Source organism: Hippoglossus hippoglossus, chromosome 12 (genome assembly GCF_009819705.1).
Source record: "Hippoglossus hippoglossus isolate fHipHip1 chromosome 12, fHipHip1.pri, whole genome shotgun sequence".
Classification (NCBI taxonomy): Eukaryota; Metazoa; Chordata; class Actinopteri; order Pleuronectiformes; family Pleuronectidae; genus Hippoglossus; species Hippoglossus hippoglossus.
This window is the reverse complement of record NC_047162.1, coordinates 5,546,897-5,691,075: the sequence shown is the minus strand read 5'-3', so window position 1 is coordinate 5,691,075 and position 144,179 is coordinate 5,546,897. Positions and strand designations below refer to the sequence as shown.

General features: G+C 41.3%; 3 protein-coding genes and 2 long non-coding RNA genes across 42 annotated transcripts; 2 read left to right on the top strand and 3 right to left on the bottom strand.

Annotated features, from left to right (window-relative positions):
• The first annotated feature begins 10,032 nt into the window (after positions 1-10,032).
• On the top strand, positions 10,033-10,781 carry LOC117771269. Its single transcript, XR_004615560.1, has 3 exons — positions 10,033-10,130; positions 10,217-10,283; positions 10,513-10,781. It is a non-coding gene; the product is annotated as an uncharacterized LOC117771269 (long non-coding RNA).
• A 31,264-nt stretch (positions 10,782-42,045) lies between these two features.
• Positions 42,046-104,157, bottom strand: LOC117771256 (formin-binding protein 1). Of its 36 annotated transcripts, none has more exons than XM_034601386.1 (20): positions 87,524-87,655; positions 86,329-86,444; positions 81,411-81,467; positions 80,259-80,406; positions 72,361-72,423; positions 70,397-70,501; positions 66,866-66,880; positions 64,690-64,818; positions 63,858-64,004; positions 60,742-60,933; positions 58,674-58,862; positions 56,279-56,371; positions 53,801-53,815; positions 53,472-53,507; positions 50,524-50,633; positions 50,299-50,431; positions 49,719-49,840; positions 49,425-49,597; positions 47,532-47,690; positions 42,046-45,259 (listed from the first exon to the last, which is right to left on the bottom strand). In XM_034601386.1, the coding sequence occupies exons 1-20, from the start codon at positions 87,563-87,565 to the stop codon at positions 45,252-45,254; spliced, it is 2,052 nt and encodes a 683-aa protein (XP_034457277.1). In that variant the 5' UTR covers positions 87,566-87,655; the 3' UTR covers positions 42,046-45,251. The 36 variants fall into 36 exon arrangements, with proteins under 36 accessions (XP_034457277.1, XP_034457275.1, XP_034457282.1 ...); XM_034601384.1 differs by having other exon boundaries at positions 42,046-45,265; positions 87,524-87,654; XM_034601391.1 differs by having other exon boundaries at positions 49,425-49,585; positions 87,524-87,652.
• LOC117771268 lies at positions 51,383-53,462 on the bottom strand. Its single transcript, XR_004615559.1, has 2 exons — positions 51,698-53,462; positions 51,383-51,596 (listed from the first exon to the last, which is right to left on the bottom strand). It is a non-coding gene; the product is annotated as an uncharacterized LOC117771268 (long non-coding RNA).
• A 7,571-nt stretch (positions 104,158-111,728) lies between the features above and the next one.
• On the top strand, positions 111,729-128,512 carry agpat2 (1-acylglycerol-3-phosphate O-acyltransferase 2 (lysophosphatidic acid acyltransferase, beta)). The gene is made up of 6 exons (XM_034601439.1): positions 111,729-112,186; positions 119,142-119,275; positions 123,770-123,945; positions 124,624-124,719; positions 126,598-126,670; positions 126,790-128,512. Exons 1-6 carry the CDS (start codon positions 112,011-112,013, stop codon positions 126,945-126,947), a joined length of 813 nt encoding a protein of 270 aa, XP_034457330.1. The 5' UTR covers positions 111,729-112,010; the 3' UTR covers positions 126,948-128,512.
• Positions 128,513-131,047: 2,535 nt separating this feature from the next.
• On the bottom strand, positions 131,048-143,312 carry egfl7 (EGF-like-domain, multiple 7). Of its 3 annotated transcripts, none has more exons than XM_034601435.1 (9): positions 143,101-143,312; positions 138,286-138,542; positions 137,639-137,761; positions 135,942-136,054; positions 135,586-135,681; positions 135,298-135,495; positions 133,696-133,772; positions 133,190-133,352; positions 131,048-131,395 (listed from the first exon to the last, which is right to left on the bottom strand). In XM_034601435.1, the coding sequence occupies exons 2-9, from the start codon at positions 138,363-138,365 to the stop codon at positions 131,376-131,378; spliced, it is 870 nt and encodes a 289-aa protein (XP_034457326.1). In that variant the 5' UTR covers positions 138,366-138,542; positions 143,101-143,312; the 3' UTR covers positions 131,048-131,375. The 3 variants fall into 3 exon arrangements, with proteins under 3 accessions (XP_034457326.1, XP_034457328.1, XP_034457327.1); XM_034601437.1 differs by lacking the exon at positions 143,101-143,312 and adding an exon at positions 141,277-141,299; XM_034601436.1 differs by lacking the exon at positions 143,101-143,312 and adding an exon at positions 141,248-141,269.
• Between the last annotated feature and the right edge of the window lie 867 nt (positions 143,313-144,179).

The window sequence follows — 144,179 nt, the reverse complement described above, 5'->3', positions numbered from 1 at the left end:
AATTAAAGACAACCAGGAGTGGTTATAAATATAGTTGAATATTCAGTTTTATCATGTTTTTAGAGACATGGAGACAGACAGAGATCATCCTATCTGGCATAAATCAGTGCCTCAAATGCTTCCTGGCACACCTCAGTGGAATTAGCTGGTAACCGAATGAGCTTCATTACATTGACAGCATGGCATGAAGGGAGGGAGTCACTGAGTCTAACATGCCCGTCTTTTTGCTGAGAAACGTATCCCTGCCACCACCTCCAGTTTGGCTCAGCTCAGCCTAAGAACATCCCTTTTTATCAACATGTCAAAGACTATATGCAGTAGACTGGGCACACTGAAACATCTAAAGCATGTCTCTTCAAAAGGAGGGAGATGAGCTGTCATTCCATGTTTAAATCATTTGTATCAAAAATCGCAATCCATGATTAATGAAGGCCAACATTTCAGTACAAATGCAGGAAGTATAATCCCCTTAACTGTGTGGAAAGAGGAAGAAAGTAGATTAAAGGTTTGGAGGTTTAGATGTTGGATGCCAAGTTAAAAGTCAGACTTTCATCCAGTAGAGTGGAGTTCACAGACCTGCAATTAACTGAAAGTTTTCCCGAAAGTCTCAAGTTTGTATTTGTCTAACCCAAGACCTTAAAGCAGCTATAATCAATATTTTTTATGATAACAACAATCAAACTGTGTGACTTGTAAAAACAATGTGAAAAGGTTTGCTCATAGTGTTAAACCTGCAGAGAATTATGATGCCAAGCTCCCGTTGACTTGAGGCTTGAGCCAGAGCTGAAGCTCTCTATAAACCACTGGCCCACAGCTTTACTGTTTTGGTTCAGTCTCACCCATTGTCACAGCGCCATTTTCAGTCCCAGGCAGCAGTTTTGTTGTTGTTAGCCTCCACTGCCAGATATTTCCCTCAAGAGTTGGTATAGAAGCCATAGATTAAAGACGGACGACTTGATGGTTTCCTTAAAGTGCAGCCAAAGCACTTGATCGAAATCATGTGCTTTGCAGGCGAGGTGCTAAGGAGTAGGGAAATATGTTCTTGTTCTTTTGAAAGAAAGCAGTGTTAAAGAAAGTTGTCCACACCAGGGTCTCCTTATTATCAGGAGTAACCACATTATTGTTTCGGGAAAGTTCAAGGATACATATGGGCTAAAAAAAGATATGTGTTAAGGTCCTTTTTATATTATTTGTCTTGTCGTTTCACCTTCTTTATTTTCCAATTTAAGACCTGTGTGCTTGTGGGACTGGCCCACATTATTATCTGCCCCCTGGATGATAAATCTGTTGTAAATTAACCTTTTTCCATCAGACATTAACCACCGATTAGCTATGTCCTTACACAATACAGTAAAGCTCTGCACCTGACACCCCCCCAAGAGTAAACCTCTGTTCGTAATTATCCTGGCATATAAAGTCTAATCTTTCGGGAGTTAACAGGATAAAGGACATGAAGCGTGCAACGCTCACCTTCTTCACAGCTTTACAGATCTCATCATCATCAAATGTCAGCTTATGGGCTGGGTGACAAGATGTCTTTTGTGGCACTTCAGTTAGATCGTAAAAGCACTGTAATGATCCTGCTTTGCAATATTTGGAAAAAAAGTTTCCACATTCCTATGTGGTACAGTGACACTTCTCACAACAACTGACCCACAAATAAACTCTGGTGACACAATATTGAACTCAGCCTGAACCCACTCAACTGTGCTTCTCACCACATTATCTAAACACAAGCAGGTAGCCATCACAATACACACAGCCACAAAATCTAAAGTGTGCTAATAAGACTGTGAGCCGCTGTGACTGCCAGAAACCTGCAGCACACACTGGCACTGATTCCCTGACCATCTGGACCTCTGCTGGAGGAATGCAGCCCCATTCTTGCACAGGATATGGCATCAGTTGGCTTTTTCTTGACGGGATCACTAACTTCTGTGTCAATTGTCACTTTGAAAAGGTATTCAATCACCCTGAAATAGCCACCAACATTGATTCTAGCTTATGTGAAAGCAAAGGCGGTGCAAAGTACAATCTGTTGCTAAGGCAGATGGGGACAGCAGGAAATGGAGCAAACCTAGCTGAAAATCAATAGAGGCATCAGGAAGATGGCATCAAGAGCACCAAGGAATTACAAAGCAATAGCCAACTGGCTAATTCCTTTTTTCCTGCTCCAACCTTTTTATTCACACAACCATATGTTTGGCACCACCACCTTGTGACTCCTCACTTTTCAGACTCTTTTTTTATCAGACTGGAAGGTTTTCTCGACATAAATCTGACTCTTGAATCAATATATCAAAGTAAGATCAAAATACTCCCGACGCTTTGCTGTAGCCAGAAGGGATGGGTGGTTCCCTCTGAAGTAGTTTGCATTATTTTTAGTTTGTAAGAGTAGAGTGGGAATGTATATCAGAAAGCCAACGGCAATATGGCAAATTGAGGGCTCTCATGTTTTCATGTTCTTGCGATGGTGGTTGTATCCACCTGCCTCTACTGCCTCAGCATTTCACTAAGGCCATTTGCAAGGATGTTATAGGTAATCACTTTACGCAGTGGTGTTTGGTATCGCTAAAGTGCAAATAGAAGTGGAAGGCTCAAAGGTGCACAAAAATATGGCAGATAGCTTGTCAAAATGGGAGAAGTAGTTTCTATCCACATCGTCCATGAGGGTGACAGTCCTTGATCAAAGGTAAAGAAGTAGTAAGTGGAGCTTTGATCATTGTGGAGACACTTCCCATGATCATGGTTGAAGTTGTCCAATACATCACACTACCCACAACCACCATGAGTGCAAGCATCGGCTGGTACAAGTCCAAGAAGAAGGCTTTCACCAATTTCTATAGTTTCTGCATTGCTTTTTGAGAAAACAAAAACACTGCTCTAGAATCGTTTTCTTGCTGAGGTAGACAAGAGGATCAAACCTGCTCTCATACCTGTACGCTAAACGTGAAGCAACAGTTGGCAGCTGGTTAGCTTGGCTTTGCACAATGACTGGAAGCTGTGGGAAACAGCTTGTCTGGCAGTGTCTAAAGGTAAAAACAAAGTCGCAGCCAGCAACTGACATATACTGTATGTATGAGAGAGCCACTGATCCCATTTAACTCTCGACAAGAAAGCAAATGGCCTAAAGCTGGAGCCACATGTATGCGTTTGAAGCTTCATTTGTTGTTATGACCATCTAGCCGGCGCTAAGCGTTGCACGCCTACCATCAAGCTTAATGCAACACATACGCATGAGTCCATCTTAAGTGTTTTTTCCAAAACAACAAACTGTTCCTTTAAATCCACGCATCATCTTGTGACTTAAGCATTTGCCTCTACAAGCTTCACGTTTTTGTTTGAAGTATATATAAAGTGTCAAATAGAACACATTCGTGCGAAGGCCTGTAATGATTCTAAACAGCGAACATGCATTGTGGAAAGCGACCGTGCCTCACTGTGTGTACGCAGTGGTCTTTTTGGCTCGAAGAGCTCGCGGTCAGTCTGCACACTCTGCCTCACCACCACTTAAATCATGATCACATCCGTGCTGATGGCAGTTTTTCAGACTGTGGACTTTATGTACTTACAGGACTGGTCAGCCATGTAAACCTAGTGTGAACATGGTGGTACATGGAATCAAAATGGAGTCAAAAGGGAATTACATTTTTTATTTGAAACAACAGCTTCCACTGCCTCCACTGCCTCCACTGAGCCTAAATCCAGCTTCACACACTTGTGGTTAAGATGATGCAATTTTACTGCCTATATCTTACATGCTACATTAATAGCATGCAGTAGAGACATTATGTCAGGAGTGGTTGCTTACACCTTATTTTGGGTCTAACCTTCTGACGCCTTCAGCCCATCTGTCCTTTGAAGACAGAGAGATCCGACTACAGCCATAACAACCCTGGGAACAATCCTAGATCAGACAAGCCCTTTATTGAATGATAAGACTCCACCTGTGCTGCTTGTCTGATGGAGGAGAAAGACAGATGAAGAGAAAAAGAGGAGTTGGCTCAGATTTGTTTAAGATGGTCTGTCTATACACTATATACAAAGTACTAGTTAATATAAAGCCTGTTGACATGGGACACCCTTAACCCCTGTTTTACTGTCGACCAGTAACTTTGCCTACTTTTTTTCAAACACACACACACACACACACAAACGCCCAGTATGTTTATTACCCAGGAATTTCAAAATTTCAGATGTAAATAGAAAAGTTCTTTGTGCTTATACAATTAAATAAATATGTATTCTTGCACAACATGCCTATAGTGTGGTGGTATAAAATCCCAAGATCTGGAATTCCTCCCTTTCTCTCCCCCTTGTCTTGTGACACTTTTGTTTCACTCTTCCGTATACATCCAGTCCCACACACAGTGTGTTTGACAGGCTCATCAACCACAAGTGCATGCAATTATTTCCTCTCCTTTGCCTCTGGAATATTCAGCCCTTGTAGCGGATGTGAAGGATTCCTCATTTTAAAGATCAGCTGCCGCTAATGATTTAACATATACAAACCCAAAGTTTGAGATAAGATAAGTTGCTTGCAGTGAGGAACCTGCAGACTCTACAGTTCCCCCCAGATCTACAATCCATTTTAGCATCTTTCAGCAAATTGTTTTGGTTTTAAAAACTTTTTCAGACATGGCGTAAAGATGTCTTCAGTCGAAAAAAAAACTCCAATTGTATTCTACCTGAGTAGCACCAAACAACAAACGGTAGAAGTCAGCAGCTTGCTGGTGAGGATGGTGAAGCATTCAGCAGCTACAGAGTCTGGTATTTCCCCCTTTTAGAGACCAAGGTCAGAGCTAAAAGTAGAATATTGGACTTAAATTCATGACATGGCCAGTCCTGATTCCAATTGAATGCTTTTGTATGCTCCATGTCTGTTCCATTGTGTACTGTTGAACCTTTATGTGTTGGCTGGATCACCATCCAGGCACAGTGGGGAAATATGGCAAGTTTGGAACAAGAAACACTAAATACAATGTACAAACTGAACATAATGTTTGTGTAATAATCCAAATGTAACTTTTATAATTTGTATTTTGAAAAAAGCGATCCGTTCTTCCACGTGTCTCCGATTTAGCTTACTGTAACTTAAAGACCCACTCCAGCAGCCCCTAAAACGCTGTTCCTCATATTTATACATTCAAAAGTAAGTATAAGTTTGTCATTAAAAATGGCTGAAATGTAACTCAACACCTTCCCTCCTCATTAAGTGACAGGGATATATGAATATGCCACTATGGCCCCGCCCTGCTCCCCATCTCCCCACCCTCAGAGCTCACCTGCAGTAGAGGAGCCTTTTTTTTTATATTGAGCTCCACCCATAGGTTGACAGGATTGGTTCCCTTAGTTTTGTGACATCACAAAACATCACTGTCTCAATCCATTTTTCAGACGTGGATTTGTTTACTGCAATGTTAAGATGGAAATAATACTTACTTGTTATAAAATATAAAAAGCACAAAGGAGACTTGATACAATGTTTAAAAACTTGATTTTCCCTGGAGGGGGACTTTAATATAAGTAAACTTATGGAAACTATCTTGACTTGGCTCTTGACTATAAGTTGTGTAGTGACAAAGGAATGAAGTGCTGGGGACCAAACAGGGGCTTTATGATTACAGTATGTGTTTTACCACTGCGGCACCAGGATGCCCCCTCAACACATCTGTTCAACCACTGCATAAGGTCATAGATGATCTCATAGAATGACATCACAGCAGCACTTTTGTGAGCCCCTTGTCTTTCCGTTACCTCAACATACTTTGCCAAACGGGCTGTAACACGGCTGTAAAAAAACACCAGTATCATGGGACTGACATGCGGATGACACATACTAAAAAGGCTTCCATGCAATGACATCACCACGCTGTCTTCACCCCAGGACCACACTGTTGATGTACAGTGTAATGATGGGTAAATTGTTCTCACACGGATTTGACGACATCCCAGAGGCATTTGAAATGACCACTTAAGCCACATTTCACATGTTGACAAAACAGAAATATACCTTTTTAAGTGTGTATGAGTTTTTTGGGGTCCAGACAGGTGGGGCCGTCTGAGAGAGAGAGAGAGCAGGAGGTAACGGCACTGATGTGTAATGTTATTCTGTCACTGTTAAGAAAAAAGCAGTGAGGGGAGAGGGGGTGGGACGGGGCCAGGCTCCAGAGCCATGACTGGAAAACTTCAGGCGAGCAGATACACATGCAGACGAAGGTGGAGCTCATTGTTGGAGAGGCAGCTTTGTCGATATTACTCCACCCCCTTCCCTCTCTCTCCCTGCACCCTCCCAATGCACACACAGATACGGTTTTCCTATATTTTCTCCACAGCCTATCATGTAATAGTAGAAACATATGCGCAGTGGTGCGCTGACATGTGCGCAGGCCCTGGGTCCACAGGGAGGGAGAGGGATACATGGTGCACTGCAGAAATACAATTAATTCTTCTCCTCCTTCCCCTTTTCTTCTTCCTGTTTCCCCCCTTAAGTTCCTCTCTGCTGTGATGTTCTTTTCACTTATGACTTTGTGCACAATATCTCCCACTTTTCCCTCCCCACTTTTAGCTTGTTCCATATGTTACCAAACTTGTAGATCTTCATTTTGCCTCTTGTCTCATCCTTTTTGTTTGTCTTCCTTTTGCTATGAAGCAGCCTTCCTTCCTTTCCTTTGCTCTCCTCTCTCCATTTCTCTTTTCCTCCCTGACAGTCTCAGCTTTTGCCCTATGTGTTTTAAAACAAGTCGCAAAAAGGCTGAAAGATGTTTTTTGAGGAGAACAAAAGTCATTGACAGCTGCACATTCGCCTTGGCTCCTTCTTTTGAGAAAATTCCATCCCACCCTTCTGCATCACTCGCTGCTCCGCCTGCCTCACGTTCTCACAGCTCCCACGTTTTCTCTTTCCGACAATTTTTTTCCCTCCTGCCTCATTTCATTTCTCCTTCTCTTCCCTCCCTTCTTTTCTCCCCTACTGTATGACCTCTTTCTTCCAGATCCCTCCGCACCACGTCTCTCACCTCTCTCTTTTCTAATATCTCGACCCATTCTTGTCATTCTGTATCCTATCCCGAAAGACCGTTTGATTCCATTTCTGAAAATAAATCAGGATAGAATGTGTGTGACTGTAATTTCTCTTTTAAAGACAGAGAGGAAACAGGTATCAACAATAATGACGGACGGACTGACGATAGATGTTCAATCAATTGGAGTTAAGCCTGTTGCAGCTACTTCTGACGTAGCTCGATGGCAGCTTCCTCTCTTTAAAGCCTGTCTCATTACTGTATACTTTTTGGCTGCATGGGTGTTTACTAAAAAGAGGGAGGACAACTCTGGTCTCTGGGACAAGAAACATTCGTTCCAGGGGGGAATGTAAACAAGCAGCATTTTATAAGAGTGTGTCATCATTTTTCAAGACTTCCTCTTAAACAAGTTAAATGTGATGGCAACAAATAAGTTATTACCACATGACTGCCATTCTTATGATTAATTTTCTTCATAATGCATCAGACTGTGATTTCTAAACATCCTCGGAGAAGAGTAAGAGGAAGAAGATGTAGAAGCTCTTTGATATCAGAAATACCTGTTTTACTTTCAGCAGCTGAAGGGGCATGTCCGTGTGTGTCGAGCCCCGACAGGAGAACTGAACCGACTTGCACTTCAGCGTATATAAGCATGCATGAGTAGACAGTGTGTTGTAGGCAGCACAGAGGTTCTGAAGAGAGAACGGCATGTTCTCATATACTACTGTCTAGTTGGCAGCATGTGGCCTCTATGGTGAATGTATAGTTTTGGTCCTATGTTGTATTGAGCATGTAATTATCATACTCTGCTCAGACTGGACCATTTTTTCCTGAGGAATCTGCAGCCAATACACACAAACAATGTTGGCTATGTACATGTCATTCTTTTTATTTTTATAACCATGTGGTATTAACTGGTTCCATGAGCTAACATTAGATAACCAGCCTGCAAAATTAAATTTAGCGAAAGTCTCCTTGCACATGCCTCTTACATCACATGCACTGTTTCCGCCAACTCTGGTCTCCACCAGCTCATTCTCTCCTTTCATCCAATCACAACCTGACAAGCTCGTCTTGAGCCAATCACCTGTAAGCTGTCAAAGTTTAAAATGCTCTCTCTCCCTCCTATCCAGTTTTGCCAGATGTACAATAATTTTGCTCTTTCTACAATGTACGATCAATAATACCAACATTTACATCATGTACGATAACTCCATCTTTTAGTCACATTGTTGGAAGTTATAATAATCAGTATAGTAAAATAGGCTATTGATGCTATGTCTGTGAATATGGATCATGTTTGTTTTTTACACATCTCTTCTTACATGACGTCTTTCCAGCTAATACTCGTGCATCTAAACATTTGCTTTGTGTTCTATAAAAGTATTAGTTGTTTATAAGTTATATATTTATTTATTGTTTATGCTTTGTCATCGTTTTCTTTGATATACGACTCGTCCGATAACTATTCCAAAGATACGATAATTTTAAGCCTCTATGCTACGACACCTACATTTCTCATCTGGCAACGCTGCTCTGTCATTCAGCTGACAATTCAATACTGTGATTACTGAGTGAACTAAGCTCCACCCCTGCATCACCTCAACTCTGGACGTCAGGTCAGAAGCCTTCATGAGACTTCCCAACTTTGTGCTTGATTCCCTCATCATAACCTTGAGGCTTCTGGGGGAAGTCTCCTTTGATCCAAAGCCCATAATTCATAGCACTGCCTCCATGGTGTTGTACTTCCTGCTGGGGTCTAAGTGCCAAAGTCTACTCCTCCACAATAAATCTTATTTCATTCTAATTAACTTGTTATCATGGTTTATATTCAAGTCTCTCCTGATTAAACTGATGTTAGCAGTGCACATTCCATGGTGGGTGTTTGCAAAGTGGCTTGATCAGTAAGCAAAGGTGGAAGACAAGACATTAGTGCATGTGTGAGTGTTAAATAAGAAGGAGACTTTGGTAGGAAAGCCCCTGAAAAGGTATTTTCCCAATCAGCTCCTTACTTTAATCAATGGAGTCTTAAGGATCCTTTATGCTGCCATTACATCAATTTCAAATAATGTAACTATCCCTGCCCACATACTTGTGTGTTCCATACACCTCGCTGCTCGGCCCTCGGAATGACGTCACACCGGAATAACCCGAGTTGATACCGTTACAGTTGCACAGGAACAATGAATACGTAAGCCAGCTAGCCACTGTTAGCAAAAACTGTTCATAATAACGCATTACGAAGCATTTCAAAGTCGGGGGTGGTGAGATTCCTCCGACCTTCCAAGTCGAAATTCCAGCTTGAGGGGGCGTTCCAGTTGCAACTTCCGAGGTTTAATGGAACGTGGCATTAGGCGCCCTTTACGTTGGCATGTTTGTTAAGATTTACATCCACTATAGGGTGGTGCAGAGTTTCTGGCAACAACAAACATGTCGATGGTGGGGGATGTGATGTAATGTTACTTTTCAGACAGAGGCAAAAACAGCCTCGTATTGTACTAACTTGCAAAGTCTCTCTCTGACATTGTTGAAATTACTTCATTGGGCGCTATGTCATCTTGCTTGAAGTATTGGCTACACTGCCCCCTGCAAGATTTCTGTCTGTACTGCTCCATTTCATCTGTTTCGTGTACCTGTAAGCTTTCAGAAGACGTGCACTAGTTCAGACGAAACTCCTTTTTTTCCAAATACGTATCAAAAATTTGGCATAAATGGCCCTTTATGTAACTGCACATTTTTCTGTTTAAGGAAAGATTTCTGTAGTGAGGATTTAGCTGCACTTTAATCAAAATGTGATGACAGCTGGTGGGTTGTTAGCTTATGTTACCAGGACTTTTAGACAAAGCCACTCCCATGCAGTCCTAATCAATCACTACTAAAGTTTTTAAGTTTCAAATTCTTAATCAATAAAAACAAAGGAGGTTTTTCCCCAAACAATCTTTGCTTTGGTTGTTTTGCATTTAGTCATAAGTCTTTAATGTCATAGACAAACAAGTAGTAACCCTAACCCTCCAACGTTTATGATTAAAAGAACAACCACCCTCCATCTACTGTATTTAGGATCTGTTTTTAAATTTAGCACATGACGGGGGAATGCCGCACCCGTGTGAAGTTAAGGCTTCATTACTACAACTACTTTTAACTTCTGGAATCAAACCAGGCTCTAAATCACGCTCATCTTTATCACTGCTCTGAAGCTGAGGTCACGGTGCAGGACGGATGTGGCCACGACGCTGCCTGTTTTGTTTTGAGCCACAGCTTTTGGTAGGTGACACTCAATTTAGGTGTCAGGTGATATGAAATTAAATTTGATTTATGGCAACACTGGGGCCTGCCGAGAATTTTTTTTCTTTACGTGGGTCCGACCACATCTTTAACAAAAAACAAATCGTGTGAAAGTCTCTTATCTCTTGCTGCAAACACCGTGAGAGAATGGATTTTTTTATTATGCGTCCATAGACTTTCTCTTTCTTCTTCTCTTGTTGACCTGAAGTGAGTGTTTGGATTCCTGAGCTCTATCTGGTCCTGCCCCGGCAAAGCCTGAGGTCAAGGCACAGTGCTGCAGGTCTGCAAGGGTCAGCATTTCACATTAGCTTCTCCTTTGTCATCCCCACCTTCCCTCACTCCCTGCACCACCACCCCACTGCCATAATCCCATAGTGTAGTATTCATGAGGTATCTCAGCTAAAAGTGTCAGACAGAGCACCCAAAGCCCAAACAAATAACCGTGTTATGCAAATGTACCCTTGTATTTTCCCAACTGCTGACAAAAGTACATATTACTTTCCATTTTAAAGCTTCTGTTAACCAAGGTTTTCTCAGGAAACACATCCTGTATTCAGTGGCAAACTCTCTCGGGGGGGTTCAATTTCTCTGCAATAAAGTTTCTTCCATCATTCAGCAAGGTGGTTCTTTTTTATCGGCCTCCAAAAATCGAGTTATGGCGACATTGCAATAAAATAAATCCGTCAACCGGAGGCTGCATCACACGGCCGTGGTTGAAAATTGCTTTCGCTTTAATCACTTGAAATCCTGTCAAACATTGAAAATGCCTTTTGTTCCTAATTCACCCCACTTACAAGCCCTGACGTAAGGTGATAGGCATCTTGTGGCTACATATTTGCGTTATGTGATGTGGGCTGTTGCAGGCATGTTTCGCCCTTACTCTGAAGTTCACCCAAGCTCCGGGACAAGGTCTTTAGCACCACTTAATGAGCCTCGACTTCAGCTGCCTTTTATACAACAAGCTGTAAAGCCAACCAATACATCATTAATGGCTTTTCTCATGGAATCCATTGGTTTAGAATCTATTTATTATTGAACAAGAAAAAAGGAAGTTTCCACGTCCGCAATAATAAAACTACATCAAGGAGATCCTGTCAAACAACATTTTGATACCGATGGTTTCAAGCTCTTTTGTTTGGTATTTCCTTTTCTTCCCCCTCTTTTGTTGGCAGATGACACAATGTTCTTTTCCTGGCATCATATAAATCTGGCTAAACATGCTTGTTCTCTCTAGAGTAAACTTCTCTGTATTTACTGACATTCATTCAGTCAGGATTATCCAGTCGTAATTAAATAGTTTATTGCAACAAATGGAGTGATAGTTAGGCTAGGCGCTGATGGCTCTGCTTGATGCTCCCTCGATTAGTCAAGCAGCATGCTAAGCTAAACAGCGAGTGCAATCGTAGACTGTAAATAAAGATGGATGACGCATATCCAGAAATTAGGCCAAAATATCCCAGATACAAATGCTGCCATCTTGCATCTATGACGTAATTTGGAACCAGAGTCTCTGCAGCAGCAATCCAGTGATGTAGCCGCGGTATCTAGGTCCCTGCAATACACGCATTCAACCAATCGTGAGTCAGTCTCTTCACCCTGTTTCTATATCATTAAATAACTAATCAAAACCAAACTTACCAGAAACATGAACATATGTCAATGTGATAAGAACTTTGCAATGATAGAATGAGAGAAATCTGTTGACGTGTACTTTGAATTTTTATGTCCCAGTCACTAACATGGAGGAGGCGGGGTTTATAACCTATACTGCAACCAGCCACCAGGGGGAAATGAACACACTTTGGCTTCACTTTTAGGGGCAGCAATGTCGTCCATCTTTATATACAGTCAATGAGCGCAATGCAGAAACCTCTGTATACAACATTGAGCCTAAAGCAAGGCAGTGGGCACCATATGAAACTGAACTAGAAAGGCGAAGGCTGTGGTTTTGGAGGCAAAGCTTTGATATGTGTGAGGCAGCATCAGTGCAGCAGGAATCTGTGAGGATGGAGTCACGTTTGAATGGCCCACCTTGATGTGAGTGTAAATGATTAATCTGTGACCTATGAGATTACAATCAGCTTGCTAGATTACAAATGTGCATCAGGTTGTACGAAAGTATCGCAAAATTAAATTATATACTGATAGAATGATCCAAACAGACACTGCATGTCTGTCTAGATAGATAGATAGATACTTTATTAATCCCCAGGGAAATTTAGTCATCCAGTAGCACACAAAACAGTCAAACACAAGAGCATTAGAATAATAAAAAGTCTAGAATAAATTCACATAATCTGCAGTGAGGTGAAAGTCTAGCTACCAGAACTACTACATAGTCACTGTAAAGAAGTATGTGCTAATGGAGGTATTGACAATACAGATATTTTAAATATAAGATGATTAGCCTGAGTAATGACTTCAAATGTAAATTAAAATGTAAACACAAATAAATGAAATGATACGAAAGATGTGCATTAGACTGACATAGACTGTGAATTATGGTCGAGCAGATGTTAAGGGTATTGAAGAAAAAGTGAAAACGGTGCAAGAATAAAATACATAAAAGGTATAAGGATCAAATAAAGATAAACATAGCCAGTAATTGTGACAGTCTGGCAGCCTAGTAACAGAGGTCAAAAGTGTCTCTGTGCAAAAATATAAATATGTGGTGAGACACCTTTGTTCATTGATGCACTGAGGTCCAGATGCTGGGGGGGGAGAAGTTGAAACTTCTTGGCTCATCTTTTTCCTAAATACAAACATGACGTCTTCTGTCAACGCATTGCAGATTCTAAAAGTACCATTATAGGTGCAAGTGAACATTACAAGTGAAATTGTAATGCTAACACTGTATCTCTATATCTATCTTGTGACGTTCGTGGCCAAACATGAAGTAACTGCAGCCGAGGTAGCTTCCAGAATTGTAAAATCCCCTCTCGGGATATGTATTAGGCATAGAAACTTTTTCACAGAGAGAAATACTACAAAATGGGACCAGCACTTTTGATTTGTTCCCACTGCAGGGACATGTCTTTTTGAATGGAGACAATTCTGCTTTGTGTGACTACAGAGAAACATTGATTGATCGGTGGAAATATGAAGATCCTTGGCAGCACAAAGTAGCCATCATTTGAGGGTCAGCGGGAGTTTGTCATAAAAAGAAAGATCTCATGAAAGCAGCAAACATAATACAAATAGAAGTGGGGATGTCTGGGGGTCAAGCACAAGATGGATTATAAGAGAGCGGGGCAGAGGGTCCCGCAGGAGGACAGGAAGCTGGTTGTGGATTGCAGAGCTGAGAGGATCAGGGGGCTGAAAGGCCTCGTTTCCACAGTCTGCTAAAGACATTAGAGCCCTCTCCCCTCAGCTAACAGTGCCTCCAGCACAGCTCGTGCATAATCTCAGTCATACCAACTCAGATTAAACTCTCTCATTAACGACACATTGGTACATTTTTCCCAGAAACAAAATTCCTAGATATATGTTGGATTTAATGAATCATGCAGATAAGGAACATTTAGTTTAGACTGTAATTATAAATCCCAGTGGGCTTTTTGGAGAGTGCTGACGTGGATGCTTTGCCTGGACAGGGATGCTTTGCAGTTGAGTCATCCCAAGCAGGGAGGGCCGTACCCTGGTCAGGCTCGGCCCCTCTGACCCTTCCCTGGCTCTCCCCCGGGTGCCCTCCCTGCTTCTGATTTACACTGTCCAAAGTGATTCCTCGCTGATACACTGGATATCCCCCCTCCTGGGAGGTCGTCCCAAATCATGACAACAAGTCAACCCCCCCGCCCCGGTAAGAAGTTGGCAACGTGAAACTTGAGAGGGTCTCCTGTCCTGGAGGTGGAGGACGACCATTGGCTCCTGCTGGAAACAGCAGACAGGCAAACAGGTGTGGGTCTGTTCCCCATAAATTGGCTCTAACAGGGCGAGGGACCCCCAGTGGAGGCCTGACACCTACACATGTGTGTGTGTAACTGAAGGCACTCACACGACACAGGCTGGCTGGGTGGGCCTGTTTACTGAAACAACAGGAAACATCATGGCTGTCACCATTTCAGCATTCTGATTATTTGTTTCTGTGTCTTCAGTTCACCGTCTGTCTTCTCTATTTGCTTTAACCTCACACAGAACTTACCTAAATTGCAAATAACATTATTTCACACGTGCACATGTTTCAGTTTTATCTACTGACGCTTTGAGCTATCTGCTGCTGAGATTCCTGCCTGTCCCTCTACAAAAAGGTCAATGGAATTTGGAAAATTCATCCTGCTCAAATCTTTGACGAGCCACATTTAAAAAAAAAAAATCGACGTGCCTTTCCAGAAACGGTGTTCCCCCGTCTGCTGGAGCTGAGCTCTCAAAGCCTCAGTGCTCCTTTAAAGCACTGGCAGGCGCATATTTGTCCATCTCCAAGAGGCCCCTTCTCCAAGCAGAAAGTTTCCTCCAGCCTGCTTCATTTTTCAGTTTGACTTTGCAATAAATCCCCATATATCATTATATATCACTTAGGCCTGAATAATGCACATTTTGCAGCTGCAGAGCGGTTGCTCATACTGAGGAGCAGATCCCGATTCCTCACTCCAGGAATCAGGCTCTGTTGTGTACATAGTGGGCGCCTTTTAGATAAGGTTCAATTTGTGATGCATCTTCATTTTCAAAGATATGTATTTGGAATGAAATCTAAAAAAAATGTTCATGTGATTTGATAATAACAAAAACATGGTTGAAAAATTCTTTTGTCCAAATGAATAATGTGACATTGAGGTAGTTGTTTTCTTGCCAAAAGCTTTTTTCCATCATCTTTTATTTAGACTTAAAGCTAAGCTAAGCTAACAGATAGGAGAAGTGAATAGTTTCTTAAAATCTACTCTTTTAAAGTGTTACCAAATTCTTCCTCCTCTATTGTTTTTTTTGCCACCCAATACCTTTTCCATTCCGTTTTCACTCCCCTCCTCCTCATCCTCTTTATTCCTCCTCCTCCTCTCTCCCTTCCTCCTCCTCCTCTCCATGTGTAAAGGTCTGGTGAGGGGGTTTGGGACGGTGGGAAAGCTGCTTGTAGGAAGTTTTTCTCCCCCCCTCCTATGTTAACGTGTTCACCGGCTGGACAGCACATTCTTTCCACCTCTGTCGGCCTCACGGGTCAAGCAGAACCATACCTCCTCTCCTCTGTCCCCCCCTCTCTCTCCTTCTCTCCTGGTTAATACACTGATCGGACGCTGCTAAGCTGCCGTGGGAGTGGGAGCCTCAGATGTGAGGGTTGGGGAGGGGGCGACATTTTCGTTTGAATCACACTTTCCAGCGGTTTCCCCCTCCTGTGTTTTTCAGGTGCCTTCAGCAAAAGAGTTTTTTTTTTTAAAAAGAGGAAAAGGTTTTAAATATAAACACATGTGGCACAGCAGTAACGTGAATGTTTCCATTCCAGACACTTGATTTATGTCTGCCAGCTATAACACAAGACACAGCATCAAGAGGAGGAGGGGGAGTGGAAGAGATAGATATGGTCAGAATGGAAAGACTGAGGGATGGATGAGGAGATGGGGAATGCTCTTTCGGTTGCAATAAATGCAGACGTCTGGAAAAACATGTGTTTTTTTTCTTTCTCTCAAACACCGTCACACACAGTCCGTTTTATGACGTGAGCCTCAGAGAAAATGTGAACAATGGGGTCGGGACTTTCTCTGGAGTTTGCCTTTCACATATGAACAATGGAGCAGGAGATTCTCCGCTCAGACATAACAACATAGAGATCTTTGAGCGTTCAGGTGAGGGGTGGCTCAGCATGTGGAGGCAGGACATCACATGTCTTTGTTTACAACACATTGACACTGGCGTTGACCTGTATCCCCAAATCCCTCTTCCTCTTCCTCATCTCATCAGCCCAACCCTTCTTCATCTGTGTCTTCTACGAGTATGGTTACGCTCTTTTAGCCTGAAATATTTTGTTTTTTTAGTTTTATTCAGTTTTGCGCCTGTTCTCACTTGGGCTCCTTTGGACATTACCCGGAGCTTTTACAAGGGGCCTGGTAGGAGAAACTTAGGAGCATCTCACTCGGACAGTTGCGTTTTCACATACAGCCTACACCTCTGGAGAATGTTAGGAGATTATCCAGCGTTCCAGGCCTGCAAGTCTGAAAGCAGCTATTTTAACAAATGAGCTCACAAATCCTCTTACAGCTGAGCAATAATTAAGGTCTGGAGAGTGTTAAGCATCTCTGTTTCTAACATCTTTAAACATCTGAAGAGTCTGCTCGGCTGCTTTGTTTACTTTATTAGGAGTACGCTATCTCCCCGTCTGTCGTGTCAGCGCACACACAACTGTAGGAACGACAGAATTAAAGCCATCATGAGACGGCGAATAGAGACGCTCTGTGCCACAGGAGTGACTCATAGTGTGCTTATGGAGACATTTCCCTCATTGTGGGTTTAAACACTCCATCACCCTCCCAGTAATCACCAGTATGAACAGACACTGACTAATGCTCAAGAGAGGCGATCCAAAAGCTGCTGCGTGCAAGGGTTAGGGAACCATAAACTCCGTGAAACAGTGGGGGGGAAAAATAAAAACACCTCTTGTTCTGCTGTCCATTCGAGATTTTACTGAAATGGTTCTGATTAAGTTTTTGGCCTGGACAAGTGGGTCATGAATCCGTGATGTGGCAACACAGAAACTAAGCCGTGACACCACATTTGAGTAATTGATACATCAACATGAAGGAGCTGATCATCCCCAAAGGCGGTCAACGAAATTCACACACACCTCAGTGAAGAACAAGAGGATGTGAGTCGACATATAGTGGGTTTAACCAGACTTTGAGGAGTCCGGAGGAAGAGCTGTGTGTGTGTGTGTGTGTGTGTGTGTGTGTGTGTGTGTGTGTGTGTGTGTGTGTGTGTGTGTGTGTGTGTGTGTGTGTGTGTGTGTGTGTGTGTGTGTGTGTGTGTGTGTGTGTGTGTGTGTGTGTGTGTGTGTGGGGGGGGTGTTTAGACTTATTTAGCATGGTTCGGATTCCCTGACTGATATCTGCGGGAACTGAAATCTCTCTTTACACAACCTCAGACATGTAGTAAAGTGGGAAAGGGGGGTGAGCTCATTTGTTTTTGCCTGAGGTCCCAGACTGCAAGAGGTCAGGGATTTGTGCTGTCAAGTGAAATGGGGAAGGCTGAGGGTAACGTCAGGATGGAGTGAATAACATGCATTTACCAATCAGCATGTAATGAGAAAGCACTGAAATCCTTCCTCTGGCTTTTATCTCCGTCAAAAGAAAGTGAGTATGCTTTTATATCTTTATAATCTACCCTCAGGCGTAAACCCACTCATACAAACACATACTTCATCATTTTGCTGTACACACACACACACACAAACACACACACACAAGTTGAATGACACACATCTAACTACCGACCGAAGCTGTTTAAAGTTACACAAGCGACCTGGGATTGGAGGACAACAAGGAAAGTAAAACGGTAGTTCTCCTTGAAGAGTAGTTATATTGTGCTTTTGTTTATTTTCAAAAGAAATGAAATCCAACAGAAAAGACTCAACAAAAGTGGCGCTTGAAAAAGGCCCAAAACATTGGCTCGGATGTCTCGGAGCTGAGAGGTAGCACAGATTTGCGGGAAAGTGTAGGAAAGAAAAACAAAAAGTCACGGAAACATCGGAGAAGGGTTATTTTCTAAAGCTTTGGCTGTCGACAGGACTCCTCCACATGTTTGTTGATTGATAATTGTTGCCATATTTGAATGCTCCAGCTAGAACTTAAACCATCGCCTATCCTACCATATACTGCAAACTACTTTTTAGCTCAGCAAAAATAAGATTAAACAAATTATAACATGTTCATTAGTGAGCAGAGGTGCTAGTAGACCGATTTTACTACTGTTGGACAGACTTTATGCTAAGCTAAGCTAACGAGCAACTTGCTGTAGCTTCACACTTAAGGTACAGACCTGAAAGTGGTATGGACCCTCTCATTTTACTATCCAGCAGAAAGTGAATAAGTGGATATTCGTTAAGTCTGAAGTCAGATTTTGGTTTTCCAAGACATCAGCTTTGCCTCTATTCTGATGACACTGAATTCTACTGTACATACCCATTAAAACCATAAATGTTTTTCTCTGGAGTCAGATTTTGGTTGTCTTCTAATTAGATTGTCAAAGATTCAAAGAGTGGCCTTTCGATATTTTTATATTTCTATGCCTCCTCTTGCCAGAATGCATTAAAGATAAGACATCAGTTTCACTTGTATGCTGATGACGCTGAAATCTACAGTACATACCCATTAACACAATTGAAGTGAATTTATCTGCAGACAATGTGAAATATCTTTTGACTTCTGACTTAACAAAAAATGAATTCAGGCAGTTTCAATATCCAAGTTCCTCTCCCTCTTTTCCTGTGATGGCATCAATTGGCCCAGACAGCAGATTAATTCCTGGTACATGATCCCTGTTATTGAAATCCTGAATACTGCTGCTTTCTGTTGTTCTATATATCCTAAGTCCAAATCAGCTCCTGATGTTAGACATGTAATAAAAAACCACAGGGCTCTGAGCACCAGGACGGAAAACCAATGGTCAAGAGAGTGGACACAGTGGCTCCAGTTTGTGGTCACTGACTGTTGATACTGACTTTTCTGTGGGACATTGTCTTGGACAGTGAGACTCAGCCTTTTAGAGTGTAGAGTCAACCAAAAACTTTTGCTTCTTGAAGACAGCAGCTGAATAAGATGGATTAGCTCATTAACAGGAAAGTTTAATTGTGCCTTTAGGGAAAAAAAGCAATTATTTCAGGGAGAGTCAGTCAAACCCAGAGCTCGCTTTTAGCTTTTTACCACCAATGTCGGCTCCTGTCTCAGCCACAATGTACTTGGATGTACTATTAGCTCATTTATAATGAAATAAAGTGCACGTCCAACCAATGTGGTCCGTGGAGCATGTTCCTTCAAAATCCAGACAGGAGTTATAGATAAGGTAGTAATTGCGTTATGAGATCTGTCAATTGATTACATCATTGACAAGTCTAAAACTCAAAATTACATAAAGACAACCACTGTTTATTGCCAATTGTTGCAATTTGTTAAAAACTGAGTAGCCCATTTCTTTGGGTAAAATTTTGAAGCGACATAATCACTCTCGGCTTTACTCTGGCTCCCCCTACAGGTGGGATGCGTAATGCACTGTTATAAATATGAGTAGCAGTCTGAGCCTCCTTGTGTACACAGCTGTACAGAAATTTGTTGACAAGCAGACGGAGAGAATACTGGCAACGTCAGAAACCAAAGAACCATGTCGACTGACAAGGTTTTTTGGTCGGGGAGTAAACGTTTTCACCTTAACTGCACTCATCTCAGTGGAACGGTAGCATACAAGCTAACAAGCAAAACCAGCGAGCAAGTAGCCGATGCAGTTATCGGTTGTATCATATCACATTGAATTGTTTGGCTAACTTGCTAAACCTCTATAGGCGACAACTCAACCCAATGTCAAGCAAGCAGAACAGCACAAGACAAAGCAAACGAAAAAGAAAAAGTTTTTAGTAGCATAGAAAAAGATCCTACAATGTCCAATGCTCATGTGTTAAAAACATCCTCATTCTTGATTTAGAGGTTCTGTTATTTGTCCAAACAGCGGTAATGGACCTTCACTCATAGAGTTCCCTCTGCCAAAGCTGATTGCGTCACCTTGCGAGTCTTAGCAGACCCCTCTCCCGTGGCACTGAACTTGGGCATGACTCAACAGTCAACACCAGACGCTCTCTGCCCATTTCCTCCCTCCGTCAATAACAGAAATGCAGTTTTTACAACTTTGATCAACCCCATACGAATGGAGGAGTGGAAAAAGGTGAAAGGCAAGGTGCGGATCGTGTTGTTTGATTGAAAACAGCTTGTTGGTCTTCATTACTGTGATGTTCTGAGGACAAGGGAAGGTACGGCTGAGTCAGGACTGCAGCTGAGAATTTATTTTGTTCCACCGTCTTTCCTAATACTCTCAGATGATTTATAAACTCACAGCTGTGTGTATAAATCCACCGCCATTAGAAAATATTCATTTTGCCCAGACAGAACATGTCTGGGAAATTACTTGTTTCAGCGTTTGAAAAAGGACAAGTACAAAAACCAATTTGCTGGGCATTAATAATGCAAGGTGTCGCTGTCAGTGCCGGTAAATTGCCATCAACTACCTGTAGCACTAAGTAAAAGCTCAAGCAGTGTTACATGAAGGATCTTGCCTAGCATGACACAACAGTGTAAAGCCTCAGCTGAAGCCAAGCTCTGATGCAACATCAGTTTAACAGCCAACGGCACAGACTGAAGAAGAGTAATAATTCAACAAGAATAAAATCCAATAACATGGAAAATATGAGACAGTCTCAGAATCTCAAGCAAACGATAAACAAAATAACGGCACAAGCTTGAGAGCCAAATCGAACAACATTTTTCATCATGCTCAAAATGCCCAGAGCAAATTAATCATTAGCTGGCAATGGCTGATTATTTAATTGTAGCATGAAAGCCAGGTTTTATTTATTTAAACTCATAAGTTGTTGCGACTTTGTGTTAACTCATGCCAGTAATGGTTTCCTTGGGGAATCCTCCAACATAGGAAAGGAATTTATCACCTTGTGTGAGTCAGACCCTTTTCCACTCTTCCAGACTGGAGGAAGGATAACCCTGTGGGGGTGGAGGCCTTGTTCCGACTGTTGGACGGGGGGTTGGGGGCGAGGAGTCATACAATCAAGTGTGGTGGATGATGTTCATGGAAAGAAAGATGTAGTACAACGCTCCACGTGAACATCGTAGACGAGTTAGTCATGATGTTCGGTTAAAGCAGTGGTACCCCAAACAAGACAGGAGGGAGGTGGAGAAAGGAGAAGCGGAGGAGGAGGAAGAGGAGAAAGAGGGAGTGATAGACTAGTCATGTGGCGGAGTAGTGTCTGTTTCTGTGGTGGTAACACATCCTCACTCTGCAGAGTTCAGGATCAGGGTTCTGACTGGAGAGCACCGCTGTGGTCCGCTGTGCTCCGCAGGCCCCGCTGGAGACGACAACGGGAACAGGCTCCCGTGGCTGGATCAGTGGGTCACACTAGCACTGCTCCAAATGAGAGTTCACCATGTTAGTGAACTCACAGCACACGTGGGCTCTGGAGACGACTTTTTATCCAACATGCTCTCCCTCCCTCCCTCCTTTTTGTTTCTCCGTCCATTTCACGTTTTCTTGTGAAACACATTTGGACACCCTCCTACAACTTGTTCCTTTTCCCCCCTTTCTCACATCAACTGAGCTTTTTGTCTTTTCCTCCTTACTGTAAATTCTCTCCCTTCCTGTCGTGTCATGAAAACACAGCATAAAGCCAGACAACAGGGTGAAGAAATGAGAAAAGTCCTGTTTTTGACTATTAACTTGCAAGTTTGGAGTCTGTACGGTTGATTTTCTTCAAGGGAGGGTCAAAGTTGATCATGAAAAACTAAATGAGGCTCAAATTTTGTTTGTCGGGAACTTGTTGCAGAGCTGTAACAAACATCTGGCTCACAGCTTTCCCCCTCATCCCTCCAACCACTAACCTCTCCATCTTCTCTTTCTCGCATTTCCTTTTTTTCCCTCAACATTTCACATCTCTGCAGCTCTGTATAAAAGTGGAGTGGAAGTTAAGATATTGCTGAACCGTGCACATGTGCTGTACTTTGGGCTACTCCCCTTTTTATTTGCCTTCATCCGAACGGATGTGCTAGATCCATTAAATGCACTCATCAAAAGACGACACGACGACAGCACGAATTGGGAAGTCGGATTAGTATCAGTTTAATATCTCTCTTATAGCCGTTTTGAAAAAGTCATGAAAAGGTTCCAGTTCTCACGATTTGACTCAACTGATCTCACATCCCAGGACTGGAACTAAGAACCTGGAGAATAAAACGCTGCTCCCTCTAGTGGTGAGAATGAGAAACAAAATCATGACACCGCCAAAACCTTAATTGTTTCTCACCCTATCACACAACTTCCAGAAGCAAAACATGTAAACAGATAACAGGCAAAATGCAAATAATGAAATAAATTTAAAACAGATGTATAAATATGTCGGTGTCACTCTTTGGTTTGTAGCAACATGTTACTTGAGTGCAAATCTTAAAAAAACTGATTCAGATTGGAACTACATTTTTATTTTAAAACCCCTTGAGGTATTTCCTCGAAGAGAAAAACTCTGTGCTTGTCTTTGCATAGGTTGTGATAGCTGATTTATTAGTGCTCTGGACGAAAAGGTGTTTACGCTATTTGGTTATACATCTCAACGTTGTCTATGTTTCTAAGATAAACAGTTGTATTTCCTCTTCTTTCTTTTGCTCTTCCCCCATTTCTTTCCTTCATATTGCTGATGTGTCACCAGCCCCCCTATTCCTCTGCTGCTCCCCCTTCTCACACACACACACACACACACTCGCTCTAGCGTTTCCAGATGTGTGCAGGGATGATGTCATGGCAGACTGGAGGCACTGGACTCTGATCCCCTCTCTTTTTCTCCAGAAAACACTCAATGCAGACAAGAGAGCAGGAGTCAAAGCGTTGACGATAAGTTCCCAGACGACACTGTGTATTCGACGCTTAAAGCAAAGCTATCTCCCTCTGATTAGTGGTGTGGGAAGGTTTTTATGAGTCACAGCCTGTTTGTCATTGAACTCCCACCACAGTTTATCCACCAAATGACCCCACAGCCTGTGGAAAATTGGATCCGCATTTCTATTTCTTTCTTTCTACATATGTCGCTGCCCTGAATTACCAATCGTTCTCGAACATCCCAAAACATGTGACCATCAGTGCGCTGCAGATGTGGCTTTGTGCAAAAGGGTTAACTACCAATGAGACAGAGAGGAGGAGGAGATGGTGAGTGTTGTGGTGGTTGCTAGACGACTGCACTGTAAATAAGTTGCAAGAGAGAAAGAACGGCCATGTAAACTCTGGTCTGCAGCGTGAGACCTGTCTGCGATCTCTGCTGAGATCGTGAAAAAGTGTGTGTGTGTGTGGGGGGGTGACCAGTGAAGGATGACATGAGTTTCCCCTAACCCAGTTACACGCCCCACCTGGACTGGAATTTGCGCCTCACACATAAGCTTGGAGACAGAGACTCAACTACCATCCTGTTTCATGTAAAGAAAACTAAAATACTCCAAATAATGTTTGTCGACTAAAGCAGGACAACAGAATCAAATACAAGTCATGTAGTGAAATCCGAACCTTTGGTTGGTGTTGAAGTAAGATTTAACCAAAGTTCATTTCCATATTACATCTCAAAGCTTATCAATTCACCAATGTGTCTTTTCTATTTTCTATGACTGACTCTTGAAAGGCGCGTTTATAAATGCAAGCTATTATTATTATTATATTTTTAATTTTATTGTATTTTTGTCTATTTTGATGTTTTTTCTGTATTTTTCTCATGTCCCAGCTCAGTTGAAATCTGATGGGACAAACAACTGTGTATATTTCAAGTTCCACACTACATTCTCAACAGAATAGGAATATGTAGTATGTTTATTATGAAAATGTGACTAAATAAAAGTATACTCAAAGTCATAGGATGCCTAATCTTTAAATCAATATGTTGGGTATAGTTCTCAGTCTTTCAGCTCATTGTTTTGTTTTTACTTTCCTCTTCTCCTGTATTTTTGTTCACAACATCCATTTAGACTTTATATAAAGATGGACGACATGTCTCCACTTCCTCCCACTATCTTAAAATGAAGTCAAATTACTCCAGATGTGAATGCCGCCATCTTGCGCATATGGAGCCAGAGTCTGCTTAGTAATGATTGGGGGGGTGGAGCCACGTAGCGAGGTCTAGACGATAAACGCGCTTAATCAATTGTGAGTCAGTTTCACCATGTACTTTTACTTTTGAATTTGGTCCATGTTCCATCGGCTAACATGGAGGAGGCAGGATTTATGACCTATACTGCAGTCCGCCACCAGGGGGCAAAAGAGATGCTTTGGCCTCACTTTTGGGGTGCTATCATGTCACTCATCTTTACATAGCGTACTGTCTATGGTTCACCATCACACTCCCCACTGTTGTTTACCAATGTGGCAGCAGGCAGCTGTTTTCAGTAAAAATCCCCCAAAACAGCTGTATGCTGCAGACAACGTACCTGATGGAGCATTTAGCAAATAAAGAGCTAAAAAGAGAAATATAAAATCAGTATTAGACTTCCACAGCTGAGAGAAACAAGACTCAGAATGAATACGCGTTCTCTCCATGTCAGCTGAATGTGGAAGTAAGCGACTAACAAACTCACTATGTACCAACTTAAAAATGCAGATGGCGTGTTTTTGTTGCTCCCAATGTGGCCACAAAATCAGTTAATGCAGGTTTAAGTGGGTGTCTGAAAAGAAAAAAAAAAAGCTAAGAAATGGAGGAGCTGCTCACAGCTGCAAAACATTAAAAACAAATAGAGGACCGTGGTGAGACCGCTCCAGAACACCTCCGCAAACAAAACACAGTTATATCTGTGGGAAAAAAGATACAACCCATATCGTATCATTCGAACAAAAATGAGTATCCATGCATTATCGATGACCCTTTGAGGGTATCTCAGAGCCATCATACACCTCTTTTACAGGTGCAGGTTTTTAAACACCTCTAGACACAAATACCAGCCATGAACGTGTCGGAAACTGAGAAGCTCTCTCACTGCGCTGTCTTGCCATTATCACATCTTGCAAGAGACAAAGAAAAAAGAAAACAATTGCTGTTCTATGTTGTTACCACGATTTAAAAAAACAACAACTACACAAATGTTCATTGCTATTTACGCTTGGAAGTTCAATGACCATCAACTTCTGAAAAATAAAGAAGAGGAACAAATTAGCGGGTTAACCCAGGTGTCATTGTTCTGTCCCTGCCAATCGGAGACAGTCATTTCAAGCATGCGTGTCCCACTAGATATAATTGTCGCAAATTGCTTGTGTCCAATGCATATAAGCAGTTTTATCATTTTTAATCACAGAATTTAACTGCACAACAGCTGTTAGCAAATACAACAGGGTCAGCAACGCTTGTAATTGATTATCCATGCTGTGTTCAACATTAGTAGCCAAGGCTCATGACAGTTGTTTTTTTGGGAAGGGGGTCATTTTCATCTTCAGCGGTTGTGAGTGTCTACGTCATCGTTTCCAAACATCTCTGTTTCTGCCCGTCCAGACAACAATGCAGCCCCGAAGTTTTCAAGCTAAAACGGGACCAGCAGTGTTTTAGAACTGTTCTGTTTAAGCAGCTCTAAAACTCTGGTGTAGTGCGGACTTCAGGTGTATCCATAGCAGAGATGATGTGTTTTCAGACTAAAATGTAGTAGTATGGATGTATAGCCACTGTGAGAACGTCCAAACTTCACACAGAACAACCCTGGGTGAACCAGGATCCAAACTGCAAACCAACTTGCTGTGCAGCAACAGCTCCAGCCCACGGCTCCAATGTGCCGCCCTAAAAAAGGTGTTAATTCTTACACAGTACAGATAGATAGTCAATACAAGTTGCATTGCGACAATAGAACAAATACGCCTTTCAGGGTGGACATTTGGTGAAACTAATACTATTACAATGGCAACAATCCATCTCCACATTATGCATGATGACTCAGTGCTATGACTTACTGGGACACCTAATGGAACAGAGGGATCATGAATGTCATTAGTTCCACCAGAGCTTCTCCCACCACGAGTCAAACTCTGGCACATGACTCCTTTCTCTTCTATCCCAAAGTGTTTAAAACAGCTTTGAGTGGATCAATTTAGCAGCTAATCGCCGACTTTAATCAGATTACCTCAGTCCAGCCATGAAGATCACATCCCCGAGCCCACCCACATACAGTACAACACAGTCCTGGTGTGTGTGTCCGTAACTCTACGTTTTTCTATAAAAAGATCTTGTGAGGACACGAAACTCAAAGCGAAACGATCCAGCCGACCCACAGACAATTGCTCTTGATTCTCTGTGTTGTGAATAAAAATAAAACCAAATCTTGGCTTTATTCCCCTTAAATCCAAATCCCCTCATTGTTTTCCCCTGCTGGACGGTTTCACTACAAAGGCAGGGTCACGGATCTCCCAGCTCAGGCTAATCTGCCCTGATCTGTGTGGCACCTTTAGGTGCTCTGTTATTCTCAGCGTCAGCTCACAATCAAATGATGTTTTGGTAGTCCTTAGATTTAAGACGTAATCTCTGACTCGGGCTGACACCCGGCTGCTTTATCGTGTAGGAGACGAGAAATAGGGGAGAGTCACACATCTGGCTTTAGTTTCCTGTGATAGTGAAAAGTGAATTCAAACCCCAGCTAAAATCTGCATTTTGAACTTCAAACCTCATGGAGACAGACGGAGGAGATCGCTTTTACATTTAGTGACTGCGTCGAACCTCAGGGGGAACTTTCCCCATGATTCCTCTGAGCAAACACAATCACAGAGAGCTCCACGTCGTGTCAGTGACAGATTATTCAGACGCCATTTGAAATCTTTTCAAACATTCCAAAGTAGCCAGTCTCGCTCCTTTTAATAACACTTTCATGTATTTTTAGACGGAAGAAAAAGCCATTAGTAAAATAAGAACCCAGACATTTTGGTACGACAGTTTCTCCACAGGAGCCAAAGTCAATAGTTCACTTACTTTTCCAGAGGCCTGAGACCTGATGGAATCACTTTTTTTTGTTCTCCTCTATAAGCTATTTCAATCACGCACATTTGTCTTACTCCCATTGGATTCTTCTGTTCAATAATAATGTTGATATTTCCACTTGGATCACATTCAGCACACAGAGTAAATATATAGCAGCATTCACAAATGTTACACGTCTGTGCTGGGAGTGTGTTCGTGTGGAATGTGTCGGAATAATCAGGGAAATCAGTTTCTGATTAGGAAGATTCACGCGAAAGTCTTTCTTTCTTTATGATTAACATTCGGTAGATTTTTAAATATCTGATCCTTTTTCTTTGCTTTTCGTTATCAAGCAACTTTTGTACAGAAGTGTCGGGAGTTGTTTAAATGCTCTAAACACATAAACGCCACACATTTTGTTCACAGCGTCAGTGTTTGTTACCACATTCAGGCTTCAAAGCACATGAACACATCGTAGGCGGAACAACGACTTCACAACTCAGGAAATGGGACCTTGTGAGGAAGAGGGGAATGCACTGGGATTTTTACAGTCGGGTTAACGTTTTTGTAGCTTCTCCTAGTAGTCTTTAGTAAAATACAGAACATTATGCTTTTAGGTTGTTTAAAATCTTTTTACAGACGCAGAAACAGTACATAAAATAAGAAATAGCTCTTATCTAGTCTCAATGACCAGTCAAAACAAATTACAGGACACTTTGGCATGCAGAATGGGGAGGACTGGGATTGACCTGCTGACCTTGTGGTTAGACTACAACTCTCCCCACTGAGTCACAGCTGCCCCAGAAAGCAAATGGATGGTAACTGTTTGGATTTCCCGCCTGCTTCTCCTCTGTGTGTGTGTCTGTGTGTGTGTGTGTGTGTGTGTGTGTGCGTGCGTGCGCGTGTGCGTGCGTGCGCGTGTGTGTGCGTGTGTAGGGCTGACTGGGCGGGGCTTCCCTCCAACTCACCTGAGCCACATTCAGAAATCAACCTCCTACAGTATAAAAGCCCCAGCTCATTCATCAAGGCTCCACCACATTGTCAGTAACACTCTGTGGTCAACACATGCTGCAGCCACGTCACTGATGAAACACTTTGTTTAGCTAGACTCTCTTGCTAAAACCTGCCTTGTTTATATGTGCACAGTATCACACCCTTACTCTGGAAAATACTGCCACGCTCCTCCCTCTGTCTGGATTTCTGCTTCTCCTGCATTTGTAATCAGTTTGGATTCTGAAAAGTGGATCCCTGCGACCTTTGTCTGTTTCTGAACCCAGAGATTGTAGTTGTATTTGCCTGTTCATATTGTACACTTGTTACCAGTTGTGTTTATTGGATACTTTAAAACCTCTAGTCTTTCCTAAACTAACACCTTCACAGTTAGACGTGTATACATGAAAAACAACAATCGGAATAAGACACTGTCATGTAAACAGTATTTTCTGAATAACCTGAACGGAATAAGCAATAATTGAATTTAGACATGTGGAGTTGTCACACCATTTTGGGACATACGTCAGTTACCAACTACAGGACGTTATGTTGACATGAGTCACAATCAGACTATACCCTGTAGCATGGAAAACAAGAATATTAATGCGATATTCAATTTGCAACTTATGTAAACATCAGAGTAATGTCATTTTCAAAATAAGGCCATATTGTCGTCCATGTAAACACAGGAGTGATTTGTTCCATCTTTCCTTGTCCATGATCTCTACAGACAAACTAGAGTTGAAACAGGGTATTTTGGAGAGATTTAAATTAAATTATTTACTATAAGCAATGTTGGAGCAATGTTTAAGAGTGTGTTCCATTTTGTTGACAATTTAATGGTTTCCTGCTTTTACATTGGTTGGTGGAGGTAACATAGCAAGAGAGGAAGAAGAGGTCTGCCAGCTAATAATCACAGACGTAAACAAAATTGGTTCCAAAATATGCACAAAATCTCCTGTTGCAAATCCTTTATGAGCATCGAACTCTATTCAACATTTCTGCGGGGTCCTCTAGTGAATGTAAACATTACCTTATGTGATGGCAAGAAAAATCTTCAGGGTGCCTCTTTAAACATTTCCTTCCCACGAACAAAGCCAATGAGATGCTTTTGTTTTTTTTTAATGGGTCAGCACCACCATGTTGAATCCCAGTGAAAAGGGCAAATAAGGATAAAGCTTTACGCTCTTGATTTAAATTTAAAAAAAAAGCAATGTTGGCTCACAGTTGTCAAACTAATCCGGTGTCCTGCTGAACGTTCATGAATTAGCATTTAAATTGCGAGTTTTGCCACTTTGTCTCAAACTCTGTTTATTGCGGAATATGTCGTTTTGATCTGCTGAAGCCACCAGACATAAGAGAAGAGGAAAGAAGAGAAGACAGAAGAGAACCAGACACGGGGCTGCTGTTGCCAGGTGAAGGCGGAAGACAAGGAGGATTGTTTGTTGTCCCCCTCGGATTAAATAGTTCTTAAGGCAGAGACGGGAGAGAAATGTGTTCATGTTTCCTGAGCTGTGGCGTAATATCGCAATGCTATTAAATCTTGACTAGAATTTGACATTTCTGACACAGAGGAAAGCTGAGCCAGAAACTCGTACTTGCACCGGATGATATTTTTCTGGGTCAGTGAAGAAGACAAAATGCGTAATCCTGGAGATGCTTTCCAGATGGAAGGGAGAGAAAAAAAGTGCTTGTTTTGGATTTTAGCTTTTTTTTTATTTTTATGTGATTGTCAGAGAGGAAATGCTGGATGAAAACTGCAACCTGCATCAAGAGTGAAGAGGTTTTTCATTTATGTGTTGGTGTCTCAAATAAAGGATCAGGGTCGTTTAGCTGCCATATTGTATGTAAAGTGTCTGTCATCGACATTTCTACATAAAATCATGTGTCATCTGCATAAGAATGGAGAAGAACATCTATATTGATAATTATGACAAAAGGATGCTGAGTGAGAGGTCAGACAAATAAATCAACCAATAACAAGGGTCAATCTATAGCCTTTTTCAGACATGACCTCTGGAGGACGTGTGGAGAGTTGGGTCTGGAGTTTACCTTTCCCACAACGCAGCAGGAGATTGTCCACTCTTGTTCACAACAACACAGAAATCTCTGCAGCGTTCAGGTGATGGTTGGTGCAGCAGCAGGACGTACCGTATTAGTTCCGCTGCGAAGATCACGTGTTTATGTTTACAGCGTGTCAACATAGGCGTTGGCCCGCATCACCTAAAGCTCTCTTGACATCTTTGTTGGTGTCTTGTACGAGTATGGCTCCGCAATTTCATCCTGATATATTTGTTTTCATGGTTTGTTTTTCATTTTTGCGTCTGTCACATGTTAAAATCATCATCACACACAGAGGATCTCCTGCTTTGTTTTCACATCGGCTCCTTCGGACGTTCTACGGACTTTTTACCAGAGACATTTGCGTTCACATGTCACTGAAGCCTTCAGCCAATCAGAGCAGAGTTGTGAAGTTACAGAGGCGGCCCCAAGGTGCTGCAGCTGGAGGAGAACATCTGTCTGACTGCAGGCGGCTCCCTCCCGCGATGGTTTAAGGTCACGTGACCTGGTGACGTTTTGCAGCGCTGGACGAGGTCGGACAAAAATTCTAGCTAATTAACTTAATTTTACAATGGGGTCTAATTAGCAGCTTCTTATGTCAAAGGTTACACTTTAGTCACTTGCAATCTGCATGTCCATCTCTCACAAGCACCTAAAGCCAAACTGTTTTGCCAATATACCCATTTATTTTATTGAATCTGCATACTTGTCAATATTTATGCCCGTTACATCTTTTCTTTTCCCTCTGTTATTATGCAAAAATTGGAAGGATTTGTCAATATGTTGTTTAAACACTCTAAATACATAAATACAACACATTTTGTTAATGGCGGCCATGTTTTTTTCCACATTGAGTTCATAGCACATAAACATACACTGAAGTCCGAAGAACGACTTCCCAACTTTGGAAATAAGATTGTACAGAATGTACAGTGAGTTGAATATGGCTCCAAAAGCAAACAACATTGGAGTTTACAGTCTGTGAGTTTACAGTATGTTTGCCTTTGAGTAAGAGTTATTATGGTCACACAAATACTGCATCTATATTAGGTTTGATGACATTAGGCACCATAACACACACAGTGACATGGATGGGTATTTTGGGTCCAGGCCTGCCCACTTTTAATAGGGCACCCTGGACGAGCCTCCATCTTCTAATGTGTTCCATAACTGCCAGGTCGCCCTACAAATATCAGTCTGTGGTCTATGGAGGGTTTTAGCGAAATGTTTTTCTTGTCAACAAACTGCATCATCCACCGTTTCAGAGAGTTGTGTTAGCAAGTAGCTTGCGAACATAGTGGAGCAAGAAGAATAATGTTGTAGGAGTAGAAGAGTGTTGCCAATTTGGTGAATGGTGGAATAGAGGAGGAGGAGCCAAAGGTATGACCAAAGCCAACTTTGACTCTCCACAGACGGAGAGGAGAAAAACAGTACTGATCGCTCATTTAAATGTGTGTACTGGTTTTAGGCAGATTTTCATTAGTCGAGCTTGGGGAGTCCTTTCTGTGATGAATTGTCAGTTTAGATGTGAGACCAGCCCGAGGTAAGAGTCACCTCGTGATTTAACTGGAAGAAATGAGATCTGCCGTCCTACAGGCGCGCTGGGACTTCACTGGTGACAAGACCTGTTAATTAAAGGCCATTTCTCAGTTGTACACAGAGACTTCGTTAAAAGCTGGACCGGCATCCAGGTTTAATGCAGTGTACTGTCTCTTAACAATCCTTGGTCATTCATTAAAAGCTTTTTAAAAGCTCATTTTGACTAATTTGTAATCTAATTTCTCATAGGACTCCTGAATATTGGAATATTGGAATATAGGCTTGTTAACTTCCTATTAACCTAATCTATTAACTAGAATGTATGCCTCCGCTGGCCAATGCAGTTGCCTTCTACATCTATCTATGAGTCTAAGTGAACATTTGTGCCAAATTTCAACAGATTATCTTAAGAAGTCCTAAAGATAATTTGTTTACGAGGCGTTTACAGTAACTTTGACCCTTTTGATCTTTCCAAATTCCAATCAGGTCATCCTTGAGTCCAAGTGAACGTTTGTGCAAGATGTAAAAAAGTGTTCCTGATAAATCAACATTCACAAAGGATGAGGTCATATTTGACCACCAAAATCTAATCCCTTCATCTTTGAGGCCAAGTCCTGTTTGTGACTAGAAATGTGTTTTGTAAGGTCACAGTGACTTTGACCTCTGTTCTGAAGATGCTGAAGCACTTTGGCCCAAGAAGAATTTCCCCATGGGGAAAATAAAGAATATTTGTCTGGATTTGACCACCAAATTCTAATTAGTATCTACACGATTTAGAAGCAGAATACATGGGTGAACTGAAGTAGTCCAAAGCAATTAAGAAAAAAAAAAACTGTGGTCCATGTGACGTAAAGTAAACTGTCATGGAGGAACGGATGATGGTTTGTTTACAAGCCTCATCCATTAGGGTTCTGCCTGTCTTCATGTATCCATGTCCTTGGTTTTGATGGTTTGGGGGAGGATCCGTGGGTTCATTGCTTTGCTCCATGTGAGCGCAGTCGGACCATCTCTGGTTTGCGAGATGAGTTTTCTGCGGTCCGGCTGCTCGGAGTCAGAGGTGGTCGAACGGTCTGGACGTTTGCCGCAGCTGCAGTCACACCGGGCAGAAAAAGGCTTTTATGAAATTGTCCAAAGATTACAAAGAGCGGCCGGGGCAACAGACGTTCCTTTGTCCTGCGGTGAAGGCATTCCTTACACTCATACGCTGTGGCATTCACTGTGAATAGGTCTGTTTCCAAATGACATTTTCCTTAGCTGCGCGTGCTCACGTGTGTGTGTGTGTGTGTGTGTGTGTGAGTATGATTTATTGTGGGATCTAAAAACAGGATGATGACACTGAGCTCCAAATGAACCATCCCTCCGGTAAAAATGTCACACTGCAATCTGTCCATGTGGCTCGGAGCCACTGTTGAAACCAAATTACAATTCAAGGTGGAGAGGTCAGTGGAGGAATTTCATTGTTGGCCGGTGTTGTTTTACTTTTTTTTTAACAAGTGTTGGGGGTTGTCTTTTTAAAGGGTGACGGCTTGCTCGCTCGCTGTTGCCTGCGTTCTCACAGGAACTCCCGAGCACATGTTTCCAAAACCACACGAAGAGAGGACTTAAACACTCATTGAGCCACAAGTGGAAATATGGAGATCATCAGGTTACTGCTTTTTTCTGAAAACCTACAGCATGTGGGCATATTTTGGATCACTGCGTCAGAGGCTTTGTCTCCTTTGGTTTCCTTCCATTAATGTGATGTTTACCATATCGTCCAAAGAACAAGCTTCTGTTCCCAGAGTGCATTCAGACCATTTAGAGAAACCTACCTACTAATATCACAAACGTCTGACTGTATGTAGAACCTATACCATATGTCATGAACCTTTCATGTAATTGGCTTCTCACTTGGCCTGTGTATTCTTAATGGCCCGGGGAAGTGCGGTGTCAATGTTGGTGTAATTTGGACACGCGATACATTCAAAATTAATAAAATGTTAATAAAAGCCGACCAGCACTCTGTAGCAGTCAGCGGGCGAGGCAGTGTACCTTCAGTCTGCGGACTGCTTGGCAACTGGTAACCTGCAACCATCCAACAACAATATCTGTCCAGCCACATCATTTTTGATCATCTAATTATTTTTATTTCACCAACTCTCAGGCGTCTTGGGTGCTGATCTCCATCATGACGCCAAAATTCAAAGAATCACTTCTCTTTAGCGTGTTGTAACTGAAATGCTTTATATCGAGATTAATTCCAAAGCTTTTATTCTGGAAAGTTGTGAAGTTGCGTCTCCAGATTGTTTAACAATTCAGTAAATCATTCAAAGTTAGATATAAACCACACACGTGAACGGTAATAAAGCAAATTCAGTTTTCATTTGACAGTGACAGTGACTATAAAATCCTCATTGCAGATAAACCCGGTAGGATAATGAGGATTTTTTTTCTAACTTCACTCTGCAACATAGACTGTTTATAAAAAGCTCAGCACACAAAGAATAAAAAGTGACAGTTTGTTGTAGAACCGTTTGAGGACTGTCTCACTACAAGGATCAATTCTGAAGTAGCTCCCGAGCATCAACACAGGACAAGAGAACAGGCAGATTTAGAATGGCCACTTCACTTGATTGGAGAAATACATAAAATTACATATGAGCATGAATGCAGCAGCGCTCGGTTTGCCACTCTGGTTGGGAGCTGAAATTTTCCCCCACTCAGCGGCAGCATATTTTCCACTACTGCACCAGAGAATAAATAGGTTCCATCATCATCATTTTTTTTTTTGCTGATGCCTGGGGAGACGGACAAAAGGCAAGGAAAGGAAAGTGAGAGTGCACTCGGAGCGGAGGGAGATTTTCTGTGATTGTTTTATGGTCTCTGACCCGCAGTTGCATGCCTTTGTCTGTAATTAGCAGCAGCTAATTAAAGAGCAGAGCTGTGTGGCTGTAGCATGCAGCCGGGGCTCGCTGTGGGGAAAGTGAAGTATCTGCCGACACGCCCCCGGGCCCAGTGTAAACTTATAGCACACATCAGTGGTGCTTTAACCTCCTGCTGTTTCAGCTCCGAGAAAATTATGACTGCTGGAGTCGGTAGGTGCCCTGAATCAACACAAGAGCTCTGTCAAAGCAACTCGGGGCTCATTTTCTCCTTTCTGCACCAGAGTTCTTCGTCTTTTATGCTTTTTTAAAAATATAGATGAGAGATGGAGCAGAGGTTTTAAAGCGTTTTTTCTCAAAGGACCCCCCTACAAGACGGAAAATATTCCGGGAACCTCCTCATTTATGTCACTTGGAATAATTTGACATATTTTTATACTTCTCCTTATGTGAAAATACGAGATATTAGACATGTATGAAAAATATTTTCACCGTGTCAACACAGAAAACCCACATATCAGGATCATTTTAATGGATGAGTCTGGAATCTCTTCACGGACGCTCCCTGGCAGACGGCAGAGTAACTAGTCTACTTTGTTGCCCTTCTTGCTAAATAGTAATATAGTGCAGCATATTTCAGAAAAACTGGAGCCACAGCTCAAGTATATTATCACAGCTCAGCCCGCTGACAGAATATCTGATCCAAATGCAAGAACCAGCTTCTCTCTGACCTCTTTTTTTTTTTAGCACATTCTTCCTTTTCCTTGCTTTCCTTCTTTGTTTCACGGGCAAACCGTCTGTGGTTTCTGCTTCTCTGTGTGCCATTGTGTCTAAAATTAAAGTGCGGCCTATTAATGGCTTGTCTGTCTGTAACTGTGACATGGAGCTTAGCAGGCGTCCGGGGGGTGGACGAGTCACTGTGTCTCTTGTTAACCGGTGGTTTCTGTCTTTTCCTTTTTCCACATACGTTCTAGATTGGACATATTTTGGCCTTTGAGAAATGTCTTCGGGCTGCAGCCGGCCAGCAGCTGAGTGCTGTTCAGCATTGAAAGATGTTTACTCATTCCAGGCTTGATTTTGACGTTGCCATTACAAAGACTGTGAATAATAATGTTGCTCATTGTGCACACCTGCACCGTGTCCATGCTGGATCTTCTTCAGAAAACAGAGGGAAAGAGGTCCATGAGGCCCTCAGGCTCTTCTGGCAAACTTTTACAGTTTGAGTACATTTGTACAGTATCTGTCGATTTTATTCGTACTTTTAGTGAAGTAAGATGTTCAAGTACTTCCTCTACTAGTGTGTACTCACAGGAAGTTAAGATATAAATGGCTACACTCACAAAGAAAGGTTTAAAAGTGTTTAAAAATAAATTACAAGACTCTTAATCCACAACAACAAAGCAAGTTGCGTAGCTGCTTAAACACGCACACACACGTACAGGGCACGAGGTGAGAGCCTGGATGTGTTTGGCAGCAGCACCCAAATTAATGACGGGACGGACTGGGCTGATCTCCAGAGGTGTGCTTTCCTCATCAGGCCGCAGGAACACAGCAGTAATGGAACAGGCTGAAAGCAGCAGGTAGAACACACTGTGACCACAGGCCAAAAAACCCCATTACAAAACCTTTCAAACAGGCCACAGAATTTATTGATTCAGGGAAAAAACATGGCCACAGTAGCAGACAGTGTTTACTCCATTCTCTGCGGAAGATGATTTAACCATGAGAGTAAAAGCTGATGCAAATTTGACCTTTTTGATAACATTTGAAAATATTTATAAATTGTCTTTTTTCAAAGCAGTGAAAATTGAATCATGATAATTTTATGGACTTCTTGAATTTGCTGCTGGTTCACCTGAGATCTTTTTACTTTGGCTTTGTCAAGAGTCTTAAATCGTATCATTAGGCCCCAGGAAAGTGGTGTTAAAGTCACAATTGAATCTCTTTTGGATTTTGTGGATTTCAGAGTGAAGGGAATCTGTAACTTTAGGCCACGTCATGTGGCAATAATGTCGTTCCCATCTGCACGGAGGAAGGCAGAGGACTCGTGCAAGCCAACATATCAGCTGTTCACAGTTACTATTTATTTAATCGTGGAGCAGAAAACAGTTCAATAAAATGTTACATCTCAAGAGCAGGGTCAAATCTATGGAAATGCATTTCTGCCATTGAAAGGAAAAAAAGATGAATGCTAAATCAAAATGATGAGATCGTAAGTCATTATTTTTAAATACTAACTCGTTATTTTGATAAATTTAATCTTTATAATACATTTTAACAAAGTGGTAGAAATGAGCTTCCCTATAATCACAAGTCAAAATGATGCAGTTTTTTAACAAAATAAAACAGACATTGAGCAAAATCATGGACGGATTTGTAGAAACTGTGCAGAGATGTATGAACAAACAAGAGTAACACTAACTCATGTTGAAATTTTAATCCGATGACATTACAATTCATTCTAAGAACAAAAATATCTGCACCTAATTACACATCACACTCCATCCAACAGCTGTGGAGAAGGTTTGAATCCAGGTTCTTTGTGTGTGGAGTTTGCATGTTCTCCACGTGTCTGGGTGGGTCTTCTCTGGCTTCCTCCCACAATCCAAAGACATGCAGATCGGGGTTAGGTTAAAGAGAGACTTTAAATTGACCCCATAGGTTTAAACGCAAGTGTGAATGTTTGAGTCTATGCGTGTGACGTACTGTGACGTACCTGACCAGGGTGTACCCCCACCTTTCACCCAGTCAGCTGGGATCCAGTTTTACAGTAAAGGATTTGCAATATAGATATTTTATGGATAAAAACATTCGGATAGATCATCTGGGACCATGAAGGTGAATACGTTTTGCACTCATCTGTCCAGTCGTTGTTGGGACAGATTAGTGTGGTGGAAACAATCAGACATTACCATCCCTAACATGGCAGCATGGCTAAAAAGAGAACTGCTCTTATCTTTTTTTAACATGGAGATGGAACATCAGTCAGAACCATCAGGCTCCTGTCACACTCACTGCAGGTGAACTGAGTTCAGTGTCTTCCTCCTTCACACTGTCAGCAAGTTGTTCAGACATATGAACCTCCATGTTCACATGACCTGATGCCTGCCCTCTGCCCTCCAACACCCAGAGAATCACACAATAACCCTGAGCTGCTGTTAGTCACAGGAGCTAATGAGACTAAATTAATGAGAAGCTTTTACAGAAGAAGGCTTATAAGTGTACGACGAACTAAAGTCATTTGAATGTGCTGCCATGGCAGAGGATCATTAGTTTGGTTTACGAAACAAACCTTGAACATTAGAATAGTTAACCCCATGAACATTTCTGTAACCAGGTAAAGATCTCATTGAGTTTAAAATCTCTCACAAGACAGATGTGGCCAAGATGTGTGAAGTCTGCGGAGCTACAGAGATGACAAGTTAGCAGCAATCAAACAACGTACAGAGTGTAGATTTCCACAGGCTTTAATAAAACACAAAGCACGTGGGCCTACAGACAGAAGGAGGATTTGTCTAAGGCTGCTTTGATTCAGTCTCTCCAGTGAGGGTGAGAGCAGTGGCCTCTCATAGAAGTGGGTTGTTGCTTCGGGATGAAACGTTCACATAGGAATACAAAGTCAGTTGTACCTTGTGATGCTGTGGTTTCATCTTATTTTGCCAGTTTGAATCTAGTTTACATGCTTGTTGCAGTTGTCGTCTTATTTTTAAATTCTCTATCCCTCTGACGGAATACCACTTGTCTCTTTTGGCATTTCAGACCTGATTTACATTAATGTCTGCATTTTGCCTCTGCTTTATTTGAACAGGTGATATTTCAGTTATTCCAGGCTAACTCTCGTGAATTATATAAATTGATGGGTTGTCCCTGTCAACCCATTACAAAGTTCAGACTCATGTTTGAAAGGGAGGGTTAGGGTAGTGAGCAGAGGCCAATCAGGCTGTTTAAAGTGTGTTTGTTTGAAGGGACTGATCACAGCTGCAGCTCTGTGGAGCAAAGATAGTTTCTGTTATTCAACAACCACCTGTGAAAGTTTTATCATGTTCAAAAAGCACTCAACAGAAAAAGAAAAGAAGAACAGAGGGTTCTGTTGGAAACTCCTTTTCACCAAATTACCAGATTTAGATGGAACATGCCTACCCCCTAGTGGCCAAAGGAAGAAACATCCAAAACTGGTTTGTCCACTGTTGAAGTTTCTGACTGATGATGCTTTCAGAATAAAATCCAATTTCATGACTCACTAATGCACCCTCTTAGATTTGTGTTAAACAGAAAAAGCCCATTTGTCCCATGTGTCACAGCCCGGCTCAAAGATTGTGACAAGGAGGGAGATGACACGAGTGGACTGTTGCTCTTTCAGATGTTTATTAACAAAATAAATTATAATCAACAACACAATGTGTGTCCAAGAACAAAAACCGAAAAGGATGCTGCAGTCAGGAGTCAGGGAGAGCCAACCTCGTCCCGCCAAGAGCGCAAGACCCAGCAATGAACGTGGCAAGGCCTTTTAAAAGGGCACAGCACACCTGGCCGAGGTGTGCACTGATTAACACTGACGTCACCTCCACCTACAGCTCAGGGGAAAAGAGAACAGGGACACCTAGTGTCCAGGCGAGGGGGGAAGGGGTCGTCACCTCCCCCCCCCCCCATAAGAGAGGGGTTCCCACCGGGAATCCCGACATACATACACATAACATACCAATGTTTTTTTTTTTGGTAATACCAACAATACCATCAGGGTATATCATTTCTCAAATAGCTCCAATTAATATTACAAACTAATTTCCCTAACAATTTGACTCTATTTTGTAGTTTACAATACTCACCTCTATAGTCCCCTCACTCTGCTCCCTGCCACCCAGCAACTCCCGACGTCTGGAGAAGCACTTTTAAGCGAGGCAGAGGAGACAAATAGTTGACTGAGAAGACAACTGTAAAATACTCAAGAGCAAGGCGCTCGAGACAATGCATCCGCCACAATGTTCTCAGAGCCCGTGATGTGACGAATATCCAAACAGTAGGACTGCAGAAAAAGGAACCAACGCATCAATCTGCGATTAGGGCAAGGCAAGGAATGAAGAAAAGTAATGGGATTGTGGTCAGTGTATATCAAAATGGGAACGCTAGAATCAACATAAACTTCAAAGTGTTGTAACGCCCAGATCAGAGCAAGACTTTCTTTTTCAATAACAGAATAATTGATTTGGTATGAATTGAACTTTCTGGAGAAAAAACTCACAGGGCGCTCAACCCCATCACTGTCACCCTGAAACAACACAGCACCTGCACCTACGTCACTCGCATCCACCTGCAAGGCAAAAGGACGGTTCATGCAGGGTGCCATGAGAACAGGGGGTGAGCACAGAACAGTTCTTACATTATCGAAGGCTTGTTGGCAGGAACCTGACCAGATATATTTGGCTCTAGCCTTCAACAGATCTGTTAAAGGAGCAACAACAGAAGAGAAGTTCCTGCAAAAACTTCGGTAGTATCCCACCAAGCCCAAAAAACGCATGAGCTCCTTCTTGGTGGTCGGCACTGGATAGTTTTTAATTGCAAATACCATTGCCTGAATAGGCCGCACTTGCCCTTGCCCTACCACTTTACCCAGATAGGTAACAGTGGCCTTGGCAAACTCACACTTTGCCAAGTTGACAGTTAGGTTGGCGTCACGCAAGCGGTCAAATAGCCTTTTAATTTGGCAGACATGATCTTCCCAGGTATCACTATAAATCACCACATCATCAAGATACACAGCACACCCCTCCAGCCCAGACACTACCATGTTCATAAGGCGCTGGAAAGTTGCCGGTGCATTCCTCAATCCAAAACTCATCACGGAATAGGAAAACAGTCCAAATGGGGTAATAAAAGCAGAGATCTCTCTCCCTCTCTGGGACAGCGGTACTTGCCAATATCCTCTGAGCAGATCAAATTTGCTAACAAAATTAGCTGAACCAACCTGATCTACACAGTCTTCCATGCGTGGCAGTGGATAAGCATCAGGTTTTGTTACACCATTTACTTTACGGTAGTCAGTACAGAACCGGGGACTTTTATCTGATTTATCCACAAGCAAGCACGGAGACGCCCAGCTGGAAGCTGACGGTTGAGCAATGCGATTGTCTAGCATGTACTCTATTTCTTTTTCCATTACCTTACGTTTTTTTCCTGAGATATCCTGTAAAACCTCTGGTGGACTGGTTGTGCATCACCTACATCAATGTCATGCTCCAACAAGTGTGTACAAGTTGGAACATCATTAAACAAACACATATAGTTGTTGAGCAAAACAGACAACTCAGCAGACCGTTCACAGGACAAATGGCCAAATACCGATCCCAAATCACGTAGTGACTCTGAATTTTTCAAACGACCACGCAGCCGGCTTTCATCGGGTGGAACCACACCATCTTCCTCCTGTACAGACATCTCAGCAGCAGGTGAGCGTCTACCAACAGTGTGTGTCATTAGCACAGGTTTCACAGTGTGTTGCGGCACACTCTCACAAAATGGCGACTCACGAGTATAATAAGGCTTTAAGAGATTTACATGGCAGAGCTGAGTTGACTTTCTACGTTTTGGCGTAGACAGCAGGTAATTCTGCTCAGACAACTTGCGCAAAACTGTAAAAGGGCCGTGGAATTTGGCTTGAAACGGTGAACACACTAGTGGTAACAAAGCCAGAACCTGGTCACCTGGACTGAAGTTGCGAGTCTTGGCCTTACGGTCATAAATATTTTTCATTTTCCTCTGAGCAGATGCTAAATTGTTTCAGGGTGACAGTGATGGGGTTGAGCGCCCTGTGAGTTTTTTCTCCAGAAAGTTCAATTCATACCAAATCAAATATTCTGTTATTGAAAAAGAAAGTCTTGCTCTGATCTGGGCGTTACAACACTTTGAAGTTTATGTTGATTCTAGCGTTCCCACTTTTCTTCATTCCTTGCCTTGCCCTAATCGCAGATTGATGCGTTGGTTCCTTTTTCAGATATCTACAGATATTAATGTTTTAATTTGCCAGTGTTTAGTCTTGTCTTTTACATGTGTAGATGATTTGTCAATGATCTTTTGTTTGCTCTCCAGCTTGCTTTGAACTGCCACCTTGGGCGACAAATTAAGCATTTAGAAAATTAAGAAGCAAGAGCTTGTTGATAAAATTATCAATCAAGCAAATTCTCAAATGTGAAGATTTCCTGATTTCCTCTTTACGTATATTTTTTATTCTAAATGATTTGTCTTTGAGTTTAGGATCATTGGTCAGTCTCAAAATAAATTTAGAGACATCATCTTGAGCTGTCAAAACAAAAATGTTACTTTATTGACTAAATAAATAAATATATTGATACAAATAAATGACATGACCAAGATTCTGACCACAGAAATAATATAATTTGCAGTTTTGTTATGACACGAGGAGGTGGTTCTATTGTGGCGAGCATAACATCCACTTAATTAAGTATTATGATTAAAAGTCATAAATCATAACCGGCATTACTGCTGTAAACATATGTAGTGCGATCTCATAAACAGAGTAGTTATATTGGATAATTAGAGCTGTTGTTATTGATGATCGACAGTGTGGGCGTTTGCATGTGGCTCGTGATTGAGTCCGACTCCCCAGAGGAAGAAGAAAAGCCCCAACTCATTTACTTTCCAGGCATATTTAATTGGCACAGTAAACACAATACAAAGTATTCAGTGCTCCAAAACACAAGCATGGGCTACCAAATGGAACACAAACGAAAAAGTGCAAAACACACCATTTGGTAGACCTCACAAAGGAAAAAGAAGTCTTACTTTGCAAAGCAGAAGTCATGGCAAGACTCTCCAATAGTTAAAATAGATGTTTGTCCTTTTTAAACTTTATTTATATATTCATATATACTCTCTCTAATTCCATCGCGCCATTTCCTCTGTACAGGCGGTTATTCAGGGGCGTCAACTGAAAGGTTTGTGGTGGTCTTGTCGTAGAGCACAGGCAGACATTATAAAACTATTGCTGCCGTTGAAGTGGTGGTCTTTACCTCGTCAGGTTTATATTGTCATGTTTCACTCAGAAAAATAATACGACGCAAGTGTTTGATATCTTGACGTTTTTGAGACGGGTGGCGAAAAAAGCGAACATGGTATTTTTTATTTTTAAGCTTCAGCAGGGCTTTGATCTTTCCTTCCATCAAGAGTCCAAACTGTCTGTGTCCATCACTCATCGTTGTTGGGAAGTGTTCATAATATTCTGCATCAGATGAATATTCAGCAAATGGCTTCATCCAAAGAAAAAAAAAAAGACAAGCAACGCAACTGTTACGTTATATTTGCAGTTAAAAGGGATTTTAGTCCCGTTCAGGCAGAGAGAAAAAAGAAAGCTACAACAATAATTTCCAGCTTAAAATAAAACCAGGAAAGCAGAATCTCAACTTAAGATCAATAAAATTATAAAACAGAAATCTTAAAAATCACATACATTATGTGCCGTTGAGCAGGAAGGGGGGTTGGAGGGGTGGGCATAATTCCTCGTGATTATATAAAAAAAAAAAAGTCTTGAAATTTGCCCCCGAGACTTTTGAGATAAATCACATCTTGATCCTTTCGCCACATCACAGGAAACATCTGCATCATTCTCTCTCGCAGTGGGCGAACGTAAAACGGGTGAAAAGCCCCGAAACAGGTGATTTCTGTCACACTTCAGTCACAAGTTCACAGGAAGATGAATCACAGTATATTTTCATATACAGTAGAATAGGCAGTAGGCGGGCCATCCTAAAAACACATCAGGTGTAAATCATAACTTCTTCTTTTTCTTTTTTGGGTTGACTGCTGCTTGGACCAAGCACAAGGTGATCAACTGTAAACTAACAACTTGTGTTAGACACTCTGATCGAAAACATACAATACTAACATTTTTTACATACATACTGGACTGTCAAACAAATGCACAAGACTTTCATGAACTATCTATGCATAAGATCATTCAGAAAAATAATTCAGGTCCTTGTTGCAGTTTTGAGATTTAACTGTGGAGGAGGTGATCACTCACTCGCTGTTAAAAAACAAACAAACAGGGGAAACATGCTTTCTGAACCAACAACAGAAAAGACATTTTAAAAAACCACAGGCACCGAACCCAAACAGTAGCATCCAGGTTATTGAAACAGTACGACCAGGCAATGAGGGTTAACTGAACAGAAAGGCTGGAGGGGGCGCATAAGCTTGACCAAACACGCCCAGTACCAACTCCTCCGGGCCACCAGCAGAGGGGGGCGAGGAGGACGACAGGGCAAGCATGCAGCACACCACAACGCCCCTGAGCTGTTGCAAATAAAAAAAAAAGAGGGTGAGGGGCAGGGGAGGAATGGGGCTGAAAGCAGCCAAGGGTAAGCCTGAGCCGCCTGAGGAGGGAGGAGGGGCCGTGGAAGTGATTAGGGTGGTGTGGTCAGAGAGAAGAACAAGCACCAGTGACAAGACAGGAAGACCGGTGGATGATGAGAGTGATGGTGAATGACCACATCATCCATCACTTCTTTTTTCCTCCAGCTGGTCCTGGGAATGTGGGAGTGGAGTAAACTGGACATTTACGACACACAACACCTTAAAGGGGAATTTTAACCATTGTACTTACAAAAACGTTGTAGAAATGATCACCTCTGCCGGCAGCCGTAACTCAATGACAGTGGCTTAAATGTAATCTTATGGGGCAACTGCGACAGTCCACAAAGTGTCCCGTTAAAGTTAGAGCTGGAGGATATGGACGAAAATCTCCTACAAACTGAAGCACAAATGAAGAGAGGGACAACGAGCTGCTGCACAGTTCAGAGTGGGACTTCTCGTTGAGCGACATGTGAAATGTTACCAGACTCCAGATTTTATTGGTGAAAAAAAGCACTTTTAGTTGCTGTCGCAGTTGCCCCATAAGATTACATTGTAGCCACTGCTGTCACAGCTGCTGGTGGAGGCAACGTTTTTGTAAGTGCCATATATATATATATATATATATATATATATATATATATATATATATGGGGCCTAGGTTGAAAAATACTGGAACTGGAATTCCGTTAAAAATAACATACAAGCATCCAGGTCACTCAAACAAACCAGAAGCACATGACACAGAAACCGATGATCAGCACCTTCACTTCCTGTTCTTTCAGGTGGGTGAAACCTGCAAATGTGGAGTTTAGTTACTTTAGTGGGAAGGAAGCAGGGGGAAGTGAATGAGGTTTTTACAGCCTCTTATGAAGGTGGACGATCCTTGGATGATTCTTTATGAAGTCAATGAGTGAGTGAGTGAGGAGTTCATGACCCCCACACACACACACACACACACACACACACACTACTGGATGAGGGGTGTCATGGGTTCTCCCGCTGGTTTTTTGTCCGCAGGCTCCTGGTGGTCTCCATCTTCTCTCTGACCACACCCTCTGCCATGTGTGTAACGGGGGAAAGGTAAGGAAAAAGAGGGGTGACGCTCAGTCTGAGGAAGCCAAAAGCCAAATTTCATGACTGCGCGTGGTGCAAGCGGAGTTAGTTACATTAAGAAGCGAAGCTTTGCTGAAAGCAACACAAAGAAGATGTGTACTGTGGTCTGTGACTTCTGAATGGGTGTTATTAAGAAGGTAAAAGGTTATGAGCTCTAAAATTTAGATGAAATTCTCTTATCCTTGCTTCACATTGCAGAGTTTAGCAGAGGAAGCGCAACAGTGCTGATAAAGTTAATTTTTTGGAAATTGAGATGTGATATTATGGGTCGTCTCTTTAGACTCGGGTCGTCTTTCACTTTGAGCGTGTGAGGAACGTGGTGGTATCTCCGAGGCGTGCTTGCCCTGCCATTCCTCAGCCAGCCCCACACTTTTAGGAATCTGCAATTTAAAAAAAAAAAGAAATACAAACAGACAAAAAAAAAATGACAAAAAGAAAAGTTAGATAGCTTTTAAAAACGGATGAGTCAAAGACAGCAACCCAATAATTCTGACATGGGAAGGAGGAAGAAAGATGACAGTGCAAACAACTTTTAAACTGATAATAATTAATGTGTCAAAGACCTCATTTAACCCAAAGAGGTTTAACTAAGAGCCTTTCAGCTTGTTCCACTTAAGTTTTCATCTGGCTCCAACGCATGTTAGAGTGCAGCCTCTTGACTCGGTCACAACATGCTGAGAACGATGAAACCATGAGGAAAACTCCCACCAACACTGCCACATGCACCACAGGCTGTGAGAAATGTTGTATTTATGTCACTGATGTAAAATTACACCCTGAACCTCATACTGTGCCAGTAACGAGTTGAAAAGGCTGAAGTGTGACAGGACGTTAAACGAAGGCTTGTGCATTGAGTGATGAACGAGATGATTTCTGAGTGTAAAGGACAGATTGTCTCGGTGGCCCTGTTCAGCCCTGGTATTAACATCCCTCCTGAGAGATCCCATTACAAGTGGTCAGCGCTAAGTTAGTCTCTTCACATCAGGTATTACAATGCGTCCTGAATGTGTCTTCTGTGACCACTTGTGATCGTTTCTCACTTCCACCCTCTACATGCAAATTAACACGGACATCATATGTATACATAGATCATAGATCAAATAATGGATGGGTACTGAGAAGAATACGTTTGATTCATTGTAAAACTCTGGCGGTTCAAAGGACTGAGTAGGTGGTCCTTGCGTACACACAGCTAAAAGAATGTTTCCCCAGATGTAGTCTGAGTGATCGGATCTCCGGACGCATTGAGGTGCGTTCAGGCCTGAACTTAGCGCTGACCACCACAGGATACAACGGCTTTACATAGGGAGGGGGGGGTTAATAAAAACCTGCCTGCACAATCTCCCCCCAATAGCCATAGTGTCATGAAAAACATTTGTTATAAATCATGATAAAGTGGTTTTCTTGACTCAATTTTGATTTGCAGCAAATGTATTTTAGCTACTTGGCTACATGCTAGTTGGTATTAACTGGCAAGTATGACATATAAATAGTGATTATTTATTCATTGATAAGAAATAATAATAATTTAGGAATTATCAAGTATTTGACAATGTCATTCCACTTCAACTTTCCAAATGATCAACCCAAAGTTACGCCCTCGACAGGACGGACATTAATACCAGGTCTGAACGTGACCAGTAGGAGTGAAGTGAAACGACAGAGGCTACACACACACACCATGCTTTTCTAGTGAGGTGCCGCTCAGAGACACATGCAAGAAAACCACAAAGCTTTAAAAGTCACGACCAGCTCAGTATCTCAGCCCAGTCTCACCACAGAGCTTAGTGCAGCTAATGCTCAGTCCTTTAATTCCTTTTACCACTGGCCTGTAAAAACGGACCAGAACAGCCCAACGCCCTCATTATCAAAAAGTGGATTCCAATAGCAAGAAAAAAAAACTTAAGGGGATAATTAGTTACTAATTAAATCATTGATTTCATAAAATAAACCCGCAGCAGCAGAGAATACTTGCTTTATCAACTTCTTAATGTCGTTACAGCACTATGATCAATCTACAGCATGCAACACTTGAAGGGGGCTTTTTTCTCTTTTTTCTCCTCTTTAGCCTACAAAAATATGTTTTCATATGTTACAGCAGATTTAAATTACATTTGTACGATTGCACATGGAGCATGCGTTTTCCTTTACAGTCCAACAAAGTGACCGAGACGCGGTAACTCTGATCTGTGATGCCACTGCAGCGTCACTACAGATGGTGCACACGCTCACTCAGTTTAGGCTCAAACACAAGCTCAAATATTTGTCACAAGTCGTGGATCCGACTCTCGATTAAAAGCAGAACATGGTGATCAGACATTTTACATCTTAACAAGAAAAGAAAAAAATCAAGTATAGTTTTTTATAATGTACACAGGACTTGTCCCATAATGCTGAGCTCAACATCATTAAGGTTACTAAGTTTTGTTCAGAGCTCAGTGACACTCGCTCGCACAATCTGCCACAACTGGCCCAACTGTCATGAGGCACAATGGACAAATGTGATTGGTCCTTCCCTCTGGGACAGAGTGTGTGGGTGTGAGGGGAGGGAGGGTATTCTCTTACGTGAGCTACCAGTGGCCATCTTTAAACTTGCTGACTCACAGGAACATTACCACATTGACTTGCTGAGTTAAATGTATGTCATAGCACCTTTGGCATTTGTTTCCAAAAAGACCTCGACGTAGGACGAGGGGACGTATCCCTCCTCGTCCTCGTTCCTGCGCACTCGCGTCCACCCGTCTCCTTTGTCTTCCTCTATGACGTACAACAGCTCGCCCTCGGTCACGGCGATGGTGCCCTCGTTGTGACCTGCAAACATGGACGAAGAAAGAATAGAAAAGAGGCGTAAGAGGATATGAACTACCTTTAACTAACTTCACTTAGATTAGACTTGTATTTGTAAGTCACACGACAAAACGGGCCATGATGCTGCTTAGAAAATGGCATCAGCCGACAGAGTAACTCTGCTAACTTGCACATAAAACACAGTAGTTGGGAGCTGAATGAGGCTTAACGTCAACCTGCAACACTCTTCTGTGCAGTTGTTTTTCTTCTTCACTTAATATTTCCATGTGTATTATTTAAAGGTACAGCAGCAGCCAGAGACTGTCTGCAGGTGGAAGCCTCCTCAATCAATTTCCAAACAAAATTGGTAATAAGCATTTGTAGATGATTTTATCTATTAGTAACTACAGGAGTTTATTCTAATATTGGCATTGCACCTATTCCTGCTGGGCCTCTTCTCTTATTTAGTGCTGATTTGTAGGTTTTCCTTTGCTTCTAATGATGATGACCTACATCATCCTCTGTAACAGTGTTTATCACTGTACTATAATGTGCTTAACTTGATACAAACTGTCCAAAAAATAGGAAATTATTTCACAATCTTCATTGAGAAGATAAACATATTCGAGCACTAAAAGTGTGCTTCCCTGTTGTCCATGGTTAGAGCTTGATGACATTTAATAAGTTATCGCAAAATAACTATGACCCCTCTCTCTCTGATTTACACCCAGCACTATATTTGTCAACCTTTGAGAATTCGAATGTGAAAATGAGTAACACAGAAACGATTATGTATCCACTCTCCTTCTTCACATATTTCTTCAGGGAGGTCACACCCCTACTCTTAGTCATTCGAAAGAAATCAAATCACATTCCTCCATCTGTAGAAGTCAGGGCCCAGTTCAGTCTGTTTCCTAAAACAACAGAGTTGCGTTCATTCCTGCAAAACGTTTATTTGACCTGATGTAACAGTCTCTGCTTTTGTTGTCTAGAAAAGCTGCTTCTAACAACTTCAACTGATGCAAACACCAGGCAACAGTATTTGAAGAGAACTTAAAAATCCATTTTCTTTAAAGCTATAAACAATTAAATTAAAGACCTATGTCAAGTATTGTCAGATATGAAGGGATATGGAATATTGGAGTCCGAGAATTACTTGCACTTCCTCATAATTGAAGATGAGGTGAAGTAGCCTAGTAGAGAATAATCCACAAAGCACCAAGTTATCTCTCAAACTACAGAGACAGTCGGTAACTATAGTGTTTCCCACAGCCAAACAGGGTGGACTCAGATAGATTCTGACCAGGGTGTTATCAGTTCCATGTTGCTCTTTTTTGTATTTTCATTACGGCGTGCTAATATCTGTATCATTGAGAAGTGCAACGGATGTAGCATTAAACTTTAAACTACCTACACATATCTAGGATGCAATATGTTGACATATTTCAGACTTTTTATGGCCTGAAATTCTGTTGATTAATTTTTTTTATTTTTTATGACCTCATGGAAATCCTGTGACTGAGCAACAGCTCTGACACACCCACTAAACGAGAGAAAACGTACCCAGAAGCTGTTGCACACTGTTTCAAGCAAAATGTTGAATTGTTCAATTTGCAAACTGTAGTAAAATGGTGCAAAAAGTAGAACTAGAATGACGTCACCAGCAGTCGACCAATAGAGAGTACGTGTGTGGCAACAAACCAACAAGCTTCATGTGTTTTGGGGGTTTATGTGTTATAATTTAAATATTAGAGTTACCTTCAAAGGGGTACAAGGCTTTACAGGTGCCGATGGTGGGCAAGGTCTCCTCGTCGTCAAACTCATCGTCAAACTCCGGCGTGCTGGTGGTGGGGACGGGGTGGGTGCTGACTTTGACCTGAGTCTCTGAATTCTGCTCCTCCGTGTAGCTGCCGTCCGGGCTGCTCAAGGGCCAACACACACAGTAAATAAACTGTGAAAACATACATAGTTTTCTTTCGAACAAATAAGAGGTGCAACACCCCCGGGGCGCGTGGGACCGGTGTGATTTTGTTTGTCATGAGTATACCATACCTCTCTCTGTCCTGCGCACAGTTGTTGCTCACTGTCGTGTTGTTCTGCGTCTCGAAGATCCCACTTCTCCGGTGTGTGTCGCTCTTGGATGGCATCCTCTCCTCCACCTCTGCTAACCAGCCCTGAAACACACGCGAGGATTATGTGTGTGTGTTGGCTGCAGCTGAGCTGTTTTTTTTCCTGCATGACATCTTTAAAATCATACCAAGCGTAATGGTATTCTGTTTATCCATGGATCAGATTTATATTTTGGCAACAGAATTCAGAGGGAGAACACATCTCTCTCTCTGGCACTCCACCTCGTTTGCCATTTATTTACAGGGCTAAACCAGGCCAATGTTTCTTCGCCTCCTCGTGGGCCATGCAGTCGGTCCGCTCCTCCAGCTGCATCACATCTTCTCCTAATATGGACGAGCAGCAGTCTTCTTTGGAACTTCACCAGCTGGGTGTGTGTGTGTGTGCATGCGTGTGTGTTAAGAACTCCATTATTTACTGTCTCAGATAAACTAAACACGATAACTTTGCCAACACTAACATTCACACAGAAACGAGAGCTGCGACTGGCACCAATTGGACTAACCTCGAACTTCTGCAATTCAAACTGGAGCTTCTCGATGTTCTGGCCTATTTCTGATAGTCGGGGGTCCACGCTGGCGGGGTCTCCCATCTGAGGGTTCTTCACGTACACGTCTTTCATCTTAGTAAGAGCGTCCCTGCGAGAGCAAATTACTACACTCAGTATTTTAAGCACAACTATTACTTGTCATATATGGAGGGGAAATGGTGTGAAACTTTAGGAGGATACCTCTGGTCCATCTCTTTCTGAATGTCTTTATTTAACTCATCAATCTTTCCCTGGAGCTTCTTCCTTCTCTGCTCTGGCGGTAGGTGGCTGAAGTCTTCTGGTCCAGAACCCTAAGAGGGGGGGGGGGGAAGAGGGAGGAAGGAGAACCAAAAAAGGAGAAAAGGAAACTGTAAGATAAAGAAAAAAGAGCTTTTATGACCCATGATTTGTTGTGTTGCTGTTTTGACAGGGATCTTCACTAAATAAGGTGCAGTATCTCCCTTTGCCTTAAACCCTGTGAACCAAGATGAATGGATAAATGGATGACAGCTCCACAAATGGAGCTCATGTTATGGTCTGAGCACGTAATTCAACCTGAAGGAGATACTGCAGCCACTCTCTACCACACACTCACTGAGAGCCGGGATGTTTGTCTGCATATAGACGCGAGGCCTTTCACCTATTCAGCCGCCACACCTAAACTACGAATGCATCGCAAATGGAATATGACATTAAATGCATCTTATGCTCATAAAGACTTTTAGTGTGAGCTGGCTAATGCATCTGAAGCTGTCTGACATAACTGTGTGTTCTGAAACCGGAGGCTGGGTGGGTGGGAGGTTTTCTTTTTTGGCTTCCTAATGGGTCATATCTCCTGATGAGGAGGTTTCCGGGCTGTAACACTTAACTGGTGAGTCACGCTGCACAAAACTCCAGGACAGATTGCTATGCAACTTGGTGGAAGGATGCGGTAATGGATCAGGGAACAACCCATTACAGTTTGGTGCTCATCAGGGAGCAAATCCAGGATTTTCCAAACTTTCTTTAACATTACGTTTTCCGCATCTTCTTTGATTTCTAAGAAAATAAATCCTTGATGAAAAATATCAGGCATGTTTAGGGTATTGATATCTTTGAGTGTGTTCAATTTGGTGCAGATCCAAATAAGAATCTGGATCTATTGAGTCTCAACGTGGTTTTATAAGGGGACTGTTTCTCTTATGAGAGAAAAGAGGTTGAGGACTAAGTCGTTGGTTTGACAGATGCACTTCTGGTAAACTTCCCCACCTCAGATTAACACCATCCAACAGCAACTTCCATGATAGTTTTTATGGGAAACATCCATAACTGACTCTCATGTAGTTGATAACAGAGCCCAAAATGTTGTTAGTAAGCCTTGACGAGGACATGTGACTGGCTGAGAGTTGAGGGGGCGGGGACTGGGGACAACTCTTTACTGTCACAAGGACAGAAAAGTTGGATGTTTGAATTTAAAATGTCTATAGGTAAATATATATACGTAAATAGGATTAACTCTAACCATGATATTATTAGAATAAAACACTTTTTCATGCTATGTGAACTGTTCACCTTCATTGGTTCCAATTCCTTATTGATTCATCTAAGTATGTTTATAGATTTTCTTTATAATAAAACCCAATGAGACTCCAGCCTCTTTCAATTTTTTTGGTGTGTAATAAAATAGAAGTGTGTGCTGTGTGGACTGAATAGATCAAGGCCTGCGATTGGATCTCGTTGAGATGGGTCACAGCGGCACCACAGGTTACAACTGCTGGAGCTACGGACTTCAAGGTCAGGATTCACTGCACATGAGCCAGGTCAAAGGTCACAGCAGCTAGGTTACCACGACGATCTTACCCTTTCTCCCTGCATCAGCACGCAACACTTACCGGGCATGCAACATAACAGACATCTGTCAATCATCATGCAGGGACATGCTCCGTTCTCATTCTCAAGTTACACTACAGACGTCACGTGTTAGTGTTTGCATTCTTTGTTTCCCAGGACAAACAACAAAGGTTAATCTCAACTCTACATGATCAAAGCTAAAACTATTAACAGGCGTGATATGTCTGTTATTTGTAGTATGATTCATTTAGGATGGATAATTCACAAATGTATTGTTTTGTATGGAAACATTCACACTGAATACAAGGATACTGAAACTACACAAATACTAAAAAGGCCTGATTTTCTGTTCATTTTGGGGAATGCCCTTTTCCATGTTCTTGCTGAGATCCGCTCTTGTGTTTGGAAAGCTAGATCCAGCGGGCAGTTAGCTTAGCTTAGCATAAACACTGGAAGCTGGGTAATAAACAGTGAATTGTTTCTTTAACCAGGACCAGAGACTTGTTGTAGCGCTGCCTGAATGTTTAATAAGAACTTTTATACCATATAGTGGACTAATTGTATCCCACAATGCATTGTGGGATACAATTAGTGACCATCAAATGTACATAGAGTACAACTGATGGTCAAAATATACCATCATGCATTGGGTTGGAGGGGAGTGCAGATATCATACAGTACAGAGAGTGCTGTATGATGTGAAAACAAACTAGTGCCATGTGGGAAAATGTTGATGTTTGTGCAGCAATGATGACGTACTTCCGTGCGATGAGAAAATGACTTAGCTACGTCTGAATTCTCCGATGCTGTCACGTATAGTCCTCTACGTGAAACCTACGAGAACCTTACACTTGACACATGAGTTTGATGTTTGTACCAATTAATCAAGCAAGACATGATATGTTGATTAATGGGCTTTTGAGGTGATGGGAGCGGAATTGTATTACCCACAGAAAGCATAATCCCGGAAAACAGGTTGACATTGACTCTAAGACAACTGTTTCCTTGATGTGGCTTCATATTTATTGCACAAACATGAGTGTAAGGAATCTTGAAACGCATTTCCCAAGATGTCACATAGTTAAATATTTAAAGTGTACTGGTCTGAAAATATCATAAAATATAATCAAGCTTGGATGGGTTTTACAGAACAGCATTCTACTGAATGAAACTTGGCATGCAGTGTAAGGACAAAAGTGAGCGACCACTACGTCAGATCAGATTAGTATTTGTTACACAAACACAATTTGTCGAGACAGTGGGGACTACCAGACCAGGCTACAAGACGGACAGATAGAACATAGAGTAAATCTGATCACCTCAATGAGATTCCGGACGTGGGAATTGAGTGTGATCTGCACCACAGAGACCACAGACACAGTTTTGGGGAAAGACATGACGAGAACACGACCACAACATAAAAAAACAAACAACAAAACAATGACATGTAAAATGAGACAACGACATGAGTCGGGGGTCCATCGTTGAGTCACAGCAAAAAAAAAAAAATGTAATACCATTATCTCAAATCCAAAAAGAGCAAAACAAAAAACAATAAGGGCGTTATTAACAATGTGTTACTGGGAGGACGTGACATGCGTGCTGTGGTCATGCCGCTAAGGTCGTGTGGTTATACGGTCATGCTTACCAGCTTGAGAGAAAGCTTCATGTGTGGGGGGGGGGGGCAGAGGAGATAGAAATGGCGAGGAGCGAGGAGCGAGGAGAGAGAAAGAGACAACAGACAAAAGTCAACATCAGGAGAAACTCACGAGCATTTCTTTCATATTCCTTTAAACAAAAAAAAAGAAAACAGGTATTTTATGATGATGCTTTGCCAAACTTCACCATTTAACAAAAAAGAGGGTACGGCAACTTTAAATCTAGAGCCCCCGCTCTTTTCTGATGAGGTGAAGTTTAACTTTTCTAACATGATGGATTAATGAAAAAATGAGAAATAAGTTGGTAAGAAAGGACCAACCTAAAGCACAAGCATGTAGTAAAGTATGAAAGGAAGGACAGATGAAAATAAACGTGGAGGAAGAAGTAGAAGGATATTGACTGCGACAGGGATGGATATGTGTATCCTTTACTTCTTGATCCCGCCATGCTGCCATTACTATGTAAGTGACAGCAGATGGCGCCAAAAGCATGTGACACCAAAGCAGATCCATTTGTTGACATGGAGGCAGGTATACTGTGCACAGACAAGCTGGAGAGACGCTTCTTGTTATGACTGTAAATCATATCCAGGTTTAAAATACTCTTCAGATGAAAGCAGCTGAATGACTGTGGAAAACGAGTGAGAGCAATCATGAACTAAAAGACGAATGATAGGAACTAAAGAAATGATGGTGTTTAATTTTGATCGTCATGGTTGAGAGATTCCAGAGAGGACGCAGGTTATGTTTTGAACACATAGAACACAGAGAGGAGAGCAGGTTAACGACCACTGGCTGCTAGAGCTGCAGCAGATGACTTGTAATCCTGTTAGAGGCTCACAAGCTGGTGCACTGAGGAGCTCCACTCGCTTTAGTCCACTAATCAAATCATCCACCTGGAGGGGCCCGTTCTCACTACGACGCCTTGTGATCCTCCAACTCGCCTCCCTACTGATATAACAAGTCTCACATTGCCTGAATACTGTCTGACCCTGGCTTTAAGAGAAATTCTGACTTTCTTGTTAAAGTAAATTTTGGCCATAAAAGAGAGATGAATGAAAGAAAAAGGTAGAAATGATTTCTTCCTCTTTTCATTTCCTCCTACTCATAAACCCAAGAATCAATATAAATGAATGAATATGGAATCAAAATTGAGTAGTTTTACATTTTGCATTGTATTTGAGCATTTAATATGATGTTAGACCACTTTTAATAACTTGTTTTACTGCATTTGTCAGGTCTGGAAATATAAAGGGTCATGTTGCCTTCAATCTCTTGCACGATGATCTCTAATGTCCACCATCTACCAGCAGCAAAATTTATTTCATGATCAAGTTTGGTATTCCTTTATACGTCCATTATCTATTCAGCCGATCGTTTAGGAGCAGCAAAAGAGGCTGAACCAATCCCAGCTGACATTGGGAGAGAACAGGATACACTCGAGACAGGTCGCCAGAGTGGTTCCCTTTAATTTAGTCCAAATATTGAATCTGTATTTATATATTTATGTATTCTAAACCTATTGACTGTTTCAGGATATCTCAAGACATTTGCAATTAAAAACAAATTATCTGTTTTATCAAAATTTTAAATCATAAATGCAGAATACAATGCTACTTATGTGTGTATTTTTGAAGGAATGAAGATCGAGGCAGATGCTGCGGAAATCCTTGTCTCTGATTGGCTATTCCTGCTCTAAACAATGATAAATGCTGCAGATTCCTGAGCATAATAAGCGTTTTATTATTAACCCTCGGTAAATAGCTACATGTGATTCTTGTGAATATATTGATATAATGTACATGAACTATTCCCGACCACCCAGACACACATGGATATACAGGTATACCAAAGTACTTACAGACAGATAACACTGCTGCTGTATGGCACATCAGCACAAAGAAAGCCCTGGAGGGGTGAATTCTGGGTACTGTAGGCTGAGCCCACGTCCAAAGTGTGACCAACACTTGGGGATGAGTGCTGGGTGGGATCCTCACACCCACAACCCCCCCACACACACATCTACAGGTGCTTGTGACACTTTGAGAATTGACCCCCCCCCCCCCCTCATTGATGCTCCGTGGGGAAGCCCTGAAACAGCTGCGGGACACGGCGAGTGACAAGAAACCTCAAGCTGATAACATGTGATGCGGGATGAAGTCATCATCTTCTGCAGTCATTCGTCCTGGTTCTACACGCGTCAGCACCATGTGATCAATAACGAGCCAGGCACAGACACTAGCTTCCATTGTGAGGGAAACTAAATCCTCATTAATTGTGACAAACAATCTGGTCACAGAGACTGAGTGTGTCACACAACAAATTGTTATTAATGAGGCTGCTGTCTGTGTTGTACATGGCTTTTACTGATCACACACTCAGTCATTCATACTTCCTTCCGACCATGCACCTGCACACACACATACACGCTGCTGGTACTCACTGACGTCCACCAGACACACACTTACAACATATTGCCTGGCTTCGAAAGCATACGTGGGCCGGCCCAGAGTCCTCTTCATTAGCTCTTTGTGACAAATGAGCGAGCGCGGGGATTGCTGCTGTGGTGGTCGTCAGAGAGAACATATACAGTAGCTTTGTCAATGAGAGCTCATAAAACAGCACTGACGTCTTAAAGCTCTTATACTGTACTCTTATGCGTTTATATCGGAAATTTGACTCCCAGACACGCACATACACGCGCACATATACAGTGACTGTGAATGGATTACACAGCTAATATGCAACACTAACAGGATCTCCTGCAGAGGTAGACATCCTTCCACTGTGCAGAGAGCTGCAACACCACACCGCCAATGGTAAAACTATTCTAATCCCTGATGTGATGCTATGTTCTCCTTCTTAACAGCGGGACGGAAACGTTCTTTATTTGGCTGCAGCTTTAACCACAGAATAAAACTGAAAGTATGTTTTATATCTTGCTCTTGTTTCTGGAAATCGTTCGAGGGTTTGTTCAGGGTTCACTAAGTTAGGTTTAAGCCTTTTTAGGATCAGTCTAAAGCAACTTAAGTACGACAATACATGTTTCATGATTATACTGTCTAAGTATGACTGCATGATAGAGCACCGGGAGCATACATATGATATTGCTGAGAAATATCAATTTGTACTTTACAGCAGTATATAACTAATTCCTAAACAAAGACAAAAGACACTGTAGTACTGGTGTTAGAGTATTATCACTAGTTATCTTGATTTGACCAGATGGAGGTGGAGAACTGCTCTTACATCAGCAGTTGTTAAGAGCCATTAATCCAAACTGTCTGTGTCAGTGAGGTAGTGGAGCTCGTGTCCTTACAGGACCTCTTGTCATTTTACTGGATTATGACTCCACCTTCTGTTGCCTTGTATGCACCTATAAATTTATATGGCAAATTTATAAAAATGTACTCTAAATCAAACAACATCTATATACATGAAAAACATAAACAGGAAACTGTGAGACATGAAGAGGAGAAGAAATTATTTAAATATTTTGTTATGAGATATGGATGCAAGAATTAATTTAAAAAGGAGAACTAGATTTTCTGCTATGACAGTTTCTGACCTCTTATGGCCTCAGAAACATCATTCAACTTTATATTTGTGCATAAAATGTTACACTAAGGTCAAACTAGTCTTTTGAACCTATGTTAGTTGAATACAATGCATGTGATTTAACTTTGAACATTTTTTATCGCTCTTCAAGTTGTTGCAGCACTTCCGCTGTGAGAAACAGGCACTTCCTGCTATATTTGTCTGGCGCTAGAAAAAAATACCCACTTCCCTTTTTTCTGCTGACCTTCAATCGTTTCCTCTACAATATGCTCACAAACTGCACTGCAGCGCTGCATTGTTCTTTTGGCCTTTTTCAGACGTCATGTTAGCACCCATTCACACTGATGTATTTACTTTGGGCACCTGCTACCCTTTCAAAATAAAGCATAAACAAAAAAAAATCTATTTGTGGGGCCTGGAAAGAACACATGAGATGCCACCCGTTCCTGAGTTCAGGGAGAGTTGGAGGGTGGGGTGCAGAACAGGAAGGCGCGCTATGACCTAACCCCTGCCTAGCAACCCTGTCTGTACACACACTGACAGGACTCTAGAAGAGGAACGGGTGACGTCACCCACCAACACCCTCGGCTGGTGCTGACACAGCCGCTCTCCAGGAAGCCTTCTTAAATGACATGGCCTTCTCACTTTGCACTGAAGTGTCAGCCTGCTGCCAAACCCACAACGCCTGACTCGCTTTCTCCTGTGATATTAAATCCTCTTTTTTTTCTCAATTCATATGCAAAATATAACAAAACAAAAAGTGCCTCCAGCACAGACTGCAGAGAAGTGCGAGGGGAGCGACTGCTGCCTCCATGCTACTGCTCAGGGGTTTTGCTCATTTCTGTCAAGAAGGAGGAAAGTGGGGAGGGAGGGACTGTCATTGTGAGCACGGTTAATATGAAAGATGAAGGGACAAGATGGAGAGACTGCTAGTGAGTCAGACATACGATGGATTCACAGTTAAGCGCTACATAAGCATGCGAAGCACAAAGCCTGAGCACTGTATGAGTGAAGGTAGGTGAGGGGCCTGTTCATTATATATATATATATATATATATATATATATATATATATATATATATTCAGTAATAATAGCATTGATTTTGACAACAAAATGTGAACATTTAAAGCAGTTGTGGCTCAATATGGTCCCACTGCTGACCTATAGAGGCACTCAGCTACTGGTTACAGAGGTAATATATTACTTCACTCATACAGAGTAGCAGGTACACAGCTCTGAGCTCATACAGGTGTATGGACATGCATGCACAAAAGCTTGGCGGACACACACACACACACACTTACCCCTCGCCTCAGGCTCCGGAGGCAGTGCATTTTGGGTTTGGAGGCCATGAAGTCGTTGAGGCGGTGGGAGAGGGGCTCCTTGTGCTGCTTGGGAGACTGGGGGTCGTTGGGAACAGTAGAGGGTGAGGGCGGGGATGAGGCTGGGGGGGCAGGTGGGGGCTGGTGGGGGGACGTTAACAGGGACATAAGCTACCAGTAAGATAAAGGAGCCGAGACGGACAGGAGGAGGAGAAGGAGGAAAAAACATAAAAGAAGAAGAAGAAAGGGGGCGAGAAACCAACAAAAAAGACAAAGGAGGAAAAGGAGGAGGGAACAGAAAACGAAATAAATAAGCCTCCGACAAATATTAAAAAATAATCACACAACAGAAAACCCAAACAGAACATAAAAGACAATTGAAGGGCCATCGGACCTAGTGTATCAGTAGTTATGTTGTGGAGAAAAAAATGTCAAACACATAAAACATAAAAAAACCAGTTAAAAAGAAGAAAAACAACCAGAGTGAGTAGGCAGCGTAAATTGTGTTAAAGCAGGCGACTGCGACGAAGCAAACAGCAAAGAGCTCCAGTCAAAGCACATGCAGGCTTCTGCTTTAGAAATCCCTTTCCTTTTTTACCCCTCCTTTGTAGCATGCCAGTTAGGACGAGAATTCAGCACATCCCCTAGGATGCCAGCCGCTGAATTTGAGGTCCTCATCAGAGACCGCTAATTGCTTATCGCTGTCCTAAAACTTGTGACTGCATAATTCATGGACCAGTTTAGGAGTTAAGAATATGAAGCAGTGGCGAGTTCGAGGATACCACACTGTGCGCATGCATGGGCAAGAGATTTAGTCCCCAGAGACCCTGGTTCTTTAAGGACAGTCATGGTGCTTCTATACTGAAATATCAGTGTTCTCTTCTACTCGCATGCAGGTGTGTGACTGCATAGCAACGATACCTCTGTGTATGACTGTGCCGCCAAACACTTTCTACAGAAAAGTAATCCTGAGTATGTTGGTTACCCATGTGTCTACCATAGACTGTATATAAAGATGGACGACAAGTCTCCACTTCATTATTCAACTGAAATGAACAAAATAAATTAAACTACATGAGTGTGATAATAACTACTTAAAATGAAAGAAACCATCTTTGAGAACATTTATTTGACATGTACCTTGGCTTGTTAATTTGGCCCAATTCCCATTCGCTATCACGGATGAGGTTTATGACCTATACTGCAGCCAGCCACCAGGTGGTGATCAAGATGCTTTGGCTTAATTTTTTCCAGAGCTGTCATGTCGTCCATCTTTAAATACAATCTATGGTTTCTACAGATAAGATTAAAAACATATGATACGTAGACTATATGTATTTTATGTTTGAGAGTTCAAGCACATGTTTTTACACCATTTTCTGTCAAGTCAGTGAGCTGGGGCTTCTCATGTAGAACTACACCCCCTTGATTTCATCCTTCCTCTTCCACAAACACACACACGCCCAGTTACTCACTCATGCTCTGATCTAATTCAGTGCCAACAGTGCCACCAGCCCGTGAGGCAGTCAGAGATCAGTTTATGCTGTACAGAAGCAGGAAACTGAAGGAGGCGACTCGAGGCCCGATCACCAGTCAGTGGAAAGACGGTTAAGAGAGACTGCTAGATCAGGTTAATATCTGCCAGATGAGTCCATCCACAAGTTGAAGGTGGAAATGCATTAGTGTGTGTTACAGGAGGGAGGCTCCAAAATCGGTGAGGGTGATTGCCAGGGAGGAGAAAATAGGGGGTGGCAAATAATAACAACAAAAATGGCAATACTAACAGAGAACTGGCGAAAGTGTTCTTCAGCTTAACAGAAGTCAAAGAATAATAATCAAAATGCAACAGATACTCCACTGATTATATATTTTATAGCCACTATATCACGAGACAAAACCAACATAAAGTAACCATCGACCATTTAAAATCTCCCCAAAGTGCAACGTGTCCTCCAAATGTGCAGAAAAGTAATTCACTGCGACCAGTGAGGCGTTGCCATACGTTTGAGTGTGGAAGTGACTCTTCGTTGAGTGTGCATTCACGTGTTACCTTGTTCTTGTTCTTAATGAAAGGCCACAGTTTGCCCTTGCTCTTGCCAGCAGGCCTCTCCTTGGCCTCTTTGGTGTTGGACAGGCTGGTCTCGGATGCCGTCCTCTTCATGGCCTGGCTGTAGTCCTCGAACTCCACTTCTCCAGGGGGCTCGAATCCAGACTTGTAGGACTCCACCACCTGCTGAGAGTCCTGGTGGGGAACAGGGGGGTCACAGCAATCAGTGCCAAGATTATGTTTTCATCTTCTTGTCTGTTAATTAGTAGGATTACGCAAAAACTACTGGACGGAATTCCACAAAACTCTCTAGAAGGATGAAGTAAAGGGTCAGAAAAGAGTCCATTCAATTTTGGTGTGGATTTGGATCACGGGGCAGAGCCAACACTATTTCTTCTCTTTGTTTAACATTGTGAGATTTTTTAACTCTTAGTTGATTTCTCAGAGAATAATTCACAGATCTTCATGTCAAGAAAACTGGCAAGTGTACAATATTGTGCAATTAGTGGACTGATGGGCCTTGGCGGAGGTATTTGCTCTTAAAAACTATTAAAAATACTATCTTTTGAAAACTTCCTTTTAAATATAAGCTGTTTAAACTCCGGGATTTCTGTTTGTTCAGAAAATTGTCCTGTTTATCAGCAGGTCTGGAGATAAGTTGCAACACAAAAGCGGGACTCAGTGATTCCTGTTGTCAAGTAGTTTCTGACTGAAAACAGTTGTGTGAGTGTACCATGAAAGGAGAGCGGCTGCCATGATTTTGTTAGTGGGCCACAGAAGAAAGAGGAAAAGACCTAAATCTGTCAGGCATGGGACTTATGACAAAACGCTGAGGTCGGGGACACGACCACGCTCTTCAGACACAGGAAGAAGCACATTAATCAAGTGCAGCGTGCATCGACCTATCTGTGCTGATAAAGGCAGAGGGTCTGGTTAGAGTTATAGGATCAGAGGTCTAAAGATGTGCTGATGTATACATGAGAGACAGAGAGAGGAAGAGAGATACAGAGAAGACAGGAACATGCGATGTGTTATTCCCCGCTGTTGTTTACTGCAGCAGACAGTCACAGGCTGGAGTCATCTCCCTGGAGCCGGGCCATGCACACACACATACACACACATAGTATGTGATCCCCGGAGCTAATCTTGTTTTTTGTCATATGGCAGGCGGCCAACATGTGACATCTCAATATATCATGTTCATTTTTTCCATTTTTCTCTTCATCATTGGAGAATCTGGCTTTTTTTTCTCAGTATCCAAATAATAAATAAGCCATGAGACAGACATAAAGCCAATAACAGTATATTTCTTTTGAAGCAGTTTTACATTGAAAATAAAAGGACTCTTAGGAGCTTAAAATAACGCATTTCCATTAACTCCAGTTACTTTTCCCTCAGGTTCTGGGACTATCATAAATAAGCTACGCAATTTTTTTATATAACCAACCGCTCATAGTAATGAATTTGACACAGATGTTTCCTCAGTAGAATTTATTCGGGAGGAGGCGGAGCGAGATTTGACGGAGCCGCCTCGCAATTCTATGTTCTCTCTCTATTCTCTTTTTCCGACAATGATTCATTGATTCCATCTGATTGGCCAAATATATGCAGAGTGTGAATGCATGGCACATGAAAAACCATTTATCGCAGTTCAAGCCGTCTTTTGGGATACGTATATGGCGCGTGTTGATATCGCGATGGCGATACCTTTTTCGATATATCGTGCAGCCCTAGTTCAGATCCATGTTTAACAGTTACAGTTTACAGTGATAAGTGTGTAAAAAAAGTTGCATTTGTCATCCGTTTCAATGACAATAGATGGACTTTTAATCTAGATCCTAGATAGATTCAACTAGATTCAGCTTTGTCATTGCACAGAGCACAAGTACTGAGACAACGAAATGCAGTTTAGCATCTAACCAGAAGTGCAAAAAAGCAGTAAAAGTGGAATATGTAAATAAATAAGATATGTACAGTAAGAAATAGATATGGAATATGAACAGTATTGATACAAGACTAGCAGCAATAGAGGTAGGTAGTGTAGATATGATAAGTATATATAAAGTGCAAGTGCAATCTGAACTCATGAATAGATTAAGTCAGCCATCCTGCTATTTCAATCAACAAGAGATGAAGAGCAGGAAACCTTTATGTAAGAGGACCTTTATGTAGAAACTTTCTAAGAGGATGGATTATATGCATCATGGTCAGGCACAAGGGAGAAGGCTGCTAACATTACATTAGGTAAAACACAAAGTACATTTTTGACACCTTATCAGTTAATGCTAAAGCTGATATGAAATCAGTGCCAATCGGATCTGTGTCTTGTCAAAAACTAAAAAACTGAAAATCAGTTTTCTTCAGATTTTCAGCATCGTGTGAAAGTTGCTGTTGTGATCTCATTGAGCTCATTGACAGGAAGTACCTCTGAAACTAAAGGTGAAATCCTGAGATTCAGTGCTGTACTTCATTTCCACTTCACAAGACTAAGATTATAAAAATAATGATATCAAAATATATTTTTCAATATTCTGTTTGCCCCTAGCACAGGTCTAGAGTCAATTTCCCATAATGCATCTCAGTGGCATCTTTCATTAGAGAGTGCATCAGCTCCATAAATACATCATTGATGTAATCAGACAAATCTTTCTCCAGACCCACAAGATATCATGCAAATGTTTTCACCGTCTAAGTAGTAAGAAAGACAAACTGAACTTCCTTTGTAAAATCAGTGGAATGTCCCTTTTATAGGGGAACTATGGTGTGCGTTTTTCGGAAACTTAAAACAATCACTGAGAGTAGTTCAGGGGGGAAATACAGTGTGTGCTCGCTGCTCATTGGAGCAGGAAGAGGAGGTCAACACATAGATTCGATCATTTTGTTTGGCTATACTCTGAGCTAAAACGGTGCCCTCCCACACCACTTTGTTGTTCACAGGTGGGTTGTTTGTATTTTCAAAAAGCCCCCCAGGAGACACAACCCACCTGCACACTTGTTGCTTGAGTGAAGCCTAATCGGCAGCGTGTGGGCTGTGACAGACAGCCTAGCTGAGTGAGTAATATGGCCCATATGGTGGTGTGTGTGTGCGCGTGTGCATATATCTCACTCAGTGTACTCACAGTCTTGGGCTCGATGGAATCCGCTGATTTCGTCATGCCGTCTAAACATTTCCCCACGATGGGCAGCACTTGGCGGTCCACGTCTGCAAACGTCTTCATGCACACTCCTAGCCGCTCGATTCTTTTCTCCTCCATGTCTTGAAGTTTCTACATTCAAATCGGAACAATTATTATCTATACGTAAACACAAGCTTTACTAGAGAAAGAGTAAAGTTTGAGTGGGCACGGCTTGCTTTGGAAATTATACACTGAGCTTCAAATGAAACTGTGCAAGAGCTGTAGCATATGGTAAATCTTTTATGCATTTTTTATCTTTTCATTCTTTATTGATTGACTCTTAAAAATATCACGAGGACATGATCATGAATATATATATGCAATATATATATATGCAAAGCCTAGTTTTTATATCCTAAACACAAGCTCACAAGCTGTCAAAATGAACAATGCACAAAATAGCTGCACTCTTTAATGCTTTTGGTTTGTTATCCTCAGTGTTTCACCACATGTTGGGAATTTATTTTTAGTTGTTAGACCTGAGGGGAGTGGGGGTGGTGGCCAGCAAAAACGGCACTGAATTCCCAAGCCAACTAATGATTGCACACGAATGCACCTTTCTGGCCAACTTTTTAATCAGTCTGCACGTCCGGCGTGTTGAAAGACAAAAATCCCCCAAAAATACTTGGGTGGAGGCAAAGCTATTTGGGTGGGCAGGCTAAATAACTTGGTTACCCCAAAAAAATGTACGTTTGTTTCACGAGTTTTAAGTGCAAGCATCTGTAATAACAAATCAACTGAAGCATGTTATATGTTGTGGTGCTGTTGTATTTACCTGGAATATGTTGGGGATAATTGTGTAGTAATGGTCATTCTGTTCCTGGTTGAACTTTTGCAGATAGGAGGAGTAATCGCTCTTACTGTCAGCAGCCATCTGGTGTCTCATCTGAGCTTGCTGTCGTGCCTGAAGAAATTAAAGAAAACAAACATGCACATCAAACACACACTCTCCTCATTACACCTCAGTGTTCCCTGATTAACACAGACATATGGGTTACACACACACACACACACACACACACACACACACACTCAGCCAGAGCACAACGACCCACATGGGTTGACACATTTGTGCATATGAGTGTTCATGCATGCACATATAAAACATAGAGGTCGTGGACGCACGGTCACAGCTGCACATCGACGTCCGACAGCAGCAACAGCCTTTGGCATTAGACTATATGTAGGCCAGGACAAACATATAAAAAGGTTGGCTGCAGAAAAAGGAGGGATTTGGATTTCCATTGCCTGCCCAGTCTAGCCTTTCTTTACCATTGATAATGTTGATTATTTTAAGCTAGTTCCGTCTTAAGAAGGGTAGCGGGCAGTCAGAAACGCAGCGGGAGCAGCCTATTCCAGATCCATGGCTAACAGATGGAGATGAGATTATCTCAGCTAGACAGCATGTGTCTGTGTATGTGCATTGTGTGTATGTGTGTGATTGTGCAGCTAAGTACTCATATCTGTTTCCTCTTTCCATTGGATCTAAGGCCTTTCCACACATAAATCTTGGTTTCATTGGTCTATCTGTAACAAAGAGTCACCTTATGAACCTGTGATTGCAATCAACATTCAGTCGGCTGAATGCAGATGGGAAAATAACTGGAGCCACATAACTGTGCGGGACAGTAGACGGAACATGACCCTGATCTGCCCCAGTCCTGAAGGGGAATCATTTAAAGGACTTCATCCTAACTCTAACACTCACACACATATGGGTTCGTTATAGATGATATAGTAGAAGAAAAGGAGGACGTCAGACACAAAGGTGCATTATATCCGGCACATGAAGGATGACAGATAATACCTTAGTGGAAAATGATAGTCACAGTTTGCAAAAAAATAGGAATCCAGGGGAGAGCTAAAAAGCACATGTGAAAGTACAGCTGTTTTAAATCTATGTGAGCATGCAACAATGGAAATGTGCTTTACTGGTGTAGATGCATGCAAAGTGAATGTGTTGTGTTGAGAAATTATGAGATTAAAGAAACGTTGCTATGGTAACCTGGCGGATGACGAACCCACAAAACAAGCCGCATCACATCCTGTTGTCATTTGTTACTGCTATGCTGTTACACACACACCAACTAACAATCCACCTATCTATCTAACAATCGACCTATCTATCTAACAATCCACCTATCTATCTAACAATCTACCTATCTATCTAACAATCCACCTATCTATCTAACAATCTACCTATCTATCTAACAATCCACCTATCTATCTAACAATCCACCTATCTATCTAACAATCCACCTACCAAACTACCACTCTATCTACCTACCTACCAATCTAACTACCTATCTACCTTTATATCGATCTACCTATTATATATATATATATATATATATATATATATATATATATATATATATATATATATATATATATATATATATATATATATATATATATATATATATATATATATATATATATATATATATATATATATATATATATATATATATATATATATATACCTCTCTACCAACCTACCTACCTACCTGTGTACCTACGAATCTACCTATCTACCTACCAACTTATCAGTCTACCTACCTATCTACCTACCTACCTACCAACTTATCAGTCTACCTACCTATCTACCTACCTATGTGCCAATCTATCAATCTCCCCACCTACCTACCAACATACCAACCAATCTAGGAACAAAACTGAGAATGGAACACACAGAGAAAATCAGAATGAAAGTTGGTTTGAAATTTGACAGCTTACACAACATCTGTCATCGTTTTCGCTCATTTCATTTTCCACCACACATATAAACCTCAGGGTGACACAGTGTTCAGCAGAAGACAAAGAGGCAAGCCACTGATCACGGGCAGACAGGACAGGGCTGTGTTAACAGTGATATCTGGTTGAGGCTGTATTGTAGAGACGGTGTGCGATCCCACAGATATAAAAGACTCTCTGTCCGCTTGACCTACCTTGAGTGAACTTCGCTTCAAGGCATAGCACAAAATAACACACACACACATAAAGAAAAGAAAGTTTGTTAGCCGTTTACAGCTAAACAAGAAGTTGCCATAGATGCACTTCCTAGACCACCAGGCCTATCATGAGTCAGAAGGGGAAGCTGGTATCACGGTACACAAACGCAGTAGCAGCAAAAAACACTGGTTACAAAACACTCTGTTACGCTTCTAGAAATGCATTACAATGTTATTTCTTAATTGCTATATGACTGGGGATCGTCACAGTTGGGAAGTTTGTGAGTGTGTGTGTGTGAGGGCCAGGGGTTCCTCAGAAAACTGGAGCAGGCTGTTGTGGATATCTGGTCAGTGACTCCAAACCCCAAATTATAGGATTTAGTTTGCCAGAAGAGAAGAGGGAACAGTTAGAGGTTTGCTCCAGCTGAGCAGAAAACCACAATACCTCAGCTCGACAAACAGCAGCTCTTCTGCATTAGTGGGAGACATCACATTACACAATGTTAAACTCCTGGAACTTAGCTTGTCAGAACATATCTTTATTGGCCGTTTCTTGCTAATTGTAAGCGACAAGTAAATTTGTTGAGGAAGTAGAATAATATAATTACTTTATTTGTAGCTTATTAAATTCTATTGGGGCCTTTAGCTGCACAATACCACACACAAATATGCCAAATATTCATGTTTCTGCTCTTTTTTTCTTCTCCCATCATGCATCTGTCCTTCCCGTTCCAGACCTACTTATACCCAGAGGCTTAAAGTATGACCAAAGGTAGTCAAAAAAGTTGTTACATTTCATCCTATCTGGGGATAGATACCCAGGAATATGACTATGCAAAGTAAAAAACACACTGAGACATAGTTCTGTCCTGCGGCTTAGTTTTATGACCAAATTTACTTATTACATCAAAATAAAGTGGGCACTTGACCATTAACGCTGCTTTAATCTGAACATGATGTTCCAATGATGGCTCACTGAAGATGTACAGAAAACACAAACACGACAAACTCACACACTTTTTCATCCATCTGCACATTCACACACTTTTTCAAGATTCCAGTTATAAAATTAAAGTTGATAGAATTGATGCTACAGATAAAACAATGGAAATTGTACACAAATTAGCTACCTGTCAGAAAAACACACGTAAGAGAATACTTTTTTTTTAATGTGTTGTACCCTAATCCAATCTTTCTCCACAGTGACTGATATGAGGGAATTCAGTCATTTCTATTATAAGCTCTTCATTTTTGAACAACGGAAATGTGAGTAGGCGAAAAAGTGAGCTGAGGTCAGTCGAAACACCCACACAGAGAGGAATAACAAATGAGAGAGCTAATATTTGACATTTTATCACCTCTATCATTTGTAGCAGCAAATTTTTTTTTTGAAAAGTGAGGCTTATCTGAAAGGGAGATATTGAGCATCACATTTACTATCATCACTATGCTGGTCAAACCTTAAGAAGAAATTGCGGTGCATTTTACTGTCACTGCCTCTAATTATGGCTCATAACTTATCACCTCCGCTTTAGAGATTTGGAAACTTCTCAAGAAAAGAAACACTTAGTTTTCACTTAAGCACATGAAATGGTTTATCTCTGTGTCTGTTCTTTTCAACTATACTTCTCTACAATGAAGGAATGCAAAACTATTTTAAACCAGTGGTCAGATTGGCAACTACAATGAGGGTAAGACCTGGGTGAACATGCCACAATATTCCTTTAAATAACAAAGAAAGAAATAAAAAACTAAAATCTGGACGTTTAAAAGGGATTATGTGGTTTTTTAATTTGATCTTTCTTGGATTTGACAGTTTACCATTAATGATCTATTCTGTTGGCCGCCATGTTTTAATTTGTTCCACCACAGTTTCATAATGAGCCAAAAATATTTACACTTATAAAAATATAAAAGATCTCTTAGTTAGTGTTTTGCTCTGGTTCATTACTTGTAGAGCTGGCTGCAGCGATATTTGCCTTTGCTTGGTCTCACCCTCTCGCACTCTTGCGCCCATAAAGTTTTTAACTTACACGCCGATAGTCAGACCTCATAGTTTCAGCTGCAGCTGTGTACGTACCCACGAGTGGCATTAAGTTCAGCTCTCTCACATGCCAGAATTCCTTTTTAACTCTAAAGTCTGTATTCCTGTCATTTGGGCTCTGCTGTATGTGACATTGAACTGCATGTGTGTGCATGTGCACAAACGCTACAGACTGAATCAATTCTATGGAAAACACTGGCTGTTTTTCATCCTTAACCCAAAACTGAAAACTTAACAGACACTGTCAGCAGAAATGCAATTAATGCACATTTTGCCGTTAAAAGTACGAGTAATACAATGGGCAGTTTGCAATGTGTTGGTTGATAACAGTATGTGTGCTATGTGAGTGTATGTGTACAGGTGACAGCGATTGAATGTATGTACATAAGCAGATACTGTATATGTCCAAGACAAATTCCCATCAGGAAAATAAAGTCTTATCTGATCTTATATTACGGAGTTGTTTACATAATCACTTTACACAAACAGTGATAGTGAGTAATGAGTAAATGAAAAGCGAAAAAAATGCAGATTTGTTTCTCTTCCTCTACCAGAATTCTGTGTAATGTATGAGTCTTTCATGCTTCAATAAATGGAACAACTGTAATCAGAAACAACACAGCTCTTGTTGTGCCGGGTCTTTCCAGTTGAGTTCAGTGTTAGCCTGAGCCCACTGTAGCTCTCTGGCTCAGCGCAGAAAGACTCTTTATTCCAACCTGTATTTGCATAATAATCGGGTCTGAACTGTGTCGACTCTGAGCTGCAGCTCTGCTCCAACAGCTGATGAAGCAGCAGGAGCACGCGCTGCTGACCCATGATGCCTTGCGGGCGTGGGAGCTGTGTGGGTTAAGGGCTGAGGCTTTAAGGGCTCATTTAATTGGTTATGACAACAGGAAATGACATCAGCTACGGGCCCTAGGGGCTCTGGTGTACAAGTCCTAAGAGTTGGATGTTTGCTGCATGTGTTGATTTATCATAGAAGACGTATCATCACAAAATCACCCAAGTACAAGTTTAAATGTGTCCCTGAGAAAGAGAGAGAGAGGAAAGCCAGCTCTGTATATGTATAATACATATCCACATAAACACACAACCACACACAAGCACTGCCATGGACACACAGTCTCTTCCTGTCTGTTGCTAAGCAGAGTGTTTTGGTGGCTGCACTACAGTGATAATGAGGACCCGGTGCCACGATCAGCTTTGTTTTAGCAGCAGATCACTGCGCCACTGAGACAATGCCAGCTTTTACACACAGGGCCTTTACACATGGTCACTCAGTCTTTACTGTCTTTTCAAGCTCAGTGGAATCAGGGGGGAAAGGGGGCAATAAATGCAAAAGAAAAACAATGAATGGGTCGGTGAGGGTGCTCTTTGGGAGAGTGAAGAAGGCCAGGCAATCAAAAGGGGAAGCTGTGTTTTAAGCATGGAGGAGATGGGACAAGCTTGTGTGATTGGTGTCTGCTGCACGAGATGACACATACCTTTTCCACGTCAGCCTTAGTCACGTTAATGTCAGCATCCATCCTCTCAAAGTATTGCTGTGCTCTGTCTGCCTCTTTGCAGTCTCTCTCAAACCGTCTTTTACACTGACGGGAAAAAAAGGAAAACCAAAATTAATATGATCATAGATATTGAATGAGTAGCTTGACCTTTTTAAATAAGCATATTAATAGACGTCATAACATGTACACATACGTCATATACATTTCAGGCCCAGCATTGTGTGTGACTGAGATTAGTTTATGTCACTGAGACAGCCTTTGGGTCTGTCAGAGTCTGCAGCCTGCAGATTAAACAAATGCTCATAGTGGTCATTTGTGTGCAGAAAAACAAGCATTCATCCAACCCTCTTTCGACCCCTCGAACTGAACAATCAGTGTTTGTTGGGCCAGCGTGCACTCTGAACCATGCCTATCGGCCTCGCACACACACACAATGGGATCATTGAACTCGCAGAGAAGTTGCAGGACAAGGCGGGTTATGCATCTCTCTCACACTCTCTCTCTCTCCAACCAAAGGGGCCAGGCAGAGATAAGAGGTGGTGGTGGTGGTTCTGTGCAATCTCACTTTTAGCTCTTAAACTAAAATAAATAACATAGACACTCCTGGACCTGCTCTTATCTAGTTTTAGTGGTAGAGCAGTAGTAAACAATGATGTTTAACATTCTAACAAAGTTTGGTCTACAACTGATTTAATAAAACTGACACAACTGATATTAAGGGACACTGAGTCATCTTCTTCATACATTCTTAGCATTATCAGTGTGTCATCCAGGCAGCAGATGACACAGATACATTATGTCATAACACATTACCTAATAGTCATTATAATCTTATTCAAATTGTATTATTTCATCTGTAGTGCCTGTTAGTCATATAAAAGTCTACTATGTCTCAGTTTCAAGCAAAAGAAATGAATCACTGAGTTTGAGGACAGATCATGAGGTCCCTCAGGGCTTTGTACACAGCCCTCTGTTTTGTTTTGTTTTTTCTTTTACAGACAGTTCTTCAGAAGTGTACTACATTCACTTGAGAAAAAAACATTTTTCTGAATTAGCGACATAGATCAAAATCTTTGTACTTTCCGTCTGAACAATCCCAAAGTCCTGAGGTGCCTGTGTAAAGCCAACAAATGAATAACAATGCCATCCACATTTCTTAATGGCACATGTATCTCTGAATGTCTCAAACCCAAACCAAAATAAAACTAGTTCAAAGTACACAGGCAGGATATTTGATTTATCTCTCCTAAACTTGACTAAATTAGACATTACGTGAGGTAAGTTATCTGATTCATTCAGAAAACAAGCTGAATCTTTTTCTCATGATGACTTTACTCAGAATTCAGAGATAACATTCTGAGTAACTAAAAAAAACAGCAGATGCTTTTTTTCTCTCAAGTGAATGCAATATGCTTTCATACAGTCCTCCCTCAATTTAAGAGGATAATATATTTTATAGAGACAAGAGTCCTCCCTTGCTTTCTATTGTAGCATGTGCTTTTGTATTACATGCTGCTGATGTTCATGACTGATTGTAAGGCTGTTGATAACTGCATGAAAAAAGGGCCTCGAGCGAGTAAGGTCATTGGACCATCTCTGCACAGTTGCATATACTGTGTTTTTATACTTATATTCTGCAGTGGTGGGCCTTGATGTATTTGATGTATAATTTGACTAATGAATAGCAAATGAAAGCATATATATAAAATGTTTTTTCAATACATGGTATACTACATTTTATGTCAGGAATGAGTTTGTGTTCCCATTCATGGTTTTAAGTGATTCAAGTGTTAACACTATACATGAAGTTGCACTTTATGACTTTATTGATACAGTAAACTGCAGACAGATGTCACTAAGTTAGTTTCGAGTTTTGACTTGATGTGTTTCCGGAGCAACTTGTAACCATGGTAATACTGTGTACTACACATAAACACACTCACCGATTCCAGCTGTTTCCATGAGCTCTCAACGTGCTGCTGTGCCTTACGCCCATCGTGGAAGTGCTGTAAGAAGAGATGGAGAAAATAGAAATATTATCACACTCTTCACAAGCTTCAGGGATTTGAAAGCAGGTGAACTTGACCTTCACCTAGTCAGGATAATAAAATAAAAGCACTGGGAATGCAGGTCTCAACCATACCATTAAACACCATGCATATTACTCCCACTGTGACAGGAAAGTATTAATGTGAACTGAGAAAGTAGGGCAAATTCAAATAGATACTATACTGTGACTACATTACAAATTATGATGGCATAAACCACAGGATTAACGCCCAGAGATTTGTTCAAGCTCCAGCAGATGGCTATAAGTCTATTTGATTAAAGAGCAACCACATTTTATCCCAACAGTTCAACGCAGGTGCAGAAACACTGTGTGTCTAACAGTAACACACATTTTAGCACCATTAATAAAAACCTACTGAATGAGGAAGCTGAGTGGAAACTCCACTCAGCTTCTTTAAAAAAGTTAAAAATACTGGAGATCAAGTAACAATGATGAGCAAGGGACCAGTTAGACACACAGAAGAGATGCTGTTTTATGTAGCTATAACATCTCATCTCCTGTAAAAGAGCATGGAGCCAATGGCTTGGGTTGCTGCAAACATTCAAGATACACAGGGATTTCATAAAATCAGTACATGTAACCATGAAATCTATGCAATTCCTTACAAGGAATATTTAAACCGAGAAAGGGTTTGTATATTTAGTTTGTAATGTCCCTGAGGGGGAATTTGGCAAACACATCACAGTCAAAAATGGTAAATACAAAAAATACATGCACATAATGGCTTCAGTCCAAAGAGCAGTCATATTTCTATAGATGGCAGTTTGGGAGTTCCCCCCAACTTTTTCTCTGAAAGGCCACTATGAGGTGGCATTTGTGGTTTTGAATGAAATGTCTCATCAACTGTTGGTGATCCCCTGACTTTTCCTCCAGAGCAATCATTCGATCAAAATTTGAATTGTCCAATAAATGCATCTATACGCATTATCTATATAATGCACTGTATCCATATAGTGTTTTTCCATTCTTATCAACTACTACAGGAGCCTCTGGTGTACTTTGTTTTTATGTAAATGGTAAGCATGGTCAACATTATTCTTACTTAACATCAGGATGTTAGCACTGCCATTGTGATCATGTTGGCATCATTAAGAACATACTTGTTCTGACTGCTGATAGATTCATGTTTTGGCAAATGTCTGCCTCTCAACAAACATTGGATTTAAGCTATGGGTCCCTATATGTATGGCAATAGGGGCAGAAAATATTCAGGACAAGACAGTGAAAACTGTTTGATGAGAAAGTAGGAAAGTAGAAAAAGAAACTGAGAAATGAACTAGGTGACTGGACACGAAACAAGAAGCTTACAGTAAACACAACACCATGAAAAACAGACAGACAGGCCACAGTGGATTCTGGAATATGCAAAATGTGTCATATCGGACACAGCTAGGTGGCAGTTGTTGACCAAAAAAGACATACACACACAGGCCTGTGTTTTTGTAACAGGCCTCACTTGGCTTATCTCCCTCCAGGAGAGCAGAGGACTTGGCCCAGAGGCAGAGCACATCACTCTACAGTCCCTCTGTGTGGCTCACAGCCAGATCGCCTGGACGTTCAAACACAGACTAATTCTAACCCTTTGTAGGTTTAAATCAATTTGTGATTACTTATACTAAATGCAAAATAATGTCTTTGTTACCTGTGGTCGAGTTAATCTGATAAAAAAGTCTAAAAAGAATCAGATTCAAAAGAAAATGACATAGAGACCTGAATATCAATGAATGTTCCCTTGGTTACGCAGTCTGCGGAAGCAAGGGCCTGTGGCTGAGCTGAATATCGATGAACAACGGCCCCGAGCCCTTATAAAGAACCATTATAAAGAACAGAAAGCTGTATTTTGGACCGCACAAGGAAGTCCTCAGTATTCTGCCGAAAAACGCATACACAGAGATGTGAAATTAAAACTAATTCAGGAGGCCTAAAGTGAAATGTTACCTGAACAATGCTGGACATAAGAGGAGTTGGTGAGAACATGGCATAGTTTACCTCAGGCATGTTGCACTTCTCATTTCCCAAAGTTTCGAGGGAAGCTGATAGAAAATAAGGAAGTGCTCCAGTGTTTCAGAGGAAGTACTTAAGCTCAGACAGAAAACAGGGACATTGTGGCGCAGGTGATGGTTGTGCTGTCAAACCAATGTATGATCAAGTACTTCATTTTTTTGAAGACCCAGACCTTCAAATTCCTGTTAGATAGGGACAATCTTTTCAATGACTAAATCTAAAAATGTAGTAATGATGATAAGATGCAGGGAAGATGCAAAAAACTCTTCTCACCACACACTCACCAGACTGGGTGACTTCATTGTTACTGTGAAGCATTCTTCTGACCAAATATTTGTCTCCATAACAACATTTCTGAGCAATATCCAGCATCTCAGGCTGTCTGCATCAACAAACCTTCAATCACTATGAAGATAAACAAACTACGTGGACACTCAACCCAAACACGTCCGTCAGGTTCAGATCTGTCGTATAGGATGAAGATCTACTGACCACATCAGTGTTTGCTCTGACCAAAACAAGCAGGGCTCATTCACTCTCAGGGATGCAGGTAAATGCATGCTGTCATTTCGGCTGATGTTCTGCAGCACTGACCTCCCTAAATATTTAAATTCACTTGGCTCAGCACAAGAGAGAGAAACGACACACCCCGTCTTTCTTCCACTCATCCTTCTCAGTAACAGCGTGTGACTGCTGGAACTGCCAGGGACATCTGGGCCACTTCAACAGGTCGGTGACCTGACACTGCCACTCTCCCTCTCACACCCCGATGGCATTGAAAAGACAGGGTGAGGGAAAATAAATCCAAGAGCCAGAAGAGGTATTATCAATATAGTAACTGTAATAAAAGTAAATAAAACACATTATATCAGAGAGAGCAGATTTTATATTTACTTAATAACATGAAGCAGGCCTGCTCTCTGTGTTATGACTACATCGTCATAGACAAAGGAATTTTTCAAGCTCACCCCTGTAGTTATAACCAATGCACAACAACCCTTGAAACAGAACAAAGGCATGCAAGAATGAAAACATAGGTGTAGTATTATTTGAAGTAATGAAATACAGGGACTTTATAGAGTCAGATGTCACTAAATAATTTTTGGTGTTCTTTCTTATCTCTTTCAAGAGCTCAGATTTTGTAATGCTTTCCCTCAAAACTCTGCGCTCGCACTCAAATAGGGGAATTTTGGCAGACTTGTTAGCTTGTGAGCTTTACTTCTTTAAGAATTCCATAAGAGAGTACATGAACAGAGTGAAAGCAGGACCAAATCTGAACATGAAATCAATAAGTCCTGCTCTTAAACTGAAAGACCCCGCTAAAGATAGGAAATAAACCACTTTTCCAAGTGTGTGTCGTTCAGTGTCTTCTGCATAGTCTATCTGCTCTCTACCTTATTTGCCTTCCTATTTTCCAGAGTCGTCCTTGTACCAGACTGAGCTGAAGAGGGACAGACTTGCTCTGGAGTGTGACGTAAACCCTAAGGGATTCACAAGCTGTTCATTCCAAAAAATATGCAACACACTTTGGGCAAAACAGAGACGTGAGGTGAGAGAAAAAAACAAGAGAGGAACAAACACTTTTACACTTTACTTGTGGGAGAACTCCAACTCCAACTGACTTAGTTTGTAGGAATGTGCACCTGAAGTCCTGTGCAGATGTCAACTCACATAATCATTAGGTACTAGAAATGGCCACGAGTCAAACTAGATCTTGAGACAATGAAAACTCATGAAAGCTCCACTGAGATTTTTCTCCTCATGTTTAGACGATTACGTGATGTTTCTTTATTCATACTTTACTAAAGTTGTTTCAGTGACTATGTGAGGATCCAGTGATCAGTTCTCCCTCTCAGCTTCCTATTTGTCTTTCCACTCAACAGAAAGAAGAAGGCATATGAGGCCACCCCGGGGAGACACGTTGTTCTAACAGAGTGCTTGCATCGCTCTTCTCTGCCTCTCAGGAGACAAATGAGGACAGCATCCTCTGCCAAACCCACCCAGTGAAAAAAAAGTAGTTTTACAGGGTGTTATGGTGCTTAGCTGACTTTACCCTAAATGCTTTGCTTTATTTTCTCAGCCAGGGTGGCAGAATGAGAGTTGGGCTGGTTCAGGCTGGTTGCACATGTCACATTACAGCAGGATAACAAAGATAGAAGTTCCCTCCCAGCAAGAAAAGATATCATCATGTGCTACTGTGGCTGAGAACGGATACACACAGAACTAACGCTCGAGTGGACTCTTCCATTAACACATGTTGATACACACAGTTAATATTATGTATTGACTTTCATAAATGTTACAAGCATTACATGTGTTACATCTTGGGAGGTGGTGCAGAGTGTTTAAAGCAACACTACGTTGTTTTTAGGATAGCAGCTTCAAAATCATTCTGACATTACATAAACTGATAATAGGGAGGACGGCATATCTGTCATTACCACAGCGCGCCCTGGACGCCTGGAACTGCACCATGTAACTCTGGGGTACCGTGCTGGAACATAACGACCTGCTTTACGGCATACGTCACACACCAACAACCAGAGCCGGAGCTAGTTATAAGAGACAACTAGCTTGCAATTCTCAGTGTGGACGTCATGGCAGAGCCACCGAAGACAAATACGAGAAAAAGAGAAAGTGGCCAAGTAAGAAACTGACCAAGAGTGAATATCTGAGCATATTTCACTTGTTGGTGAGAGCTAAAAGTGTTGTTGTTATAAGTAGTAAATCACAGCTTTTGCTTGTTTGCTTTATCTCGTGCTGTTCTGCTTGCCTGACATTGTTGACTCACTAGTTTATCATCAGAGGCCAGGTGAACCCATTCCAATAGAGGTTTTAGCCGAACGATTCAATGTGATTTGATACACATCATGCTCGGACATTGATAACTGTGTCGGCTCCTTGCTTGCTGTGTAAGCTTGTATGCTACCGTACTGATCTGGGCTGAATGCAGTGAATGTTTACAACCAAATCCGAAAAGGTTTGTGAGCATGAAAGTGTGAATGCCCATGTGTGCATGGGGGGGGCTCGGACTGCAAACACCCGATTATAGCAGAAGGCAAATCTTACATTTTATCGCTTTAACGGTGTTGATCTGTCCTCGTGCACAGCAGCATACTGACCGAACACCTTATTGTGACTCCTCAGCACAATCACAGTCCAGTGAGACTTAGGCTCTTCATCCCATATTAACCTTGCCTGCTCTTAATGCTTACCTATTATAATATTAAGTACAGCATAAACATGCAATGCACGGCATATGAGAAAGTAAGTTTTTGATGTTATCATGAATCTGTTTTTCTATACTAAAATATATTTGCGTAACACATTAAATCAAGTATAGTCTCTCTTATAAAACAACCGTCCACTTCAGTAAAAACAAGTATATTTGACCTGAAATAAAATCCTTTAAGACAACATTCTTGGCTTCACCTCCTCTGCCACCCCAAGCTGAGCTCAGCGAGAGGTTCACTTGGGGGAAACAGCACAGGGAGGTGGGGAGAGTTACAAAACCCCACCAGGGAAACTAATGAGGTATTATTATTTTGTTCTCCGTCTGGATTTGTAGAGTGGGCCGTACCTGTCCAGTAAGCGCACTGTAAACCCAGGAGACCCTGGTCCTCTTCTAATCCCACTGTCTGGGTTTTGCCCGCATAGCTGTGTCTGACAGACACAAATCAAAAAGCTACAACAGAAAAACACATTGAGTGGTGCCTACAAATTTATGTAAATGAAACCAGAGAAAATGATGAAAGGAAGCTTGGGGAAGTCATGAGGCTTGACTGGTTTATGATAACCTTTCAGCATTTCTAAAGCATTGTTATTATAGACTGATATGCAATGAAATAAAATAAATAAAAAGATGAAGCAGGAGATCTGGTGAAGAATGGCACCAAAAGTGTACAATTTGTACTGTTCTGAACCCTAAATGTTTTTTGTAGAAAATATATATTCACATATAAAGACCTGTTTTGATGAAAGCCTTTTTCTTTGTAACTAGGGTTTGCTGTTCTTCTCTGAAGCCTTCACCAAGGTGGAGCCTGACCGACCGATATGAGCCTTCCACAGACATTTCAGTATCAGTGTTTACTGTATGTTTGCAGATATACATGTGCTAATATGAAAAGTTTATAAAAATTAATTTTCTTAATTCAAGTTCTATATTTTTGGTTGTATATGTATTTCTTTTTTTATAGTTATTTGTAATAAGCTTTATGGTTAAATTGTAAAATATCAAGCATCAATTGCATTTCTTTGTCATAAGGGCTTGATAATGACATCTTAGGAATCATTGCCAATGATTTTTATTAAAAAATATTTGCTGATACATTGGTGTCTGAAATATTTATACCCACTAATATCAATATTGGCATCATACCCCAAAAATCCTTATTGGTCCGGCTCTGAAGAGGATTGTTGTTCATCATTCATGAGCTTATTGTGGCCGCGGGTGATTTTATGGGGGGGAAAAAAACTAGAAAAAATAAAAGCTGAATTTACCCAACAAGGACACTATTCTGAATATGTCTGAGAAACCATTTGCCCAATGCAATAAAATGAAAGAATCCTCTGTTCGCACAATATACTGTAAGTTATGGGATCATGCTTTGAAGGGAACCCCCCCCCCCCTGCACTGTCTAACTGAAGAAACACTGTTGTGTGCTTCTTTAGTTAAGACACATGACAAGCTATTCACCATATCTAAAAGATGCACAGAGCACTGAGAAAACAAGGGCCACTAAGTTTGTGAAGGAGACACTGTGAGGACATAAAGAGAAGGACAGAGGGGAGAAAGAGAAACTGTGATATGGATACATGGAACAGAGGAAAAGAAGAGGAAATGACCAGAGAAATGAAGAGGAAGAGGGGTGTCAGTGTGACATCCTGCAGCCGCGGGGCAGCAGGGGTCTGTCCAGTGACCCTCTGTGACAAGAGCCAAATCTGGACAGTAGACAGAGACTGCTGTTATCCAAAGGCTGAACCAAGCCAAGCTAAACTAAAGGCAAAAGAACAAAACAGGCCTTGACTAATGGATGATTCCCCTTCAGAAGTGTTGGAAAGTCCCCTTTTCTCTGTGTTTGGTGCAACCAAAGCTGAACCTAAAATTTAAAACTGATCACTTATAATGTGACCAAGGGTTTCCTGTGTTTACGGAGTGCAACACTGATGCGTCAACAGCTGTGCACATGAACATAAACTCGTATTTGAAAAAACGTTTTTGTAAAAGGTCACTTTGCTGTGTGCCCTCTGGTTTTGGTTTTCCACTCCAGTTCCCTCAGCTGGACTTCTGTGACACAAGAGTCCATGACAGATTTTTCAGAGAGTACTTTTTTCCAGCTGAGTGGCCCTCTCTCATTTTGTGAGCACCACACTGTTATCTATGAACCGTGGACCGTGCAGGTCCATCTCTCTTCCAAATCACTTTCTAATGGCGAGGAGGAAAGTGACTTCAACATTTAAGAATAGCATGTGGTGAGACAATATTTTTACAAGCGGGCTTTTAAAAAGAGAAATAGGGCCGTAATGATAGAGAGACGATGACTTTGTTCCATAAAAAGGATTCACTCAGTCACGTTCTCTACTTCTGGCGAGCCTTTGGGTGAATCTATATTTACTCAGCAGTGACCTCAGTTGAGAGAGAATAGAGGGATTAGAGGGAATGGGTTACTTAATTTCTTCAACACCACTGTGTCTGTTTTATTTTACCCTATTCTGCTGTCTAAACTTAATATGGTAGTAGAGATATTATAAACAAAGATGTCTTACCGCTTTTCTCTCAGACTTGAGCTCCTGCAGGTAACGTGACAGCTCGGTGATGATTTGAGATGTTAAGTTCTCCGATATGACTTCGTGTTGACCTGCATAGTCATTTAACTCATTAAGTGTTGTCAGGAAGGCTCGACAGAAGGTGAACCTGGTGAGACACAGGAGAGCATGTTAGAGGAAATGGTAAATGGTCTGTATTTACAGAGTTCTTTTCTGGTCTTGATGACCACTCAAAGCTTACACGATGCATCTATGTGCACAACTTGTCTGACATAGTGCAACTTTGCTCAGAAATGGTAAGTCTATCATAGATCAATCATCTGCTGCTAAATTCTATCCTGTTCTGTATTTGTCTTGTTACTTTTTACTTTTCTCTACTGTTTTGTCCTCACAGACATGTAAAGCGTCCTTGGGTCCTGTGAAAGGCGCTATACAAATATAAGCCATTATTAATCATACACTGCTGGCAGAGTCGTCAGAGGCGATTTGGTGTTCAGTGTCTTGTCTGAACCACTCTACCTCCTGAGATATGACTGTAAAGTTGCCAATATATTAACTGAGAAATAGTTAAGAATTGGTTTGGAACAGATTTGTGATCTTAAAGAAACATGCTTGAAAAACTTGCTTTCTGGAGAGAAATTAGTTTGTCAATACAACTCTCATATGTCTGCTAAATACACAGCTATACCGACTAATTACCAAGTTATGTCTCATTTAACTAATCCATACAAAATCTGAGGTGTAAAAAACTTCCTTAGTTGAAGAGTGTAACAACACTAGATTACCAATGGAGCAAACTGCCCAGGGGGCTCTACTCCTGATTATTTAGGTCTATATATTAAATTTAGTTGCAAATTTGTTATAATTTGTTTTGTGTTTGTTCAAATTACTTTAATTTATTTCTCAGGCAATTACACATAGAAAACATTGGGCAATGTAGTAGTATCCAATCACAGAACTGAATAGCTGAAAGCAGTGACTTTTTTGATTATCAATAAATCTGGAATTTCTTTTGTTTAATAATCACTTATGCTGTGTATGTGTATATAAAATCAGCACCTTTCAGGCACTTTTTGGGTGATTGCAGTTTATATATAACAGACAGATATGCGAGTATCTGTTTTTCATGTTGTGTGGTATCCTGTGACTCACTTGCTCTCCTCCTCTTCTCGTGAGTTCTTCTTGGGTTGATACTTCTTTGATAAATTCCTGTGAGGACAAAGAGTTCAGCATTGTCAGACATTTCTTTCTGTCGATCGCTCCTAAGAGCCCAGTCTGCAGATGGGAAATGCACCATTCCCATTATATTTCCCTGACACGGCCCTTAAGAAACTGCCAAAGGATCATCCAGAACACCATTCAATCCGGCAGAGTGCTTTCTGCTCCTGCTACTACATTGCCATCCTCTCTTAGGGTCGTAAATCATCGCCCCCAGGAGTATTCATGCAAACCCAGTCACCAGAAACAAGTATGCTTTTCTCATGCAGCCATTGCCCTTGTTTTGACTCCGGCTGTGTCAGTGGCATGAGATGAATGTGGCTTGAGGAGGAGGAGAAGGAAAAGCGACATGTATGGTGTCACTATGCTGGCTGGAGGTGAAGCGGTGATGCTTTCAATGTCCTGCTCTCCACTTGGTTGTGTTGTTTGTCAGGCTACAATTGATCATGTCACATTTGTTTGATCATGACAGTGTATGTCAGCAGAACATAATAATAAGCACTCTGCTCAGACTGATTTGGGTGCACATTGTGTACTTGATCCTTCAGGATCCTTTGAGTAATTAAAGAGCACTGTTGTCAATTTGAAATGAAAAGTACAAACAAAAAACGACAGACACAAACAAGACAAACCACAGATTTTAAGTCTGTCCAGAGCTTATAAGAAATTAATGTTTAGACAAACTCTAATAAAAGTCGTGAAATTTTGTAAAAAATCGTAAAGCAACACTGGGTAGTTATTATATCTTAAAACAGCTTAAAAATATTTTTAACAGAACACAAACTCATAACAGGAAGAATGAATATGTCACACACCAACAAGCAGAGCCAGAGCTAGCAGCTAATAGCTAGCTATTAGTAGTACAACTAGATTGCCATTCTTAGTGTGGATATTATGGCAGAGCCACGGAAGAAACTGAAGAGGACGGTGTCCAGAGGAAAAGAGAACCTGACAGAGTAAGAAGCTAAACAAGACTGAAAATTGGAGCATATTTCACTCATTGGCCAGAGCTTAAAGAGAGTATCTTCTGCTGTTCTACTTGCTTGACGTTGGGCTGTCGACACGTTAGTTTATCATCAGAAGCCTGGTAAACCCATTTCGAAAAAGGGATCTGGCGATGGTGGGAGCTAGTTGCCCTTGTTGTGAGATTATAGCACTTTACTCACTGACGGAATGTAAATGTCTCAGCATGTACAACTTGTCAGAGAGCCATGCTTAATTGCTGCTGAAATAAATAATGCATATCTTTAAAAAAAAAAAGACGTGTAATGTGTGTCTGCCCTCCTCCATCCAGCTCTCTCTGCCCACACCCCCCCATACCTCTCCTCCTCCTCCTCCTCCCTGGTGGTGTTTGCACTGTTGCTAGGCAGATCTATCTGTCTATCTCTCTCGTTGTCCTTCTGAGCCCATCTCTAATTATAGCCCTGGTTCCCACTCACTCATTCATTCACTCGCAGTCAGATGTCAACTGTCAGATTGTATAAGGCTGCTGACCGTAACTATGGATTTATGGGATTTTCAAATTACAGTGGCAGTTTGCACTTGACTGGGATTAAGTGTATCTTGGTGCATGTGTGTCATGAGGTTATGTCTGTGCCAATGTGTGTGTGTCTCTTTCTGGTAAATGATTCAGTATGAATCTTACTTAAAACCTACTGGAAGAAAATGTCCATACATATTTAGATCATATAACCCCAGACTTGTTTTTTCTTCATCCTCACCCTGTGTCTTTTGTTAGCAGGGCCTTATTCTAACTGTGTTATGGATTATTCCAGACTGGAATTTGGGGGAGGAGGCGGAGGAGGAGGAAGAGGAGGAGGAGGAGGCATTAGTACATTGCCCTGCAATGACTAGACTGAAGCATTGTGCATGTTTACACCGATGCAAGAGAAGAGGATTATCTATGGATTAGGGCAGTGTGGAGTTGCTGTGGTGATAGAAAGGATAGATGCCATAAAATTGGCAAAGAATGTGGACTATTTCTTAATGTTAAAAACTTTCTTTGCAATTGTGTGAATAATAAAAAGCATCAAATGTGCCCGAGGGAGAAGCTAGAACCACAACATGTTTGGCTTCTGTTCTTGAAAAATGACCTAAAGCGCTAATCATTTATCAAAACAGCAGCTGATTACTATTCTGTAAATCAACTAACTTAGTTAAATAACTAAAATGTATACATTTTGCCAGTGAGCACCAGGGCCAGTAGCTTATAGCTATATTCAGACTGATACATTTGGTTTTAAAACAGTGTTTTATGATCTCCATCCACACCAGTGTTTTAGCTCTGCATCAGTAATAATCCGAATCCATACTAACAAGCATGAAAATGTATATCACGTGACCACTCGCATACACAGGCAGGTGCAAACAGGAAGCAGATTGTCTACTCTGCAGTTACTTGCTTAGTTACAGGAAATGGGCGGTTCAATTTCTTGGACCAATGATGAGTTGGAACAGTAGGTGTTAACAACGTTTTGCCTTCACCACTGATAGTTGAGTTATGACTGATGAGAACAAATCAGGAAGCAAATGCGGGGAACTGCTTTACAGTTTCCATACATCTCCTTTTTGCCCATCCAGACTAGAATACAGCCGCAGAGTTTTCAGATTAAAGACTTTTAGGCGCTTGAAAAACTCCGGAGTAGAGTGGATGGTAGGGGTAAATGTACCAGTACACAGAATGCACCCCTCAGTAAAAAATATCGATTACTCATACATTTTTTTATGTTAGGATATTGATCGTGAAAAGTTCTATTGTCACTTAAATAGAAGAAAGAGACATCAAAATCTCCCCAACTACACAGATGAGAGAACAGACGACTAAATCAAAAGCGCCAATTCCATTAGTTTATTGGAACATGAATCGATTAAAGGGGATAATTAGTTGGCCAAGTTGCACAACAACAAAGACTTATAGTGTGCTAGAAACACAGGAAAACCTTCTGACTCACGATATCCTGCCTGCACGTCCTAATTTCCTTATTTTAGCCTCTTCTGACAAGTGTACAAATGTCGACATTCTGGAAGGGCTTTGTGTGTGTGTCTGCTAGATAACAGACCCAGTTGGACAGCCGGCCCTGTGTGTAATCACAGCAACTGAAAACATCCGCACCATCTGTGGGGCCTGAAGTTCAATAAAAGCCAACCTTCCATGGCAAGATGAGTCCATCTCTGTCCTTTTGTCAGACATACTGTCGACAGATGCTGACCAATTACATCATGAGTTGTCTACATGTGTTCAAGTGCAAGTGTAAATCTGCGAGGATGTTTTTTATTTGTCCAAACAACGAATTAGTCGGCTTTAAAGGAAAGTATTTAGGATTTCATTATCAAAAATGTCCAGATGTGAACAAATCCAAGCAAATAGAAAAACAAAAAAGAAACAAAATTAAAGGATAAATGAAATGGACAATATGTAACTTATTAATCATGAAGCAGCGTGGGATCTCTGGAGCTTTTAATAAATTGTTCTTGGGTCCTCTGTGCATTTGCACTTTAATGGGAGAGCTTCAGCAACAGAACGCACCTCAGACGGCAATGAATAATCGTGATCCAGTTTAAGGAAAACAGCTGACTGGCTAAAAATTTGTTTGTCAAACGTTGGTTGCCCCGGAAGTTGACTGAGACGTGCAAAGTCAAGGGAAAAGTGGATATGATGCAATTATAAGGCAACTAAAGTGAAACGTTCCAATACCTTGAATAAAATTGGCAATTTCTCTAGGCTTGAACATTGTTGGAAATATTTTGGATGATGCAAGTTTCTGTCCATGTTTTCAGACATTTTAATGAAGAATTGTTACGTATAATATCTTTAAGGAATATCCACAAATATAAAACAGCATCTGTAAGAACGTACGTATATTTCTCTCGGATATGTGACTGTCATTAATTGTAAAAAGTTAATGGGTGCAGGGTTATGAGGGTAATGCTTGCATGTAAACATAGTCAGCTAGTCCTCTTATCTCAAGCTGACTTAATTCTCAAAAAGCGGACTTGTGGGGTCTGTAGAGGATCAGTTACAGTGGGAATGCTTGATTGGTATTGGCTAGTCACTATGAAATGGGGGGGTTGGGGGGTCAATACTTAGAGCATTAGCCATATTGTAGTGGCCTCTTTAAAGATAAGGATTGTGGATTTGTGGGTATCTCCCGCTGTGTCGGGATGCAGGAGGCCTGAAGGGATGGATCCTCGCTCACATCACTTCCCATAAAAAACAGAGTGTGTGTGTCTGTGTGTGTGTGTGTGTGCGTGGAGTGAGCTGAAGGGGGCGGGGCCGACACTTGTGGTTGGATAGGGGAAAAAAGAAATCTGGGTCAGACCTGGAGTTGAAAATGCTGATACCTTCTAGTCTCCATGGTAACACAAGCTCCACCCCATCCCCCCACAAGCTGACTTCCTCTTGTCTGAGGCAGAATCCAGCGACAACAACAGACAGCACGCACACACAAGAGAGGTAGACGGAGAGATTCTTATAAAACCAAAGGAGGGAAGAGGAAGCAGACATCCTCCTCTGCTTGTTAATCATCCTCTACACTTGCGATAATCAATTCTGTTTCACTGCAGAGCAACAACAGTGATACTTATTTGAATAATATTATAAGTCTTAAGACACAACGCTCCATATGGGAATTCCCGTTTCAGTTTCCTCCTCCAGAGGGAGGTCAGAGGTCACGGTCAGCTACATAATGAGCTGCCGAGGATCCTGTCTCTTGTTTCAAGGACACTTCAGTAGGTCAGATTCTGCCGTAGAGAGGGGGGGGGGTTCTTAACTAAGCCATCTGGATGTGAAATAGTCGATATAACTACACTGCGACGCAAACCCAAAATATCAGGCATCAGCTTGAGCACTTACCTAATTTGTTTTGCATAGTTGGTTTCGATCTCTGATCTCTCCTTGACAAATTTGGTGTACTTCTCCACAAATTCGATCCCCCACTGTGTGTGCTTCTCCAAGTTGTCAAACTGATCCTGTAGCAAAGAAGAAGACGATGTAATGATTAAATCATTCAAGTACAAGGGAGGTGGCATTAATCATCATTTACATTTAGGAAAGACCATATCAAAAGATTGAATCAACTTGATGAGGATGTTGCATTGCATTGTATGACCTATTGCAAGTAGTTAATTCCAATACACATCAAATACGATTAATCGTGGTAATTGAGTATTTGAGATTCTTAATAATTGAGTCTGAAAGTTAAACTCCAGCTTTGTGCCTCATTTGTTGTGGAAATATTGTTCGTCGGACTCCTCTCAACCAAACTAGTCAGGCATGTACACATATGTCAGTCAGTGGGTTTATTCTCAGTCACAGAACAGACGAAAGCATCTGGCCCACTCTCTTGGCTGCAGTTCAGACATTTAACACCTTCAACTGTTGCGAGTCTGTCCCATGAATGACCCTGTCCACTGGAGATGTGATGACTATAAAAAAACGTTTGTGACAACGGAGTTTCCTAATCTGTTGTGAGGTCTGCCAAAGAAGACCTGAAATTTAATGACCCATTTTTTCATTTTTCATTTATATATTTTCATCGGTCCAAGAGAGCACCACCATCCACAAAAGATGTGTTCTTCTATTGGGAGAAGTGTCTACAGACATTGCATATCCTCTACAGAGAAGGTCCTAGAAGAAGGCATTCTCTGGTATTACATTAGAAGATGCACAAACAAAATGGGTATTTTGGAATATCCCCCTGCTCCATCGATCAGCACAAGTAGAATCTAATTCTGTGGGAGACACTGAAGGGCCTAAAGACAGACACTAAGAGTCTACACTTCTGATAACCAAATACAGCTGTTCAGGCTGAACTCATTATTCACGATCTGCTCATGACATGTGAGGAAAAAATGCACAACTAGTTGGCTGAGGTCATGTTTTGAATTTCATCAGTTCAGAAAAAAAGACAGCGTTTCACCTGGAATATCTATTACCACACAAGCACACACAGAGCTGAGATTTACTGACAATCATATGGTTACTTTTAACACTCTTCTTACGACAGTGTAGGTATAATTTATAGAGATGAACCAAAAAACAGAACGACCTTGGTGTGGCTCCAACAGTCCCCCATCCTTTCTTCTACCATGTCTGTATTCTTCCTGAGCTAATAGTTCTTCTAGCACGACACTCGAAGCTGGTTTCGACTGATTCTCTGAGCAAACCATGAAATGTTCTCTGTCACATCTGCAATTGCTTTCGTACGCAGGAAGTGGTTGTGGCAAAGAAAAGTGTGAGATAGCCTTCACAGTATTGCAGCACTTAATGTGTAACTATGTCTTTTTCAGGGGTGGGTTAAAATAAGAGCAGACAAAAAAGTCATAAAATAAACTGTTGCATTGTCGACATATGAAGCGTAAGATCTCTTGAACATCTTTTGAAACTGTGTTCACAACTTCCAAATGAAGCACTCAAGGAAACAATAGGGAGTGCTTTGAGTGGGGAGGGGGGTCCCAGTCTGCATTGTTAGTCAGTTTCAATGAGCAATCACTCATCAACAAGCCACTCAACAGTAGAATGACGAGATAAAAGCAAACAATTAAGACATTTTACTGAAATACACAGGCACCTCCTTCACCTCTTTGTTGTTGCTTTTCTGTTTCTCTGCCATCGAACATCAATTTCTTGTTTTTTCTCGCTTCTTCAACAAGCACCTCTTCCCCTTTAATTCTCAGGAGCATGCTCAGACCCCATGTGCCAATTAAAGTCATCAAACAGCATTTGCTTCATAATCACCAGAGGAAAATGCACAATAACGTCACTGCAGCCACATCATGCACATGAAATCCTCCCCTGACACACACACACACGCTCCTCCGCGCACATAACTCAGATTACCCTTTTTTGCAGGGGCACCATCTTATCCAGTGTGTGGGATGTGGACCCTGTTGGAATCTCCAAATCTAGTAAAAGTCCATCCAACTCGTCTTCTTCCACAACAAAGGCATCCACATTTCCCAGGTATCCAAATTGGAGCAAGTGTGGTTTAGTGAGAGTGGGTTGGGAACAATGTCCGCTGACCCCTCTCCCACTAGCTAACAAAGAAACTGTACAGAGTATTTTCCCAAATGTCTGGAAGAAGGAAGAGGAGAGCAAGGGAGGAACCGATGCAGCACAGCTTCACTCTCACACACACACCACTCTGAATCTGAGGCCGCGGCTGCCCACAGCATTCAGGCTTAATGCTCCATCAGGCGTAAGGTGGAATAAGTGGGATGGGAGAGGAGGACAGTAAGGGAGAGAGAGAGAGAGAGAGCAGAAAAACAGAGAGGGGGGCTTGAAAGGACAGAAGAGGCGGGATTACATGGGAGGGGATTAGATTTGGAGGGGGGGAGGTAGCCTACGCTGCAGGGGCCTCATGAACTCTGTTGCTGCCTCTGTTGTATTTCAAATGTGATAAACAAAGTATATATATATATTTATGAAATAAGACAACACCATTGAGGTTATGATCTGCAACTTGATGAGTCACAGAGCTCAAGAATCTTTGCTAATGTCAGATGGGACAAAGGAAAATGGAAAATCCATCACACAGATATGTTCCCCAGCAACAAGAGAGCGAGCAGATTAATAAATTATGAATCAGAGGGAGGGATATATCAGAGAAGACAAAACTGTGTCAGACACAGAAAAGTCGTCTCGTCTGAGCCACTCCAGCTTGTAAAGGACCTTTCCCCAGACAGTTTATACATTTTGAGAGCAGATCAATCTATAACAAATCTATAAGTAAATGGTTGGAATTCAAGACAGAGAGGACAAAAGCTACAAACTTCAGAAATGAAGAAATTGGCCAACTGACAGATTGGTAGGCAGCAATATTGATATTTGTTTTCACCCCAAAAATAAGTATACAGATTACCATGAAACTTGGTGTAAGATGGGACGTGGGCCAATGAAGGAAGTATTTTGGTAGCGCAACAGGATCAGGGGAGCATCCAGGATTTTTTTTTTTTACATTGCGAGATATGGCGTTTTACTGAAAATAATAAATTGCAGCCCTGTAAAACACAAATGCTAGTCTGAAAAAAAAAAAAAAGAATTCTATTTAAATGTTATGATGCAGATTTTCAACATTTCTAAATGTGCCATGATCTTGATAACTATAAGCACAGAGAGCTATATGGATAAAAAATATTTTCCATTGATTTAATGTCTCTTGGCAGGATGCCAAGGACAGATGTGACTATTCTCTTTTATAAAAATATCGATTTAAAAAAGTGTGAAAATGAATCCCTTTTCCAATTTCTCATGTTAACATGTGTGCACTGCATGCAAATGATATGGTGCCTGGCTAAAGAGTAGTTACTCAAAAAGTCAAACCTCCACATGAATTTTTTGTGAGCCCCCTCCTTATGGGCCTGTTACCAAAGACTAATAATTCCTGCTCCTGCTCTTACTTCCACTCTGTCATCTGGGGCCTCCTGACACCTGACCTTGTTTCTGCAGGAGGGAATAAGCGGGGGATCCCATCAGGGGACGGACCAACCCCACTCTGCTTGTTATTTCAGGACACAATCCCACTCACTGTGATGCGTGTACTATTGTGGTAGAACATGAAGGAAAATAAATACAACTACTTAGCCAAATATTTGTTACGATCCAGGAAATGGGAAGCAGGCTCAAACTGAGAACAAAGGAGACACCTAACCTAACAGTTAGTGAACATGACTATAGGTTGCTCATGTGCTGTTAAAAAGAAACACAAATACACGTTTGTTTAGGGATCAGCCTCCTGACCTCCAACCCTTCCCAACTGCTGATGGGGATTATGGTGCAGGTTTAATGTATTGGACTGCCGGTTAATCTGAGCTAATGCACATTATTTAGCTACCATTTCAGATCACAGACATAGTATAGGGCTGATTGACCTCTATCCCTACAACAGGGGGTTTCTCTTTTCTCTCTGTTTAACACTGATGGAATAGAACAAGACAGAGATGAGACTGGAGCAGACGGACATGGTCTCATAGGATTTCCATGTCTTGGTCATCTTTGCCCCACAACAGCTACAGTTAATAATCAATGAATGGTCATTATATTTATTTTGATTTATTTAAAATGGTCTGTGTGCATTAATTAACATGCGCACTGAAGTCCAACATGTGAATCTGCCATATCTAGCAATGCAGGCTAGTTTTCATCTGCAGTCTCTGGTAAAAAACATACAATAAAATATTGATGCATGCATAAAAAGGAGAACACAAAGAGAAGAACAACAAATAATTAAGTGTGTAATACAATGAATGGTGGTTTTCCTGCACCTAAATAACAGACCTGCTGCTGCTACTCAATTCATCAGATTCCTGATGGTGACCAAATACTGAGATCAAGAAATACTGTCAGCAAGTAAGCTGATAAGTACAACAACTAAATATATAATCAATAGCATAAAGTATAAAAACTGTTTGATGTTTAATTTGGGGGATTTCCATTATATCAAATGTATGTTCTGCATAGTCCAGCATTCAGTGTGTCTACATTCACTAGTTACCTCTTTACAAAGTATATGTACCGGTAGAGACAGAGTATGCCATTCCCACCTTGATTTAGATTTCTTACCAAAGCATGAGGGAATCAAATGATCTATCTTCAGGAATACACCTTTAATATTTATATCACAGCTGGGAGGCTGGGTATCAGTCTGATTTAAGAGTTAGTACAACTGTACAGCCTAATTCTAATAGATTGTTCCTGGCTGTTATAAATGTATATTACTACACACACTATCCTATGTTGACCAATGTAAATTCAGTTCTTGTTTTATATAGTAAGTCTTCAGACTATTATCAAGATATTCTTTCTTATATAAAATTTTATTAAATACTTAACTTTCCATTCATTTATAGCTAATCTAATATGATGGGGACAATAAAATACACAAGTATTGTAACATTCTGTGTAATTTTCACTCTCAGATATATAGTGATGCTTGACCACAAATCCAGTACATATCTGAGTTCCACAGTAAAGCTTTTTTTGGCTGTCTTTTCTCTTTTCTACCACAGAAGGCAGCAGAGAGTATTAACAGTCCTTCACCATTAGCAGGAATTGGGGTTAGGACATAAATCACAAGATAAAATCATATTTTCAAGACATACAAGAAAAGATAATGACTTTACTTGATTAAGAAAAGAACATGTTTTTTCCATTGTTTGGTACGTTGCCAACCATTATGTAATTCTAGTCCAATCAACTTTTAATTGGTGCTGTATTAGTGGAAAGAGGATTTTATAGATGGGTGAATAGTGTGCCTGACTGAACAAGAGTACAGGCATGACATAGTTACTACTTGAACACCAACATATAATTGACATGGCATTTACATGCCCATGTAAATGTTACTGAGATCAATATACAGTAACTGTTGACCTACAACCATTAAAACCATTTAAAAATTTGAATTATCTGATGTGCAAAATGTTATTGAAAGAAAAAAGTTGGTTTTCGCAACTATGATTCACACTTTAAACTTAGCTTCAAGCTTTCAGATTGTATCAGTGGTGACTATGAGATCTAGCTCTTGACAGGAAACCCGTTGAGATGAAGAAAAGTATATGTCACGCCAGAGTAGGGGTTAATCCACAGAGGCTGAGGGGACAGATGTTCTGCTAGGGGGAGGACAATGGAGCGAAAGGGCCTATAGATGCTTTTGTCTTTTTCTTCCTTAATGTGTTGAGCAAGGAGCAAGGACAGTTGGCAAGTTTTGGAGGGGGTGTGCTTGTGCTGAAAAAGATCTGAACCCTGGCTAACAGCTCAGAAAAAGAACTCAAATCCCTCCTACTGAGCTTGACTTCTTTTCAGTGGATTGAGCCCCCACATAGAACATGTACTTAACCGTTTGAGACAGAGGAAGAGTGTAAGCACTGATTGCCTCATCCAAACCCACATAAATCAGATCTTTTCTCTTTAGTCTGAGAGAAATGGTTATAGTATAGTTTTTATATACTATACTAGAACTGTAAAAGCATCTTGGATGAGAAGGGCAACGTCTGAAAGAAACACAAGCAAGTCCTGTTGCCTGTATGCTTGTACAACTCCTGAAGAAACCATGACCTGGATAACTGAGAATCTTCACAGATATTTTTACTCTGTGTGTAGGAATCTGGTTTGCTGACAATCCCAAAACTGCAGTTGGAATGAGAGAGGTGACAACGAAACCACACTCATCCAAAACGGTTCATTAGACTGTGAAGGTGCTGCCAATTCAGATACTAATAAATAGCCCAATTTTTCCAGGAGAAACTAGTTCTCCCTTGACGGATAAAGCAAAGAGGTGGAAAAGGCCTAATGCTCTGTGTTCAGTAAAGCAGAACCACTGAAATCTACTGTCGACCTTGAGTTGGTCAATGTGTCGCTTCACTGTATCTTGCAACAGTGGGTGTTAAGCAGCAAGAACAAATATTTGGGGGAGATGCCAAGCCCTCTCTCGGACACACAACAGGCTTTGTCAGAGAAAGACGGGGCGGAACAACGACGCCATAGCACAGTGTAACCCATGTGTCAGAGAAGAGTCACAGCAAAAGAGACAGTGGGCACAAACCCATGTGCACACACATAAACAAAGACTGACAATGATGATGTGCTTGAATAGCTGCCTACAGCTTGTTCAATTCAGGTTATTAAAGGTTAACTATGACTTATTTGTACCCTCACCCTATATACCTTTTATGCAAGTGTGATTTAAGTCAAGCATAAAGAAGATATAAGGTCAGCCAATTTTAGCCGACAAATATTTACAGACACTATTAAGGGTCAGTCACCAATTGACTGATGTTAGGTGATGTGCTCTGAAAGAACTAAACATGCGCATGTCCACTTGCAGGCAAATGCCACATGCACATGTACAGACTCACAAACTTTCTCCAAAATATGAACAGCTGTTTGAGGCGGTGGGTGACCTTAGGTGTAAGAGCTCTTGTTTACATGCCATGTAGATATTTATAGAAACAACGTCTCTGCCTGTCTGAAATCTAAGAATGCGTGTTGGTATAGGCACACACGCGTATCGCTCTCATGTGTCCTTAAAATATTTTCTTGCCTGGGCCTGCTAGTACACGGTCCCAGTTGGTATTTAACTCCCTGTACCTCTGTCCGTGTCAGGCAAGAGTTGTGAGCAGTGACCACGTGCGAGTCATCACTTCACTTTATCAAACCTTCTTATGGCGGTTAAGCGACAGGAAACTGCCTCCTCTCGGTTGTGAGTCACTGTGACTGGAAGTGTGCTCAACACTTTCATTCACATCAAAGAGACTTTTACTTCAGCATTTCTTTAGGCTCTGCACCTTGTGCGTAAATGAATGGGCAAGCGTGTAACAAGTTCTTGATTTTACAAATCGGAAACTCACTGCTCGTCATGATGTTCCATTGTACCCCTACATGCTACAGACATTGAGTCACTGGCAAACAGCCTTTGTTGCTCTTGCTTGACTTATGATACTGTCTGTTTAAATGGAAAGAATAACGTGTCTGCTCACTTACAGCACTGGTCATTTTCATCTGCAGTAGCACCTGCAGATACTCTTCGTAAGGGCTCAGCTGGTTCTCTTCATTTTGCTCTTCTTTTTCTGATTTCACAGAACGAACGCTGTCCAGGAAAACAAAAAACTCGCTTTTTCTGCGCAACATGGTCATGTTTTTCAAGGTTGCAAAAATGGAGTCCAGAATGTAGTTAATCCATCTCAGTGGGATATCACACAGGGGAATAAGTCTTGGTCAAAAGTAATGCAAAAACTGGATCTCAACACATCATATAGCCTCATAATTCCAAATCTAAGATCATTTTCATCATTCGTAGCACACAGACTCCAGGCAGAACCCAAGGTGTAATGAGAGGGAACAACAGAAATATTTGAACCAGCACAGAACCTGATTAGATGACGCTATTATTAATCTGATTACTACACCTCCCTTGTAACTGCCTTCACCGCCCAATAGGCTGTTAGGTGGATTAATCGTGCTCGGCCAGCAAGCACACATTAGCCATTGTTCCTGTTGAGCTGCCTGCTTTTGTTCATTTAGGAGGATAAAGCTCTTTAATTCTTATATAACATTTTCCCTGAAATCAAGGAAATCTTTGCGCAATATGAGAGAACTGCAGTGACACTTTATAAACTTAACTGCTACATTATAGTAAGTGATTGGCTTCAAGTGAAATCCATCCCTGGTTATTTTTTTAATGAGTTGGAGGCAATCCAGATTTGCCTGTGATAGGCCAGTCCTGAGCCCATCAGACTGATAATATTAAATGGATAGGGCAGTTAAAGCTTATGGGAACTGGTGGATAAGTATTGGTACAATGGCACTGGCTGACATGGCGAGAGTATTGCTGCTTTCAGACATGCACCGAAACCAGACATTTTCCTGAAATTTTCTGAAGGGGCTGTATGTGAGAAAACAAATGTCTTGAGTCAATTGCTTTGGACATTTACCACTACGTTTCCTGCCAGTCCCCTAGTAACATGTCCAGAAACTGTCCAAACCTGACTCAAACAAGAATATAATTAGAAAATTTCTGTCTGAACCTAGCATGATGCAACGCTGCTTTCATCATTTGTGAAAGCCAAGCTCCAGAGTTTATTGCATCCAGTAAGGAAACACTGATGCATGGAATTTGTTGTGGGTCAAAATTTGAATTAAGTGTTATTGTAAATGACACCCCTGCTCAGCTGCCCTCTGAACGTATAGTTGCTATACATGGTTCAGTTCTCTTGCCAAGAAACTCAGGCTAGGTGCTACTATGTTATGTCCCACATACACAATTTCTGCTGGTCAAACTGGTGCCTTTATAATTAATATACATTTATTAAATTGAATTACAGCTTTAATGGATCTTGACGAATTTGGGGGAAATAAACATTCAAACAGGACTAGCTTATAATTAAGTGTATTTGCAAACATGATATGAGTAAATGAGAGACCAGATTAAACATAGCTGTGTTTTACACATACACCGACCCGAGCTATGTGTCTTGCTCACAGTTTCGCTTCATAAATAGATCTGTCTGATGCTTTTTCTGTCAGTGGCATCTCTTCGTGTAACGGCTCTTTACTCACAACAGCTACAGCTTAATGACTTAGCTTCAAATGACAAGAGTCAAATCACTTGCCTGAAGATGAAGTCATACAGTACATATTGCAATAGGACTCATGTACTATGTGGCCAATGTGCCAACCATGTATTGCATTTCTGTTTAGCTGTGTCCCAATTCAGGGGCTGCCTCCCTTAAGAAGTCGCTGTCTCCACAGCCCATGAAGGAGAGGGCCTTCGAGACCATGAAGGCTGAACGGAAATTTCACGGTCTTGTGTACGGAGGATTCACGTGATCCACGTCACCTTCTTGTTCTGCCCTTACAGCAACAGAGCTGCAGCCGGACATGACAAGGCAATGTCAATGTTCCTTGGTGTTTCCAACTGCCAAACTTGACACTTACATTTAATGTTTCAGCATCAAACGTCTTGTGGCATACCGCCGCCGGAATCAGTTAGTCATTCAGCTTCCGAAGAAGACTGACCCTTGTTTTTATTTAATGCTGTGTTTGCCTAAATAATTTAGCTCATTTAGTTTATATACTGTAGAACGGTGTCATTAGACAAGATTGAAGTCATGCAGGGATGGCTAGAATAACCTTGGATTGTACTTTGTTGGAATAGTTAACACATATTAATATTTCCAGTAGCTGCTGTGGTTGATAGCATGAGTGATGGTAAGAACCATTGGGCAAATCTACAGTAAAGTGAACACTGTCTCACTCTCCCTCAGATTTACTCCAGAATAATGAACTCTAAATTAAATAGTTTTGTAGAATAAGAAAACATGGTTAATTCCTGGGAGTTAGGCTCGAGAGATTAAGATATTATATCGGATCTCCACCTCTTACACCAAACAGAGTTTGCTGTTTGAGTTCATCAGCTGCTTTTATTCTACTGAATGAAAAGCAAACACTTTAACCAAAAAGGACCTGGGAGGCCACAGCTCTATTCTCCATTTAAAACAACTACAGGTTTTATGCTGATGCTAGAATCTTTACAATCCTATTTTCAAGGGAAGGAGGCCTCCGAGGACTTGAGATACGTATATAAATTCACTGTTTCACTCTGACATGCCTCATCTTAGGATATGAGTAAAGATGGAGCTACTTAAATGTCAAAAAGAAGGTTAGTCAACTCGAAGAGACTCAAATCACTCATTGTGTTTAATACACTTGTATGGCCCCCAGTGATTTCTAAGCTAACATACAGTATATTGAGAAGGGGTGTAACAACTGTAAAAAAAAGAGTTGGTCTACTGCAGTTCTGTCATCCTATATCGCAATAAATGTGTATCCATGAACATCTGTCTCAGAGAGCCTGGGGAGTGCAAGTGAGTCAGCATGATGTAAACAGAGTATGAGGGGGTTGGAGTAAATGCTTGACCACTCTTTGGCAATTCATATTTTCAAGCAGTGGAAAAAATGATATAAAATGTGGTAAAAGCATGGCTTCATGAGCCAGTTTTTACGCTGGCTTTGACTCATTTCACATCAAGCAGCCGTAAAGTTCAGACTGAAAATCTTAACACGGACCATGTCTATTGACCACATCTGGTACATTTGTAGGAAGCAAAACAAATGACCATTACTGTGACAAAGGCAGCAAACCCAAGTGTTTCTTGGCCTAAGACACTTTCTCTCACTTCATGATCACAAAAGATGACAGATGGAGAACTGAAATAACAGAGGCAGTAAAATTTACGCTAGTATCTTTAGCACTTTGGCACACACAGTTGCAGACTGTGCTGTCATAATAATTTGCTCTCAAGAGGAAACGTCTGCACAAATAAAAGAAAATAAAAATTCGGATTTCATTCAGGCATAACACACCTTTTTCTTATTTCCTTTAAATTTCGGGAAAGTTTCCTGCTCATTTGTTACTTAATTCATGTAGAGTTGAGAATGTTTGAAAAACAGTTACTATAATATTTCTTGTATATATTCAAACCACATGTGAGTACAATGCCATTTATTTTTCTTGACTAAATAAACTCAAATGCTACTAAAACACATTTCATTAGTATGTGTTTTTTTCAGATTTCTTTGCATTGGTTTTTCTGTAGTTCAATATCATAAACTGTATAAAGATGGATGATGCATCTCCACTTCCTTCCAGAGTCTGGATGGAGCTGCATTATTGAGGTCCAGTGATACACGCGCTTGACCATCAGTCTCAACTGCTAGTCATGACATTTGACTCTTGATTTTTAGAGCATCAACTAACTAAAACCAAACATTCGAACAACACAGGGAAACCATCTTTGAGATGTAAAATGTAGTCTGCTGGATGTCCAATCCACTAACATAGAGGAGGCTGGGTTAATTACCTATACAGCCAGTCACCAAACCGCAACCGAGACGCTTTGGCTTAAGCCGTCTAGCCATCATGTCATCCATCTGTATATACAGTCTGTGTTTAATACTTTTGTCACGCTACTCACATGCTATCACTGCCATTACAACTTTATAATAAGCTACACTGTGTTGCCTACAATGAGCAGATGTTTCAAAGGACACACTGAATAAAAAAATGCAGCATCCTCCACTTTGAATATCGACTTAACAGCCAACAAAGCAGTAACATCTCTATGCTAGTGTTACTCCATTACTCTGTTAGGGGAAACAAACGACACTAACAGGATGTAGTACAATACAATAGTAATTAGGAGAACGTGGAAGTGTGTAAGGCTTTAGGTGACAGAATGCCGGTGGTCATGTGACTGAGGCCCATCAAAGCTATAATTTCTACTGTCGCAGCAGTGATTAAAGTCTGATAATACAAACAGATAAAAGGCCATGACTAAAAATTAGAGGCTTCAGTAGTCTGGCGGGAAGGAATGAGTCACCGTTTCACAGGGAGGATGACGATATAGCTGACCTCACCTATTCAGTTTGGAGGAAGTAGAGGGACTACACTTGGACAGAATATCTTTATTAATCGTGGAATAAAACATAGAACAATAGACATATATGCCAGTCACAAATCCAAGAGCGCAAGGAGATCTCTTTAAATATCTTGTTTTCTTTACGACCAACACTGAAAAAAAACAAAGAAATCCAAGTCACTACAATGTTAAGACACTAAAAAGCTGGAAGCTCTCCCACTCGAGAAGCTGTAACTATCAAATTATGGGCGTTTTTGCTTTAAGGAAATTATTTAATGACTAATTTGATGATCAAACCAGTTGCCAATTTACAAAACAAAAATGCTTCTTCATGGAAATTCATCTGCATATCAATTACACCTGTCATTGTGACCCTTCTCTGCTTGAATACCCCATCACCCACCCCCTTTTTCGGTCTCCTTTATCTCTTCTCTTTACTCTCCAGGGTGCAGTCTGGAGCCTTCAGATCTAATGTGCATTCATTCATCTCCGTTTTACCGTCACACTGGAGCTCAAAGAATAGAGGGGAGGAGAAAATGAGCTTGGGGTAGTTTCACTGAGTCAGCAGGTGGGTGGAGGTGAGTGGAAGAATTAATGCGGAGGGGGTGAGGGGGTACAGGTCTGTCGAAGACTGCCAAATGTTGCAGTCTCTCACCCCCTCCTGAGTCCTACACACTGACAGAAGGAAACAAACTAGCTCGGGTTTCAGCTCTGGAAGTGGCCTGAATGTCAAGTGAGCAGCAAGAGATGAGGTTGAGAGGGGGGGGGGGGGGGAATCTCAGTCTAACACCAGGTTTTATTTAAATGCTCAGAATAAAACTCTACACCAGGAGATCTGCCCTGACGCCTCACTGCCGTGCATGCATGGCTAAAAATCCATGCAAACAAGATAGACCACGAGGTTGTGACTGACGTTTTCTGTCTGTGGCCCCTCTGGCAAAGTACTTAATGACAAGAACAAAAACGAGTGACATTTAAAAGGCTTCTGTGGACAATACCACTTTCCCTTTACAATTACATCAGGGTCGATGGGCAACAGATTGACATGTGCATACAATTCAAAAGACGAGAGAATTTGTCCCTGGTGGGAAGACAGATATTCATGCCTCAGCTGATGCTGAATAAACAAAGTAACGCACCATCTAACCGTCAAAGTAGGTCCAGGAAGGGACCACCCATGCGCCAATTCTGATGACCCCTCTGCTGGTTTAACTCACCTTAAGCAGCTGCTCTTTGAGAAGGGTTTCAGGCTTGTCCATGTTGCCTCATTAATAATTTGTGTAGCGTAAATTCACCTTTACATCCTACAGCTGAGGAGAGTTAGGGAACTCCTGTTTGACACTGGGTGTGAAACAAAGTTTACATCCTGTTCCCAAATCATACACAAGAGAAGTGAAACTTTCAAGGTGTGTCATAGGTGTAGTAGACACATTGTTTGACACAAAGCAAGATTTAACGTAGATTTTCAATCAGATGTGTGTGTGTGTGTGTGTGTGTCAATGTGGCACAAGCACCTGTCTGTTTGATTTTTCCTCTCACGATACAAGTTTGGCCTGGTTAGTAGCACCTAGAGCTGCTGCTTACAGTGCCAGTTCTAGCACTGACATTCAAGCCCCTAAAGGAAATACTTCTGAGGTGTTGCGGTCTCCCTTTCTTCAGGCTTCCTTCGAAACATTTGAGCCTGATTTAGAATGGTTAAATTCAGTGTGTAATGCCTCTATAGTCAATTACAATATACTCATTTCAAAGTTTTCCCCTTTTTTTTTTTACTTCTGTTCCGCAGAGAAACAGTCATGCGTTTCACCACATTCAACTTCCTTCTTCCTGGTAGCGTTTGTGCATAAAAGACTCATGTGGACGGAATTTGGGGTCCTTTCTGTGCATGCTAGTGTTATTGGTACTGCTTGCTCAAAAAGATAACAAGTGGCATTTCCTAAGAATATGACCAAAACTCTGCTGTTACAATGTAATGACACCACCTCTGTTGGTGCCATGTTGGTAATGATGGGACAGTGATGATCATAATTTTCATGCAAACATCCCCAGAGTCTCTCTTTACGAAAACAGTGAAGACTGTTATCAGTGCCGTGATGTTGCACCAAAGGCATTTGACTTTTTGGAGTCCATCAACTGAGTGTGGCGCTTTACGCATGGTGACTCACGAAGCCTAAACAATAAAGGTCCACCACACTCATTTCTGTTTATGCCTTTGTTTATGTGAATGTGAGCGCTCTTTTCCAGTCATTTCCCAATCCCATATTCATCCACTCAAATGGGCTATTCTTGATCAATGTAATTTGATTCAGTTAAGCTCAGACTCAACATCAATAAAATTTCAATTCCATTCTATTATACAGTTATGGGGAAGAATATCGCTGCGTTTGTGAAATATCTGCTCATCTGTGACTTCACTCACTTCCCTTTTCAATCCTCAAATGTGAGGATTTGCTGTTTATTTGTGTTTTACAGAATAAACTATTAACTACATTTTCTGTGTTCTGGACTGTTAATTGAAAAAAACATGCATTTGAGACATTGACTTATATTTCTTTCATAAACTGTTTAATCAAGAAATTAACCTGCAGATTAAATTTTAATAAAAATATTTTTTTTGTTGTAGCCCTAGTAATATTAACTTGTAGCCTTAATCACAACCCACAACATCCTGCTCTTGCACTGCATGTAAGTGAGGGTGCTGCCACAGTGCTGATAAGATTTAATGTTTAGGACAACAAAAAATAAACAGTGTGCCCTCTGCAGTAGCAACAGCCACCTGTAGAGTTACAGCTCAGCAGCACTGTAAAAGGAACTAAGATTAAAGCAACAAGTGTCTGGATTCCATTCAACCCGCAAAAGGAAAAAAAGCCAGCATCTGGTTGTAATACATTATTCTCTGCACAAGCTCAGGCTCTGTTTTAAAAAAAAAACTTGCACACAACGTTTTCCAGACTCAAGGTACACATGAAAGCCTGTAAAGTACCTCAAGGCTATGTTCGCTTTGCATGACTACCTGGGCTGCAGCGTTTCTCGGTCAAGCATTGCAGCAGTAAAGTAAAACTACACTGGCAACACTGGGAAAATGCAAAGAATGTGGGGCACTGGTGGTTTTGTCTGTGAACTCTGGACCAGGTAAATTACCGGAGAATTAAGGGAAGTGCCTCCCCCATCCCTCACTCAATTATCTCCCCTTTGCTGCTTGGTAGAGGGGAAACAACTCTAACTTAAGACAGCAGTTTTATCAAAGAAATACAAGTGCTCTACACTGAAAGAATTGTGATCAGGTGCTGTGCAGGATCATTGATGTTCAATCATCCCTATAGGGATATCCATTAAACTGAACAAACCATGTAAAAAAATGTTGCTTGCTGTATAAAGGGGGCAAAATGAGTTGAAGTAAATAAAATGTGTCCCCTCCCTCAGGTTCAAATGGAAACTCCATGGAGTAACTCATGCACACAAGTACACACATACTACTATTCAGTCACTCTGAAGTGAATCCTGCAACAACAAGCCAGTGCCTCTGTTCACCTCTGTTTCTCAGAACACAGACAGGAGAATGATTTCCCAGCGGATCATTTCCACAACAAAATAACAACATGGAACACTGAAACAAAACCCTGACAGCAGGAATTCCAACCCACCCCAACTGCTCATTATCAAGTCGTAAAAATAGTTTGACACACTCCTGTAATCTTCACCGTTACCATGCTGCAGTTTATAGTTTGTGAAGGTATGGGGGAAATGACCATTGATACAGCAGGCCGGTTTGATAAGAGCTAATACAAAGATCGGATAAATTAAGCTTTTCCGAAGTCAATGTAAGTTGGGTTTGGAAAAAAAAAAAAGTGACATCATAGCACAGGAATGAATTGCAGTAAGGTCATTCGGCTCCTGCTTTGTCTTCTAGTGTTGCTCACAAACAGTGGTATGCTCGATGAATAAAATCAGACATTAATGAGGTGGTGACCCGGATTTGTGACATTTATAGAAGATTCATTCAAGCAATTATTAATTTGGCTTTCAATCTTTAATTAAAGTATTTACCATGGAGATTTGATTGATAGTTAGTAGCAGTTGGGAGTATCAGTGACATCATTATTTGTATTTGTCTGAAGTTCAGTAAATTATTCAACTTAAGTCTTGAGTCAGTTAGTCTAATTTGCTGTCATGGGGAACTGAACATATGAAATATAATATTTAGTTTGCTGTCTTATCATTCTTCAATGACTTCTGATATTCTACAATGTTAATGTTGGACAATTGATAATGTAACATGCTGCTATATATTTTTATTTTATTTTGAATATGTATAAACATTACCAAATTACCATGAAAATATTGATAAATGTGATCATTTTGGTCACTATACTCGTGATACTCATGTTCACACCATGAAATATCCAATTGCTCTTATGGTAATGGTTATAAGGTTGTACTGAACTTCAGATGTAATAAAATATATTCATTAACCAGTTAACTTTCCACCACTGATTTGTAATCAAACAACAATGTGGTGCAGGTAAACAGGAGAACTCAACGTTAGGGCTGGGAAATATGGAAACACGTGTTATCAAGATAAACAAATTTCAGTCGATAACGATAATTATCGAGATAAACTTCCAATTATCCTTTGATGACACGCTAAAGCTACACAGCATAAAATATTTTCCTAATCTGAGGTAGAATATCTTCTCACCTTCTTGTTTAGGTCGTAATCAATGTATTGAACTCGTTATAACTCTATTGATCACATGACATTAGTTATTGTATCATCTCTTAGCCCTACTCATCGCCCACCTCCTCTGATGGCAGTGAGGACACAACCTGTGAGATGCGCCAGCTTGTTACACGTCTACCAGACGCTTACAGACGACAAGTGTCACCACAACATGAACACACACAATCTCAGCTGCACGGTGTGAGGGGGTGTGTGTTTGTGTGCGGAGCGTGGTTTAAAATGGATGTGGAGCTAGCTGCGTGTGTTTCTGGACGCCCCTTCTTGCTAACAACACCATGTTACACAAATATTTAGTGGTGGATTTCAACACACACACACACACACACACACACATTAGAAAACACACACACACACGCTCTGGCTATCACCGCTACAAATTAGCCCCCTGTCGGCTAACATGCCCGCGGGCTGAACATCCACAGAGCGGCGCAGAGCGAACCGTCGTTTTAGCGGCGAATGAAAATCAAAAATGGAGCCGCTGCGCCCCCCCCCCCCCACCCCCCCCCCACACACGCCCGTTAGCTCCATCCATGTCCGCGTACACGTACGGCTCTAGTGCAGGACTCACCCATAGCTCTGACCCCCAGCTCATGGTTTCAGTGCGGTGTCCTCGGAATAATCCACAGCTCGTGTACGAGGTGTTTTCAGTTCCCACGCACGCACAGGCGCGCACGCAGACCTAATTTGTGCCTCTGCGGTGTCAGTCAGCGGGAGAGAAGAAGCCCAAACCCCGCTGCTTCTTCTTCTTCAGCTTCTTCAGCTCACAGCTAATTTAGTTTCTTCAGAGTCTCATCCTGTCTGATACAAGATGGCCAAGAGCTGCGGCATAATCTCCACACGGGGGGAGTCTCTATATGCTGCTCTGCTCGGCGCGGGCACCCGCCTCAAACCCAGTGACAGCTGCTAGTGCGCGCGCACAGGCTGGAAAAGGAGAGGTTGTTGGTGATGATGGTGGTGGTGGTGGTGATGGTGTTGGTGGTGATGGTGGGTCCCTGCAGGGTTGTGCTGTTAAGTCTTCACTAATGCTCTCTCTCTATCTCTCAGTGTGGCAGCAGGAGCTCCGGGCAGGTGGGTGGGTCTCAAAGGTCACACCCATGGCAGATGTTTCATTGAGCAGCCCCCAGAGGGTCCACATACAAACAACTACTTTCTCCTTTTGCCCTCATCTCTCTCTCTAATAATGATAATAACAATAACAATAATTATAACTTAAACAATTGGTTGGAATACAGAAGGAAGTACATAAATCGTAAAGGTAATAAATGACCAAAATAGCCTGGCACCTTCCCAAAAAAGTACATTTTAGTTGATATTTAAAAGAACACACGTCTCAGACTTATTTATTATTTTAACAGTCATCATTTTAATTCATTCCAGAGCCCTGGGTGCCTGGTGGCAAACCCTCTCTCTACACGTATTTGAGAACATTTCACTGGAACGTTTCCTCTCTCTCTCTCTGTGTCTCTGTAATCGTGCAGGCAACAGCACCCTAGATTCACTTTGCACTTGCCCACACACACAACAGCCACAAGCCGCCACTAACATCAGACAGGATGTTGCGTTGGAAGGTGCAGAGTTTAGAAATCTTGCCGCTGCAAGAATCTAAAGAGATCTGTTCCGTCTATGCCTCAGCTAAGATGGTGATGAAACAGTTTCTTTCAGCTTATTGGCTATACCTCTTTATTTAAAAGTAAATATGGGCAACCCATCATTTCCGTAATTATTCAGTGCACTTCTATTTTAAAAAGTCTAAAAGAGTCTTTGCCTTCTTATATCGCTCCATCTTGTCCCTGTTGATAAATCTCTCCTGACAGGACAAGGACATCTAATTAAATTCCATTGCAAGGAGTTCCTGTATCTTCAAACAGCTCTTAGTTATTACCTCAGCCAAGGAGCTTGTGTTTTTACCCATGTCTTGTTTGTTTGATGGTTTATTTATTAGCAGGATTAGGCACAAACTACTGAACTGATTTCCACAAAAGCCTGGGCTTGGCAAAAACCCATTACATTTTTTGATCTGGATTAAGGTGCAGATCCAGCATTTTATTTTCAGTTCTTTAACTATATTTTATGGTAAATAAAGTCTTGGTTATACACTCGCTGATTTAAAAAACTATTTCTGTTAAATATAAATACTAGACAATCATGTGGTCTTGGCTGAGGTATGCACTCTCCTGAGTGCCCTTCTCTTAGATTCCTTTGTAGATTCCTCAGATGCTGCAAATATTCGGAGAGCTGCAGATATATTATTTATACAAAAAGAAGACATTTTGGCCTCTCACAGTGGGAATATCACATGTTTATGTAAATAAGTCAATGCTACAGCGTCTGATGTCATGGCTCAAACAGCATTGAGTCTTTGGTAATGTTATTGGTGACACCAGCTGATGTCTGCTGTGAAAAAAGGCCTTTAAAGTCAGTTACCTCCATGTACTGTGTTTATATTCCTCAACACGTGATCTAGACATGATACATACACCTCAGTTGCAATCATCATGGCCACCATCTTTACTGTGGTGGGTTATGGTCAGTTATCTGGCCAGTATTACTACAACAACACCACCATCTAGTGGTTAGATGTGTACAAAACAGAAAAACACCACAGGGAGCATTACGTGCAAGAGAAAGAATTGCAGAAATAAAGGCTTTTTGATGAATAAACACAGAACACTAAATAATAAACAACGACACAACTTCAGTTGAATATTACACAAATTTAAAGCAAAGTAAGTTGATCTTTTGAAATTACTCAGTGACAGCCTGTTGACAGTTGGAAGATGTGCAGCTGCTTCATGGTTTTTGCTTCCAAAACTGTACAGCATTAGATATGATGTACTAAAAACATGCCTTCAATAATCATTAACATGTTTTGGCACATTTCAGCTAATTTACAAGAAATCATGTTAACTTCATATTCCCGCTTACCACTTCCCAAAGGGGACTATATACTCCTTTTATACCTATATTGTTTGAGGAAGCCACTTGTTTCCATGCAGTAAAAATGCAAAATGTATTTGCTACAAGACTTCACTTGGCATAGACTGTTAGCAAGTAATAACTTTTGGGTTACATAGCCCTTTTTCATGGAAAACATTTTAACACGTGATGATAGGAAAGAAAACATGCGTAATTAATAAAATGAATGTTGGCTGGATTCCATTTAGCTGCTAATGTATATGCATGTGCAACCAAAGAAGTCATAAGTGTGGGTGGCAATAATGTTGATTATCAGCCTAATCAAGACATTTTTATATGTACAGTATATGTTGCAGCTGTATTTGCATTTATAGTTGGAGATTTAGATTTAAGTGAAAACTTAAAAATATATATATTTTATATATCTTTTAACTGTTGATTACTTAAACTATAGGCACATTACAGCCCACAAGTATTACTGAAATAAAACGGCATTTGACTAAATGGATTTTTCTGCTGTCTTAGCATCAGTCCAGGTATTTGGGAGTCATTGGTAGTAGACCAACTTGTTTTTTCTCCATTTCTTGGTTTGTGCTGTCATATTGAAACGTCAGGTCATTTGATATAAAAAATGTTCTACCAACAGGGGGTGCTCAAGGATCGTCCGCGCTGTCAACGTCAGACACAGGGTGTGGAAACACAAAACCACAAACTACTGAAATTGAGTAATTTGAGATGTTGAGAAATAAGAGTAAACAGCTCCTCTGAGAGCAGGAAGACCAGTGACTTGTGTCACATGAGATACTTTCATCATATCAACAGCTTTTACCGCCTCCTTCCAATGTTTGACATCATCAGTCGTGGCTCTTCCTCTGATTCAACACAGCCTAAGTAAAGGTTTCTGATAGCATGAATATTTGTGAATCCTCATGTGATGTTCATGTTGAACAGATTTATGGCTCACACACATGTCCTATCACAACAAGCCATGTTCATGAATAACCTGTTTCTCTTAATCACTTCTCACAAGGTTGAGGACAGTTGAGGTGGTTCGGGCATCTAATGAGGATGCCTCTTGTACACCTTCTGCTGGAGGTTTACAGGCAACGTCCAACCAGGAAGAGACCCAGTGGTGGGCAGAGAACTTGCTGGAGGGAGAGGATCTGGCCTGGGGACACCTCAGACCCTACTAGGCCGGCTTGGTGATGAGAACCTGGATGTGACACCCAACCACAACAGCTGGATCTTTCCCCTATCAGAGGTTTCTTTCCACATTGAGAATGCCAGCTTCCCAGCAAGCAGTGCACCCTCAGTTTCACTCGGCTTTCCTCTTGGGGATTCAGAACTTTTAGTTGAATCAGTCTTCGAATGTGAAGCTGGGCCTTTTTAACTGCCTTAGCTCAGGTATAGCTTATTCCTAAAAGGCCTCTCAAGAAAATATTTTATCTGCAGAGGAAAATTGAAAACTGAGACGAGCATTTATCTCTGCATCCCCGCTTGATTCCCCTGTAGAACACCTTCCACACTGTCAGGAAGAGATGAATCAGCACTTACTTCACAGTGTTGTCAGGAAACGTAATTGGTTTAACGGAGCACCAGCTGACACGGACAGGGATTTAGTTTTATAAGGTAAACTGCACATTTACACCTCATTAATGGACACCCAGAGGTATATCTGATAATGACTGCGGAGAGGTGAAGTCTGACTGCAGAAATGCTGGTGTGATAAATATCAATGGTAGCATAAATGTAGCGTTAACAGTTCAATCTGATATATCTCCTTAATTTATTCAGGATACTTCGTAACCATCTAATTCCTCCAGCGAGTTTTCAGCTTTTGCGGGTTAGTGGTTTAGTGCTAAAGTGCAAGCAGAAGTGAAAGGTGTTACAGCAGATTCCATTTATGGTGAGCAAAAAAGGAAATGGCAACTTGAGTCATATTTTGGTTTAATCTTTCAACAAGCTCGTTTTTGTTGCTACATCAGGTGAATGTATCGCTATGATCCTCTAAAATGCATGAAAGTGCGTTAGATGCACTGATGCACTACAATAATAATATCATTTTATTTGAATAGCGCTTTTATTTCTGTCTGTAGAGATTCTCATTGCTCTATGACACTTTACATAGGATTTTTGTAAAATAAAAGAGAAATCTGATAAAACCAAATAAGCATATATATAAAATACACATTACAATCACTCATTGAAAAAGATACATGTCATAAATCTTTCCACAAAAATCATAACTTTCATCTCCAACAATACACAAACACACAGATGACATAAGCACTACCATGCTCGTTGATATATTATAGTATAAGTGTATTAGTGTATCAAGTTTCCTTCTTGTTACATCTCCATAGCATCTGGTTTCAGTTTGTGTGTGTGTGTGTGTTTTTTTTTGTGGTCTGGGCATTACTCATGTTTCCTTATGGAAAAAGAGCAAGTCCCCATAATGTAAATCATTACATTTTAAGGTGAAAACAGGTTCTAAGGTTAAGTTATGGTTAGGCTTGTAGGTTAGAGCAAGTTTCCAGGCAATCAAAGCAAGTCAATGATATGTCCTCTGAAGACACAACTGTGTGTGTGTGTGTGTGTGTGTGTGTGTGTGTGTGTGTGTGTGTGTGTGTGTGTGTGTGTGTGTGTGTGTGTGTGTGTGTGTTGCACCCAATCTCCACAGCCAAACCTCCTACTTATACTCAGCTCCACCACCTCCAGTCTTCCGGATCATGTTCTCTGCGACCAGTTAGTGTTACCCTCCAGCCTTGTGTTTTCTCTGGCTAATTCTGAAGCTATTCCTGCTATTAATTCAGTTTTTCCTTGTTGCCGGCCCCAAACCCCTGGCTCTCATGCCATTACACAGATTCCCTGCCCACAACTATTTTCCAACAAAAACCTAATTAACTTATTCCCAGTCCATGTTCCCAGCTCGATACTGTGCTTGGGTTCATTAGTTTACAGCCCACATTACTTCTGTGGATTATGAATCCAAACAACAGATTTTTCAGGCTAGATAGTACATATTGTATTTCATAAAGAGGGGGTTCCCAAAAAGTTCAACCCATGACCCCCAAAATAACCGTGCCCGAAACTTGGGACCCCAATAATCTATAAATATATTGATTTGAGCAACTTCACAAAGTGTTTCATGTGGTGCTGTAAATTTACCTGCTGTAACTGATGCTGTTGCTAATCTGTCATCATCATAATCATGGAGATAAAGAGAATGATTGCTGGTGATTATTTGCATGGTTTTATTTTACAGTTAATTAAAATATTTTTAGCTTTTGTAACAATACTGGCAAAAATAAGACCTTTCAAAGAGTTTTTAAATTGATTTCTGGACATTATCTTTTGACCCTTCTTAAGTGTCTCCCCAAGGGAACCACCGACATAAAACACAAGTGTCTCCAGTTTATGCTTTGCTTAGACAGGCAGCTTTGTCATGGATGTTTGGTGGAGATACAATAGTTGTATAAGTCCGTTAAAGATTTGGTGCATACTTTGTCAGTTATGGGCCCACAAAGCAAGCACCCCAGGGCCAGCCATCAACATTAAGACAGTGACTGATCCCTCCATTCAGAAATACAGTCCACACACATGCACATGGCAATTGGTGCTAAATGGGCTAACTTCAAAGTTTTCATAAGAAATAAGGGTTTTAACTAAACTTTTACTGTTCAAAAAAAGTTCCTGCATAAATGAGGTTTTATGGATCTTATTTCAGTCGTGATCACTTTAGTCAAATTCAATTTGATTTCAATTATTACAACAAGTTATATTTGGTAGTATGACTCTGTTCTGGGATCTCCCTCTATACTTCCATGAGCCTTCATGAAAAGTAAGGCATGGAGAGCAGCAGCTAGAAGACCCTGGCACAGAGGAAGGCAACAATGAAAACTGACGTTACATGACGTTGATCATGTCAGATTCTGTAAGATAAGGAGGTGTTTGGGTGGAGGTGGGTTGTGAACTGGCTTTGCAGTGGAAGAAGGAAGAGCAGACAGCTAACGCAGCTTAAATAGAGTGTTGCAATATGAGCTTTGCCAAATGAATGTATAGGAGGGGATCAGCTGAGCAGTCAGCTGATGTGAGCGGGGACAGACATCTGCTGCTGTCTGCTAACTCACTGAATTGGGGCTGAGCTTTAACTTCGTGACCTGCCTGATCAAACACTATATGCTCAATTTGAGCAACTCACTTTATGTATATGTGTTTGACTTTCATTCACATAATCCGATATTAGACAGTTGACATCAAAGTGAGTATTTTTCTTGTAGTAGACAAATATGGGTGCTGTGTATGAAAGTTCGGGTGTTCCAGTGTGAACAACCACTAAGTTAATGACGCACAAAGTGTTACTCCACAACCATAGTGTTTCTTCATCATCCGTATATCACCAACTATTGATTAACAAATCAAAAATGTAGTTGGGTGTAAATTTGAGGCTTTTCTCAGAACTTTGTGCACATATCTTGGAAGCAGCCTCTCTTACAGTAAATGTTGATCGTCTCTGTTTTGTAAAAAACATTCAAACTTGATCATGATTCCATTCAAGCACAATTATACACAAAACCACCAATATATTAAACAAACGTATTCACATTGCCACTACATACAGTTTACATGACCAACACTGTCAGACATGTCAACTCTATACTGGCACAGACACAAACTGTAATGTCAGTTTGATCAATCACTTAATCAATCCTCAATATCTGTCACACAGGTCCACATGGGCCGGTATGGCAGTATGCTGGTCTGACAGGATAACACAAAAATCATAGGAAACCATGAAACTTGGAGATAGGATGTGGTATGGATTAGGGAAGAACTCTTTAAATTTTGTTGCAGATCAAGATCAGAGGGTGGATGTTATGCCCTCAGGCTGGCGCTGTTATGTATGAGCTTCTAAAACAAATCATTACTCTAATTCCTTCTGCTATCAGGTTACTAAATGCTTGAAGTTGTTGATTTGCTCGCTGGTCACTGGCATGTTTATGTCTGATTGTGGCTACTAATTCATTCATTATTTATTTACATGAATGGGTATGACTGTGTAGCGATTTACCCTTCTGGGATTAAAAAGTTGCCTGAATCAAACTAAAACAGTTTTGATCCGTTGACTGATTTTTAAAGGGCAATCTTTAAAACCTGTTTGTTTAGTCTCCATCACGCTCTTGCTTCTGATTATTTCACAAAGAGGTGCACATCAGCTGTGCCTGTTCTCAGTAGACTGGTTTCAGCCAATGATCAGGGTAACTACACATATTACAACAGGATTAACGACCCATTCATCCTAATCTTCCAAATCATGTCAAGTAGAGCTCCTCCACATGGGCTGAAACAACATAGTCAAGACTACCGGACAGAGTGAGATTACAGCCAAGGATTGGATTATCACTGCTAATCCATTTAGACATAAGTAATCGGCCGCCAATCTGGTCTGGACAGCCCTTTTGGAGAGAGTGAAGCCACATGGGGTGAATAAAGCAAAGGGACATTTGGATGTTGGGTCAAACATCAAGTATCCTGGAAAAGGAGGAATTGCCAGTTAAAGCAAACAGGTAAAACTAGTTCGATCTATTCCAACAACCAGATTGCATTGATAGTGGGTAGTTGTGTTGACGTCAGAACGGTCCAGTAACCGGAAATGGAAGGGGGAAAAAATACAACTGATGACGTGTAGACTCCTCCTCGTGATGCCGTTTAGCAACAGATGAGCTTCACGTTCATTTCTGGGCAGCTGCGGACGAGCCTCGGCACAGCTGCTGCTGCCGTGCCCGTAAAGGAGTGCTGTTTGACGGTGTAATGTTCGCCCGGGTCCCGGCGCTTCCCTCGCCTCTCGCACCGTAGCCCTACCGGCGTGCTAACGGCTTCTCCACCCCCCCCCCTCCTCCCCTCCAGAGCCCCCTCGTGTGTTCCCGCTGTCAGTGGCGAGTTGGTCGGTGCGGCGGCGGCTCGCTATGGACGCGCTGTGGGTGATTCCGCTGCTGCTGGTGCCGCTGCTGATGTGGACCAGCAGCACGTTTGTTTTCTATTTCAAAAAGTGCTTCTATGTGGCCTGGATGATGGTCCTGGCGCTGGTCGCCATCCCTCTGTGCATACTGAAGAGCGGCGGCAGAGACATAGAGAACATGAGGTGAGATTTTTTTTTTTGGGGGGGGGGGTTTGCGTAATGAATGCCACACGTCCAGCTGCTAGCCCCAGCGTTAGCCGGTTAGCCGGCGAGCTTACTGGCTAGCCGCGGGTTGATTTTAAACATTCAAATATATATATATATAAAAGATATTAGCTAGAAATAACAGCGTTTTCATTGCAGAGCTTGTAAATGATGGTACATCACTTCTCCCACAAGGAGCCTGTAGTTTAAATACATGTCTCGCACTGTAGAGGGAAACCAAACAAGTCAAGTACTTGATGCTTTTAAATCACACACATGCTAACATTAGCCCCCCTGACTCCCCGGCTTTAGCAACGTGTTAGCTGAAAACAACACAGCTAGCATTGTCGTGTTTACCCTCATTGAAACCAGCTCAGCTCGGACTAGTCCCAACATGGGTTCCTGACAGTGCTTCCCTTAAATAACGCTAAATAACTACCAAGAATGCCTGGTGGTGTTAGCTGAGTTACATGAGCACATCTGCCCACTGAATGCCACCACGTCCCATCACTCTCACAGGCGCTGCATGTGGTGAAACTGGACACCATGCTAGCTAAATCAGTTTAACAGTGTAGCAAGGTTGTCACCTCGAAATTGAATTGGCAAACAATCAGACCAACATCCCTCCAGTAAATCAGACCTTGATGGAGCCTATGATTGTTCAGTTTTGTTTATTCAAAGTGTCTGAATGACACTTTGTCTTTTTGGTGGTGTTGGGTAATATTTACATGTGTCTCTCAGCCTTCAGTTACTTGTATGTGAGGGGCAGATTAATAGAAACTTCTGATTTTATACAATCCAGTCTAATGCAGCACCACTTACAACTACCTCTCTCCAATGGTCGATAAGATACTGTAGATCGGTGGTTCTCAAACTTTTTCTTGCATGCCCCCCTTCAGAAGCGGCAAAAATTTCAAACCCCTTGAAACAATCTGGTTTTTCATTAACAATAATAGGGGAAGCAACTGATTAAAAAAGGATACCAATTGAGTTGTATGTAGGTAAATGTCAACATGGCAGCATTTATTTGCTTATTTTTCTTCTGTAAATCACATGACTGTAACTTGGTGTTTTTTCCCTGGTCATCCATGCCCCCCAGTTTGAGAACATCTGCTGTAGATGCAGATTTGAGCTCCATATGAAAGACCCCTCAGCCTTACTACAGGTGTAGATAGATTATTTCATACTTGACACACACTGACCTAGTCAACCGATATCTGTCCTGTTAGGAATGTAGTACGCCTTGAGGGTTAGTGCCCACTTTGTTGTGGGGGGTGGGGATTTGTTGTTTTGGTTAAGCCTAGATGGCAAGGATGAATTGCTGAACACAGATGACTGCATTCCAGTAATTACCTTGAATAGATGGATGCCAGATGGCAAGTTCCCCTGGGTTACTTGGGATAGTTATGAGGTCTATCCTCAGTGCAATCTCACTTGGCATTGGATCTGCTGACAAAAGGCCTGTTAGCTACAACAGTAGCCCGTGCTGCTCTTGGAATAACTGTTTCGCAGTCCTGTTACACGTGGTCGCGGTGTCATGTTGCCCCAGTGTACCGTTCTGACAGCTCAAAGGTTAGCGGGACCTGTTGACTTTGACAAAGTTACTGAACCGGGGTCAAACCTTTTGCACAAGGAGTGAATCGATTTTGGTTCTTCTTCACAGTAGCCAGCTCTGGCAAAAAGAAGCGTAATTAAGTACAGTGGTGTCTGTCACAGGCGTTGGCTATTAAACAGGTCCGTAAAACACTTGTATTCTGGGATGGAATAGTTGCTTCTCGGCTGACTTGGAAGACTTGAATGAGAACAAGTAACAAGCGTTTTACATGTACAGTTGGAAAAAAGGCATCCAAAGAACTCAGGTGTCAGTTGTGGTTGCATTTCCCTGAACACTCTTGTTGGCAAATACAGTGACACACAATCAGTCAGTAATGTGAACAAATACTTGAGGCCAGGGCTCCAATGGTATTTATCAGTCAGGATCTCATGACAACAGATAAAGGACAGACACATAGTTCTCTCACTCACAATTGTTTGAGCTCAGATTCCATACTGTGTAATGACTTCTAACACGAGTGGGAGACGGTCAGTGTTGCTGTCTGTTTGACTAAGTAGTGGTGTTGTCACTCAGTCTGTTGTACTGACCTTTTAAAACCCACACTGTAAAAACTACCCATCTTCTCCCCATTGAATCTATCCTCTGCAGTGTCATTCTGATCCTGTGGCCATCCCCATGTCCTGAACAGCCCTCTGAACATTTAACACTTGATTTAGATTCACTGCTGGTGTCTTTGTTTGCTGGTGTAATATTTTTTGCATAATAGGTCAGACTCACCTTTTTTATCTGATCAATCTAACTGTCATCATGCTCTGCAGGCTCCAAAGGAACTTATTTAGAGGCTGATAATGGAATGAACTAGAAGGAAGTCCAGTGGATTGGTCATGACAATAATCCAACCGAGGCCATTTAATTCCCCTTGAACACTGGATGAGTCATTGCATAACCAGTGGCTTTTGCACTTGACTGAGTGAGTTATCACTGTATGTCTGTGTTGAAAGATAAGCCAAAGACTATATTCTGGTTTAACGGTTAAGTTATATTACCATAGGGAGACAATCAAACATATATATGTGCAAGCTTTGCTTAAAGTGAGTTGATTGGTGATAAACACAAGGGTTCAGACCTTGAAAATATTGTGATAATCTGTCAGATTTACTTCCTGAGAATAGAAAGCATTGTAAATCTATACTGTAAATCATCATTAATTGCCATATTTAAGAAAAAATAATCTTGTAAGTTAGCAAGGTCATCACATATGAATTTATTTCATATGATGTATTGTTAGGACATTATTCAAAGGGAACTGGCTATTTAATATGCTTCCTCTTAAAACATACTTTATTTAAACTGTAATTCTGGTGTGCAAGTGGTGAGATTTATGCTCAATCTCCAAAAGAACCTTTTCATGTTTGGTTTTCCAAGCTTTCCAAATTAAATTTATTGGTACCCCAAACAATTCTTGCCACCAAATAAACAAACAGTCAAACTAGTTTTAGAGAAAATTGAATCAGCTTTACTATGTCTTCTGAACCACTTGTTGGACTGAATCTCTAAGGCCCCCTTTCCACTGGTCGAATAGCCCACTTCCATCTGCCTTTTGTCCGCATTGGGAATGGATACAATCGGATTCACTTCTGGATCAAATGAATCTGCAGGAGACACAGGTTTTTATCTGCTCCAGCTTCGATTGGCAGCAATGGAAACATAAAACCTAAAGTGCTTATTTCTTCTTCCTTTTCTGTATTTTGCCCGTCTAGATGCTGAAGCTGCACCCTTTGCGTTATGACACGTTTTAACTTCCGCCAATTTAAGAATCATTCAGTTGGTGTTAAGTTTGAAAGAGGGAGTGAGGTAAAAGAGATAAAAGTGAAACCACCATAACTATCACTGGTCTCCATGGTGCTTTCTTCTGTTGTGTTCCCACTTCAGAAGTGTTGGTTTCCAGGGCATTCATCACGTTGAACATTAAATATCTCCACTGGCAATGGGAATATAGCTTTTTTACCCACGGACGTATACCTGCTAATTTTGGTGTAAAGCGGTATAAGAGATGATGGCTCTTAGTAGTTGTCTGTACGTCTTCAGTTATTGACTAAAAACATTATCAGCACTGGCATCAGGATGAAAAGTCTATTGATATGTACTTTAGTGTTTTTTCCAATCCTGTAATTAGTGTGAGCAAAACAACACAGAATTACCACAACCTCACTCATTTGGTTCCCTTCATCCGGAACAGGATATTGGAAATATGTGATTCTTATTAATGAGTAGCAGCATGCATTCCACATTGAAGTTGGAAATGTAAAGCATTTCTCACAGTAGCATTTAAAGCTGCTTTCATACATGGACTGAACTCTGCAGTAGGTGCATGTGTGAAGGCAAATTCCCGAGTGAGACGCTTTGCCGTCTCTATGGATATTCTCCGCCTGGCCTCCTAGTATAAAGTCCATAGAAATCCACACAGTGGGGCTGTCCTGCTGGATTCACTGCGAGCGACTAAAGGAAAGCTAATATCTCCAGCTGAAAAAGCAGTGACGTAGAAGACACACACAGAGATGTCAAAAGAGTTTGTGGTGATAAGAGCCGACACCGATGTCTGTGTGTTGCACGTGATCTGTATAGTGGTGTTAATACGTCACTTCCTGTCTCTGCCTACTGCACCCGGCTGCTTCACCTCTCGCCTGAATAATGTGGAGGATGTGTTGCTGTTGTGAACGCGTCTGTGCAGAGAACCTCCCGCTGTGTTGTGCATGTGTGAAAGGCAAACTCTGTAGCCAATTCTCCAGATCATGTCTGAAAATGGCTTTAGATAGCAAACTTATAAGAAAATTACCACATGAAAAACTTAAAAGGAGTTGGTAGAAGGCTTTTTTTTTTTTTAAACTAGGGCATATCAGGACAACAACACAAGCAGGAACAGGTTTGAGAGGGGATATGATTCACTGATGAGGAAGGTACATGGGTTATTTTTTGAGCAGATGATTTCTCTCGGAGTGAATCTAAGGGAAGGCCATTCAAGTTGCTGGTGTAGGAGTCTGTTGTGGGAGAACGGCTAGTTTGTTATACAAAGTTTGTGGTTCATATTTGCATGGGAAAATTCTTGCCATTCCAGCTTGGACAACGAATTTCAATATCGGTGCTTTTATTTATTTTCTCTGTGTGATCTTGTTTTATTCTTTATTTATTATTTAATATCCTCAGTTTTATGCATTCTTTGTAAAAAATACACTTTAAAGAAAACCTTTGTTTCAGCATCACTACATTTCAGATAATCTTTAATTTTTCTAATCTTCAACTTACATATGTGATCTGTACATTTTGAATTTAGATGTAAAATCTGCATTCAGCTGATACCTGAGAACATTCAGGATGTGAGTTAGTTGCAAATTGAAAACAAATAGAATGAATCAATGATTTGCACAGACACTTTGTTTCTTTAGCCTAATTCAAATGTTCCATAATTTAATGGATAGATCTACAGACTCATTAATCTTTGCTCAAAGCACTGTGTGGGACCACAGTTTGGAAGTAGTTATTTTTTTGTTGCTACCATTTTACTGCCTTTGGCTCCAAGAGGAAAAAGAGTGAAACCACAATCAACAGATGATCAGATAATGGCTTGTAATGGAGACACAAGTCGTTCATTATAGTGTTGAATTGGTCTGGACATAAAATGCCAGAGTTCTCATCTCAGTCTTTCCAGCACCAGAGTTTACTGTAAGCAGCTGTACTCTGTGTGACCGAGGTGGGACAGTGCACTAGTGGGAAAACAAGGCAGACCTTTGAAAGTGTTGCAGGGGCTGAGGAGAAAATGCCATAGAGCTGAGGTGCCGGTATTTAAGGCTGCATCCACAAATGTATGTTTAAGTTTTTAAAATGCATTACTGTTGGTAAGTTTAGACCTGACGTCCACACCACTGGAGATGTTTGGAAAATCTGGGGTTGCGTTGTAGAATAGACAGGCAAAACTATGAGGCTTTGAGATTATGACACAGTCCCCTGCATTCGCTTTCTGACAGATTCTTATCAGTCACGACTCAACTACCAAAGGAGAGGACAGAACTTTATGAAGACTTACATTTCCATTTCTTTGTCAGCCCCAGAAGAGAAATAACTTGTCTTACTTTTCAACAATGTTATTTATCATTCTTAGTGTTTTCTTTGAGTAAGCAACCGACTGCAGAGTAATCCATCTGCTTTCTGTTTACACTGTCATGCATATGCCCAGTGTAAATGAAGGGTCACATCATATTCTTTTTCAGGTGTGTTAGTATGGACAGGGATTATTACTGATATTGAGCTAAAAATGTTTGTGTGGAGGGCGAATGTTAAGATTTTCAAATGAACACATTCATTTGGATATAGCCGTAAAGGGACCGGATCAAGTCCCACAGTGATTGGTGGGTGAGAAACACTTTTAAAAAAACATGTATTGAGTTTGGTGATTACCATCTCAATGAAAGCTTTCCAAGTCAGGCCAGAGTTCACTTCTGATATGTCTTAGCAGAGTTCAGATGTTATCTCTGCCTCTACAAAGGTTTTACAAGTCCAAAAAGATGAACCCTGACCAGAAGGGGTATAAACAGGAAACAATGCCACTGATAATGTTGACGTTTTGTTTTTGGAACCTTGACAAAGTAACTTGATATCAACAACGTGTCACAACAGCTGTAGTCTGTGAACTCCAGAAGGTTTTGCAATAAAACTGGTAAAGAGTTGAACATTGAGCAGCTGAATACCCATTTGTTTTTCTCAAGAGCTGGTGAGGACAAAGCGGAGAGTGAATATTCTGACTAACTCCTCCTGTCGACTAGGCAGCTGTTAGCAAGGGCATACGTTGGCGTTGTGGTGGTGGTAAATTTGTCGGCCTGATTGAAAGTTTGTATTCACCCTAGTGGCCACAAATCAATCAAATCAACTGTAAAGTCTTGATTTTTTTTTTTAAGCCCCAATCTGGGCTAAATATTGTGATCATGACCCTCAACCCTATTTGACACTGGTATATAATATGAGGCATAACTTTGCTCTATTTGTTTCTTTTCAGTGTCTTTATAAAACAGGCAGATGTTAGAACAGTGTTTTTCAAAGTTATTGGAGCGTTGTACTTACTACAGGCAATTATCTAACTAACCAACCAAGAAACAAACAAAGCTGATGTTTGTTGTATTGCACGTTGTTAAGCTACCAAATTTAAAGTATCTGGCATTTGTAGAATGAAAGATAGTACCTTATTCATAGAGGAATATTAAAAGCCTGTTAAACTCTTTACCTTTCCAGTGAGGGTTTTGGTTAATAACATGTAGCCTACTGCACTCACATGACTGAACAGTAACCTATACAAATTCAGGGCGGTAATTAACCTTTCCCTCCCTACAGGATTATCCGCATCCTGGTTCGTCACGTGAAGTATTTCCTGGGTCTGCGGTTTGAAGTGAGCGGTTGGGAGCATCTGCAGACAGAGGGACCCTATGTCATCATCTCCAACCATCAGAGTTCCCTGGATGTATTGGGTGGGTCCCGTACTACACAGAAATTAAACAAATGGAATGAAACTAACTTTTACGCTACAGTGTCAACTTTAATTTTAGCATATAAACATCCACTCTGATATGAGAGAAATATCATGGCATATTCTGAAACTGAAAAAAGGGCTTTCGAAAGCTTTAAATTTAATAAAGGTTTTGTGTTATGGAAACCCAGTTTTGAAGCCTTGCATCATGTTTTAAAAGGCTGACCTTGTTTTTAAATCTCTGCAAATATTGCTTTATATCTGAGTTTTCCTTCAAAACCACAGCTCTCTTTTTACAAATATATTACAAATCCAAATTTGTCACTGTTTTCCCAGTGCATTAGTTTGATTTCCAGGTTTGAAACCTTATAAATGGTGATCTGAAAACTGGTGCACATACATTAGAGAAGTTGTGAAACGTTTTGAAAGATTTGCCTACACATAAATATGTTCCACAGCACACATGTGGCGAGTCTCCTCTCCATGGCCAATAAAACATACAAGCTGCTACTGTTCAATGAAACTAACAAGGATGGTTTACAAACTGCTCCCTGCTTCATGGAAACCTGGTGAAGTGAATATTTCACAGTAGCATTAAGAGGCGTATAAATGTGTGCATGAATAGATGTAAACAACTTGTACTGTAAAGTGGTCAATAAGACTTAAAAAGTGCTATATGAATACAGTGCATTTAACATTTACAGTTTTCATATCAAGGAAAGCAAGTGGAGGGAGAATATGCTCCTATAAGAATGACTTGTCTATGTTTTGGATGTTACAAAGTGGAAGGATTTAGATTTTTAACCCATTTTCAGTTTGGTCAGTGCTGACATCCTGTCTCTGGCTTGTCTGAGCATGAAGCAGAGAATGTCAGCACTCCCTTGTCAGACAGTTGGACAAGTGACCGTGGCCACCACTGAAAAATGACCAACGAGACAAAGCCGCAGTTTCTTTCCATTCAAATGGAAAGACATTTGGACATCATACGCATGCCCGTCTACCTACCAATCAAAGTCAAGTATGGGTAGATGCAGCCCATGTAAGTGATGACGACAGGACGTACTTATGTAAAATTAAATTACAATGAGAATCCCAAACTTACTTGATCAAATGTAAACAATGCATCAAAGACATGAACCTTGTTTCTGACCTTCAAAGGCAAAAACATCGTTAATACCTTTCCTGATTCAGTGGGGGCAGGTCAGCACCGAACCTTTACCATTTACTTTAACTAAATGTGAAGACCAATCAGGTTAATCACATCCAAACGTTAAACTTTTCTGAAGAAATGGAGAATAACACGCAGCAGAGTAACAAGCACCCACAGAAATGATTTTAACATCTTATTTGTTGGTTCTGATTTGGCACAGAACACATTGATCAATATGTACAGCGCTTAAATAATGAATGCATCTCTGGCCAGTTCTACATTTACTGGATACCATTTAACATCAGTGTAGATTGAATAAGATCAAGTTGTAGCAAGGTTTTGACTCCTGTTTCATCCTGTGTTCATCTTTGATTTTGCATGTGTGGGCATGTCTTTCAGTATTGTGTCATTCCTCTCACTGGTAAAGCTCATTGTTGAGGACCGTAAATTAGCGGAGGTATGTTATCTCTTCATCAGCGCCTGAGCGAGAGCACTTGCACACGAGAGAGTGGTTTCAGAGCTGGTGAGTGACGAGGCCAGGCTCCAGGCCAGGGTGCTGACAGCAGGGGGAGAGAGGCATCTAATTAGTGCTGAAGAAACTCGGCAGGAGTCTGATTCGGCGTCCAAGTTACCATGCCAACAGCTACGCCCAGACATTAATAGCTGCACATAGTAGAGCTGATGTGATGAGACTGTTCGGAACTAAAATCCTCACATCACCTTTATAGTTAAGGCTAGGTTTTAAGCACTTTTTCTGATAGGATTTATACTTTAAAGTAACTTCTAGTATAAATGCAGTGAATGCAGCTTAACATAAATATATCCTCCATTTGTGAAGGTCATTTTTTTTAAGGTGGTGATTCAGGTGTTCTGCATAATTGATATAATAAGGTTAAATTATAAAGATTAAAAAAAAAAGAGAATAAACATCAAGTGATGATGATCTGGTCCTTTTACTTTATAAAAGACAAATTACCTCCATACTGCTAAGGGAGGAGAACTTGGTCAGTTCACCGGTTGGTTCAGGAGCTTTAATTTATCACTGCTGCTTCAGGATGGATTTCAGGATGTTTGCAGTTTGAAGAACTGCTGGAACCAAGATTAAGTTTTTTCTCGAGTATTTAATCTGACAATTAGTTTGCCTCTTTTTAAAGTCTTTACTGTGCACACTTGGTTCATTCATTTTCTTAGACAGGTGTTGTGATCCTATTGCTTCAAGTCGGCTCCATCACATCCATTTCAAAACAGAAGCAATGGCTTACGACAAAATAATCAAAAAATGTACTTTATCAGACTGGATAGAGGAGGAAGTCATTCTTCTACTACTGCCTCGTCATGTGACGTCAACATATTCTGATTGGTTAGATGTGCCCATGTCGGAAGCATAACCTCTGAAAATCAACTTATGTCCTAAAAATAAAAATGTGAAAGTTTTCATTGACTGGATACAGCTAATTAATTACACAAAAACATGTTTAGTGTGAAAAGGCCTTTACACAACATGAAATAATTGGCAGAAATGCTAATGGTCTATACTGTCACATGTAGAGCACATGTAGTCCTTCATTAGTCACAGATGTTAAAACTGTTGTTAAGGGAACAATCCGGTAAGGAACTGAGTTCAAGCAACAATGAGTTTCACCATTTCTCTGTTTCTGTTATTTTAGCCCTGTTCCGACCTGGTATTAAGATAAGATAAATTTGCAGTATTACAGCAGCAAGAGTCAAAAAGACATCAGCAAGTTATAAGTAACATGTGATTCTTAAGTGTAAGGAATATAAAAGAATATGTAGAAATACAGACAAATATGAATGTGATTAAACTAGTATATACAGTGTACAGACAGGAAGAAATATATGCAGTGTCAGGATGTTTACAGTGAAAGGATTGCACATGAACCGTTGATATTGCACAGACAAATGAATATTGCACAGTTGAGACTTAAAGTATTAAAGTTCAGTCCATAGTGGCGGTGCATGTAGTTCTACTGGGAGCAGAGCTGGTTGTACAGTCTCACTGCTGCAGGAAGGAACGACCTGTGATGCCTCTCCTTCAGACACTGAGGGTGAATCAGTCTGTCGCTGAAGGAACTGCCCAGTGCTCGAATGGTGTCCTGCAGGGGGTGGGACTGGTTGTCCATCAGAGAAGACAGCTTCAACGTCATCCTCCTGTCCCACCACCTGCACTGGGTCAAGGGGGTATCCCCGGACCGAGCTGGCCCTCCTAATCAGTCTGTCCAGTCTCTTCCTGTCAGCAGTTGAAATGCTGCTGCCCCAGCAAACTACTCCAAAGAAGATGGGCACATTAATAATTGTTTTTGAAAGATCCAATGTCGACTTGTGATCAGATCTCTTAAGACAGATGGTAATAACAGGTCTGAACAGGGCCTAAAAGAGATACAGAGAAATGGTCAAAGTCAGTGCTGCTTGGTGTTTGAAGTCACAGTTCTTGGCAGGATTTTTCCTTGACAGTAGTTTTATTTTGCGTGACTAATGATGGATAACATGTGATCTACATGTGCTGTTAGTGACTATAATCATTTCTGCTTATGTCATTTCAAGTAAGGACTAAAAATCTCCTTTTTTAAAACTTGACAAAGGACATGTGTCTTCTGTATGAATGTCACGGATGCTACAAAAATCAAAAAGTAGAGCGGCCTTAAATTGTTACAGACCATTTCAATTAACACAATAAAACCTCTGAGTTTTAAAGGGAGGGCTTGAAATACTTTTTCTTTCAGTGGAAAATACTTGAAAAATGAAGCAGTACTCATGATTGGCCAACATTGTGCATGAAAATGTTTCCCAAACTAATGCTGTCAACAACATTACAGATTTGTTTGTCTTTAATTGTAATGGCTTGTTTGCTTTTGAAATTCCATCAAAAGCTAGAATTTAATTTTATTTCTCTACCTGGTTAGAAGATAAACCAGCTGTAGTATGTAGAAGATCATATTTCTCTAATCCACTTTATATCTTTAGAGTTTTATGGAACTTTTAGTTACAGTTTTCATGAACTTACACTAAAATATATTTGTAAATTTAAAGTTATGATTTACCCTACAGAGCAAAGAGGTGCATGAAATTAATTGTATTAATGAGATTATAAATTATCTTTATCTCTTCGTCTTCCTGTTCCTGCTATTTTAATGCAGAATGTATTTAATTCATAGAAACAACTGTATTGATTTTGTTAATATTCTTATGTCAAATAACATGTATAAAATCACATTTACCTCATCTCTGACACTGTTTACAAATAAAGTGTTACAACATCCAGTAGCTCTGCCTGTCTTACGTCTTTAAAAGTTAAGATGACTGACCTTATTTTCCTTTGTTCCTCAGGCCTGATGGAGATTTTACCAGACCGTTGCACCATGATCGCTAAGAAGGAGTTGGTCTACGCCGGCACAGTGGGCCTCATCTGCTGGCTGGGCGGCATCGTCTTCATCAACCGCAAGAAGACGAGCGATGCCAAGAGTGTCATGGCTGACGCTGCCAAAACCATGTTGGACGACCAGGTAACCTGCCTGTTTTCAAAACCAGATACAGATCTGTCAGTAATGATGCATGAAGCTCCATTTAAATCAGAATGGTTCACGGTTTGAATTTCAATTATTCTTTCTATAATATAAAAGTATGTAATGCATTTTCATTTGATAGATTTTTTTTGGGGGGCTGGTTCAGTGATCTACATACAGTATATAAGACCAGACATGCAAATCCTTTATGTCCAAGATTTAGAACAACTCATTGTCAGTACTGTGTTAAATTGAGGGAAGCACAGCAGAAATAAATCAACTTTAAATTCAGACTCGAAGCTTATTTGAAAATCCAGAATACTTGAATTTAGTTTCCTCTGGCCTCATTTATCTTGAAGAGTAAATTTGATTTGTTTGTGTCGTATAACATAAAATTTAATTTTAATCATTAATATTTTCTTTAGTTTTACATTGTAAACTACGTTAACCATGATTTTAGATTTCATTTCTACATTTTTGGGGGGGTGATATCTTATCTCTTTTGGGGTTTTAATAATACATTTTATTGTTAAGGCACTTTTCTAAACACAGTGCTTATTCAATCTAACCAGCACAACTCAACTTTTATACCTTTTAAATATGATGTCTTTTTTTGCAGATAGATAAAGGAATAAAATATAATAATAAGTTAAATCTATGTTCTTGTTGCCCTCACAGATTCGTCTGTGGGTGTTCCCGGAAGGTACGCGAAATCAGACAGGCGACCTGCTGCCATTTAAAAAAGGCGCTTTCCACCTGGCAGTGCAGGCACAAGTAAGTACTTTTCCAAGATACATGTGAGTGAAGTTTTCATCCTCTTCATATAGCCCTGATGATACTGTGGCTTGTTTTAGTCTTCTGGAAACTTCTGTCTCCTGAAAGACTGAGAGGTCATGTTGTCAGCATTGTGCTGCTTCTAGACACATGGGGGAGCTAGCAACCTTATGTGGCACAAGCAAGGCAACAGTGTGATTTCACCATGTTTAATACAAAACTGATGGTAGTCAAAGATGAGTGCACTCCACTGACTGCACACTTATTAGCAATGCAATGGAATTAACAACGGAATGAGTTGAAATGGTCAGAATAGTTTTATTAGTTTAGACCTTTTTCAAAAAGGATCAGCGCTTTGGTTCTGTCAGTTGTGTTTCTGTTCTCTCTGAAATGGTTGTTCATTCTACACAATGTAACTTACTCCTTAACTCCCAACAAGCAGATTATTAGAGGTAGATTGGTAATTGTCAGCTCAGCGGAAGGTTTCAGTTCTTCAGCTGATGTTTCATACTGCACACTCGGGTTCAGACAAGTGGGACGAATTCAAAAAACTGTTGAATCTGATCTGGCTACAAACTGCAACTTGTTTATCCCCCAGCAAAAGTGTTTATGACCGTGTATGTGTGTGTTTCAAGTTGTGAGGCCATTATTTTGTGACTTGCTGATAAATATCACTTGTGGGCTGCTCCTCATTACCAAACACATTAGGGTCCAATTTTATCCCTGGTATAAACATCTGTCTCTGGTGATCCGATCACAAGTTCAGGTGTGAACGCACGCAAGACACATTGAGGAAACAGTTTAGAACCGATTACTCCACATTCAGAGGTGGTCTGGGACAATGGGTCCACATTCTTTTTGATTTGTGAACGTAAATGCATCCTGGGCCATATTGAAGCTCTGCCTGCTGACGTCTTAGGACCCACTGCAGTTTCACAATGAGCCAAACATATGTTGACATTTCTCTGTAGCCGGTTTCACACATTTACTCTTGAACTTGGATTTCATTTCATTTTGGACTTTCATTTTTAGTTGCCAAAGGTCAATCTCATGGCCTCATGAAGTAAGTGTATATGTTTTTCCTGAACATGATATCTTAAGATCAGCTTGAGGGAATGTCTTCAAATTTGGTACAAACATTCATTTGGACTCAAAGATGAACAGCTTAAACTTCAGTGTCTTGGGGTCAAAGGTCAATGTCACAGTGAGGAATTTCATTCCATCTGGTACATTCCATTGATCTTGGTACTTGATTTGGATGTGTTTTGTGTGTTGGAGTTAGGTGGCAGAATAACTTCATTTGAGGTCTGCAGTAAACGGCCTGTGTTTTGGGCTTTTCCCTGTTGGCTTCGCTTCACACTTCACTTCTATGTGAATGTTGATGGTTGCGATCTTAGCATTCTCCTCTGCTGAGTTACTGTGCAGCCTTTTCCATTTGTACCCAGCCGGCCTGATTGAGTGGAAGCAGGACAGCCCCCAGGGGGAGCCACATTTGGCTCAGCCTGTCCCGTGGAAGGGCCACTCGGGCCTCGGGAGAGCAACTCGGCCTCTATTAGCAGTGTTGAAGGAGTGTGTGTGTGTGTGTGTGTGTGTGTGTGTGTGTGTGTGTGTGTGTGTGTGTGTGTGTGTGTGTGTGTGTGTGTGTGTGTGTGTGTGTGTGTGTGTGTGTGTGTGTGTGTGTGTGTGTGTGTGTGTGTGTGTGTGTGTGTGTGTGGCTAAGGAAAAAACAACAATCAAATCCACTCTGAATCAGGAAAATAAGATGTGATAATGCAGTACATATTTTTGGATTAGAGATGATATTATACATTTTGGTGTTAGAGGTGATCGTACATATTTGAATAGTTTGTTAGTTTTCTCTTCCTTTTTGTCTTCCAGGCGCCCATCATACCCATCGTTTTCTCCTCCTACAACAGCTTCTACCTACGGAAAGAAAAGCAGTTCAAATCAGGTAAACTTTTTTTATTTGCCAGTCTGATGTGTCCCACCTCCCATAGTGGATGACTTGCATGCAAACAGTCACTTGATGTTCTGCGAGACGTCTGACAGGAAAGTTTTGTGCCTCCACAGGGACCATCAGATTGAAGATCCTTCCAAAGATCGACACAAAAGGGATGACGTCTGATGACGTGGCGTCCCTCTCCGACAAATCCTTCAACGTGATGCGCTCGGTCTTCCTGGACACCTCCAACTCTGTTCCCCAGAGCAACGGGCCCTCGAGGCACTGAACACTTACCATACTCCTGCCTCTCCTCCTCCCGTGTCCCTGTCTGAGACCCATTCCTCCCCCCTCCAGACCTCCCTGCTCTCCCCCACCCCCAGGTTGTCCCATTACCTGGCCAGGAAACAACAAGACACAGGTCACTTGTCATGAAATGTCTTGTCTCGTAGATGCCTGGTCCAGTCCGCATCTGGCCTGGCCATACAGCACAGTCAGTCCCGACCCTCACTGTGTCTGCAGCAGCACGCCGTGAGCGGAGTGACGGACGGACGAGCCGAACAGTATGGATGTGTGTCGTTCTTCATGCATGCCTTTTGGATGGCTCTCTCCACCCTCTACCTTGCTTTATTCTCTTGCTTCGGACGCCAGGTCTTGTTTGACCGCCATTTTATTTTCTTTGTCTTTTTTTTTTTTCTCCGTCTTTTGGCTTTCTGTCGAGCAGATGAGCTTTGCATTCTCTCTATTTCTGCTCATAAACGTCAGTGGCTATTTATGTGTTCCGCTCATGCTGCATTTGTTTTATTTACCTTTGAATGCTCACACACACATTCAACATACCCGTATCTCCTTCCTTCCTTTACTTTTAGTGTCTTCTCCCCCTTTCTGCATTCCAGTTTCTTGCCTAAAGAATAAAGGAAGCGGGGTCTCTCCGAGCGTTGGATTGCGTGGAGGTGAGAGGTCGACAACGGTTCACCATGGACTCCTTTTAGTTCTGTCGCTATAAATTAAACTCCGCATCCATGTTGGCTCTTCAACTCTTAAGACCAATAGCTCCATGACATACCTAATGATGTCAGCAAGCGAGGAATTCAAGGTTACGAGATCCAGTGCAAAAACAATAGCACCCATCTGTACTGGATTAATGGACTGATCCGTTTTCAGTGTTATGCGTTGTTGATGTACCATTGTGCTTTCTTTCAGTTTGTCTCCAAAAGATTAGAAATGCCCTGCGTGCAGCACCGAGCTCCAAAGTGTCTTCTGGCTGAATTTTTTTTGTTTTGTTTTTCTATTTATTTTCATGTCGGCTAATCATATATATTTTTTTTGTTGGTTGTTTTTCTTTCAAAGAAGTGATCACATGTTTTTTGCTCCTCGCAGGGAACTCACAAGTGAACCTATTTAAGAAGTGTCAAAAAAAGGTGATTTTCATAAAGTGCAATGTCCAACGGTTTCAACATTACTGTTCCAAAGTGCAAGCCACCTGCTGTGCCATGACAAAGTGGTTTCTGGGAGGTTTCCGATGTAAAGACCCTTCTACCGACTGACCTTCTGAATCAGTCGTGTGTTGACTGATGACCCTTTACCAAGAATATATTTACCTTTTTACCAATGATATGATGTGGTTCTTGCTGTAAGTAAAGAGTATATGGAGTTATTTAGATCTCAAGAATCCTTTTAACTTGGTCTGAACTTGAAGATTCACTAATTACTAACACCCCGACATCTCAGACGAGTTTAATTACATCAAATGTATTTTGTGAAATGTTTTTTTACTAATTAATATGGGAGTTGTTTTGGTTGTGATCTTCTGATTTAGTAATTACCTAACCTTATAGAAAATATCAGATTATTTAAAAAAGAAAAAAAAGTTGTTGAAATTTTGGCCTTAAGTTTGATTGGTGGTTGTTGTTGCACTTTGGATTGTTCTGCTTGTTTGCTTATAATTGTTTTAAATTTTGTTTGTACTAATGACGTCTATCCTCATAGAAGTTTTTTTTTGTTTACATCCAGGTCTTAAATTTCACATTTCTCACTGCCTTTACAATGTTAGTGAAATCCCTTATTTTGCCCATCAAACACCCTCAGAGAATGTATTTCAGCATTCATGATATTTATGTACGTATTCATTTTTTTTAAAGTGGGGCGCTGTCTTCCGTACAGTTGGCGATAAATCGAGGAAATGTTTTTATTTGAGCATTAATTGTTAAATCTGGACTGACGTGGTGATGTGCACACGGATCATCTTGTGAATGGGTTTAATCAATACTCTGGTTTTAAGCCTGTACACTGCTGTTCATCACTAGTTTTACTGATGCCTGCTGAGCTCCCATTTGGACAGAGCTTTGTTTATGTTCAAGGCTGGTATAGAATATACACCCAACAATAATAATTGTTATAACAAATAATTTTTTTCCCCCCTTAGTTTGAATATATTTATTGACTTTTTCTTATCTGTAATAGCAGATTTGACCTTCGCAACAAGTGGTTTGAATGTCTAAAAAGTACCAAATTGGTTTCTTCCAAAAAATATGAATTGTACCATATACATTTTGCTTATGGAGTGTTTTATCCATTAATTTTATTGTTCTTTTGTAATTCAAACATGTGATTTGTGAGCTTTGTGTCATGGGCTTGAACCAAACCGGCTCTGCAATAACCCTGCAATTTTTATTTCATTTTTTTTCCCGTTTACAAACTAATATGTAAGATATTGGGAGGGAAAAAGATTCAAAGTATTCTGAACCTTAATAAAGCACTTTTCATGCTGAGTTTGGGTTGAAAAACAAAAAGATGACTTAAAGTTTTTTATCTCTGATTTTCACCAAAGCTATTAAAGTGTAATTGGCGGTAGCTTTAGATGGATATGAGAAACTGAGCTGACATGCTGCAGAGCCGTGAGTGTGTGTGTGTATGTGTGGTCCCTTACTGTATATGTGTGTAAATACACACACGGTATAGATGCTCATTATATTATCGGGTTAACATTGATGATGTAGTGTTCTTGATTTTCAGCTCTTCTGGGTAGACGTGAATGCCTTGCAAAAGAATAAATAAAGATTTTCTTTCTTTTCTTAAGTTGTTTGGCTCTCTGCTCTGGTTTATATTCAAATCAGTGACAGGTACAATCTAACTAAGCACAATTTCCATTTATGTTACCTGAGCATTTAGTTTTTTTGCTACTTCATAGTTCTGAAGACGGGGGCGGCTGTGGCTCAGGGGTTAGAACAGGTTGTCCTCTGAACAGAAGGTCGGTGGTACAATCTCAATCTTCCCCAGTCTGCATGCCGAAGTGTCCTTAGACAAACACCGAACCCCAAATTGACCTTAATAGGAAAAGAAAGTGCTGCCCATAGATGCACTGTGTGAAAGGGTGAATGGCAAAAAGCTACTAAAAACATTTTACATCCTTCAAACTTTGCAAATGTTTCCATCCTACTAATTTACTTTTCTATTAAGTTCTACATGTCTGCCAATGCCTGTTTCACAAGAAGTCAGTTTTATGGATTTACTAGAACAATGTGACATTTTTCTTTAAAAATATTCGAAGCATCGTCTATTGTGTTTCTCTATTATTATTTTAAATTGATTTGTACACCGCCAGATAATTTTTTACTCATTAATGCACCACACACAAAGGTTATGCAAAAACTACTGATCGACTTCATGAATATTTGTGGAGGGGTGGGACATGACCTGGAGAATAACCCATTCGATTTCGGTGCGGCTCTGAATCACGCTGCGGAGCGTTTTTTTTAGCCACTTTCTTTTACATTGTGAGATTTTCAACATTTTAATCTGATTCCTTAGAATAATTCATGGATCTTGATGAAAAAAAAATCTGGCATGTTTAGGAGTCTGATATTGATCTGGTTTCATTAGGGGGCTGTTGGGCCTTGGCTGAGCTATGCAGTCTACTGAGTGACGTTCTAGTTCCACAAGGACACTTAGGCACAGGAAATGGGGGAGACTGGGATCGAACTGCCAACTTATGGTTTGTGGGCGACCCGCTATACCTCCTGAGCCGAGTGCAGTGTTGATATTTTTATCTAAGTGAAGAATCTGAAGTCTTCATCCACCTCTGTTTAGAGAATATATAGAGTCGAGTTCAGTGTTAGACCTGCAGTGTTGTGTTAGCTGCATCGAGAGTTTGTCTAATCTTATATCAGCAGCGTCGACATGATCACATACCTGCAAACATTATTCAGTGATCCACACACATGTTTCGATTAAGACTTTTTTTATTACAAAATGTTACAAAACTAGGTACAAATGTCTAACTGAACATAATCATAATTTAAATAGATAAATACAGATGTCCACATCTGCCCCGGGCCTCCGACAGAGGACACAGCTGCACCGATGCAAAACAAACAAAGAGACAAAGTGGCCACTTTCACCTTTGACCCCTCATGCAGGTTTGATTTAGAAGTTACAGGGATGATGTAAGGGGGAGAAACTGACCCAGACACAGATACAGTTACCAAATCACACATTTGACAGTGATTCAATGAGAAAAGTAAAATGAAGCTGTTGGGAATAATGAAAATCACAGATCGTTTGCGTCACAGTGTTAACACACACAGACCAAGGCTGTGTGTCGGCTTTCTGCCATCCCCTCTCTCTCTCTCTCTCACACACACAAACACACACTGGATGCTGTGGTGCTTCCATGGGTGGGGGTGGGGAGATGTCTGAGAATGATGATGTTCTGTGGTTAATTCTCCTGGCAAGAACCTGCAGGGGGAGAAAAGGTAAACACAATGAATTCTGCTCAGTTTTTTTGAATGAAATACATACCTATTCAATCAAACTTTATTTCAGGATCACAAAGGGTTTATAGCATTTAAAAGAAAAACAAGACATACAAGATAAAGCCACTATCATTTATCATTTCATTTAAAAAAAGGCAGCTCATATGTAGGACTCCAGTGTTTGCTGAGCCTGGATGAGTCGCGGGTGCATCTCTTTCTGAGCTAAAGCGTCGACGATGCTGCTCCCTGACTCATCCGAGCGACACATGAAATGTCTACATCCGATGTCCCGGAGGTGCCTCACGCGAAGCAACGCCAGAGAACACGAACAGTGGCCTGGCACAACGCCATCTGGGAACCTGAGGCACAAACCACGAGCCTGTGCATGCAAGTTCTCCACAGATGAGGTGCACCCGCCAACGTGCAAAAGGCAATAATTCATATTTATCTCTAAGAGAAGAACATGATACACTTGCTAAACAACATGTTAGCCTGATAATGACACTGTGGATAAATGTCTCATTCAAATCATCAGTGAGAAAATGACCATGGTATTTTATTTCCTTGAACCATGGAAAAGACTAAATTCCTCTCCTCTCTGCTTCTGACTGTCAAGACATTTCTGTTTGTGGGATGAAATGTCTCATATTTTTTTGCTGAGCTGTGAGCACAGCTCCAGTAATTACTGCAGCCAAACAATGTACAGACTATAAATGGTCTAAAGATGATTGATAACAGATTTTCCAACTCGATGGTCTGTGTTACGTCTATTCACACGGTTGCAACAAATTATTGCAACAAGATATTTTAAAGACCATAATGAATTAAATTTAGGACCAATTCAATATACGACAGACTTGAAGGATTATCAGAGTCCCAGAGTTATTTAAACTTCCCCTATAATTAGAATAGAATAGAAAGGCTTTATTGTCATCGTGATACAACGGAATGTATAGAGCCACTCCACTTGGTGCATAAGGAACACATTCATAAAAAGAAAAAGACACAAGATATAACATGGTAAAATCAAGTGCCAATGATCCTCACATCATAAAGTGCATAGATTGCACATGGTTATTGCACAGTCCATAATATTGCACAGTTTACCATAGTTACTAAGGTCAGGGTTGTAGTACACAGCTTTTATTTTGTGTGGTGATCATTTGAAAATATGGTGAAATAGCCGAATGGAGAATAACATTCGAAACACCACGTTTTCCTGCAAACCCGGTGGTCCTCCGCTGTTCTTCTAGCGCCACCATGAGGTTGATAATTGTATTATTTTGTGAATGTCTCAACATCTACTGGATGAAAAAGCCATGAAACTTTGTGCAGACTCCTCAGGGTGAATCATTGTCTTTTCTTCTGGTGACCTAAACAGGTCGAACTTCTCCAGTATTTTGGTTTATGACCAAAAAGCATATAAAAGAAGCTTTAATGTTTTTCTAAGGTTCAAATTAAGGAGCAAATGTTTGATTTCACTAATAGTTTGATCCACTTTGATTGAACCATTTGACATATCATTGCCAAAATAAAGTTATTACAGTGCAGGCACAATATTTTATCATGTTATTGGATATTTATTAATCTGAGCTTTACAACATTTGACTTAATTCAATTATAGACAGCTGAAGAATTTGACTTTTTACTGACTGATCTTTTTTAAGTTGGAAGGACACAAAGTTTCAATGGCGTTCAACTAAATATCGGACTTTCCCTCCTCTCACTTCTACGATTTCATCTGTGCACCATCGAATGTCAGCCCGCGGTCACTCACATGTGCCAAGGCGCTCCTCCAGGAAGCCGATCTGCTCGCTGAGGGAGTCGATGCGGTCTAATTGCTGGAAGGAGTGGGACAGCAAGGTAGTCTTCTCGGACACACCCTCGTCCAGCGATAGTGGGAAGAAGCTCGTGATGGGGGCCAGGACCAACTGCAACTTCTGCACGGAGTGAGGAAGAGGAGGAGAGGAAGAAATAACTAATGAAAAATCTAAAGTAGCTCAAAAAATACTCATTTACCCTTTGTGCTTCTTGCACTGAACACAGACGGGATTTCAATGAAAGCCATAAACATTTTTAAAAGGCTGTTCTGGCATTTCAAAGAATCTTTGGTTTGAAACAAGAATTTTACATCAGACCATCAAAAAAGGATCAGAGGTGTTCATGGGGAGCACGACTGGGGGGAATCAGGGTGGGTGGCTTTGTGTGTGTGTGTGTGTGTGTGTGTGTGTGTGTGTGTGTGTGTGTGTGTGTGTGTGTGTGAACCTGTTCATGTATTAATACCTTTTCCAGGAGCTCCACTCTTTCCCTCAGGCTCTGTACCTCCTCCGTCACGTTCTCCACCTGGCTGAAACTTCCACCTGTGCAGACCATACAAATACAGACACATACATCAAGGTTTGAATCTTAGAAGTTCCCTTTGGAAATCCTGTGTTCAGCAATCCCTCTTCTCTCTTGATTCATGGTCACTGCAACGTTTCAAAACTACAAACCAGGAAAAAGGCCGCAAGAGCTGCAGGGAAGTCAGAGAGGAATTCAGGGCACAGAGCGGATATGGGAACGGGCCGCAAAAAGCTGATACACAAGCCCGAAGAGAGGGGTAACTAGAAATAGACGAGGACTCATCCGTTCTTTCGGTTGCAGGGAAGCAGACCGAGCGTGGCTCAATCTCTCCCAGATGTGGCCCATTAATGAGACAAGAAGGAGTTGAGAAACAGGGTGAGGAGGAAAAAGAAAGGAGAAAGAGGAGGAGGGGTTGTCTGGAAATGACCCCCAGCAGACAGAGGTTGACGGAGCTGGAATGAGAACACAAGTGCTGGCCAAGAGCAGGGTGAAAAAGAGGGAGACGTGGAGGTGAAAAAGAGGAAGATGGAGGGACAGAAATGTTGTCCAACACTCCTCCTACTCCAGCAGCAGCTCGGGGCAGTGTCAGAGCGTCGGGTCTGCTTTTAAACCTGTGTTTACATTTCTTACATCTCTTCAAACATCTGTGAACAGATAAAAGTGATGCAGCCTCGAGCGAAACATCTCCAATTACAGGCTTTGCATTTTTTACAGAGAGCTGAGCGGTGAAACTCCCACAGATAGCTATCCATCACTTTCAACAAGTAGAAAAATCTGTCATATTCTTCACCCCCTTCTTTCTGTGTGCTTTTTCTGATGACTCAGCAATACTGATCATGTTGAGTCATGGGGGGGAGCCGTTTCATTATAGATGAGGAGTTTTATTTTGTGTGATTTTATCCTTACGCTGATAAATATGAGGGAGTTTGGAGCCAAGCCTGAGAAATTTGGCGCTCTGGCACTATTATAGAGATATATTTCTTTCTGTTTTTGACATTACACAAGTCAGCCTTGCCTTCAGATTTACAGTCACTCACAATAAAAAAAACATCCCTCAGAGGTTAAAAAGAAGTCTTCTTTATTTCATGCTGCGTAAATTCCCAAAAGAGCAACAACGCTGACTGAGAACAGGGATTAAAAAAAGAAGAATGACCTGGGGTCCATGTAGCCGTGGAGGAGGAGGGGGTTGTGTTGTTGCTAAGACACACGGTCGGAGACAACATTGCAACATTTTATGGCGTGTGTGGGATGAAAATATGTCTGTATTAGCATGGGAGCTCTATTAGAGTCAGATGTTTGCTTTACTGAGTCCGACTGGTCCCCGTCTCTTGCCGCGTGGGGGCCCCGAGACCACGAGCCATCTGTCTGGAGTCTGCACCAGTCGCAGTGCATTATTACTCACGGTACGAGTTGAGAGTGGCATAGCGCGTACCAAAAGTAATAATGGACCGCGAAGCTGGCTGTATTCCTCTCTTCTGCTGCTGCTGCAAGACACAAACTGTGTGAGCGCACGCCAAGGCCGCAACACGTCAGATCATTTACCCGTGTCGGTGTGGCCACCCACTGTTGCCTGGGTGGGAGAGGAAGGCGTTGCAGGAGGAGGAGGCGGAGGAGGAAGGCTTTGACAAGAGCGGCCGTCTCCGTCGAGCCTGAAGCCGTCCCTGCACGTGCACCGATAGCTGCCAGCTGTGTTCACGCACTCCTGGTCGCACGGCCTCCGCTCGCTGCACTCGTCCACATCTGATAGACAGGGAAAGATGGGGAAATAGGTTTGTGTATGGGAATATGCACACGGAACTTGTGTGCTCGTGCAAGTAAATGTGTGTTTACCTGACTGGCACTGGTGCCCTGTCCAGCCCAGCGGACAGGCGCACTGGTTGGGTCTTAAGCAAGTTCCTCCGTTCACGCAGGTTTGTCCACACACGGCTGTAAGACACATTTGAAGGGAAGTGTGGGAAAGTTGTGGTTTCACTGGGAGTATGTGGTTGACTGTCTCTCAGCTGGATGAACATTATGGGAACTGGGAAATGGCTAATTTGCGAATAGAAATAGCCAAACCACAACCTAAAATTAAATCTGTTTTCATTGTTACCTTGAGATAAAGCTAGGCTAGCAGTTTCTCTCTTGTTCCAGTCTTTATGTTAAGGTACAAGTGAATTTCCCAAAATGGATCAGCATTGTGTTACCTTGGTTGCAGTTGTGAGAGTGAAGCCTCCTCCAACCCGGGCAACACTCTGGGTAGAGATGGGAAGGTGACGTCAGCCTGCTCACCTGCCGGTACGCCACCGAGTACACAGTCCTGCGGAGACAAAACACAGACACCAGCAGACATTAGGGGGTTTCTGGGTAATCACGCCATCAGCGCCTCCATGTGTGAGGTGGAACCCCTCCAGTTCCCCCCCCCCCCTGCTCTGTCAGGCTGCCAGGGCGCTGATGAAAGAACGGGACTTCGGTGGAATCCAGAAACCACTGAGTGTTTCAGAGATGAAATGTTAATGGAGGGAGGGAGTGAGGGGGGTCAGGAGGAGAGATGCAAAGTCAGTAGTCAAATTTGAGATTTGCTGCAGTCTGCTGAGACTCTGGTATGTTTGGTTTGCGAAAGGAGATGCAGGGTGATAAACTGAGGCAAGAGGTTAAAAATCAAAAGTCAGAGTGACCGTTTCATCAAAGCGATGGGATTAGAGTAAGTGTCTGAGACCTGGCCACACAGTGTGCACAAGAATTCAGAAGTGAAAGTGAACTTTGGTTTGTGAGGGAAGAGTTTAAAAAAAAAAAGAAGGATTAAAATGGAGGGAATGTGGAGGGGGAGCTAGAAAGCATCAGAGCTGGAGAGAGATTGAGAGTGTGTAAGTATGGAGGGAGACACAGTCCAAAATAAACAGAGCGGCGGTCTCTGCAGGCCGGCCCTTCATTTCCCGTAGTTACACAAAGTACCCGATATTTAGATTCCTCCCAAATATGTGCCATCATGACCCAGTTCTGAGCGAAACACATGTTAGTGTGTGTGTGTGGTCCAGGTTTTACTCATGTTGTGGGGACCTGAATCTGTTTACCACATTATGTGGACGTGTCTTCCTTATGGGGACAACAAGCAAATCATTACATTTTAAATCTAAAGACATTTTTAAAAGTTAGGTTAAGTTAGGTTCTGGTTTAGTTAAGGTTATGTTCAGGTTCAGGTAAAGGTTAAGTTTGGTTATGGTAATGATAGGCAAAGAGTAACCATGTTACCAATGTAATGTCCGCTGAACTGTAGAACAATCATATTCTTCAGTTCATATCCCATCTATCCTGTGCCTTTTTGACTGTGTACTTATGTCTACTGATATGTTTACACCAGGGATCACAGGGAAACAGCATTTCAATCCTGTCTATGTCCTGTACATAAAGGAAAATTGACTTAAGACTTTTTCCAGCATAAACACTGGTTACAAATCGGTAAGATATGAATTGTGGTTAGGTTAAGGTTAGGTTTGAATTGGTTAAGGTTAAAGATAAGGTTTTGGATGGACTGTACACAATTAAAGGAAGTCAACACAAAGTCCTAATAAGGATAGCTGAGCAGACCTGTGTGCGTGTGCGTGTGCGCGTGTGTGTGTGTGTGTTTGTGTGTGTGAGGAAGTCAAGATCCATTTATGGCTGCTTTCCCTTCCTAAACATGTAGAGCAATGTTTACCTCTTCATCAAATAAACATCTTATCACGGTTTCATCAGAACACAGTTTCGACACAGTTTTGACCGCAGTCCTCATGTGCACTGAACGCCTGAACGTGCGGTTCAGCCAACATTATCTGTGTGTGTCCAACTCTGCTTGTTGAGCAGCGAGTTTGATGTGTTTGATGTGTTTGTTGTGCTGCTGCATGGGGAGAGAAGCTCGTCTTACTTGTAAGTGCTGCAGAGGCGATGCCCCTGACACACGGTGATGTAGGGCTTGTGCACCGGTTCAATGTAGGACTCCGTCGCCATGACAACGCTGTGACGGAGGTCTCGACCACACACCCTCCTCCTGCAGAAAACAACGGGAGACGTGAGAATCAAATATTAAAAAGTGACCTGGAGCTCAGAGTTTGGGCTGCAAATAGCATCTGGGTTGAGACGAGAAGTTTCGTCAGGGATGGTTGGATCCTAAATTGTTCCTGTAGGATTCAGAAAGCTTGAGAAAGTCCAGATTAAAGTGTCAAGGTTTTTTTTCTCTCTCTACATGTTGGATTTTAGCCTAATTGCTCCTGACTAACCCATGTAATCACTCGTGAATGTGTCAGAGTTAAGAGCTGATCTTTGACCTCTTTGGCTCCACTTGACCTTTCGGTTTATTTTGAAAATGACAGCGTGAGCCTGCGGACTCTCCCTGAAGCCGCCGGAGCTGTGGTCCCGAGAGACAGCGCACTCTTCAATATCTAAATGTCATTTGACCTATTTGTATACATTCCCGGCAGGAGAGAATGTTGAGTGGAGTGAAGACGTTGCTGAAACAAGCAGAACGAGTCTGACCGACAACACAGGAAGAGGAGTGAGTGAGCGAGCCTTTACCCGTGGTGAGCGAAGAACTGTGGAGTGCCCATCACATGGAGGATGAAGAGGGAGGAGGAGAGAAGCAGCGTTTGGTACATCGTCTTCCTCTTTCCCACGTTCCCCCTCGCTCCGGCTCTCACACTCGTCTCAGGGCCAGTTGGAGGGAAGAGGAGAGGAGGAGGATGATGAAGGAGAGGGAGGAGGAGGGAGGGGTTGCTGGATAGAAGTTAACGTCTCTTAACGTTTTCCTCCAGGAGGATTACAACTCCAGCTACCTGTAAACGAGAGGAGGCGAGAGATTAGGACAGATTTGGCACATCAGGGGTCTGAGCTGAGAAGTGAGGTGAACAAGTGGACAGCTCCTAAAAAGTTCCCACAGAAACATAAATGGAAAGTTCATTCCTCTGCAGCCACAGTACAAAACTGCTTTTCTTTTGAAGAGCAGTGAAGGGATGGACGGTGACAGTCAGCTGTGTCATGTCTGTGAGACCAGCAACCACTCTCAAAAGCATGAGTGCACATTAAATCAGAGTTTGTAACCCGCCACTCGTCTATAGGAGCTCTGTGATTTACGACTATAGCAGGTGAGGTAAGAGGGTGAGAAACCGCAGACTTGTTTCTCTTCAACCCTGAATATGAAAGAGGCGGAAGTCTTCACGTCCCACTGTGAAATGAAAAATGTGCTCACATTAGTTGGATGAATTTGAGCTGTGCAGTAGGACACCATGGTATAACATAGAGCTGCTGCAGTGGTTTTTCAGTTTTTACTGATCACTTTAAAAGAAAGAGCAGAAGTGTTGGCCCCATATGAACCGAAGCTTGCAGCCTCAGATCTTTTATTTATCAATTGTGTCATCACTTTGTAACCGCTCAATTTAAAGCTGCTATAAAACTAAAGTTATTATTAAGTTATTATTTTTATTATACCCTAAAGTGGGACTTTTCCTTGAATTAAAATGCCAACCAACAATTGAATTACATCACTATTTTTATTAGCATTTCCTGCTTTGGTCATATTTAGTTTAGTTTTTACAATTAAATTATAATCTTTTAAGGTTTGCTATCATTTGTGCAATTTCTGAAATTCTAACCTTTTTCAAAATTTTTATTTTCATCATAGATTCAGTGTCTTTCCCTCGTGAGCCATTTTAAAGTCTATAAACCTGAGTGTGTGTTTGGGGAGGCGTGATCTTACGTGTTTAGTTGCACTACATCCTCAAGTCTGAAACCGTTTTATGAGCAGCAGTAAAGATCGGTTTTCTGAGCTAATCTCAGGAGAGGACCACAGCTCAGCTATGTGAGGTTAATGTTGACACCACACACAATGCAACACTGGACTCCAGGAGAAGATAACATGTTGCTGGGGACACTTGTTGGGATGCAACCACTCAGTTAGAGTAAGTCAGTAAAAGATGTAGAACTTCGGTTTTAGTGGCTGAACCTGTGTCAGTCGTGAGTTCTTGTGGACATAAGGAGGCTGAACTCTCGCTGACCTGCACAGACCCAGAGACGAAAAGACAAAAGACAGGGACAAAAGACAGAGAACCCTCCGGATGCCTTCACACCAAATTAGATTGTTACATACTGTACAGGATTAAAAGAAGTGCTGAGCAGGCTGTTTGTAACACTCAGCTTATTGGACTTTCTCCGATATTGTCCTAACAGAACCCCCAGGGAAACCTCCATCGTTGGCATTAAAGCCAGCCGGTGTGATGGCAGGTTGACTCCTCTGAGGTGATGCTGAGCCTCAGTGGACGAGTCTACATGTCTCTCTGATCCCATTCTAAAGACTGTGTTCATTCACAAATTACTGCAGCGAGGGTGGGAGGGGGCTTTGAAGACAAAGTGTGTGTGTGTGTGTGTGTGTGTGTGTGTGTGTGTGTGTGTGTGTGTGTGTGTGTGTGTGTGTGTGTGTGTGTGTGTGTGTGTGTGTGTGTGTGTGTGTGTGTGTGTGTGTGTGTGTGTGTGCGCGCGCTTGAGTGCACATGTGTTACAATTGGCAGTGTCACAAGGTGCTGCAGGGCGAAACGTTTTCCCCAGTGAAGTTTATACTATATGGGTGTGGTGTATAAAAATACCTCGGCTGTGTGATTGGATTAAGGCAGTTTTATTATGATGATGTAATGTGAAGCTGTTCAAACATTAACAACTCATGTGACTCTTCACAAATCACTGAACTAATGGTGCTCAGCTTAATAAATTAGGGGATACAAATAGTTTTAAATTGTTTTTGGAATAGTTTTACAAAATTAACTCAGACCTGAAGTTTTTTAATGATTTCTCAAATGTACTTTTACCAAAGGGCTTTTATTTGATTGCTTTTAGCTGTACTTATGTTTCTTTTATTCTTTACTCGAGCAGTGATGTTTAAGTGATAGTTTTATCTGCTGTCTATGAGTTTAAATTTTCATTACGTATTTTTTTTAAATGTTGTGTTATATCATTTTTAAACTTTGATTTTAAATGACATTGTATTAATTGGCTTCTTGCCTTTGATGTTAGTAGTAGTAGTATTCTTATTGTTACTATGTGAAATATTATTTTCAATAGATCTCTTTATGTTTAGCAAAAGATAAACTAAACTGAATAGAAATTAATGCTTGTGATCTAAAAGGAAAACTGATCAGTGAGTGTTTTTGTTTGTGTCCTACTGACACATAAGGAGCAAGTTCAGCAGACACATGTACTCATCATAGTCGCCACGAGAGGGCGCTGTTTTACAGCCCTGCACATAGCCTACCAGGAGACTTTCAGAGCAACACGCTTCACTCAGAGCTCCGTCTCACGCACGCACACGCACGCAAAGTTACATGCACACTCGAATTCGACTAAAGATATACACGCAAAAGTAAATACTAACAAACAAACAACCAATCCTTCACTGACCATGAAGAGATGCTGCAGGACACGCGCGCACATGCCAACGCGGGGCAATAATATCCGCGGGTGCGCATGCATGGAGACATGAATGAACACAAACCGTGCACGTGAACGATCAGCTTCACCTACAGTGAATCCAGCCCGAACCCAGAGGTCGAGTGCAGGAGGCGGAGAGAGGGTCCCGGTTTAATCCGCTGCAGGAGTGTGAGGGTCCGGTGATGAAGAGTCCGCTGCTCCTCAGGTTTGTCCTGCGGCTCACACTCACACAGCGTGGGGGGTGATGGAAGCACCTCCTCCTGATACTACTTCTACTTCTACTACTATTACTATTACTATTACTACTACTACTACTACTATACTACTGCTGCTCCAGCTGAGGGTCCCAGCTCACACTGCCTGTACTGAGGACCCCCCTGTGACGTCAGCACCTCACTTCTTTATTTATAGCCTGCGGAGACGTTTCCAGCACAGAGTTTATGGGCTGATTGTTGAGTACGGAGTCACTGCAGAGGGGGGTTTACGCACGAAGCTGAGATAAGATGGGACTGAGCGATAAAACAATATCAACAATCTGTTTCGCAATTCAACTTTTGTCATAGCATCAGAAAAGTTCACTATCAATATATTGATTATGTATTGTGTAAGTCTGGAGAGGAAGTAGCCTATAAGTGATCAACCTCAGATTTGTATGTCAAGCTTTTAAAACCACAACCTTCACTCAGGAGAAAAAAATCAATCTTCAAACTTAAAAGACATAATAATGTGACATGAAAGATATCGACTGACGTGAATTTGTTTGTCTTGGTATAATTGTTGGCCACATCATCCAGCCCTAATTTAAGGTGTGTGTGTGTGTGTGTGTGTGTGTGTGTGTGTGTGTGTGTGTGTGTGTGTGTGTGTGTGTGTGTGTGTGTGTGTGTGTGTGTGTGTGTGTGTGTGTTCATCCCCCACAAGAGGGAAATCCCGGTGCATTTAGAAAATATAACAAAAGAGAGAAATAAAGTAAAATATTTTCTTTGACATGTGTCTGTGTTGCACTGATACAGACTGATCATCTGTAATTATGGGATTCCTTCCTAACATGCTTCCAATCTAATAAGTGAGTATCTTTCAAAGTTACCGTACTTTTTTTTTAATTCTCTTTTTGTTGCTTGGAAAGTGAATTTTAAGAAACATATCTTTTAGAATAAAACACTTCCTGGTTGTCAATTTCTTATTTTGATTTACCGCCATTAATAGCTTTTAATGGTGTTTCTTTTTTTTTTATGGTCATTGCTGATGTGCCAATCATTCTCCGCTGAAATTATGCTTAAGGTCAATCAGTTCAATTAGTATTTGACAGGCTGGAATTAATGAATAAATGTAATATTAAGCCAAGAGGAAGAAGTTAGGCCTGTATTTATGTCATACTTTACTTAACTAGTGCAAAGTACTAATACTACATGGCCGTTAGTCCCATTAGTAAATGATTACAGCTCACAGACCCTGCATTAAATGTCAATTCTCACATTTGTAGAGAAATTAGTGATGATCTGTTGTGGCACAGCAGTATATTTTACAGTAGCCCACATGGTGCAGAAATATGCACATAATGATTCTTCCACTGTTACACATGAGTCTAAATCGACAACATTATATACAACAGTGTTGCACTGTAGGTGCGACCCTACATTACAGTATCTGACCTGTGTGGACAGGTTGATATGTTTAGCTTGTTAGTTTTGTTAAGCTGAACATGTGTTTGTTTCCTAATCATGCATAAACAGTAAACAGTGTTCGATCAAAATAATTGATCGAGAGCCAAAATAAAACATTCCAACCTCTTGAAAATTGTATAAAGGAAAATAAGCTTTAAAACCCATTTGTACATCACATACAAACCTGGAGATGAACGTGGTCTTTGAAAAGCGTGAAAAAAATAAAAATAAAGAGTAAATTAGAGAATAATCTTACCCTCGTAGAATGGGGTCATCGGGTGCGTGGGCAGGCTGAGCGGCGGCCCTGGGCTCGAGCCGCCGGAGCGTCGCATTAGAGGCTTCTTCCATGGTGCCAATGTCTTTTAAAGCTCTTCTCGGTGGCTTCATGTGGAAAAAGGAGCTCTCGGGCTGATTCGAGGTGCTGCCGGTGACTGGACTGGTGGCAAATGAAATGTCTTTGGGCGTTTTTCACTTGCTTTTTATGCAGGGCTTCCTGTGGAACGCAGGAATTGGACGGACAATCCCAAAGCGGACTTCCTGTGAGTGTTCGCCACTGATAAAACCCCACTCCTGCACAAACACTCTCCATCCTGCTCAAACCGCCTCGCAAATCTGATTTTTTGAAGCATGTCTCTGCCTCCCCCCAACAACAACCACCACCACCATTGTGGTGCAGTCAGACATCTTGAAGGGGGCAGCGAGAGGCTCCTCTAACATCAGGGCCTTCTGCTGCCTTCACAGTCCAGAGAGGACACACAGGAATCAACTGTTTATTTCTATTAACTGAGCTTGATAGAACCCCACTCGCTGTAGTCTCACATACTGACGCTAATGGCACAGCGGCTGCACATATAGGCTCATGTTTACAGCGTTTAAGGTCACTGTGAGATCAAATCTGTCAAATTGCAGCTTGTTAAAGCCAAACACGTTGATAAGGAGTGTGTTTCGTTTCCCTCCTCCTCCCGCTGTGAGCTTCTGTTGCTTCTGTTGCTCAGAGACAGAAATTCCGTCACTCATCCACACTCAGATTGCAAAAGATATATATGTGCTGGTCTGGATAATGGCCCATGTATGTTGTTCATTGTTTGCTCAGAGTAACTCTTCACACTCATGATAAGGCATTTTCCATGGAGAGTGAATTCATTTAAAAATCAAAAACATTCACAAATTCACTCAAATTATTCACCTCCACCAAGGATGTTGTGTTTTCACTCCTGTCCGTTTGTTTGTTGTTTGGTTTGTTTACACATACGCATAAAACTACAGGACGGATTCCCACAAGATTTAGCTGAAGGATGGGTTTCAACATTCTCAATGTTTTTCCAGGTTATATCA

Excerpts from the sequence above, each read along its gene's own strand:
- agpat2 (XM_034601439.1), top strand. The coding sequence starts at position 112,011 with ATGGACGCGCTGTGGGTGATTCCGCTGCTGCTGGTGCCGCTGCTGATG. Across the intron at positions 112,187-119,141 it reads AGAGACATAGAGAACATGAG|GATTATCCGCATCCTGGTTC; the intron begins GTGAGATTTTTT and ends CCCTCCCTACAG. Across the intron at positions 119,276-123,769 it reads GAGTTCCCTGGATGTATTGG|GCCTGATGGAGATTTTACCA; the intron begins GTGGGTCCCGTA and ends TTTGTTCCTCAG.
- egfl7 (XM_034601435.1), bottom strand. The coding sequence starts at position 138,365 with ATGTACCAAACGCTGCTTCTCTCCTCCTCCCTCTTCATCCTCCATGTG. Across the intron at positions 136,055-137,638 it reads CGCCTCTGCAGCACTTACAA|GACTGTGTACTCGGTGGCGT; the intron begins GTAAGACGAGCT and ends TTGTCTCCGCAG. Across the intron at positions 135,496-135,585 it reads AGGGCACCAGTGCCAGTCAG|ATGTGGACGAGTGCAGCGAG; the intron begins GTAAACACACAT and ends CCTGTCTATCAG.
- LOC117771256 (XM_034601382.1), bottom strand. The coding sequence starts at position 99,649 with ATGGACAAGCCTGAAACCCTTCTCAAAGAGCAGCTGCTTAAG. Across the intron at positions 58,863-60,741 it reads TCATTAAGAACAAGAACAAG|CTTATGTCCCTGTTAACGTC; the intron begins GTAACACGTGAA and ends TCTTACTGGTAG. Across the intron at positions 49,841-50,298 it reads TTGAATTGCAGAAGTTCGAG|GGCTGGTTAGCAGAGGTGGA; the intron begins GTTAGTCCAATT and ends CGTGTGTTTCAG.